At 47.7% G+C, this 142,928-nt stretch overlaps 1 protein-coding gene across 2 annotated transcripts; it reads left to right on the top strand.

Annotated features, from left to right (window-relative positions):
• The first annotated feature begins 53,340 nt into the window (after positions 1-53,340).
• Tubgcp3 (tubulin gamma complex component 3) lies at positions 53,341-122,115 on the top strand. 2 transcript variants are annotated; one of them, XM_040281730.2, is made up of 22 exons: positions 53,342-53,525; positions 68,524-68,631; positions 69,285-69,352; positions 74,115-74,192; positions 74,964-75,181; positions 76,705-76,877; positions 78,664-78,782; positions 79,320-79,445; positions 82,214-82,282; positions 82,641-82,773; positions 84,342-84,508; positions 93,411-93,521; positions 93,849-93,957; positions 96,775-96,964; positions 98,730-98,865; positions 99,545-99,613; positions 103,433-103,568; positions 110,666-110,754; positions 110,844-110,975; positions 113,724-113,864; positions 116,518-116,634; positions 118,132-122,115. In XM_040281730.2, exons 1-22 carry the CDS (start codon positions 53,450-53,452, stop codon positions 118,288-118,290), a joined length of 2,724 nt encoding a protein of 907 aa, XP_040137664.1. In that variant the 5' UTR covers positions 53,342-53,449; the 3' UTR covers positions 118,291-122,115. The 2 variants fall into 2 exon arrangements, with proteins under 2 accessions (XP_077872477.1, XP_040137664.1); XM_078016351.1 differs by lacking the exons at positions 103,433-103,568; positions 116,518-116,634; positions 118,132-122,115 and having other exon boundaries at positions 53,341-53,525; positions 113,724-113,859.
• The last annotated feature ends 20,813 nt before the right edge of the window (positions 122,116-142,928 follow it).

Below are 142,928 nucleotides of genomic sequence, written 5' to 3'. Positions count from 1 at the left end.
TATTTATTTTGCCAAAATTGCACTTTTGAGTCTATTGTTGGCAGGGCGGCAGCCTCGTTTTTGAGCATCACCGCACACTTGACGTTCGCGTTGGGGAAACCTGATATGAACCTCGTTCCACCCTGCTCAGATATTGATTTCATATCAGAGGACCATTTTCTCTTCATCTCAACCAGATGCTAAAAGGAACTTGAGGTGGACAGCAAGGACATGCCCTGAGCAAGCTGCCGCTCCCTAACTTTAAAAAAAGACAATTTTTCCTTCCTTTGAAATATCTTGTTGCCAAATATATGTGCATGTAACTGCTAAGGGTCAGCAGGATGCTGAATGATAAGAGTGGATCAAAGGGCACCTTTCAGCTATTTATTGCAAGTGTATCCTCCAGGGATATGTCCTTCAAGCAGGAGCAGAGGACCAAGGTCGCCGTCCATCAGTAGATGGAGCCATTGGCGCTGGTCCAGGCAAGACCCCCGTGAGCACCGACAGCTGGAAACGGGGGCAGCTCGGCTTCTTTCCTTCTCATTCTCCACATCAACTTGTTTTCTTTCTCTGGCACTGTCTAGGGCCTCCAGGGCCACCCGTTCAACAGCAGTGACGATGGAGAACGTCTTGCTTGATCCCCCTTGAAGAGGGTGTCAGGGAGCGTGGCGTACTCTACATCAGGGCTCCCTTCAGGATGTGTCTAACGCGATGTCAGACATCGGCCCTGGAGTAGAGGTAAGACTCGTGCCCCGTGCTGTGAGCTGGGGAAGCTTCCTCTTCCATCTGTGGACCACGGTGTGTCCTGAGTCAGAGGTGGGCCTTGGTCCCCACAAAGCCCCCCTGCTTGCTGTCATCAAACCAGCCCCCGTAGACATGCACAGCTCCAATTTCCATGGTCACTGATGAACTCTGTGCCATGTTCAACTGCAATGAGAGCAGCTCCCTCCGCCGAGTCTGCTGCTCGGCTCTGGGGAAAGAGTTTGAGACTCATCCATATTTTAAAAATTTTTAGTTGTAGATGGACACAGTCCCTTTATCATATTATTTATTTATTTACTTTTGGTTGGAGCTGAGGCTCAAACCCAAGGCCTCACGTGCGCGAGGCCAGCACTCTACCACCGAGCCACAACCCCAGGCCCCATCCACATTGTTCTATGTTGGCGTTCTGTCTTCCTGATGGCCGAGGAGAGTGCCATGAATCGACCACACCACAGTCTGCTTACCTGCCGTCCTGCTGGTGGGGACTTGGATGGCTTTTCCCGTGAGGAAAGCCACTGTACACGTTGTCAGTCTGTGTTCTCACTTCTCCAGGAGCAAGGAGCAGGGTCATGAGGCGGTGGGGACGGCGGGGGTGGGAGGGGGTACGGTGTTTTGCTTTATGAGAAACTGACCCATTTTTGAGGTTCCTGCACCCTTTCACAATCCCAGTAAGACAGGGCTCCAGCTGCTTCGCCTGCTTGGCAGCACCGCGTGCTGTCCATCTCGTCAGCCTGGCCATCCTCCTGGGTGTAAGTCACACCACATTTCTCTTTATCGCCTGGCCTGAAAGATGAGCTCCATGCAGCTCCAGCCAGCTCCATGCAGTTGTGCGCCTGAGTGTGAGTGGTCTGCCCTGGCCTTTACTCTGCCTGCCGGGGTCTGTGTCTTGTTTGTGTTTTGTGTGTAATGCCTGGCCCTGGCCCTGTCCTGGCCCTGAAAACACACAAAGCTTTCCCGCCCGATGGCTTTCTGTTCTGGGTTAAGCTGCTGTCTGCCTGGGTCTCAGGATTTCCTCTCCCTTTCTGCCTTGGGTTCCAGCTCCTTCACTGGGACCAACCCGCACCCGTGACTTCTTGAGGGCTGAGAACCCAGGCTGCGAGCCTCGGTCCTCGCTGCTGAAGCTGCGCCCTGCAGGTCCCTCGCTGCACTTTCACTGGAAGGCCGTTGGTGTGTTTTGGATTTCCCTTGGCAATTTCGCCTGCCCTTGGGTTGTTTGGTTGTTGGAGAGTTGTCTTCTGGTTTGATGGGGCTCCACTGAATTCACTGGGTTGTGATCCTGCTGGTTCCTGTGGCATGTGGTCAGACTGTGCTTGGCAAGGAAGGACCACCCTCTGTTGTGAGGCACGGCCAGGCGACACTGTTGGGACCCGTGTCGATGGTTCCTCGGCCTCTTGCTGGTTTCCTGTCCACTAGGTCTGCCCCTGCCAGGGAGCAGTGCCGAGCTCTCCAACTGCCACTCGGATCTGGCTCTCTCCTTTCCAGCTCCATGGGTTTTGGCTTCAAGGTTCTGACGCTGTTTTCTGCGATGCCTGTGTTCAGGATCACATCTTCTCATGGACTCAGCATCAGGTACACATCCCTCCTTCATCTCTTTTTCTGTCCTACTCTCTCCATCTCCCCGGCCGTTACGTGTGGAGTGAGTTTCCTACAGACAGCGTGCAGTGGGGCTGTGCCTCTCCCTCCTCTGCCGACCTCTGTCTTTTGGATGGTGTATTTAGGTCACTTACACCTGAGGTGACTGCTGATCTATTCTCCATCCATTTTCCTTATCTGTGTCAGTGTCTCTCTTTCTTGCCTCGGGCCATCTGATCATTTTTAGAAACCCACCTTGTTTATCATAACATCTTTCCAGCACACTGCTGCTGTGGCTTGCTAGTGGCTGCTCCCGTGTTGGGTGGGTGTGTGTCTCTGTGGGCCGCTGAGCGCCCGTCTCACCACTGCAAGGCTGGCGGGACTCTGGCTGTCCCTCATGCCTTTTACCAGTGCACTTTACATGCTATCGTCCAAGTGCTCACATGGGTCGCACACCCTATCTGATAGTCGCAACTGCTGCTTTCACTACAAAGCGTGACTGAAGAGACTCTGGTAAAGGGCAGTTGGTCACCGTCCCCTGGTTCCTGCCACCCTGTTGCCGAGGCCCCTTCTTCATTCTCCTTCTGTTGGCGTCAGCAAGCCTGGGTGGTGAGACAGCCCTGGGTGCCCTTGCTGAGTGGCACCTCCTCACCCTCATTCCTGGGCTGGCTTTGCCAGGCTTTGGGCTTGTGCTGACGGTTCTTCTGTCTGGTAGAGTTTCCTCCTGGCCCTGGTCTCTGCTGAGGCTCCGGTGTCATCCGAGCTGGCATCACCTCCCCAGCCGTCAGCCCATGGCTGTTCCTGAAGTTTTATGGTGTGTGTTGTTGTGGGCTTGGTGTTGTGGGTTGTGGGTTTGGTTTCTTGCTTTATCCTAATGCTGTTCTCTTGGTTTCTTGAGTCTGTGTTTTTATGACCTTTGCCAAACTTGCTGAGTTCCAGCTGCAGTTTGCTTCGCCCTCTCCTTGTGGGACTTGAGTGGTATGAACTTTAGATCCTTTGCTTTCCTGTGGCCTAACCCTGAAGCTGTTCAGTTTTGCTGGTTTGTTTTGCAGTCCTGAGGACTGAGTCCAGGGTCACCTACCACTGGGTCATATCCCCACTCATTTTATTTTTGTTTTGTTTTGAGACAGCGCCTTTGTAAAGTCGCTGAGACTGGCCCTGATCTTGTGACCCTCCTGCTCAGCCCTGAGTTGCTGGATGACAGGTGTGGAAAGCTGTGTCCGGCTCTGTTCATTCTCTTCCAGCTGTTTCTCTCTGCTGAGCACACGAGTACAGGCTTTTGTCTCCCAGTTTGCTGGTTCTCTTCTCTCCCATCTCCACCATTGAGGGGTCCAGCAAGTTTCCATTCCTGTCATTTTTTCAATGCTACAGTTTGTACTTGGTCTTTTAAAAACAACTTTTTGGCCAAGATGTTCTTTTTTTTTTTTTTAATTTGTATCAAAAGAATTTCTGATTCTCCGTAGAAGCATATTTATGGGTGCTTCAAACGCCCTGTGTTTGCCCTGCCCAGGCTCCTTCTGTGGTGTGTTGACTGTCTTCCCTGTTGGAGTTGTGCTTCCTGCTTCTGCTATGACAAGGGACTGTCACTTGGCCCTGTGCATGTCAGATGTGCTGCTTGGAGACAGGCAGAGCTCTGTCTGGGCTTCTGTGTTTCGCTGGAGGGACTAAACCGGGGCCTCCACATTGGTGCCTGGTAGACAGGTGCTCCTGAACCCAGGCTCCCCTGAAGCCCCTGTCTGGGGGTGCGTGAGGCCTGCCTGCCACTGCATGCCTGCTTGGAAGAGCCATGATGGCAATGACAGGTTCGTTTCCAAGGCCCTTTGTCAGGACGCGCCATGTCACCAACATGAGTGAAACACGTTTGGGCCCTCACCCAATGTCAGGTTCATTGAATAGCAGTAAATTCACAGGTGGCTCTGCTTTCCTCCGGGCAGTTCACAGAACACTAGTGGCTCACCTGCTGTCATAAGCCGACACTCACAAGTTCTTTACTCCAATCTTAATTTCTAATATCTGAACACTCAGCTCGCAGGTGCTTCACACAATGCTACAGAAATAGGTCACAGGAAGACCAAGAGGGTGAGAGGAGCTGCAGGAGGCTGGCCCAGAGCACAGCAGAGGCCAGAGTGCAGTCCAGGAGTCACTGCAGGTGATCACAGGAGGATTCTAACCACCAGGTCCTCAGATTGTCAAAGCAGACTGTTCAGAGTGTCAGCTGGAGTGGCTGTGTGGTCATCATAGGAGGGAAACTGCACTTGGCTGAAGACCAACAGGACAGGAATCACAGTTTCTTCTCAGTGGCGATGTTCCTGGGCAAGGCCTGTGATGAGAGAGCAGGTGTCAAGGTCAAGGGCTTCTCATCTGGCGAGGTTGGTAAGTTCCAAGTCTGGTTCTGATATGACGTGAGATGTCCACATGTCCAAGTGCTCCTGATTTAGTTCCATAAGTTGGCAAATGTAAGGTAGCTATCAGTTTGTGCCTCATGATGCTTATTTACTTGTACAAAAAGGGGCAGATGGATCACACCTTGGCACTTGGACTCAAAATGGAACAGATCATGGCAAATTACTCTTTTACAAAAGGGACTAACTTAGGGATAGGCAGAGCTGAAAACTGCTACTCGCACACGATGGAGTCACTAGGGCAGGTGCAGCCTGAGGACTGCTGTTCTACACACCATGGAGTCACTCAGGGCAGGCACAGCCTGAGGACTGCTGTTCTACACACCATGGAGTCACTAGGGCAGGCACAGCCTGAGGACTGCTGTTCCACACACCATGGAGTCACCAGGGCAGGCACAGCCTGAGGACTGCTGTTCTACACACGATGGAGTCACTAGGGCAGGTGCAGCCTGAGGACTGCTGTTCTACACACCATGGAGTCACTAGGGCAGGCACAGCATGAGGACTGCTGTCCTGCACACCATGGAGTCACTAGGGCAGGCACAGCATGAGGACTGCTGTTCTACACCATGGAGTCACTAGGGCAGGCACAGCCTGAGGACTGCTGTCCTACACACCATGGAGTCACTAGGGCAGGCACAGCCTGAGGACTGCTGTTCTACACACCATGGAGTCACCAGGGCAGGCACAGCCTGAGGACTGCTGTCCTGCACACCATGGAGTCACTAGGGCAGGCACAGCCTGAGGACTGCTGTTCTACACACCATGGAGTCACCAGGGCAGGCACAGCCTGAGGACTGCTATTCTACACACCATGGAGTCACTAGGGCAGGCACAGCCTGAGGACTGCTGTTCACACACACCATGGAGTCACCAGGGCAGGCACAGCCTGAGAACTGCTGTTCTACACACCATGGAGTCACTAGGGCAGGTGCAGCCTGAGAACTGCTGTTCCACACACCATGGAGTCACTAGGGCAGGCACAGCCTGAGGACTGCTGTCCTACACACCATGGAGTCATTAGGGCAGGCACAGCCTGAGAACTGCTGTTCTACACACCATGGAGTCACTAGGGCAGGTGCAGCCTGAGGACTGCTGTTCTACACACCATGGAGTCACTAGGGCAGGCACAGCCTAAGGACTGCTGTTCTGCACACCATGGAGTCACCAGGGCAGGTGCAGCCTGAGGACTGCTGTCCTACACACCATGGAGTCACCAGGGCAGGCACAGCCTGAGGACTGCTGTCCTGCACACCATGGAGTCACCAGGGCAGGCACAGCCTGAGGACTGCTGTTCTACACACCATGGAGTTACTAGGGCAGGCACAGCCTGAGGACTGCTGTTCTACACACCATGGAGTCACTAGGGCAGGCACAGCCTGAGGACTGCTGTTCTGCACACCATGGAGTCACTCAGGGCAGACGCAGCCTGAGGACTGCTGTCCTGCACACCATGGAGTCACTAGGGCAGGCACAGCCTGAGAACTGCTGTTCTACACACCATGGAGTCACTAGGGCAGGTGCAGCCTGAGGACTGCTGTCCTACACACCATGGAGTCACTAGGGCAGGCACAGCCTAAGGACTGCTGTTCTGCACACCATGGAGTCACTCAGGGCAGGCACAGCCTGAGGACTGCTGTCCTGCACACCATGGAGTCACTAGGGCAGGCACAGCCTAAGGACTGCTGTTCTACACACCATGGAGTCACTAGGGCAGGCACAGCCTGAGGACTGCTGTTCTGCACACCATGGAGTCACTCAGGGCAGGCACAGCCTGAGGACTGCTGTCCTGTACACCATGGAGTCACTCAGGGAAGACACAGCCTGAGGACTGCTGTTCTACACACCATGGAGTCACTAGGGCAGGCACAGCCTAAGGACTGCTGTTCTGCACACCATGGAGTCACTCAGGGCAGGCACAGCCTGAGGACTGCTGTCCTGCACACCATGGAGTCACTAGGGCAGGCACAGCCTGAGGACTGCTGTTCTACACACCATGGAGTCACTAGGGCAGGCACAGCCTGAGGACTGCTGTCCTGCACACCATGGAGTCACTCAGGGAAGGCACAGCCTGAGGACTGCTGTTCTGCACATCATGGAGTCACTAGAGCAGGCACAGCCTGAGGACTGCTGTCCTACACACCATGGAGTCACTAGGGCAGGCACAGCCTGAGGACTGCTGTTCTACACCATGGAGTCACTAGGGCAGGCACAGCCTGAGGACTGCTGTTCTACACACCATGGAGTCACTAGGGCAGGCACAGCCTGAGGACTGCTGTTCTACACCATGGAGTCACTAGGGCAGGCACAGCCTGAGGACTGCTGTTCTACACACCATGGAGTCACTCAGGGCAGGCACAGCCTGAGGACTGCTGTTCTACACCATGGAGTCACTAGGGCAGGCACAGCCTGAGGACTGCTGTTCTACACACCATGGAGTCACTAGGGCAGGCACAGCCTGAGGACTGCTATTCTACACACCATGGAGTCACTAGGGCAGGCACAGCCTGAGGACTGCTGTTCTACACACCATGGAGTCACTAGGGCGGGCACAGCCTGAGGACTGCTGTTCCACACACCATGGAGTCACTAGGGCAGGCACAGCCTGAGGACTGCTGTCCTACACACCGTGGAGTCACTAGGGCAGGCACAGCCTGAGGACTGCTGTTCTACACACCATGGAGTCACTAGGGGAGGCACAGCCTGAGGACTGCTGTTCTACACACCATGGAGTCACTAGGGCAGGCACAGCCTGAGGACTGCTGTTCTACACACCATGGAGTCACCAGGGCAGGCACAGCCTGAGGACTGCTGTTCTACACACCATGGAGTCACTAGGGCAGGCACAGCATGAGGACTGCTGTTCCACACACCATGGAGTCACTAGGGCTGGCACAGCCTGAGGACTGCTGTTCTACACACCATGGAGTCAATACGGCAGGCACAGCCTGAGGACTGCTGTCCTACACACCATGGAGTCACTAGGGCTGGCACAGCCTGAGGACTGCTGCTCTGTACACCATGGAGTCACTAGGGCAGGCACAGCCTGAGGACTGCTGTTCTACACACCATGGAGTCACTAGGACAGGCACAGCCTGAGGACTGCTTTCCTACCCATCATGGAGCCACTAGGGCAGGCACAGCCTAGTCTCTACACCTCCCATGCTCATGTGGTGTGCTTAAGCTTTCACCAATATTCAGAACTTTAGTGGATATTTATGTATTTGTAGGTAGAAGAATGAAAACCCAACATAGAAATGTAGTAATACATATATAATGTGTTTGGGGGAGACACCAATTTCTAAGTGAATGCCATACAAGAAGGAGGCCAAGGGTCCATGCCATAAAAAGAAAAATGAACCTAATTGTTCTGAGAGGTGGGAGGAGACAGCACGTGACTGCTCCATGGTTCTGGGAGGTGGAGGAGATAGTGTGTGATTTCTTCCGGGGCAGCAGTTTGCCTGCACAGTCTGTGCCCCAGCTGTGCTCTCTGTCCAGCTCAAAGGCACTGTCCAGCATTTGAGACTTGCTGGTTTAGAGACTGGGCCCCAGAGCCTGTGCTGTCTGTGAGAACATGAGGCCTAGAGGGCGCTGGTGACTCCTCATCTACCGCGACCTCTTTGGGCAATCGTTACTGGTGCTTGGCCTGCATCGCCACCCTGGTTCTCCACTCTCGCCTCCCTGCGTCAGACAGGTGGGTCTGTGCCCCTGAATCGTCTCTGCACTCAGGCCTTTGCTACCTCTCCATTCTTCTTTGACCCACTTTCATCCGTGAAAGCATTGGCATATACGTGGCGCTACGTCAGGTGTTTTTAAATCAGGCTCAGTGTAACCAAGTGGATCTCTCTGTGAGTCTTTCAGTTAGTCTTTCCTGTGTGCTCTTTGAGAATTTCATATATTGAAATCTAGTGGACCTTCCGTCGCCTCTTACAGCTGCCATTTCCAAGTGCCTGCAGATATTTTTTGAACATTAATGACAGAGTACCCTCAAAACCCTGCGAGGTGAACATAATCATTTCTGTTGTAACAGTGAGAAAACTGAAGTTCAAAGCTGTCACTTCCTGGGACTCACCAGCTGGTGAGTTGAACCCAAGGCTTTCTGGAGGACTTAGCAGGCTACCATCTCCAGCTTTCCCTGGAACAGAGTGGGAAGGTCTTGTAGGATTTCTGAAAACAAGACAGAGGGTCCCAACAAGGCAAAACTGGGGGCCCGTTGGAAGACTTGTTTGTAGAATGATGAAAACCCTATTAACGGTCTGATTCTTAGTGGGCTTAGTCTCCAAACCAGGTGACCTGCTTTAATTGCAGCTCGTCTCTCTTGGGGTAGCAGTTCAGCCCTGCCGGCCAGCAGAGGGCAGCACAGGCCGGCTCACAGAGGAGCTGGCTCAGCCACCAGGGTGGAAAATCCCTTGGTGTGCGGGCTCCAGAGCACCTGCTGGCCTTGCCAGGTGAGGGATGCCCAGGTGCAAGGGCTCCGGCTCGGGCATAGGAACAGCCGCTCCTCTCCTCTAGGTTCCCTGGAGAAATAGTTGAGAAAATTCTAGATGAATAGCAGATTGTCTCAAGCACCAGGTTCCACAGCTTCCTGGAGCGTGGGGTGGTTTTCGTCTGCACCAATTGTATCAAATGCCTTCTTCTGAAATATGTCTGACTGTGGCAGGAATCTCAGATGATTTCCTGGAGGCAAAAAAAGTAAGTCCAGGGAGCTCGTAATGCCATGCAGCACATGGGGGCTTTGGAAAGACTACACCCCACTTCTTACAGGATGTAAGACACAGTATAAATAGCAGCGTCCCAACACTGTAGAAATTAGCTGGCAAGATGGTTTATATTCAGTTTATGGCGACCGTTATCTCCTAATTAATTAATGAGTGTTAAAATAAGAGGTGTTAATGTATCCTGTGCTCCATCATTATTTAGATAGAGGCTCAGAATTAAATTCCTGTTGGTAATTCTAACTTCCATGAGCCTGTTACTGATGGGTGGGAGCCACAGGGGAAGCGCCCACCTGACAGGGGCAGGATTCCAGCTCCCAGGGCCACTTACTGCCATGGGGCCATCGGCAAAGCTCTCCCAGCACAGGGGCCACGAGGTCTGTGTCCTGGTTTTGCTGAGGAAGCTGTCTGACCTGGAGCCCCTCTTCACGGGTATGCACACCCCAAAGGTGGACACTGTGTTGTTGGTAAGGCTAGTTGAGACAGCCTCTCGGTGAGTCTGACATGCGCCTTTGTGCACTGGACACCCACTTACTGACCAGTTAGCCGTGCTGTGGAGCACTCACACGGCTTTGTGCTGGCCACACAGAAGGGCAGCAGCAGAGCTGGGATCAAAGCTGACATTCTGGCTCCAAGCTTCAGGGCCGGGCTGGTTGGATTGGGGGAGGATGGAAGATGTATCTGAAGCAGAGGGTGGGTGTCCCCACTCACCCTGGCTCCTAGACTGGCTGGCAGAGAAGGTGATCTTCCTGGAAGCATTCCTGACAGGACCTGGAGTGGGTGGACAGATTCAGGGTCTGACATGGGCTTCGGACAAGGGCTGGTGTCTGGAGCTGCTGTTAGGATGTGTGGTGTTCATTATGCATAACTGAGAAAAGCTTGAAGACAGGCTGGATGTTCAAGAGCGCGAAGAGGGAGTGGTGGCACCGTCGTGGTGATCCACACAACAGGGTGCAGCACGGCCATCGCCAGGCTCCAGGCTGTTGGATGACACAAGAATGAGACGTGCTGTTGAGCAAAAGGGAGGCTCAAGTGTTGTGGGCAGGACCACCCCGTGTCTTGTGCACACAGCCCGTGAGAAGGACTGAGTGTGGTGCAGGGCTTCAGGAGTGCCGTCTGTGGGTGCAGCCTGCCTGACTTGTACCCTTTGGGCTATTTTGTGGTTTCTTAATTTTTTAATGTACAATTATTATCTTGAGAGCAGGAAAATTTACTTTTTAAAGAATTGTGTGTAGGCGGGTGTCAGCGGAGCCACTTTCCCTTCGCGCCTCGCCCTGGGACACGGTCCTGCACTTGCTGACTTTGTTTTCAGGGTAATCCTGGCCTTATAAAATGAGTTAAGATGTATTCCCGGAGATCCAACATGGCGGCCGGCGCGGAGAGATCAAGTCTCTGACCTCTTCAGCTGCGCGGGCATAGGGAGTCGTAAACTGTCTAAATGCTGTTTGCTCAGGATCACTAGGCAATGCTGAGCTGATGTGGATCTGGGGCGAACAGTTTGGGCCTCTCAGAACACACACCGAGCTCAGAACACACATTCAAGCTCCGGTTTGCCTGCTTCTCGTGACTCAGCACTAACGATCCCGCTGAAATAACTGGTCGGCCCCTCTGAACTTACAGAGGTAAAAGCCAACCGAGCCTTCATAGGCAGTGGCCACAGGATTGAAACGGGGCTTGGGAGAGACAATCAGGACCCACCCATTGCATTGGTCACCTGGCAAAGGGAAGCAACGACAACGGTCACCATTTGGATGGGATACCACCATGGCAGAGAACTGACATCACGGGCGGAGGAGATAACTTCATTGAAACCAGCAGCGACAGGTGTGTAATCCCCTAGCCCTCCCTCTCCACACAGCAGGGAAACCTTAAGGGCCCCTCCCAGCTCTCCCATGAGCACGATAGCCAGACCGAGGGAATCAGGAGTGGCGCGGGACTCACGGCGCGGAACTCCCGGCTACCCTCCCACCAGTGCTGACAACTGAGGTCCCTTGCACCAGCTACCGGGGGCGTGGCTACCAGAGGGCAAGCAAATTCACTAGGGGTTCTCAGCCCCAAGCTCCACAAACTTAGGGTCTGAGGGAGGCAAACAGGGAGAGTGTGCCCAGGCGTTCATGAAAACAGGGCTCCCGGGAGCAGCAGACCTGGTGTGTAGCCAGTATTGTGGTGAGCGTCACAGGTGAGCGGGGCCTGGATGGAGGAAACACAAGAGAAAGCCCTAGACACTCAGGATTGGAGACCCTCCCAGTCTGGGAGGAAGAGCTGCTGCAGAGTGATTGGTTCCCACCTATTGAGAGGAGAAGCTTGGCCCAGTGGGCACAGCTCCACCTACTGGAAGAGAAGTTAATCCAACTCTATGACTGCATTTATTATTATTATTATTATTATTTTAATTTGGGTTTTTTCTTTCATTTTCATTTTTGTTGTTGTTCTTTAACTTTTAAAAATGTTTTTAATTATTTTATTTTATTATTATTTTTTTAATTTTAATTTTCATTTTTTATTATCATTATTATTTTTTTAAAAAAATTTTTCTTTCTTTCTTTATTTTCTATTTTTTTCTCTTTTTGTCTTTTCAATTTTCTTATTCCCCCTTCCTTGAATTCTACCTGCCTAATCTCATTCTCTTTAGAGACTTCTTCCCTTCCCTTCTAATATCTTTCCTCCCAAGCATCAAATAAATTTATAAGAGTAAACAGTAACTCAGCAGTCAAACAGAACAAGAAGTAACATGAGCAGCATAAAAAAGCAAGGAAGAAAAGGAGTACAAACAGTGAAGGACATCCTAAATATTCAGGAGGACCCAGAGTCATCAGAAAAATGGTCATATAAAGAACTCAAGGAACACCTTAGACAGATGGAATGGAACCTTAAAGAGGATACGAGACAGCAAATCCAAACAGTGAAAGAACACATTGAAAATGAATTACATAAACAGATAAAAGAAGAAGTTAAGCATCTTTATCAGGAGATAGAAATTATTAAAAAAATCAAACAATAATTCTAGAAATGAAGGAAACGATAAACCAAATTAAAAACTCAATTGAGAGTATCACTAACAGAGTGGAGCAAGTAGAAGTCAGAACGTCAGATAATGAAGACAAAATATATCATCTTGCAAAGAGTCTAGCCAACTCAGGAAGGCTGGTAAAAAATCATGAGAAAAACATCCAAGAGATATGGGATAACATAAAAAAACCAAACTTATGAGTCATCGAGATAGAGGAAGGTACAGAGATTCAAACCAAGGGAATGAGTAATCTGCTGAATGAAATAATTACAGAAAACTTTCCAGAAATAAAAAAGGAAATGGATATACAAATTGAAGATGCGTACAGGACACCGAGCACACAAAATCACAGTAGACCAACGCCAAGACACATTGTTATGAAGATATCCAATATACAGAACAAAGAGAAAATATTAAAAGCTACAAGAGAAAGGAGGCAGATTACATTCAGGGGTAAACCAATAAGGTTAACAACAGATTTTTTATCATAGACACTGAAAGCAAGAAGATCCTGGAACAATGTATTTCAAACACTGAAAGACAATGGATGCCAACCAAGAATTCTGTATCAAGCAAAATTAAGCTTCAGGTACGACAACAAAATAAAAATCTTTCATGATAAACAAAAGCTAAAAGAATTTGCAGCCAGAAAACCAGCATTGCAAAGCATCTTGAGCAAAACACTACACGAGGAAGAAATGAAAAACAACAACCAAAACCATCAGTGGGAAGTGCCTCGGTAATGACAGAGGGCGGGGGGGGGTAAGCTAATCATGGAGAAACAAACTAAATTAAAAAAAAGATAAATAATCAAACATGGCTGGCAGTACAAACCATATATCAATAGTAACTCTAAACGTTAATGGCTTAAACTCTCCAATAAAGCGACATAGGCTGGTAACATGGATTAAAAAAACAAATCCAACAATATGTTGCCTCCAGGAGACGTACCTGATTGAAAAAGACATACAGAGGCTGAAGGTAAAAGGTTGGGAAAAATATACCACATACACGGTCCTCGTAAGCAAGCAGGGGTGGCCATCCTCATATTGATTAAAATGGACTTCAAGACTAAGTTAATCAAAAGGGATAAGGAAGAACATTATATACGGATAAAAGGAACCATTCACCAACAAGACATAACAATTATCAATATTTATGCACCAAATAATGGTGCTGCGACGTTCATAAAACAAATTCTCCTCAAGTTCAAGAATCAAATAGACCACAACACAATAATTATGGGTGACTTCAACACACCTCTCTCACCATTGGACAGATCCTCCAAACAAAAGTTGAATAAAGAAACTATAGAACTCAATATCACAATCAATAACCTAGACTTAACTGACATATATAGAATATATCAACCATCATCAAATGGATATACTTTTTTCTTAGCAGCACATGGATCCTTCTCAAAAATAGACCATATATTATGCCATAGGGCAACCCTCAGTAAATATAAAGGGGTGGAGATAATACCATGCATTTTATCTGATCATAATGGAATGAAACTGGAAATCAATGATAAAAGAAGGAAGGAAAAATCCTACATCACATGGAAAATGAACAATATGTTACTGAATGATCAATGGGTTACAGAAGATATAAAGGAGGAAATTAAAAAATTCTCAAAGCCCTAGCAAAGGAAGAGCAAAACAACAGCAAATGTAGCAGAAGGCAAGAAATAATTAAAATCAGAGCGGAAATCAACGAAATTGAAACAAAAGAAACTATTGAAAAAATTAACAAAACTAAAAGTTGGTTCATCGAAAAAATAAATAAGATCGACAGACCCTTATTCATGCTAATGAAGAGAAGAAGAGAGAGAACTCAAATTACTAACATACAGGATGAAAAAGGCAATATCACAACAGATGCTACAGAAATACAGAAGACAATTAGCAATTATTTTGAAAACCTATATTCCAATAAAATAGAAGATAGTGAAGACATCAATAAATTTCTTAAGTCATATGATTTGCCCAGACTGAGTCAGGAGGATACACACAATTTAAACAGACCAATATCAATGGATGAAATAGAAGAAGCAATCAAAAGACTACCAACCAAGAAAAGCCCAGGACCAGATGGGTATACCGCGGAGTTTTACAAAACCTTTAAAAAAGAATTAATACCAAAACTTTTCAAGTTATTTCAGGAAATAGAAAAAGAGAGAGCTCTGACAAATTCATTCTATGAGGCCAACATCACCCTGATTCCGAAACCAGACAAAGACACTTCAAAGAAAGAAAACTACAGACCGATATCTCTAATGAACCTAGATGCAAATATCCTCAATAAAATTCTGGTGAATTGGATACAAAGGCACATAAAAAAAATTGTGCACCATGATCAAGTGGGATTCATCCTGGGATGCAAGGATGGTTCAATATACGGAAATCAATAAATGTTATCCACCGCATCAATAGACTTAAAGATAAGAACCATATGATCATCTCTATAGATGCAGAAAAAGCATTCGACAAAATACAGCATCCCTTTATGTTCAAAACTCTAGAAAAACTAGGGATAACAGGAACTTACCTCGACATTGTAAAACCTATCTATGCTAAGCCTCAGGCTAGCATAATTCTAGATGGAGAAAAATTGAAGGCATTCCCTCTAAAATCTGGAACAAGCAGGGATGCCCTCTATCACCACTTCTATTCAATATAGTTCTCGAAACACTGGCCAGAGCAATTAGACAGACGAAAGAAATTAAAGGCATAAAAATAGGAAAAGAAGAACTTAAATTATCACTATTTGCGGATGACATGATTCTATACTTAGAAGACCCAAAAGGGTCTACAAAAAAACTACTAGAACTAATAAATGAATTCAGCAAAGTGGCAGGATATAAAATCAACACGCATAAATCAAAGGCATTTCTGTATATCAGTGACAAAACTTCTGAAATGGAAATGAGGAAAAACACTCCATTCACAATATCCTCAAAAAAATAAAATAAAATACTTGGGAATCAACCTAACAAAAGAGGTGAAAGATTTATACAATAAAAACTACAGAACCCTAAAAAGAGAAGTAGAAGAAGATCTTAGAAGATGGAAAAATATACCCTGTTCATGGATAGGCAGAACTAACATCATCAAAATGGCGATATTACCAAAAGTTCTCTATAGGTTTAATGCAATGCCAATCAAAATCCCAAAGGCATTTCTTGTAGAAATAGATAAAGCAATCATGAAATTCATATGGAAAAATAAAAGACCCAGAATAGCAAAAGCAATTCTAAGCAGAAGTGTGAATCAGGCGGCATAGCAATACCAGACCTCAAACTATACTACAGAGCAATAGTGACAAAAACAGCATGGTACTGGTACCAAAACAGGGGGGTGGACCAATGGTATAGAATAGAGGACACAGAGACTAATCCACAAAGCTACAACTATCTTATATTTGATAAAGGGGCTAAAAGCGTGCAATGGAGGAAGGATAGAATCTTCAACAAATGGTGTTGGGAAAACTGGAAATCCATATGCAACAAAATGAAACTGAATCCCCTCCTCTCACCATGCACAAAAGTTAACTCAAAGTGGATCAAGGAGCTAGATATCAAATCAGAGACTATGCATCTGATAGAAGAAAAAGTTGGCTCCGATCTAAATATTGTGGGGTCGGGCTCCAAATTCCTTAATAGGACACCCATAGCACAAGAGTTAATAACAAGAATAAACAAATGGGACCTACTTAAACTGAAAAGTTTTTTCTCAGCAAGAGAAACAATAAGAGAGGTAAATAGGGAGCCTACATCATGGGAACAAATTTTTACTCCTCACACTTCAGATAGAGCCCTAATATCCAGAGTATACAAAGAACTCAAAAAATTAAACAATAAGACAACAAATAACCCAATCAACAAATGGGCCAAGGACCTGAACAGACACTTCTCAGAGGAGGACATACAATCAATCAACAAGTACATGACACAATGCTCACTATCTCTAGCAGTCAGAGAAATGCAAATCAAAACCACCCTAAGATACCATCTCACTCCAGTAAGATTGGCAGCCTTTCTGAAGTCAAACAATAACAAGTGCTGGAGAGGATGCGGGGAAAAGGGTACTCTTGTACATTGCTGGTGGGATTGCAAATTGGTGTGGCCAATTTGGAAAGCAGTTTGGAGATTCCTGGGAAAGCTGGGAATGGAATCACCATTTGACCCAGCTATTGCCCTTCTTGGACTATTCCCTGAAGACCTTCAAAGAGCATGCTACAGGGATGCTGCCATATCGATGTTCATAGCAGCACAATTCACAATAGCTAAACTGTGGAACCAACCCAGATGCCCTTCAATAGATGAATGGATAAAAAAATGTGGCATTTATACACCATGGAGTATTACACAGCACTTAAAAAATGACAAAATCATGGAATTTGCAGGGAAATGGATGACACTAGAGCAGATTATGCTTAGTGAAGCTAGTCAATCCCTAAAAAACAAATACCAAATGTCTTCTTTGATATATGAGAGCAACTATGAACAGAGCAGGGAGAAGAGCAGGAAGAAATGATTAACATTAAACAGAGACATGAGGTGGGAAGGAAAGGGAGAGAAAAGGGAAATTGCATGGAAATGGAGGGAGACCCTCATTGTTATACAAAATTACATATAAGAGGTTGTGAGGGGAATGGGAAAGTAAACAAGGAGAGAAATGAATTACAGTAGATGGGGTAGAGAGAAAAGTTGGGAGGGGAGGGGAGGGAGGATAGTAGAGGATAGGAAAGGTAGCAGAATACAACAATTACTAGTAGGGCATTATGTAAAATTGTGGATGTGTAACCGACGTGATTCTGCAATCTGTATTTGGGGTAAAAATGGGAGTTCATGACCCACTTGAATCTAATGTATGAAATATGATATGTCAAGAGCTTTGTAATGTTTTGAACAACCAATAAAAAAAGAAAAAAAACCCACAAAATTTCATGGCTAAAAATAATACACTTTTTTTAAAGCATACAGTTAAAAAATTGTGTGTATATATTGACAGTAAAATGAAAATAAATTAGTAGGTGAATATTTTAAGATATCCAAACTAAAAGGTCCTAAAAGAAAATCTTGAAAATACACAAGAATGCCTGCATTGAAAGTGATAAAAGGCCATAATATCAAAACATTAAAGCAAAACGCAGTAGAACCTAATAAGAACCTGGTGGGGAAACTAGATCAAAGGTTTTAAATTTGATTCAATTGTTCTTATGCAGGAAAATGCTGGACCCTGTGAGTTCACCACTGAGACACTTTAAAAATCCTAGAGACAAAACTTGGGCTGTGGCATTTTTCCTGGACCTGTTGTGACATGGCAGGGTGACAGAGAAGGTGGAGGCGCTGCAGGGAGAACCAGGGCACTGGGGCAGCTGCACAGGAAGGTAAAGCCGAGCGCGGCCTCTCCTCCCCCCAGTCCGTCCCTTCCCTCCTGCTGACCACCGGCTCCCTTTCTTCCACACAGGAACACGGGTCCTCCCAGTAAGGCGGAAGGTCAAGGTGGTCAGCTCCTGCTACTGCTGTTCAGGATTTTATAAAACCAAGGAAAGACTCTGCCAAGAATTAGAAAATGGATAATTAAGTAAAACTGTCAAAAAAGAACAAAGTTTTATCCAGTTTTAGGTGGAATAGGTTATGTGGAAGAACTCACAGATAACGCAGAGTCAGCCCTGAACACCTCAGAGGAGGCCTGAGACACACATTCTGCAAATCCAGGATTGCTGGTGGAGGGCCCGGGGCCTGGGAGGAGACCACAGGTGAGGAGTCCCGGGGAGGAGACCACCGCTCTCACGGACGGAGTGCCTGGAGTCTGTCCGGGAAGTGTGTCCACATCTTATGGAGTGGATCCTTTAGCCTTTCAATAAGAATATGAAATCCATAGATACCTGCGAAAGCAGGCTGGAGGGAGTCACGCGATTGTTCTTGTAAAGTAGCAGAGACACTGAGTGCTGGCCTTTGGACTCAGGGTTCTCTCTGTGCTTTTAAACTGTGTGTCAGTCAGCTCTCCACCCCTGTGACAGAACGCCTGAGCAAGACAAGTGCCAGAAGCCAAGGGTTAGCTCAGATCACAGAGTGACAGGTCTCAGTCCAGGATCAGTGGGCCCTGTCACTTTGCACCTTTGGTGAGACAGATCATCATGGCAGGGAGCAGGTGGTAGACCAGAGCTGCTCACTTCATGGAAGTTAGGAAGAAAAGAGAGAAACAGGAAGGGAAAAGGGGTGCAGGGACAAACCCCTTCCAAGGCACACCCCGACCTGCCATCCAACCAGGCCCCATCCCTAAAGCTCCCAGTAGCACTGCCAGTGGGGACCAAGCCATCAACACATGAGACTTGGGGTGCATTCTGGGGGGCCACACAGGACCCTGGCACTCCGGTCTTGCTGGGGAGTCACTCTGGTGGTGTCACGTTTTCATCATGCATCAAACGTTGATGTGAGCCTGGAATCGTGCAGAAATACTGCTCGTGCCATTTTAAAGTGTCACTGTGTGACGCTCACGGTCGGGGCATTTTCTGGGTTCCGATTCTGGGCACCCCCATGCAGACTCCCCTGCATATTCCAGCTATATCTTTAAACAATCATCTGAGCTAATTTTAAGAAAAAATGAACAAACAGCAGTGGTTTTGTGTGACTGGTCACTAGTGCACCCCGCTGTTCAGTGAGGCACATCAACTGTAAAAACAGGATGGAGCAAATGTTTGTCTCTGCCGGGCAGAGATGAGCTGGGGTCTGCTGCCCCCAAGGTGATTCATAAGGTATACTTACAGAAACAAACGGAGCACAACACCCAGGGGTAGAAAGCGTCATTCAGGAGGCTGTGGGAGGACCGGGAGTTTGCCTCTGAAGGTTCTGCAGTTATAGAGCCTGACCCTCCTTTATGAACTTGCCTGAAGCACTTGTTCAAGCAAAAGGGAAGTGAGCTCTCTAGTCATCCGGAAAACTAATTAGCTTCTCTCTTTCAAATGCCTCATCAGATTTCTCCTGGGAAGCTTCCCTTGACTCCTGAGGACTAAAGGGCTAAAGACCTTTGAGAGTGCTGTCAAAACGCATCCGAGTCTGGATGAGGCTCAGAGCTGGGAAGTGGGACTGGGAGTCTCACCGTGGGTCGGCCCTGGGTCTCCCGGCCTATGAACATAAGTGTGTTCCTGTGACTTCAGCGGGCAGTTTCCCTTCTGTAAAGTGGGGAGAATCAGACTGACCTTAGGAGGCCGTTGCCAAGATGAGGGACGAAACTGGGAAGGGATTGTTCCGGTGCAGCAGCCCTCACAATCTCTGCAGAAAGAGAGAACGTGTAAGATGGCTGTGGAGGCACAAGGGAAGAGAGGACCGGGATCCAGGACGCAGCGTCCTCTGGGATCATGGCCCTGAGGGGCCAGGTGGTTTGATCTGGACAATGTCTGCCTCCCAGAGGCCTGACAGACCCCACTAGCCACAGAATGTTCTGCCGTGAAAATCACACCGTACTGTGGGGCAGCCTGGTCCAGCAGCAGGCTTTGACAAAGCTTGATGGGTCCTGAAAGGCGGGAACACCGAAGCTCACTGCATGTGCCTGGCCACGGCACGGTGAGGGCAGGGTCTGGGGGCCCACCTGTGGGCATTCCGTGGCCAGGGTGAAAAGGCAGTGTGCTCTCTTTAGATGGTACTTTAAAATTAAGGCACCTGCACAACCAGAGAAGCAGAGGTCCAAGTGAGCACTGGGCCTAAGGCCTCGTCCTGCCTGGGGACTGCTCTGGGCCTAAGGCCTCGTCCTGCCTGGGGACTGACTGGACCTAAGGCCTCGTCCTGCCTGGGGACTGCACCTGGCCTAAGGCCTTGTCCTCCCTGGGGACTGCACCTGGGCCTAAGGCCTCCTCCTCCCTGGGGACTGCACCTGGCCTAAGGCCTTGTCCTCCCTGGGGACTGCACCTGGGCCTAAGGCCTCCTCCTCCCTGGGGACTGCACCTGACCTAAGGCCTCGTCCTGCCTGGGGACTGCTCTGGGCCTAAGGCCTCGTCCTGCCTGGGGACTGCACCTGGGCCTAAGGCCTCGTCCTCCCTGGGGACTGCTCTGGGCCTAAGGCCTCGTCCTCCCTGGGGACTGCTCTGGGCCTAAGGCCTCGTCCTCCCTGGGGACTGCACCTGGGCCTAAGGCCTCCTCCTCCCTGGGGACTGCACCTGGCCTAAGGCCTTGTCCTCCCTGGGGACTGCACCTGGGCCTAAGGCCTCCTCCTCCCTGGGGACTGCACCTGGCCTAAGGCCTCGTCCTGCCTGGGGACTGCACTGGGCCTAAGGCCTCGTCCTCCCTGGGGACTGCACCTGGGCCTAAGGCCTCCTCCTCCCTGGGGACTGCACCTGACCTAAGGCCTCGTCCTCCCTGGGGACTGCACCTGGGCCTAAGGCCTCCTCCTCCCTGGGGACTGCACCTGACCTAAGGCCTCGTCCTCCCTGGGGACTGCACCTGGGCCTAAGGCCTCGTCCTGCCTGGGGACTGCACTTGGCCTAAGGCCTCGTCCTCCCTGGGGACTGCACCTGGGCCTAAGGCCTCCTCCTCCCTGGGGACTGCACCTGACCTAAGGCCTCGTCCTCCCTGGGGACTGCACCTGGGCCTAAGGCCTCGTCCTGCCTGGGGACTGCACTGGGCCTAAGGCCTCGTCCTCCCTGGGGACTGCACCTGGGCCTAAGGCCTCCTCCTCCCTGGGGACTGCACCTGACCTAAGGCCTCGTCCTCCCTGGGGACTGCACCTGGGCCTAAGGCCTCCTCCTCCCTGGGGACTGCACCTGACCTAAGGCCTCGTCCTCCCTGGGGACTGCTCTGGGCCTAAGGCCTCGTCCTCCCTGGGGACTGCACCTGGGCCTAAGGCCTCCTCCTCCCTGGGGACTGCACCTGACCTAAGGCCTCGTCCTCCCTGGGGACTGCACCTGGGCCTAAGGCCTCGTCCTGCCTGGGGACTGCACTTGGCCTAAGGCCTCGTCCTCCCTGGGGACTGCACCTGGCCTAAGGCCTCGTCCTCCCTGGGGACTGCACCTGGCCTAAGGCCTCCTCCTCCCTGGGGACTGCACCTGGCCTAAGGCCTCGTCCTCCCTGGGGACTGCTCTGGGCCTAAGGCCTCGTCCTCCCTGGGGACTGCTCTGGGCCTAAGGCATTGTCCTCCCTGGGGACTGCACCTGACCTAAGGCCTCGTCCTCCCTGGGGACTGCACCTGACCTAAGGCCTCGTCCTGCCTGGGGACTGCTCTGGGCCTAAGGCCTTGTCCTCCCTGGGGACTGCTCTGGGCCTAAGGCCTCGTCCTGCCTGGGGACTGCACCTGACCTAAGGCCTCGTCCTGCCTGGGGACTGCACCTGCCCTAAGGCCTCGTCCTCCCTGGGGACTACTCTGGGCCTAAGGCCTCATCCTGCCTGGGGACTGCTCTGGGCCTAAGGCCTCGTCCTCCCTGGGGACTGCTCTGGACCTAAAGCCTCGTCCTGCCTGGGGACTGCACCTGACCTAAGGCCTCGTCCTCCCTGGGGACTGCTCTGGGCCTAAGGCCTCATCCTGCCTGGGGACTGCTCCGGGCCTAAGGCCTTGTCCTGCCTAAAAGGTCCATCAGATCCAAATTCACCCCGAATGTTAACGCCTGAAGCAAGACAGACATTAAAAATCATTGAAACATATATGGAAAATATGCATTTGGATAGAATTGATATAAGTTTGCCTTTATTATTTATTGTACTACCAACAAAAAATATTCCTACAGGAGTATTTTGGCAAGAAGGTCCATTATTGTGGATACATTTATCTTATTCTCCTAACACTATTCTTACTAGGTATCCTGAGGCTGTGGGACAATTGATACCCAAAGGAATAAAAGCAGCAAAGGGAGTGTTTGGAATTTCTCCCAATAAAATTATTACTCCATATACTATGGATCAAATTGATGAGTTAGCTAATGAGTTAAATACTTGGGCAATAGTCATGTGTAAATCTAATGTTTCATTTGATAACCACTTACCATCTAATCCTTTGCTGTCTTTTTGGTCTTCACATCCTGTAGTTTTTCCAAAAATGACAAGAAAAACACCTATCCTGAATGCTCCAAATATATTCACTGATGGGTCAAATAATGGTACAGCAGCAATAGTTACACCTGATCAAACTTTTACATTTTTAGTACCCAAACAATCAGCTCAAAAGGTAGAGCTTAATGCAGTATTACAAGCTTTTGTGATGTTTAAAGATTCTGTATTTAATTTATGTCCTGATAGTCAGTATATAGTTAATGCTATAGTATCCCTTGAAGATCCTGGTAGGATTTCCCCTTCCTCTACTGTTTTCTCTTTGCTTTCCACTATACAAAGTCTAATCTGGGACAGAAATGTCCTATAAAGAATGGATCTTATCAGGGCACATACAGGATTGCCTGGAGCCCTTAGTTTGGGCAATGATTTAGCAGATAAAACTACACATGACATACATATTTTCTCTACACTAGAAGAAGCTATAAACTTTCATAAAAAGTTCCATGTCAATGCTAATACTTTACAAAAGCATTTTAAAATAACTAAGGAACAAGCCAGACATAATAAAACAATGTTAAAATTGTGTGACCTTTTTACCACAAGTTAATCTTGGAGTCAATTCTAGAGGACTGATACCTAAGCATATTTGGCAGATGGACGTCACACACTTGCCAGAATTTGGAAAATTAAAATATTTGCATGTTACAGTTGATACTTCTTCCAGATTTTTGATGGGCTCCCTTCATGCCAGAGAAAAAAGTAAAGATATTATAGCCTATTACTTACAAAACTTTGCCACTGTGGGTATTCCAAAACAGTTAAAAACAGATAATAGCCCTGGCTATACTTCTGTCTCTTTTAAACAATTTTGCTCATTGTTTGGCATTCCTCATATAATAGGAATCCCATACAATCCACAGGGACAAGGCATAGTTGAAAGAGCTCATCAAACTAGTAAAATGTACTTATTAAAGCAAATAAAGGGAATTGGGAAGGGGTATATATCCCCCAAAGATAAACTTAAAATAACCCTTTTTACTCTATACTTTTAAAATTTGGATTCATTAGGGCTTAGTGCTGTGGAAAGTCATATGTGTCCAAAAAATGTATATAAGCCCAAGGTACTTTGGAAGGATATTCTAACCAGACAATGGAAAGGTTCTGACCCAGTGATTGTCTGGAGTCGGGGGTCTGTTTGTGTGTTTCCACAGGAAGAACAGCAGCTGATTTGGATTCCAGAGAGATTAACCAAAGCGATTTCTACAGACCAAATATAAGATGATTTGACTCAAATCCATAACAGCTGATATCTAGAGCTCCAGCTTGGCTATTCTTACATCTTCCACAGTGGTTCTCCCACACCTGGAGGCTAATCAATAGTGAACACCATTAAGGCCTATTTCAAATGTAAAAAACCTTGGGGTTTGCTTATGGGAATACCTTCAGACCCATATGCAAGTTACAGGAAAAAGGATGGGATATCTAAAGAAGAGTCAAACCTAGGTGGTAACCAGGGTGCCTTTTTCCATATCTTTTTTATTACTGCCTTTTCCCACATCATAAAGTTCTATTTTATTTTTTTGAGCTCATACAGACCTAGGCTAATGTTTTTCTGATCAGTTTTACTTTTTGACTGTGGAGTTTTTAAACATTGCAATGGAGATTTCACCTGTGTAAAGCTACAAGGCCTTTACTATTGTCTTATGTGTTGTATGTTATGTGTGCACACTTGTGTTTTGTGTTCTTTGTCTGTGTGTGCGTATGTCCATATATCATATATGAGGAGCGCTCATGAAAAAATGGATCCGAATTTTTTTTATTCACCTGATTTTAATGGCTTAATTTAAATTGAGTAAACAGCTGTTGAGGATTGTTTTAATATGTGAACAAATAAGGAGGTTAACAGATCTGTTTGTTTACTTTCACCTTTCCTTTTCATTATATTTAATAATTCTATTAAGGATAATGTAAATTGTTCAGAAAATTGTTTTCTTAGTACCTGTTGGAATGTTACATATTTTTTTTTTAGCCATCATTGCCAGAATTCCTATCTTCATCCCAGTGCCAGTGAAGACAAAGATAAAACCAAACTACAGCTTCTTCGATGGCTATCACAGTAAACTGTATAAACTGATGCATCAATGAATAATAACTCAACAAGTGATGCTCAGTCAAGGAGTCGATTTTCTTTGGGAGGAAATGGACATATTGATGATCCTCTGCTTTGAACTGCTTGCAGAACTTGCCTGGACTATGTATCACTTGTTTGCATTGTGAACTATGTTGGTGCAGCAAATGGTGGTAATGCTGGAGTATCTTTGCTGATGGTGTCACCGGTGGAACAATTTTTCCAATGGAGCCATCATTTGGCTTGGTGTCGTGGCATTTCTGTATCCTCCTCCCTTCTGCTAGTGATGGTCTAAAATTTGGGGGCCAACAGAGGTGAGGCAAAGAACCTCACCCCCCATTGGCACCAAGGCCAAATTTGGGGGCCAACAGAGGTGAGGCAAAGAACCTCACCCCCCCACTGGTGCAAAGGCCAAATTTGGGAGCCAACAGAGGTGAGGCAAAGAACCTCCCCCCCACACTGGTGCAAAGGCCTATCCACAAGTATGGCTGTATGCTGGACCGGTAGTCAGTGACGGGTATGATCCGATTGCAGTGGTACCAACCTAAGACAGGAGGCTGACGCCTTGAGGTCAGTTCATCCGATGACGGGTAAGGACCATATGTAGTATTGGACAACCTAAGGCAGGCACGGTCCCTAAGCCACATGCTTGGTGTTTAATTAAACAGAAGGGGGAGATGCTGAGAGCCATAGCTGAGTCGGAATGACACCTGGCATTTTTGCCAGAACAGAGTGGTTGAGAGGTGTCACCAGCAAGCCATTGAGATGATAATGGTTATGTTAAGCTGTGTATTCAATCGTATATTAGACCCCTGCTGTCTGCCTCGGCCTGCTACTTTGGAGTTCTAGCAGGGATTCCCGGAGAGTTCCCATTGGTTGGGGAAGTGCTGGAGGAGGGATTTTCCGGTTGGTGTGTGGTGTGTCCCTGGAGAAGGCGGTGTGCGTGGCATTCGCGGGAGTGCGGAGAATAAAGGAGTTCCTGTTTTGAACCTACAAGGCTGTGTGGTGGCTTGGTTATTTTGTGGCCAGCCAGACTTTGGCAAGTGCCAAGGTTTTAAAAGAACACGAGGAAACACTAGGTGCTCACAAGATGAGAGGACAGTGGACCAAAAGATTCCTTGCCTCACAACTTGTCCACCTGCTCACGACAACAGTCCCATGACCACCTCCCCAGGACATTGGGCCTTTCAATACCTAACTGATGTTTTATCCTTTGATCTGATATCAGAACAAGAAAACATCCTAATCTCCCAAAGTTAATATACATTTGTGAACTAATTGTGATTTGAAAGTTCATGAGTTTTAGTCAGTCTATCCTTAGACCATCTTGACATTGGCCAAGTTGGTATTGATCACCAACTAATCACAAAGTTTCCAATTATCCAGGCCAAATGCATTTTTCACTTGCAGTGTTAGATGTGACATCAAAGACAGAACAGGGAATTCTAGCAGGAAGCCATACCAGGGAGAGGAGAGAAAGACTAGGGGGTGAGGAACTGTCAGCCAGTTGGATGCCATCTACCTGAGACCTCACCTCTGCCTGGTGATGGGATCCACGCTGTAGGAGGCAACTCTTGCCCACAAACACAGTGAGAGGCCAGCAGGAGAGGAGATGAGAGTGTGGTCCCTGACCAGCCATCAACCTGGACGCTGTGCCCATCATGTCAGCCACAAGGACACACGTTCCCCCCCGCCCGTGTCAGTGGGCATCTTAGGGGGGCAGGCAGACCACTCATTGGTGGAGTGGACTCCAATCCCCCTGACCCTCGTTCCATCAGGGCTGCCACACTCCTATGTAGAGTTATGGGTACATGTCATGTTCCCTAGGCCATTCATGAGCCCACAAGCCAATCCAAAGGTCAGCTGGCCATTACATGACCTGCCAGGGGGCAGGGCCAGAAAGGGCAAAGTGACCCAAGCACATAGGCACAGACCCTGAGGCTCTGCACAGCACGGGCTTTGAATTCTCCCCAACCCTGGGCCCAAAGACCTGTGCTATCTTCCACTCCAGTGCCACTTGAAGCTCTTACCCCATCGTACCAAGGCCCAAACCCTAATCATTTGGGCACATTTCAGTCCATAGATGACCCACATTCCCCTTTCTCCCTCTTTTCCCTCCTGCAATAGCCTGTTCTAACTGCCATTTCTGCCTCGATGTCATTGAGTTTCTGAACCAGGGTAATTGCTTATCTTTGGCCTCACACCCAAGGACCGAGGATCACAGGACTCTCAACCTCCGGGAACAGAGACATAGTCCTACACCCTTCCTCTCCCAGAAGACTGGAAGAGCAGGAGCTATAGACATTCGTTAAGAATACTGCATACACATTGCTTCATTAATCATAATGACTACACCACCCTAGCAGGAGATGGTGTGCTGGGGTGGGAGTAGGGCCCAGATCTATGGGCTCTGTCCCATCTGCCCCAGCTTTCTGTAAATCTAAAATGGCACAAAAAAAACTTATTGATGTATGTTTTTAAAACAATGATGAAGAAATGTCCATGGAAACAAAAAAAAGAGTTTAGATGATCAAATCCGGAACAATTTGAGCAGTAAAGTAAGGCAGCATTAGATTATAACCCAAAGAATAACATACATATCCCTTAGTACATAGAGACATGAATAAGTCATCGAGTAAATAAATAAGAGAGACTAGACAGATGTCCCAAGCAGAGAAATTCCAAATACTTGATGTGGACACTCGGTCTTGAAAGGACAGGTGCACACCCACTCAGGCCGGAGCTTGGGCCGGCTGAAGTGCTTTCCAAAGAGCACAGCACAGGAAGAGAAGTGATGGGTGGTCCCTCCAGCCAGCAGTGAGGAGTCCACAGTGGCCACTTCTGTGACAGTGCGCACCCTGGACATGATATGAGGAGGTTCTGTGGTGCCTTAGTGGGTTTGGGACAGCTGCACTCATGTCATTTATGATGTATTTTGGCTTACCTATTTTCTCAATATTTTTATCCTGTCCATCCTATAAGTTGTTCCTTTTAATTTATTTGAATTGAAAATGCATTTTATACTTGTGTATTTTACTCTTCACTAATGTGTAGTTATCAGTATTTTTACTCTTCATTGAGTGGCTTCCCTAGAAATTACAGCAAATATTCTTTATGTATTGAAGTATATCATAAATTAGAAATTTTCAGGGCATTTCAGAGACATTGGAAAACTTTAACAGAGCTGAGTACTCCAGTTTTAGCGAGTCTGTGTGTGGTGGTGGGGATGGAACCCAGGGTCTGGCCCTGAGCTCCATCTCCCTGAGCTGTGAAATGCTTTTACTATGCAGTTTGATCTCATGTATGTTAAACCTGAGCACAGAATTGCTCTGCTCATTCACATTCACCACATCTTTACACTTTGGACACTTTGTTCTTTCTTCTGGTGCATTTACTTATGCCTGAGGGATTCACGTTCTTATTTAAGATGGATCTTCTGGTGGCAAAACTTTTCATTTTCATTTTTCTTTATTGGGGGATTGAACCCAGGGCTTTGTGCATGCTAAGGATGCACTCTAACACTAAGCTCCACACCCAGTCAATTATTCTTGGAAAAATAAAACTTCTTTATTTTTCTTAAACCACTGGGCCCAATGTTGTACACCTGTAATGCAGCTCCTCAAGAGGCTGAGGCAGGAGGATCTCAAGTTTGAGACCAGTTTGTGCAATTTAGCCAGACCCTGTTTAAAAAATAAATAAATAAGCCTAGGAATGCAGCCCAGTGGTAGAGTGCCCCTGGGTTCCATCTCAAGTATATACATATATAGTGTTTTGCCGAGTGAGGGGGAAGCAGGTTATGTTTTTTTCTGAGTGTCTCCAAGTATATGGGATAGTAGTCTTCAGGCTGCGCCTAACCCTGTGACTCCACTGTGTAGAACAGCAGTCTTCAGGCTGCCCTGAGTGACTCCATCGTATGTAGAACAGCAGTCCTCAGGCTCCACCCTGCACTGAGTGACTCCGTGGTGTGCAGAACAGCAGTTCCCAGGCTCCACCTGCTCTGAGTGACTCCGTGGTGTGCAGAACAGGAGTTCCCAGGCTTCACCTGCTCTGAGTGACTCCGTGGTGTGCAGAACAGCAGTTCCCAGGCTGCGCCTTCCCCTGGTGACTCCATATTATAAAGCAGTAGTTTGCCATTAGGCACTGGCCTCCTTCCCCTCTTTTTTTTCTTCTTTTTTATTTTTTTGGTGCTAGGGATTAAACCCAGGGGCATTTAACCACTAAGCCACAATTTTAGTCCTTTTAAGTTTGTCAATTTTGAGATAGGTTCTCACTAGGTTGCTTACAGTCTCACTAAGTTGCTGAGGCTGGCCTGAAAACTGCTATCCTCCTGCCACAGCTTCCTGAGCCAATGTGATTACAGGCACAGGCCATCATGCCTGGCTAGCTACTTTCATTTTGAGTTTAAGTGCTGAGGTGGAATGATTTGCCACCTTGTTTGTATACCAAAGAATCACCATCTGCCTGGCCCAACCATAAGGCACACACTGATAAATAAATTGTGTGAATAAAAATGACCACGAATGTTCTTACCAATTAATCAGAAGCAAGGAGATGCAAGGGCATGTCAAAGTCCTATAGGAAAGACCAGACCGTGAGCTCACTGGCTCACCAGACCACCAAATGAAGCATCTGCACTCGAGACTGGACAGCTGCATCTCGACTCCAATAGCTGGTCACTAGTCAAGAGCCTTGCCCAGGAAAATCACCACAGTAACAGACTTCAGCAGAGTGCAGCTTCTCCTGCCCATGATGACCACGCACAGCCCACTCCTAGCTGACTTGCCAAACTGCAGTCCCTCTGCACCCTGGCCTCGAATACATTGTTCCTGAGCCTTGAGAGCTTTGCACCCTGAACATGTTCTCTGGCTGGTTCCTCATCATATCTGACCACCTACAGTGACTCTGCATCCCATCTGCTCTCAGTTCAGCCTCCTGAACCCCTGTGGCTACCTAATCCCTGTCCTAGCTTTTGTGTGACCTATTTATATAATTGAATGAAGTGGGATTTGTGACTTGAGTGCTGTAGATATTCAAAATCAAGCTTGGGATAAAAGAACCCGGACTGCCTGGCGTATGACTACCAGGTGACACCAGTACTCCACGAACTGCCACAGGTAAAGGTGTGGCCTGTGGGTCTCTTGCTCTCCTGCAGACCTCCCCTTCATTGCTTGGTGCAGAGGCACAGTGTGCTGGTCTCTACTGATGGATGGCTCCTCCCCCTCATTGCTGGGTGCAGAGGCACAGTGTGCTGGTCTCTATGATGGATGCACAGAGCTCCACATGGCAGTTATTTTCTTTCAGCACTTCAGAAATAGAATTCCATTTTCTTCTGGCTTTTATTTTATTTGCTGGAATGTTGACTGTTGGTGAAAGGCCAAGGTTTGTCGTCGGAGATTAAAATGCACACACACAGATAGCAGTGATAAAGATGAAGCACTTTACTGCAAGCTGGTGCTAGCTTATATAGAAAGTGAGAGTCAGTTATCTTAAACCAGGAAGCTCCCTGGGCCAATCATAGTAAAGGTCAGGTCATCACCTATGGTGCACGCACGTCCGCCCTGCATAAGATTCATGGGGGGCACGAGCTGTCCACATGTATGGAAGACGGGAGGGCCAATTAGAAGGTTTTCAAAACAACTTGTTATCCGCCCACTGGCAACTTGGCCGCTGCCGTGTTGCATTAGGGGTTCCTTATCTGAAAGGCCCGGGGAGTTCTCAGGGAGACTCCCAACATTCCCCTTTTTTTGTTATTATATGGAGAGGGACGTCGATTCATTCTGGCTACTTCCTGCTGAGTGGGGGCGTCGCCAGGGAAGGGGTCTGAAGGAGGGAAGTTAGGAGTCCCCACAAGAGAGCTGCAAAGATTGGTATAAGGTCAGATGTGATATCACAAAATGTTCCCTGTAGCCAAAGGTCCATTATCACTTCAGTCCAGTTGGATAAGTCTCCATGGCGGGTACAAGCCAGGCATCATCAGATGTTGCTCTCAAGAAGGTATCCCAGGAAACTTTGAAGGGTTTTTAGCATTGGGAGGGATGTTCTCTGGAGAAGGTGGTTGATTCATCTGTGGCCAGAAGCTGATAATTTCTAAGTAGAAGCTGGTTAAAAGTTTGGTTAGATATTTTACCTACTTGAGTTTGAATGAACTTTATAATACATGGTAAAAATAGACACATTAAAAAGATTACACATAGTGGTCCAAGGATAGGCCATACCCATGCCAGAAGGGGAGTGGACATTAAGAAAGAGAAAAGGTTTTGACTTGTTGGGGTCCTTAAGGTCGCTGCCAGGTCAGTGAGCTTAACAACATTGTCTTCTACAAGACCTGATTCATTGATATAATAACAGCATTCTTCCCTAAGGAAAAGACAGGTTCCATACTTTTCAGCGGTGAGTAAATCTAGGGCCCTGCGATTCTGAAGGGTGACTTGTGCCAATGAGGTGACCTGTTTTTGTAAGGATGTTAGAGATTCTGCTGTGGAAGTAAGTGCTCCTTCAAGTTTTGAATTAATGTCCTTGACAGCCCATAGGGAATGACTTAAGGCTCTTCCCAATAACCCTGCACTTGCCGCTGAGGCGGTTAATGAAATGCCTATTACTAACAGAAGGAATGCAGCTTGTTTTCCACATTTTAGAGGGTTAAGAATGGATTTTACTTCAGAGTTGCTGTAGAGAGTGAGTTGTGGAACTATGGTGACTAATAAACATGGGCTAGACATGTTGGAGAGTATAATGGCGGTGAGAGTGCCATTGCACCAGAAGAGGAGAGCTGGAGAGGAATAAGTGGTATGGTTGATGGTTAGGTTATGGTGGCAAAAACCTGCCAGAAGGGAATTGGGAGTTGTGGATCCCAGAAGGTAAACCCGAGGAATTATGGTGTGGTTATTTTCCTCAGGTTCCCATAAAGGAACATTCTGCAGGGGTTTAATAGGATCATTTTTGTAGGATGAGTTGGGCAAGCTGGAAACACCTATACTGGAAACTTTTATTGGAAGTGTGGCAAGTAAGGGCTGTGCTAGGGAAGTGCACAGAAAGCAATTTGCTGGACTTGCAGCGGGGAAAGTTTGGTTTAGATAGGACAATGTGTCAGTGATGATCTATAACCAGGTATAGATGGGTGAAGCCTGAGAGTCAGAAGTGCGTTGGCATTCTAGGGATGCGAGCAGCCATTGTTCTGAGTATTTTGTGTTGGTTGAGACAAGAGAGATGGGGACTCTATGCAAACATATTCCTGGGTAATGGATAAGGAATCACAGGGAGTGGAGGCATACCCACTGCAATAAAAGGAAGCTTTTACTCCTGCTGCCCAGCGTGGGTTCCCAGGGTCTGGGATGGTCAGCTTGTATTGGTGGGAGGCAGACTCAAGTTTAAATCTTCCTACATTTACTTTCCCTGAATATGCATCATGAATTCTGCATGATCAATAGGGGCAGCCCCCATAGGTTTTTAGCCTCTGTTTGCAGTAATCCTTATTTTGGTCATATAAAAAACATAAGTAAGGGTGGCTGGCTTGCTTAATGAGCTCAGAGGAAGAGGAAGAGAGTACAATACAGATGGCTGAGGAGCACTCTGTTAGGGGACAGTCAGAAGTGGTAGCCAAGTGGGTGGTCCGGGTGTTTTTTGTGTGTATGTTTCTCTCATCTTGAATCTCCAGACATACGATGGTGAAGGCATTACCCTTGAGGTGAGGATGAGGATGAGGATCAGAAAGTTAAGGTACACTTTTGGATATGTTCTCAGCTATGGGTATAAGGGCAGAAACACGAGAGAGAAGAATTTTTAAAGGGTCAGTAGGGTGGGGAGAGCAAGAGTATGTAGGTGTGGATTCTTGTGAGTCCTCTGGTCCGATGTTGCCAGAATCAGTTTCCCAGATGCATGGTTTGAGCCTGGAAATGTGAATCCAATGAGTTTATTGATTATTTGCGAGTTTGAGTTTTGCTGCCGAGGGAGTGCACATGATAATGGAGGCAGGGCCCTCCCATTTGGGGTGCAGTTGGGGTCTTTCACCTGGGAGGCAGTAATATACCTGTTGGCCAGGTGTTAGGGTGAGGGGGTTTTGAGTAATGGTTGGGTCAGGTAAAAGCCAGTCCTGGTATTTCCAAAGTTCAGAGTGTAGATGGAAAAGGAGAGGTGGAGCGTAGGAATCAGGTATAGGTAATTTTTCAGTCTGTATTCCGGGGGGTGGGGGTAAGAATGAACGGCCATACATAACCTCAAATGGGGAAAGGTTGTATGGTTTCTTTGGTAAAGCCCTGAGATGCAACAGGGCCAAGGGGAGTACCTTAGTCCAGTCTAAGCTTAATTCCATGACGAACTTGGTGAGGGTTTCTTTGAGAGACCGATTAGTGCTTTCAACTTTCCCCGAAGCTTGGGGACAGTGAGGGCAATGGAAATACCAAGGGAGTGATACTGCACTAGCTAGCCCCTGAGTTATCTGCGAGGTAAATTCTGGACCATTATCCGATTGGATGGAATTGGGCACCCCCGAAAGGAGGGATTATGTCAGATATCAACCGATCCACAACCGTGGATGCCTACTTATTGGATGTGGGAAATGCCTCTATCCACCCCGAGAATGTGTCCACTAGTACTAAGAGATATTTGATGTTTTTTACCCTGGGCATGTTTGTGAAATCAATTTGCCAATCAGCTCCTGGGATGTGACCACGGGCTTGATGAGAAGGATAGGGTCTGGATTTTAAGGGAGTGTTGGTATTGGTCCTCTGGCAGATCTGGCATGTGGGTGTAACCTGTTGCAGAAAGGTCCGATCTTTGGAGGAAAGAGGGAAAAAAGATTGAAGGAAAGTTGATAAGCTCTGGGGGCTAGAATGGAACAGTAAATGGAGAAATCTAATGAGCTGTTGAGGGTCATGAGGTCGCTCCTCAGAAGAAAGATGGAGTAATGAGGAAGAGGATGGGGCCTGTAGGGTGGCTGACCGGGCTGCCTGGTCAGCTTTAGAGTTGCCCACTGTGGCAAGAGAAGAGTTGGTCTGATGGGCTTTACAGTGGACTATTCCCAGCTGTAAAGGCAGCGTGGAAGCCCGTAGCAGATTAGAAATAAGGCTGGAATTTATAATAGCAGTTCCTTTAGTAGTTAGGAGTCACCCAGTTGAAGAGGGTCCAATTCAGTTTGTAGTTGTGCTGGGACTGAGGCAATGAATGGCGCAGGAAGGCACTGGTCTGCGTGTTCCCTTAGGAGTTTGTGTAGAAGTGTGAGATAGGGCAGGTAGGACACAAGGGAAGGAGGAATGATTGAAAAGCTTTGGGTGGTTAAGAAAGGGCACCCATAGAGTTGCTCAAAGGGGCTAAGGCCTGAGGGGGCCCTTGGGACTGCCTGAATTCAGGTGAGGGCCAACAGCAGGAGGTGGGTCAGAAGAGCCTAAGTTCAATAGCGAGTTTAGTGAGATAATCCTGGAGAATGCCGTTAGGCTTCTCAACCTTACCCAAGGATTGGGACTGGTAGGAGATGTGGAGCCTCCAAGTGATGTTGAGGCCTTTGGAGACTAGTTGAACAGCCTGAGAAGTGAAGGCCAGACTGTTGTCTAACTGGATGGAGGCGGGAAGTTCGAACCTGGGAATGATCTGCTTGATGAGGATGGAGGCAACAATGTCATCAGTTTCCCTGGAGGTAGGGAAGGCTTCTATCCAACCTGAAAAAGTATCAACCAGAGTAAGTGGTAGCGAAGCTTTTTGTGCCTAGGCACAAGAGTGAAGTTGATCTACCAGTCTTCGCCTGGCTGGTGGCTCCTCATCTGAGGTGTGGGGAGTTTAGGTTTGATGCTTCCTTGTGGGGGATACTGTAGAGCAGACAGAATAAGCAGAGTGAACCTGCCAGAGAGTAGTTCTCATTCCTATGAAGTAAAAGAGGGGTTGTGAAAACTGGAAAAAGGGGGTAGAGAGGGGTTTAGAAGGGCACAGAGTCTCTGGAGCCAGAGGAGTTGGTCATGAGTCATAGGTCTCCATCTTGGGCACCAGGGCTGGTAGTCTTAAAGAAGTAGTTGATTGACTGACTGGTTGTTGAATCTATATATCTGATCTTGCAGGAACTTCTGTAGGCAATTTAACAGACGTGGTCCTATTAGTGGTCCTATTAGGAGAAACATAACGAGGACTAATAGGGGTCCTGCGAGGGGGAGGAGCCAAGGCCATACTTGACTGAACATTCCCCATGGAGACTGTTGGCTAGTTGCTGTCTCCTCTTTTCTAGCTGTTCTTGTCTTTCATTACTGTTTTTGGTAGGTGTTTAAGATCAAGCTGGTCAAAATTGACTTTGTTTCTATCTATTGTTAAGAGTCAGCCAAGTTCCCATAGGGGCCGCTCATGGGGGAACTTGAGAGCAGCTTCTCAGTTCTGCTGGTGCCATTTGCGCTAGGATGGGTCCAGGTCTTGCTTGACCATGTGGCTTCCCTTGGAAGCATCAGGGATGTCTCCCTTCTCTGGTGACCTGCCTATTGACAGCAAATGTATTGATTGCTTTTCATTCTCCAGTGGTCTCATTAATCTCCCTGATCAGGAGGTTATGTGGCCCAGAGTTGCAAAGCTCTTTAGAGAAGTTTCCTGCTGCCTGGATTCAGATTGGCTCAGAGGGCCAGAGCCAAATATTGGTTTTCTTGGCCCTTTTAATTTAACTTTAAATTTTGATCATAAACATCCAGCAAAGTCAATTTCACTTTAAATTAAGAGTACTGGGGCTTTACCTGAAGTCTGGCCTACTTTGGAGTCATTCTCACATGTAGTAAGATGGGAGGCACAGCCTTATCTCAGGTAAGCCAGGGCTCTTTATAAATCTTAAGTGCTATAGTTCTGAAGCTGATATTTTCTTTTTAAATATCATTTCACAAAGCTTAAATAAATTGTTGTTCAAGTTCACATGAATATTAGCTAACACAATATAATACCACATCTAAAATATGAATTAAAGAAAGGCTGAAAGCTTTTAACCTTTTGTAGAAGAGTAGCAAAGTACTTTTGTGTTTTGCAGTACACAGTTAATCATATCTGTTGACCATTTCATGAAAACATAAGCAATGTTTAAGTATATGGAATTATACTGTTGCAGGGATGAACAAAGCAAAGCACCTAAGATAGCACTGAAGATAGGGAAACAGTCCTATTTGGTTGCAACCGGATTCAGAGGGCACTGCTTCTGTTGTAATCAATTAATACCCTGAACACCAAGTTTAGGTAGTTTCAGAATTTTGTACCCAACATGTAAGGGAAGGGGCTCAGAAGTTCATAGTCTGCAGAAGTTCACCAAAAGCAGTTTTTGTTTCTGTTTTTTTTTTCCTCTGTTTTGGGCAAGTTAACTTTTCAAGGACACCTGGGAGGGGGAGAGGTAGGGGGAGAGGCTTGTGGGAGAGGCTTGTGGAAGCCGGTGGTGGAAGTTGGGCTCTGAGGGTTTTTTCCTGAGGAGCTGTTTTGCTTGGCGTTTGTGGTTTTAAAAATAAAGTTAGTTTCTTTTGACAAGTGGCTCCTGAATTGTGCCCAGCCAGATTGCGGCATTTGGTGGGCCGCACGGAACGACTGAGGGTAAGTGATAAGGTAAACTGCTCGCCCCTGAGGGCAGGGCGAGAGGATGGGTAGCCATTTTAAGATTCTTCTTTTGTTTTGCTTCACTTTTGTTTTAAGTTGCCTGTCCCTGGAGATGAGTAAGATGGAAAAAAAACCGCTCACATCTGAGGAACAGATAGTGAGAAAGGACGGATGGATATTTCAGGAAGCTATTATAATGATTTTGTGTTGTTCCAATTTTGTTTCACTCTGTTTCAGTTTTGTTAGGCATTATCTTGTTGGGTTGTATTATAGTAGAAATATGGGATCAGAAATTAGTAAAAAAAAACAAACTGAAAGACAGTTAACTAAATTGGTAGAGCAAGGAGGCATCCCAGTAAAATCAAGAGCAGTCAGGGCATACGTTGATACAATACAAAAATGTAGCCCATGGTTTTTTAAAGAGGAGTTGTTAGATATATCACAATGGAACCATCATGGTGAAGATTTAAAAAGAAGAGAAAAGAAAAGCCTAGGGACTCTGCCAGTTGGCACATTGCCATTGTGGATGGTGGTTTCTTGTTTGCTTGGTCCAAAGCCTTCAGTTCAGACAAAGGTAGAGGAAGGAGAAGACATATTGATTCATTCAAGTAAAAGAGAAGGTCTCTCAAGTTAGTCAGACAGAGGAAAAGATTCAAGTAAAAGAGAAGGTCTTTTGAGCTAGTCAGATAGAGGAAGAAAGCTTAGAGCAGAAAAAGCCATCAGGGGAAAAGTTACAACAGGAGACTGCTATTAACACCTTTCTATCACCAGAGGGCATAAGTGTCCAACCATATGGCCACCTCCATATGCTGGGAGGCCCCCAAACCCTGTAGTTGATAGTTGGGATCCTGAGACAGGACCTCAAGTATTAACATGCCCTGTATTTGAGGAGGCAGGAGGACAGCGACTTCACCATGCTTTAAATTTTAAAACAGTGAAGCAGCTAAAAGAGGCTGTAACAACCTATGGTCCTCAAGCACCCTTCACTATAAGCATGGTCGAATCCATTACCAACTTGAACATGACGCCAGCAGATTGGGCTAATATGTGTAAAGTTGTGCTAAATGGAGGACAATACCTGTTATGGAAGGTTGCCAATGAGGAATTTTGCAAGGAGACGGCTAGGCGAAATGCAGCAGCTGGTTATCCTCAGAGAAATCTAGGTATGTTGTTAGGAAAGGGGCCTTATGAGGATCAGCAGCAACAAATTGCATATGATCCTGGCGTATACTCACAAATTGCTGTAGATGCAGTTAAGGCATGGAAGACTTTACAAGGACATGAAGGTTTACAAGGTCAATTATCTAAGGTAATACAAGGAGCTAATGAAACTTTTGCTGAATTTGTAGATAGGCTTATTCAAACAGCTACCAGAGTTTTGGGGAATACAGAACAAGCAATGCCATTACTAAAACAACTGGCTTATGAGCAAGCGAATTATTGGTGCAGAGATATCATTAGACCATGGAAACAGGAAGATTTAAACACATACATTAAATTATGTAGAGACATTAATGAACAAGAGCAAGTCGTGGCAGCTGCAGTAAAACAGGCTTTAGATGCCAGGCCAAGAACATGCTACAATTGTGAACAAACAGGACATTTGAAAAGGAATTGCCCCATAGGAGGAGGGTTTAACAAAACTAGGTATCAGAGAAGTAGAACACCGGGTATTTGCCCACGATGCCATAGAGGGAGACATTGGGCTAATGAATGCCATTCTCAAACCACCATAGAGGGTACTTCGTCATCAAAAAATAAACAAGGACAAGGTGTCTATCCACAATATTGTGGAGAAAGGCATCAGGCTCTATTGCCAACAAATGGACAGGAGGGCCCAATGCTCTGGGGCCCAAGACCACAAATATACAGGGCACTGGAGGACCCCAGCAACCCCATCAGGTTAGTGCCCAGGACACATTGTCCATCAGATCCCTCATCAGACAAACCAGAGGGAGTGCAGGGTTGGACACCTGCACCTCCATCAGAGCAGTACTAACTCCAGAGATGGGAGTTCAAATCATTCCCACAGGGATAAAAGGACCTCTTCCCAAAGGAACAGTAGGCTGATTATTGGGTCGCAGCTCTTCTACTCTAAAAGGACTTTTGATAAGTCCTGGGGTAATTGATCCTGATTATGAAGGTGAAATAAAAATTATAGCCAGTTCTCCAAAGGGTATATCAGTAATTTCACCAGGAGATAGAATAGCACAGTTACTAATAATACCCAGCCTACATGATAAGTTTTCCAGTCGTACTGTACAAAGAGGTTCCAAGGGATTAGGCTCCACAGGTGTACATTGGGCTATGCTTTCTTTAAATTTAGATTCTCGTCCCATGCTAAAACTAAATATTCAAGGACATGAATTTAATGGGCTCCTGGATACAGGTGCAGACCTTAGCATCATCTCTCGTCAAGAATGACCAAAACATTGGCCATTACAACAAGCCACTCAAACGCTTTGAGGCCTAGTAGTGGCGACGAATCCCCATAGAAGTGCAATGGTATAAGATTGGAAGGATCCTGAAGGATGTGAAGGAACTATACAGCCATATGTATTGGATCATCTTCCTATAAATTTTTGGGGACGAGATGTCCTAGATCAATTAGGTTTGACATTAACAAATAACATCAACCAAAATGCACCCAATATTATGGCTAGACAAGGTTTTAGGAAAGGAAAAATATTAGAAAAACAAGAACAAGGTATAGCAGCACCAATACAAATAGATCAAGGAACAGACAGACATGGGTTGGATTTTCACAAAGGGCCACTGAGACCATAAAAATTACTTGGAAATCAGAAAGACCAGTATGGGTTCCTCAGTGGCCCCTGACTAAAGAAAAGATACAAGTAGCCCATGACCTGGTCAAACAACAATTAGCGGAAGGACATATACAACCTTCTGTATCTCCTCATAATACTCCCATTTTTGTCATCAAAAAGTAATCTGGTAAATGGAGATTACTGCAAGATTTAAGAGCCATTAATAATGAGATGGTTATTATGGGACCTGCTCAATCGGGGATTCCTCAATTGTCTGCTTTGCCAAAAACCTGGTATGTTTTAGTTATAGATATTAAAGATTGTTTTTTTTCAATTCGAATTCATCCTGAGGATAGTCCACGTTTGCATTTACTATCCCTGCACTGAATCATGAAGGTCCTGATCAGAGATATGAGTGGAAAGTACGCCCTCAAGGGATGGCTAACAGCCCAACTATGTGTCAAATTTATGTTAACAAAGTAATCCAGCCACTTAGAAATCAAAATCCTGAACTACAAATATTTCACTATATGGATGATGTATTATTAGCACATAAAGATAAAAACACATTGCTAGAATGTTATGCCACACTTACAAACTTATTAAAAAATTATAATCTAGAGATAGCAATAGATAAAGTACAATTAAATTTTCCAATTAATTATTTAGGAGTTCTATTATCCTCAACCATGGTCTGTCCACCAAAAATTCAAATACAAGTAGATCAACTCAAATCAGTTAACGACTTTCAGAAGTTATTATGAGACAGAAATTGGATAAGGCCTTATCTAGGTATTCCAACAGGAGAGTTGAGACCTTTATTTGATATCCTAAAAGGTCCATCAGATCCAAATTCACCCCGAATGTTAATGCCTGAAGCAAGAAAGGCATTGAAAATCACTGAAACATATATGGAAAATATGCATTTGGATAGAATTGATATAAGTTTGCCTTTATTATTTATTGTACTACCAACAAAAAATATTCCTACAGGAGAATTTTGGCAAGAAGGTCCATTATTGTGGATACATTTATCTTATTCTTCCAAAACTATTCTTGGTATCCTGAGGCTGTAGGACAATTAAGACTCAAAGGAATAAAAGCAGCAAAGGGAGTGTTTGGAATTTCTCCCAATAAAATTATTACTCCATATACTATGGATCAAATTGATGAGTTAGCTAATGAGTTAAATATTTGGGCAATAATCATGTGTAAATCTAATGTTTCATTTGATAATCATTTACCATCTAATCCTTTGTTGTCTTTTTGGTCTTTGCATCCTGTAGTTTTTCCAAAAATGACAAGAAAAACACCTATCATGAATGCTCCAAATATATTCACTGTTGGGTCAAATAATGGTACAGCAGCAGTAGTTACCCCTGATCAAACTTTTACATTTTTAGTACCCAAACAATCAGCTCAAAAGGTAGAGCTTAATGCAGTATTACAAGCTTTTGTGATGTTTAAAGATTCTATATTTAATTTATGTCCTGATAGTCAGTATATAGTTAATGCTATAGTATCCCTTGAAGATCCTGGTAGGATTTCCCCTTCCTCTACTGTTTTCTCTTTGCTTTCCACTATACAAAGTCTAATCTGGGACAGAAAAGATCAATTCTTTATAGGACATAGCAGGGCACATACAGGATTGCCTGGAGCCCTTAGTTTGGGCAATGATTTAGCAGATAAAACTACACATGACATACATATTTTCTCTACACTAGAAGAAGCTAAAAATTTTCATAAAAGGTCCATGTCAATGCTAATACTTTTTAAAAGCATTTTAAAATAACCAAGGAACAAGCCAGACAAATAATAAAACAATGTCAAAATTGTGTGACCTTTTTACTACAAGTTAATCTTGGAGTCAATCCTAGAGGACTGATACCTAACCATAATTGGCAGGTGGACATCACACACTTGCCAGAATTTGGAAAATTAAAATATTTGCATGTTATAGTTGATACTTCTTCCAGATTTTTGATGTGTTCCCTTCATGCTGGAGAAAAAAACTAAAGATGTTATAGCTCATTGCTTTCAAAATTTTGCCACTGTGGGCGTTCCAAAACAGTTAAAAACAGATCATGGCCCTGGTTATAATTCTTCCTCTTTTAAAGAATTTTGCTCAACATTTGGCATTACTCATATAACAGGAATCCCATACAATCCACAGGGACAAGGCATAGTGGAAAGAGCTCATCAAACTAGTAAAATGTACTTATTAAAGCAAAAAGAGGGAATTGGGAAGGGGTATATATCCCCCAAAGATAAACTTAAAATAACCCTTTTTACTCTAAACTTTTAAAATTTGGATTCATCAGGACTTAGTGCTGCAGAAAGGCATATGTGTCCAAAAAATGTGCATAAGCCCAAGGTATTTTGGAAGTATATTCTAACTGGACAATGGAAAGGTCCTGACCCAGTAATTGTCTGGAGTCAGGAGTCTGTTTGTATGTTTCCACAGGGAGAACAGCAACCGATTTGGATTCCAGAGAGATTAACTAAAGCGATTTCTACAGACCAAAAAGAAGATGATTTGGCTCAAATCCATAACAGCTGATATCCAGAACTCCAATTTGGCTATCCTTACATCTAGACAGAACCAGGATGCTTTTTTCAATATCTATTTTATTATTGCCCTTTCCCATATCATGAAGTTCCATTTTGTTTTTTGAGCTCATACAGACCTAGGTTAATGTTTTGCTGATTAGTTCTATTTTTTGACTATAGAGTTTTTAAACATTGCAATGGAGATTTCACCTGTAAAAAGTTATAAGGCCTTTACTATTATGTTATGTGTTGTATGTATTATATTATGTGTGCACACTTGTGTTTTGTGTTATATGTTTGAATGTACGTATGTCCATATATCATATATGATGAGCGCTCATGACAAAATGGATCCAAATATTTTTTTCACGTGATTTAAATGGTTTAATTTAAATTGGGTAAACAGCTGTTGGGGATTGTTTTAATATGTGAACAAAAAGGGAGGTTAACAGTTCTGTTTGTTTACTTTCACCTTTCCTTTTCATTATATTTAATAATTCTGTTGAAGATAAGAATTGTTAAGAAAATTGTTTTCTTAAAAAAAAGAAAGAAAATTGTTTTCTTTTAGTGCCTTCTGGAATGTTATATAATTTTTTCTTTAGCCATTATTGCCAGAATTCCTATCTTCATCCCAGTGCAGTGAAGACAAAAATAAAACCAATCTACAGCTTCTGCAATAGCCATCACTGAACTGCTTGCAAAACTTGCCTGGACTACGTATCACTTGTATGCATTGTGAACTATCTGTTGGTGCAGTGACTTGTGGTAGTGTTGGGGTATTTTTGCTGATGATGTCATTGGTGGTACAATTTTTCCAAAAGGAAATGTCAATTGGCTTGGTGTATCTTCCTCCCTTCTGCTTGTCATGGTCATTCAGCTAAAATTTGGGGACTGACAGAGGTGAGGCAAAGAACCTCACCCCCCCCCCCACTGATACAAAGACCTCTCCACAGGTGTGGCTGTATACTGGACCGGTAGTCAGTGACAGGTAAGATCCAATTGCAGTGGTACCAACCTAAGACAGGAGGCTGACGCCTTGAGGTCAGCTCATCCGAAGACGGGTAAGGACCATATGTAGTATTGGACAACCTAAGGCAGGCACGGTCCCTAAGCCACATGCTTGTTGTTTAAACAGAGAAGGGGAGATGTTGAGAGCCACAGCCGAAGGGGCCCCAGCAAACTTTCAGCTGCCGGCTGATGATTGGCTCACAGCGGCCCCAGCAACATCTAGCTGCCAACTGATTGGCTCCTCTGCGGTGATGCTCATTGGGCTGTTTCCCCGCCCTTTCAGACCATGGAGCTGCTCACTGGGGGACTTTTTTTGGCTCCGCCAACGCGACCCAGCCAATGGGCCTCAAGAGCAGGAGGAGTGGGGGAGGGGTAGAGGCTTGTGGGAGAGGCTTGTGGAAGCCGGTGGTGGCAGTTTGGCTCTGAGGGTTTTTCCTGAGGAGCTGTGTGGTTTGGCGTGTGTGGTTCTAAAAATAAAGTTCATTTCTTTTGACAAGTGGCTCCTGAATTCTGCCCAGCCAGACTGGGGCAGGGCAAGTTAACTTTTCAAGGACACCTGGGAGGGGGAGAACTTTTTCTTTTCTTTCTTTCCTCCCCCTGCCAGCTGTTCCCATGGAGCACAGTTGGTAACTTCTTTATCTTAGAAATGTAGCCATCTCTGTGAAGCCCAGCTCAAGGCCAGAGGCCTTGTTCACATATTTGTGAAAAACTAGTAAGGGGGTGTCTAGCTTAGGGGTGCTGATTTTTCCAGCCAGTGGCCAAGTAGAACAGGGCAACAGGAAAAGAGGAAGTTTATCTACACTGAACTCTTTTATAGGGACTCTTTTGCTGAAAGTCCTAAAGTCAGCCATGGTGAAGGCTTCTGGAGAAGGTCAGTGAAGACTTTTCTGTGGGCCTGGTAGGGAGGGGGAAGACGGGGAAGGTGGGGCTGAGAGCAGCTCCGTGGATCTGAGAATGAGGAAAGAGAGATGTAAAAGAATAATGGGAAAGGGGTTGGGGATTTTCCTAGCAATGAAAACTTGAGCAGTAGAACAGGTAGAGCAGAGGGGAAGATGGGAGTAAGTATCCCAAAAAGCCTGTGAGGGACATTAAATTCTTAGTAACCTGTTTTCAGTGATGACAAAGCAACTTTAAAGGCCATTTTCACCAGATCTCTGATACGGCTCTGAGGGCTCTCCTCAGCTGGTTTGAGCTTTGGGTTAGCTGGCAAGAGGACCTGATGGGACCCGGTGTGGGCACGGACAGGAGAAGAGAGGAGTGAGTGGGTGGAGAGGTACCTCAGTACCTGCCACCTCAGCAAGGGGGCAATGGTCTGAGAACCGGCGGAGGTTTGGGTTTTTGATCTAGTAATTGGAGGGGAGAAATCAGGTTACTGAGGTGGGAGTGACCGCAGAGTGTGGGGCAGAAGGCTGAGGGTGAGGATCTGCTGGAGAAGCAGAGTTCAGGGTGGGAGCGAAGGAGAGAAAGGCCTCCACATAGGGGGATCTCCTTCCACCCTTTTGAGCACTTGCAGAAGTTAAAAAGGTCACGCACAACTTGAGGATCTAGAGACCCCTCTGGGCCATCGGTTTTGGTGGTCTAATTGGTAACATGGCCAATTCTGTGCACTGAATTTGATGAGGAGTTTGGATTTGATGTCCGGAGTGAGGGTCAACCGGGTGAGGTTAGCCAGGAGCATTTGAGAGGGGAATCAGCGGGGAGGGAAGAAGAGGCTCCCATGATGACTCTCGGCAGGAAGAGAAGAGGTGAATGGCCTGGACTGGAACAGATTTTGGTTGAGTTTCCTTCAGGAGTCCCCAAAAGGAGAAGTCAACCAAAGACACTCTGGAGAGCCGGGGCTGGGAGGGCAAATGAGTCGTCACCCAAGAGCCCAACCAGCGAGACCTTAAGGCCGGGAGTCACAGGCCACCTGACGTCAGGGTTTTTCCAGGAGAGGAGAAGGAGACAGAGAGAGTCAGGGAGTGCCTATTCTTCTGACCCTTATAGCTCATCAACCATGAGATGGGCATCCAGAGAGTCCACCGTAACTGTGAAAGTTGTGGTGGGGTGCGTTCTCTCCTCCAAACTAGGCATCAAGGGCCTTGCTCGACGTTCACAGCCAAAGCCTTTGCATGTAGCCATTTGGAGATGGATTCCCAAAGAGCGGGAGGGGGACTCACCGGTTGTCGATCAGAAGTAGTTACCTATTGGAGAGCTGGTTTTGGGTGAAATGTAGCAGCGCTCAAAAAGGTGAACGAGGACGGCGAACCTTGAGAGAGGGGGTCCTCAGAATGAGGAATTTCCCCTCCTGGGTTTCGGCACCAATGAAAGGCCAAGGTTCGTCATCGGAGATTAAAATGCACACACACAGATAGCAGTGACAAAGATGAAGCACTTTACTGCAAGCTGGTGCTAGCTTATATAGAAAGCGAGAGTCAGTTATCTTAAACCAGCAAGCTCCCTGGGCCAATCATAGTAAAGGTCAGGCCATCACCTACGGTGCACGCACATCTGCCCTGCACAAGATTCATGGGGGGCATGAGCTGTCCACGTGTATGGAAGATGGGAGGGCCAATTAGAAGGTTTTCAAAACAACTTGTTATCCACCCACTGGCAACTTGCCCGCCGCCGTGTTGCATTAGGGGCTCCTTATCTGAAAGGCCCGGGGAGTTCTCAGGGGGACAGTTCTTGCTCCTTTGAAGGCAGTGCTCCTCACCTGGCAGCAGTGCCCTCTCTGCTGCTGGCTCTTGGGGACTTGCTCAGACCTGCCTGGCAGCTGTGGCACTGCGGGATAGCATCTGTCCATTGTGGAGCCCTTGGCCATTCTCCTCAGTTAGCTTCTGTCTTCTTTCTTCTCCCTCTGAGTCCCAGGTGCACCAGATGACGTCTCCTTGTCCCCAGGTGTCCTGTGCTCTTTTCCACGTGAGACCTCCTCTTCCTTGCTGTTTCTCTTCACTTCCTTCTCTTTCTGGTTGTGTCTGAACCGCTCTGAAGCTCACGCTGTGGTTTCTTATCTCATTTATGTTTTTTCCCAGTTCTATTCTCTAAATTCTCTGTTACAAACTCTCAGTCCTCTGACTTCCCGTGGGCAGCTGTTCATGGTGCACCACGTGGAACATGGCAGTCTCCCTGGGTCTGCTTTCCCTTGGTTTTCCACACCACTGCCTGTGCCCTAGAATGCCCAGAGGGCGTTCATCCTGGCCACCAGGAGGCTCCTAGGAAGGCTGCGGATGAGCTGGGTGTGCGGTGCCGACTGCCGCAGGATGGCTGCAAGCCCTTCAGCCTGAGGGCTGGGGATGCTGACCTCTCCAGACCTGCATCTGCCATGTGCAGGTCTTTGGTGGAGCATCCACGGGAGTGTTTTGTTCAGGTTTAAATTTTCAGTTGTGTTTGTTGGCCTTGTCATGTATTTGGCTATTGAGCATTTGTTAACACAATTCCTTTATCCAACACATGCTCTACAAATTTCTCCAAGCCTGTGGCTTAATTTTCATTCTTTTAACACTGACTTCCAAAAAAGCAAAATTTCTTGATTTTATGAAGTCTAACTTAATTTTTATTTTTATAAACCAGGTCTTTTGTGTGTTATAAAAACATTCTGGTTAACTCAAGATCACAAATATCTTTGTCCTGTTTTCTAATCTTCATTTAGAGGTCTCTGAATTTTTGTTTTACGGTTAGATCTATGAGCATTTTGATTTTTTTCATGTCTTTTCTTTATCGACTTTGCATCTTTATTGAAAATCAGTTGACTGTGTAGACAACTATTCCATTAACAACTATTCCTTTCCATTGACCTCTTTATCTCGAAGTCAGTATTATACTAGCTTGAGTAGGTAGCTTAATAAATACTAAGCTTTGCATGAAGGTATAATAAGCTTAAATATTCTATATCTAAGCAGCATTGTCTATTCTTCATTCTTTGTATTCTTGTATTAGTCTTATAATCAACTTCAGTCTCTACAAAAAACTCTTCTAGGATTTTGAGTGCAAAAAAATCTCCCTCTCCTACTGGAATGCTGAAGAATTTTACTGCCTTCTGGTCCACGAATATGGTGCATCTTGCCATTCGTTTAGGTCTTCTCTGATTTCTCCCAGATATTTCCAGTATAGAGTGTACAAGTCCTGCACATTTTTGTCAGATTTATCCCTATTTCATGCTTTTGATGTACCTGCAATGGTATTTATGAATTTAAGTTCTTCTGCTGTTTATTAGCATGTAGAAATACAACTTTAGCTTTGCTATCTCACTTGCTGCCTCCAGAAGCTTTCTGGTAGACTCTACGGGATTTCCAATACAGACTGACGACAAAAACAAAACAGAACAAGATACTAGTAATGTCTTCCCTTCCAATATGGAAGCATTCAGTTTGTTTTTCTTATCTTCACGTCCTGGCTAGAAACTTCTCTGATGGTGGGACAGTGGGACTTTTGGGGGAGAGTATTGAGGCTTCCTCCCCTACATACCTTTTGACTTTGCTTTGTAGATGTCCTCACCAGGTTAAGGCACTTACCCTCTATTCATACTTAACTTGGAGGGGTGTGTGTGTGTGCATGTGTGTGTGTGTGTGTGTGTGTGTGTGTGTGTGTGTGTGTGTCAAGAATGCAGCCAGGTTCAGTGACATCTGTGCTCCCAGCTCCTTGGAAGTCTTGGGCAGGAGGATCCCAAGTTGGAGAACAGGCTGGGCAGCTTAGCAAGCCATGCTCCAGATACAATAAGAAAGGGTTGAGGATGTGCTCAGCAGCTTAGAGGCAGGTCATCTCTGCGTTCAATACCTAGTACTTCAAAAAAAAAAAAAAAGGATGGATGTCAGATGTTTGGTAAAGGGTCTGCATTGATTGAGATGATCTAACAGTTTTTCTGTAGATTTTTAATAATATTAATTACATTGAGTCTTGAATGTTTAATCAGCCTTACGTGGCTGGGTGTATCCATCAATTCAGGCTGCCAGAACAAATCACCACAGGCTGAGTGGCCTAAATAACAGAAATTTATTGCTTCCCAGCTGTGGAAGCTGGAAGTCCAAGTTCAAGGTGTGAGCAGGGTTGGGTCTGGGGAGGCCCTGCTTCCTGGCTTGCAGACAGCCACTGTCTCACCTCATCCCCATACCTCATACCCTGTCCTCGGTGTGTGTGGGGCAGAGGTAGAGTGAGCTGTCTGTGCTCTGGTTCTTCTTATGAGGACATCAGGCCTATTGCTACTGTCTTATGGAAATCATAAGGAGATTCTCAATAAATTAAGCACAGAACCCCTCCCACCCCGTGTGACCTGATGTCCCTCTTCTGGGTCACCACCCACAGGAGGTGAAAGCAGCAGCTTGTGAAGACCCCCACTCCCAGGTCCACTGCAGCTCCAGTCACAACAGCCAGGAGTGGAAACAACCTAACTGCCCCGACAGACAGAGATATGTTCCACATGGTGGAACAGAGTCAGCCTCGCAAAGAGCCCTATGTTGTCATTTGCCACAAGTGGCCGAGCCATTATTGTAGGGCATTATTCCAAGTAAAATGAGGCAGATAAAGAAAGAGAAGCATTGCATGATATTACTTAAATATGAATTCTACAAAGCAAAATTCCAGTATTCAGAGATAGTAAACAAACTGTGGCTATCAGAGGTGGTGGGCGGAGGAAGTGGGAAGGTGTGGGCCAGAGGACACTAAGTGGCAGATGTGTAGGTGACCAAGTCTGTAGGCCCAAGGCATGGTGAGGAGCACAGGAGGTGAGGCTGCTCTACATGGGTTGGACATAACTCTGTTAGCCTGGCTTTTGCATACATGACCACGTGAATCTGCATCATGTGCAACCTCAAGAGTAGGATCCTAAATAGAATAAAACAACTCTGTACGTAAAATTTACCAAAATACAGTCAATTGTCATGTATTACTAAAAAGAACAAATTAAAAAGATTTTAGCTGCTCTTGCCATAAAAGAAACAAAATGGGGTAACTACCTGAGCAGATGAGCGCGTTGATCTACTTCACCCAAGTAAGCGCTTTACTATCTACAGGTGTCCCTCCCATAATGTCCCTTAAATATACTCAATAAGCTTTATTTTTAAAAGCCACTAGTTCCATATGAATGGGGCCCCACTCCTATGACATCGTTTAACCTAATCTCCTTTTTAAAGGCTGCATCTCCCAACACAGCCACATTGAAGGTCAGATTTCAGTGTATAAAGAAGGGACACAGTTCAAACCCTAACACTAGCATAGAGCTCAGTTGCTCATGTGTTGATCTTTTTACCAGTCATTCAATTTGATTGCTTAAAATTTAGTTTAGAATTTTGACATCTAGGTTAACAGGGAGTGGAGGCTAATTTTCTTTCCTACAATGACTTTTTGGATTTTGGTGTAATTCTGCCCTTGTGGAGTGAGTCAGGGAGCTGTGAGAGTCAGCTCTCCATTGTTGTGACAAAACACCTCAGAAAACTTAAGAGGACGGAAGGTTTCTTTTGGTTTAGGAATTAAACCTGTGGTCCCTGGCCCCTTGCTTTGGGCTTGCAGAGGCAGAGAGCACCAGGAAGTATGTGGTGGGGAGAATGCTCACCTCGTAGCAGCCGGGGAGCAGAGTGAAAGCAAGAGGCCCTTCAAGTGACCTCCCTTCCTCCCACTACATCCAGGTCCTTAAGGTTCCACCACCTCCCAATGGCACCAGGGACTGGAGACCAAACCCTGTACACCTTGCCCCCAGGGTACACGTAAGCAAACTGCAGCAGGAAACATTCCTCACCTGTAACCTTCTGGGAGAGCCTGTGCGAGCTGGTCCGTAGCTGCTGGTCCTCAGCTACTGGTGAAGGGCCATGCGGCCCATATTTAAACCCCATGTCCTTGGCAGCTCCAGGGTTGCTCAGGTTATCTTTTAGCTGCAGTAGCCTGTGTCTTGAAGGAGCTGGTGCAGCACAAGGCACTGTCAGAGCTTTGCCATCACCTCCACTGACATCCTCTGGCACCCCCCAGGCCCTGGGACGACGCGGGCTTTCTCATTGAGTGTGCAGATCTGTGCATGTCCTGGACTCAGGCTGCGGCAATGGTCTCGCCGTTTGTGTAGCTGCAGATTTTCCTGTTTTTAATTTTCATTTTAATTTTTTAGCCTGGTTTCTTAGCTCTTGTCCCTGTTTTTGCATAACCTATGCACAAGCCCCAATTTGGATAAAGCCAGAAAAATTTCATTCTGCTCCTGGATCTGTGTGTGGGCTGGATTGTAGTCACAGCAGTTTCCACCTATCCTCTGGGTTTGCTGTTCTGTCAACGTCTCTCACATGGCTTCCTTGTCAGCGAGATATTTATGGGAAGCTCATCTCAGACATTACACTGTGTGTGTTCATATGTTATGGTTACATGTGAGGCATCCCCCAAAAGCTCGAGTGTGAGTCTATGCAAGGTGTAGAGCTGGAATGGTCAAGTATGAGAGCCTTAACCTGATCAGTACATTAATCCCAGTAGGGATTAGCTGGGTGGTAACTGTAGGCAGGTGGGGTGTGGCTGGAGGAGGCAGGTCATTGCGGGTGTGTCTTTGGGGTTTATATTTTGTCCCTGGTGAGTGGAGTTGCTGTTTCCTGATGCCATATTCCCATCTGCTCTCCTCTGCCACACATTTCCACCATAATGTTCTGCCTCACTCAGGCCCTGAGGAATGGAGTCATCCATGTACAGACTGCGACCTCTGAAACTGTGAGCCCCAAATAAGCTTTTCTTCCTCTAATTGTTCTTGTAGGGTCTTTTGGTCACAGCAGTGACAATCTGACTAAAAGCACAGAAGACAGAAAGGGGTTGTCTGCACGGCGGTGGGGGCTGGCAAGTCTGAAATCTCCAAGTGGGCGGTCAGGCTGGCCACATGGATCAACTGCCTGCCCCGGAAGCCCTCTTGTTCAGGGGAGGTCAGTCTTTTTGTCCTATTGAGGCCTTCTGCGGGCCAGATTGGGCTCCATCCTGCTGGGGAGGGTGATGTGCTTCATTCAAAACCTGCTGCTTATTCTCACACACGCCCAGAATAAATCTGAACCAGTATCTGGGCAATGTGGTCCAGGCAAGCTGACCCACAAAGTCAGCCATCACAGCATTGAAAGTCTGGCCTGCCACTGGTACCCAGTGGGACCCCAGCCTTGGCTAGTGTGGCCGGGGTGTTCTCCTGCCCATTTGCTAACAAACCCTTCTTCTCTGGCAGAGCCATGGGTTTTAATTTCTTGGCCCAGTGGAACCTGCTCTCTGAGGACCACCATAGTTCTCGCTGACCATGCTGTGTGCTGGAGCTGGAGTAGCCCAGCCAGAGGCCTGCAAGTGCTCTGGTGGACGGCTTCTCTCAGCATTACCTGTCTGGTGGATTTCTAGGCCCTGACTTGGCTGAACCTCCCGCCTCACCCTGCTTTACACCATGTGCGTGCAGAGGCGATGCTTCAGCCTCACTCGCCTCTGGAACTCCCTCTTGCCTCTTGCAGCTTTGCCGTCAGGCACTTACACATTTACAAACTGACCCTTTGGTTATTACAGAACCTTCTTCTTTGCCTCTGGTGAGACTGCCCATCTTGAAGCCTGTTTTGTCCAATGTCAATGTACTGTTTGGCCTTGCGAAACTTGGCTGCTGTCATGGTGCTTCTTTCCTCCGCCCACTTCGGTTCAATGTTTCTCTTTATATTAGGAAACATCTTATTTAGCACATAACTAGGGCCAACTTTAAAAAAAAAATTTGTAGTTGTAGACAGACACAATACCTTTTATTTATTTATCTTTATGTGGTGTTGAGGATTGAACCCAGGACCTCATCCGTGTAGGCAAGTGCCCTACCACTGAGCTACAACCCCAGCCCCTAAGGCCAACTTTTTAAAACCTACTCTGACAGTCTCTGCCTTTTTTTTTTTTTTGAACTAGGGACTAAACCCAGGCGTGCTTTACTGAGTCACATCTCCAGCCCTTTTTATTTATTGTTTTGAGACAGGGCCTCACTAAGCTGCTTAAGACCTTGGTAAGTAGCTGTGTCTGACCTTTAATTTGCAATCCTCCTTCCTCAGCCTTCTGAGTTGCTGGGATTACAGGTGCACCATGCCCAGCCAGTCTCTGATTTTAATTGGATGCTTCATTCCATGATTTTTGCTGTAGTTATTAGTATAGTTTGATTTAAATACCATATAAAAATTGGTTTTCTGCTCGTCTTCTGTGATTTTTGTCTGCCTACCCTTTCTTTCTTTCTTTGAAATTTCATTTTAACTTACTTATGATGAGAATAGCCATGCTGGTTGTTCCTGGACTCAGAGAAAGGCAGGTCTGTCTCCGTAAAGTGGCTGAACAGACCACTGAAGATGAGTATTCTGGATTTCATGTTTTAGCCAATGTCTAAATTAATCCTCAGGGTCCCACTTTTCAATTAATTAAGTACTCTTCTTTTTTTTTTTTTTGGTGGGGGTGCTGGGGATTGAACCCAGGGCTTTGTGCATTCGAGGCAAGCACTCTTATCATCTGAGCTATATGCCCAGTCCCCATTTTTCAATTAATGACCTACCTTAATATGAGATGTGGCAGGACTGTGCTCAGTCTGCTTCCTACCCTACTGCCAGGTAGGTTTGGGTCTGTTCCTCAGTTCTGACTACTTTTGCAGGTACAAAAACGAGAGATCCTATTAGAGCTGCTATGGGAGCTCCCTGGCTCTGTGATTGTACCTGGGGTTAGAAATGCAAAGATCAAGACCGGAATGAATTCCTGTACTGTCTGTCCCAACTCAATCTTTGTAGTCGTGCTGCTACATAAATACCTGGCTGGAGCAGCTACTTAAATTTTCAAGGTCTTCCTATCAACCAGCAGCCACACAAAATAATATAAACCACTTTGACACTCCATATCATTGATTACGTGTCAACACACTGGAGCTTAGACTTGTGAGCAATCCAGTCCTGGAATGCCCTCTTAAGGCTTGTGAATGCTCAGAGTCATTCTTACTACCAAGGACTGTGCTGGGTATCTGCCCAAAGCAGAAACCACACAGGGATTAAACAGAACTGGTTAGGAGGGTGACAGAAGCAGGGGGCTGGGGCTGGTGAGATGAGCAGGCAAAGCCCCTACTGCTCACAGGGCAGGGAAGACGGTGCGAAGAGCTATTAGTCACCATAGTGACATTCTGGAAGCTTCTGATGGAGCAGTCTCCATGCCACGAAGAATAGGCTGACAGTAAGATGTTGCCCGGGAGAAAACATCTCATCCTCACAAAGACAGTGTGCTATGAGAGGGTCTCTTCTTCCTCCCAGGTTTCCAAGGCTGGCTTCCTCTGGTGGAACCCTGCAGGAGGCCAGCGTTCTCTCCCACACACAGCAGGACAGGGCAGGGCAGGGCAGGGCAGCACGGACAGTGGATCTAGAGCAAAAGGCAGACGACTGACGGCATGTCCTCCTCTGCTGCCCCATACGCCCCACCAGGCAGTGATGATTCGCTCCACCAGGCCGTGACACCATCCCCAGGTTTAATGTTGAGGACACGCGCTCTGTTCGCTGACCACGCTGCCCTGGGCTGCAGACCGTGCTTGGCGGGAACGCCTTCCCGTCGGAAGCGTTCCTGGTCCACGCAGCCCGGTCTCCCGACCTTCCCTCAGGTAGCTGGACTTTAGTGCACTGGCCCCGGGCGCCGGAGAGTGCCAGCGAGGGTAAGCAGCTGGACACACCCCAAACGCCCCGTGGTCACTGCCTGCTCTGCCCACGCACGGATCCAAGGACGGCAGTTAACCGGGGATGGGGTTCGCGGCTGGTGATTCCACCCCTCAGCTCACGCCCGCGACCCCCGGCCTCTGCTTAGGAGGGGCGCACCCACGGTTAAAGGCCGTGCACCATCAGAAGTGTGCAGCCAACCTGCACCTGCGCAGTTTAACCGCGCGCAGACTGCGGGCTGCAGCCTGAGCCCCGGCGCGCGGGCAGAGGCCCGGGACCTGCGGAGGGCGAGCGGCGCACGCGCGATGCGGCGGGGCCGCGGGGCATTATGGGAAGCGCGCGCCTTGGGCCGCTTCCGCGAACATGGCGGCGCCGTAGCCGGGGCCCAGGAGCCGGGGGCGCGGGGCTGCCGCCGAGCACAGGACTGGCCGACGATGGCGACCCCCGACCAGAAGTCGCCTAACGTGCTGCTGCAGAACCTGTGCTGCCGGATCCTTGGCCGGAGCGAAGGTACGCGCGTCCGGAGGCCGCAGCGCGCCGCTCGGAGACGACCGGGGTCGGGGCGGCAGGGCCGAGCCTGGCGGGGTCGCGGGGCAGGGCCGAGGGGCGCGGGGCGCGGGCGGCGGAGCCGGGCCGAGGGCCGGGGTCGCAGGGCCGCGTTCGCGCCCACGGCGGCCGGGCGCTCGGCGGAGAGCGCGCTTCCCCGCGCCCGGCTGCTCCCGCCCGGTGGGCGCGGGCTCGGTGCCCCGGGGTTGTCGGGGCGGAGGCCGCCGAGCACGGCCGACGGCCCCGGTGCCGCTGCAGAGCCGCCCGGGCTGAGGGCTCCGGGGGAAGCGCAGGACGTCACCTCCTGGCCCTGGTGCGGGGAGACACCAGGCGCGCCGCGAGCGAACGTCACCGGAGTTGAAGCGACAGTGCCACTCAGTCCTTAGGCGCCGCAGCGAAGAGATGGGCCGTTTTGAAGGACGGCTCAGCCGCTTAGGTTTAAAATGCCGGGAATACTCGTTCACCTTCTCTCATGGTTTATGACAGTTAATGCGTGTAACTTGTGGAATGCTCCGTGGTGACCTCAGGGACAAAGGATGAATGATTTTGTGTCACTCCCATTTGACTTCATCCGGTTCTTGCTCCACTTGGCATCCTTCCTGGACAGTACCAGGTGCTGGAGCTGCCAGGATACAGTCAATCCGGTCACAGCTCCCACTTTCCAGGGAGGCGACTCAGTGTCAAGAAGGGATCAGTGGAAAGTGACTGCGCAGAGGGCAGGGAAGCCTTGGTGAGGCTGAGAGGAGCAGACTGTTCCAGCCCCCGAGCCCCTGGCGGTCTTCAGTGCAGGGGCGCATCAGGAGAAGTCAGATTACTGAGGTGCCTGGTTATGGCTTTCCCCCTTGAACGTATGTTTTCCTTTTCTGTCAGTGATTCCAAAGTGTTTTCTTCCAGGGATAAACCACACGTTTATACCTTGTCATCATCACAACTGGATTTTAAAGTTCTTCCTCATGAGCTAGAGTGACATTTCTAAACTTAAAAACTCTTTATATTGGGACTTTTTGATTGACCTAAAAGTTTCACCCCTTCTAGGAGATGGAAATTCTGCCCTCTTATCTGCTGGTGTAGATTGTGTCCGTGTCAAGAGTCAGTAGGCTCTTAGTAAGAATAAGATATTTGGAATAAGATATTTCAGGAAGCCATTTCCTGCTCTGTCTTGGACATTTTTGATATTGATCATTGCACGTTATGCTACTACTTACTACAACATTTTGTAAATGTATTTAGCAGCTTACCTTATTCTGTCTTTTAAACTTCTCTGTCATTGAGCAAAGAGCAATATTAATTACTGCCTTTATAACTTGACATCTAAAAAATTTAATTAGTGGGCATTTTCTCTTCTAACTCTCCAGAGCATTTAATTGCCTCATTTTCTAATGATATGTTGCAAACACTTGGCTTTATGCTCTTGAAATATGTTGCTTTTTAATACAGTGAAATAAAGACATAAGAGATACTTGCTACTTTTAAGGTGAATTTCCTATTAAAGTTTCATAAGGCTTTTTTTTTTTTTTTTGCTACTGGGGATTGAAACCAGTGGTGCTCAACCACTGAGCCACATTCCCATCCCATTTTATTTTTTATTTTGAGACAAGGACTTGCTAAGTTGCTGAGGCTGGCTTTGAACTTGAGATCCTCTTGCCTCAGCCTCCCAAGCCACTGGGATTATAGGCATGAGCCACTGCATCCCTCCATAAGGCATCTTAAAAAAAAAAAAATGTGTACTTGGCTTCAATGGACCTTCAGAAGCCAATGTTGCTTAATGATTTTATAAAGTTAACATAATCATTATTTCCCATGTGTCAGTCAGCTTCCTGTTACTATGAGGAATACCTGAGATAATCGACCTATAAAGAACTTTATTTCGGCTTCAGTTTTGGAGGTTCTAGTCCACGATTGGTTGGTTGCATTGGTCTGTGGTGAGGCTGCTCATCACCATCCAAATGCGTGCTGGAGCACACTGTTGTCCTCCAGGCTTTTAACACATGGGCCTTTTGGGGACATTCAGAATCCAAACTGGACCATCACTTTCCCAACATCTAGCACCTGTAACTTTGCTTGAAACACATACTGCCAGTGATGTGAAGACCCTACTTCCACATCCCTGCCCTGCTGGAGTGCATTCTACTTGTGTCTTTGAATAGGCAGTATTTCTCTCATGGAATCAGTGAGGTTGGTGGTGGCGTGCTTCAGCTGTGTCAGAGCAGCACTTCTCTCATAATGCTGTGTAAGCCTCAGTGTTCCTTACCTTGTAATCTTCAGTTGTCCCATGGGGCAAAGAGAAATTTTTGTGGGAAACAGACCCATCTGCCGTGTTGCTTGCGACTAAAAGAGGGTCACTCTAGGGGAACTGGGCTGTGCGAAATAACCACACAAGAGTCAGAATTACATTTTTATTTGGGGATGCTGTGACGGCTTCTCTGTCCTTAAGGGTCTGCAAAAAGAGAGAGTGATCTTGAGTGCTGACCCCTTTTATTGAGGAGAAGCCATTCAAATGGGGCAAGGGGTCAGGTTTCAGGGGGCTGAGTCTAGCTCCATGATGTCTGCTGTCAGCAGGTTGACTGACATCTAGGTTGGCCACACCCAAGGGCAGAGAAAGAGAAGGGGACACACAAAGGGCGTTTCCATGGAATATTCTGTCCCAAACAGAGCAAGGGGAACAGGTGAGCAGAGCTCGACCCATGGGGCTGTAGGAAGGCACACATGAGCACACATTTGGTTGTATTATTTCTACCCTCAAGATCGGGGTCTACCGTCTTCAGCAATTTAAGAGTAGCCATATCATCGGGGGAATGACCTATCAGGAGGGGAAAGTGCTGGCACATGACGCAACGGCCTCCCAAACCTGTCTAGAAGCAGCAAGCAGCACTGGGAGAGGAGGAGAATTCCAGACCTTATTTTATGCCTGTGGACCCAGAGGAAAACAGAAACTCCAAATTCTGAGCCCTGATCCACAATTTTTCATGATATTTACAGGTTATTTGACCCATCATCTTAGACTCATCCCATCATTGTGTATTTTTCCTCTTTTTTAAAAAATTCCTGATCTGTGTGGCTGAAGGCCTTGTGCAGGGTCTTTAGCATGAAGCATGCTGACAGAAACAGGTAAGAAGAGAGGCTCTGCCCAGGCACCTGTTACATTTCAAGAGGGAGTAGTTAGATTCCTGGGATAGTTATTTACAATCCAAAAGATAGGGACTCTTGGTTAATTAGACTTCTTGGAGAAAGGCTGAGAGAGGGGAGTGGAATTGACCTCTTCCCCAGCATTGGTTTCTTACCATAACGTTTTTGTAATTTCATTTCACATGCAAGTCTGGTTTTACTATCACAAAATAAAGGGGAGTTTACCTTAGATTAGCATGGCAACATGAATGTTCAGGTATGACTGTAGTATACAAAGTATCAAAGTAAGTAAGACCCCTATGAGTCTACTCCCAACCGCAAGAAGTGTTTTCTTGGTGGTCCAGTGTTAGGGACAGAGCTGCTGTTGACTTTCTAAAGTGGTAAATGATGTGTAATGCGTAATCTTGCTTTTGAGTAAAACCATGTAATCTTTCTTTTGAGAATATGATAATTATACTCTTGGGAAAATCAGTGAGTGTTAAATGAATGTTGAAACATATGTTAAAGGTAAATTGAAATATTTATCAAATGTCTAAATGGTCCTCCGCATCAGTGGGCTTTGGGTCCACAGATTCAACTGATCACTTTGCATTTGTACTGAGTATGTCCTCCAGATCTTTTCATCAATTCCCTAAAAAATACACTGTAACTACTGTGTAGAGCGTGTGCATTGTTTAGGTTATTATACATGACCTACAGATTAAAGTATATACATAGAATTATTTAACTATTATGTTGTAAGTTGTTAAAGTAAGTCAATATTTAAAATTGTCAGCCTTTTGTGTTAGAGCACTATGTTTCAACCAGTGCTGGCACCTCGGATCCCACAGGAGCCTAAGCAGGTTGGTTGGTGTGGGCAAGGGATTGGCAACCAGGCAATTGTGGAGGGCACAAGCATTTTACTGAACTGAACATTTGTTATTTCTTCATCCTGAGCTTTCTATGTGGTCCCTATCAGCTGTCACTGTTGGCCCCCTGCTGGGGACCCTGCTTCTGGGTGTTCCTGCTCCTGGGTGTCTCCGCTCCTGGGTGACCCTGCTCCTGGGTGTCCCTGCTCCTGGGTATCTCTGCTCCTGGGTGTCCCTGCTCCTGGGGACCCTGCTCCTGGGTGTCCCTGCTCCTGGGTGTCCCTGCTCCTGGGTGTCCCTGCTCCTGGGTGTCCCTGCTCCTAGGGACCCTGCTCCTGGGTGTCCCTGCTCCTGGGTATCCCTGCTCCTAGGGACCCTGCTCCTGGGTGTCCCTGCTCCTGGGTGTCTCCGCTCCTGGGTGACCCTGCTTCTGGGTGTCCCTGCTCCTGGGGACCCTGCTCCTGGGTGTCCCTGCTCCGGGTGTCCCTCTTGGAGGCAGGTGCACTGTGCATCTGCATCTGGGGGTGGCTGTCGGCCTCCTCCCACTCGCATCCCCAGTATCCTCGTCGCAGCCCTTCAGACAGGTGTGTGTGCAGAGCAGAGGCCTTTAATTTTGAAGGTCAGTTTGTCCATTAAAAAAGCCGATCATAACTTGGTTTATGATCATATAATCTTGATCAAAATTTTGGTAACCTTTGACACATGCTAAAGATTTCTTCTTTTTGTTGCTGTTTGTATTTCTATTTTCCTGAGAGGACTGACACTTTACTCTTACGTGTGGTACTTCTGGGTTAATTTTCATATGTGGTGTGTTGTAAGTTGAGGTTTACTTTCTAATTTACGAAAAACATTAAAAAAAATGTTTCAGTTGTTTTATTCTTATCTTTAAGACTAAGGAGTTAAAATGGAGGTTTAAAAAAATATCGACAGCATGGACCCACTCCAGACCACGGTGAAGACAGGATTTGTGAACCAAAACCAAAATCCAAACAAACCGCGGCAGCAGCAGCTTTGTTTTGGAGTGATTTGGGGGTGGATAAATACGACACACGCACAGTTCCCACACACACGCACAGTTCCCACACGCCCTGCCGCGTTCCCGTGCTTGGACACTGCCAGCAGGGCTACAGCCCCCAGTCCCAGAGAGCACTTCCACAGAACAAGTCTGTGCGCTGTTGGGCTGCTTTCTTACCCTCCTGCCGCTTGCACTCCAGCATTCCCTCTCCTGGGCCACAGGGCGTTCGTCCTCAGGTCTCTCTGTGCTCCTCTGGACTCTGTGGATGCTGGGGTTTCTCAGAATCAGTCTTTCTTTTCTTTCTTTCTTTCTTTTTTTAAAATAATGATTCTGACAGTATTTATTTATTTATTTTTGGTACTGGGGATTGTACTCAAGGACACTCGGCCACTGAACCACATCCCCTGCCCTTTTTTTAAAATTTTTTATTTAGAGACAAGGTCTTGTGGAGTTGCCTAGTGCCTGGCTTTTGTTGAGGCTGACTTTGAACTTGTGATCCTCCTCCTCAGCCTGCTGAATTGCTTGAATTACAGGCCTGAGCCAGAGTGCCCAGCTGATTCTGACAGTTTTGAAGGTCAAGGTCATTGCATAGAATGCCTCAGTTCTGGTTTGTCTGATATTTTTCTCCTGGGCCGACTGGGTCATGTATTTTTGGGAGAAAGCCCACAGAGATGAAGTGCGTTTGTGGTACTTCATCTAGTAGGGGAGACTGTCAGAGGGCCTGAGCCTGTTGGTGTCAGCCTTGATCGCTGGGCTGGGCATGCTCCTCCTTACAGTCCCTCCCGCCTTCTGTCCTGAGCCCTTTGGAAGAAAGTCTTAGGTGCAGCCTGCACCCCCCAGTAGAGAGAGCTGTGCTTTGCCTTCTTGAGGGTCAGTATCTTCATAAATGATTTAGCCCTCATTACCTCTTGAGTTTCTGTGGGATCAGTGCCAATATTCCTTCCCATCTTTTGTTTTTGTATTTGCTTCTTGTTTCTCTTGGTCATTCTGGTAGAGGTTTATCAATCCTATCTTATTTTTTCTTTCTTTTTTTATAAAGAACCCAACTTTTGGATTTGTTATTTTTTTCCTTCTATGTTTGTTTTAAATTTGATTGGTTTTGCTCTAAATTTTAGTATTACCTAATGCATACATTGAGTTTAGTTTTTTTATTTTTTTCTGGATTTTATTGTGTAAACTGAGGTTGTTGATTTGAGATCTCTCTTTTATGTCTTCCTTGTCCTTTCATGTTGTAAATCTCCCTCTAAGTGCTGTAGTATTATATGTTTAGTACATTTTGTGATACATTGTATTTTCATTTTCTGTGAATTTTCTGATTTCCTTTGAGGCTTTCTCTTTGGCCCATATATCATGTGCTAATTGACCTCCAGTTACTTGGAGATTTTTCATATACCATGTTATTCACTTCTAGTTTAATTTTGTTAGTGTTGCAGATTTTGCTTTGAATAATTTCTAGTTATTTCGTGTTCTAAAGGTGGTTTTGTGACCCCTGATCTGGTCTGTGCTGACAGATCCTTCCCATGCACACGGAAGGGCAGTGTACTGTGTCCTTGTCAGGGGCATTGCTCTGAGTCCCTGCTGCTCTGCGTGGTTGTTAGAGCAGTGGGTTTCCTCTCCCCTGTTTGCTCCATCCTGAGGCAGGCCCCAGCCTCTCCAAGCATATTTGAGAATGTGCTTCTCTGTCTCCTCTGTTGCATGTGCCTCCTGCGTCTTAAGCTCCCTCCCACTACCTGGTAGGAGTGTGTACCTTGAAGGTGTTGTCCTAGTGAATTGGCTTTTTATTTCTGTGCAGTGTCCTCCTGTGTCCTGATGGACTTTCTGGGTCTAGTTTGCTTTGCCTATTGGTTCCTACCTGGTTCATATTTGTTCTGAACAGAGTTTGAGTGATCTGCCTTTTCTTGTCCTTTTATTTTTCACTGCCTTTATTATATTCTGGGTGGTTTCTTCTAGGTGACTTCTAGATCTAACGAGTCCCCTCTGCTGTGTCCTTCCTTCACTCAGGCTCCCGGGATGCTTGGTCATGTAGGTCTAGTAGGGGCACAGCTTTGTCACAGCACTCTGAGGGACTGTGGTGGGTGGGGCATGATGGTGTTGGTTTGCCGATCTCTGCCCCTTCCGAGCCTCCCTGGCACTGTGGAGGGCACTGTATTTCTTCTTGGAATCTGTTCCTAGTCCTGGACGACCTTGGATTTCACTTCTGTTGCCTTCCTGTCAGTCATGTACCTCTTCACAGTTTGTGAACCAGTCTTGGACTTCATTTCTGCTACGTTTCTTTGCCCTTCTGGTCTATGCCTTTTTAAATAATTTCCTTATTCTCAGTTTAGTGGTATTTCTGAAGAGGGTGGAGGCCAGCGCCATCTTTGTCTAGGGGTGTTGATACAAACGGCCGACTATTGGTGGGTGAGCCTGGCTTTCTCTGTGTGCCGCCTGGATGCTGCTCAGAGGCCTTCTCAGGCCTGCTTCCCAGATCCTGTATCTGGACTGTGGCTTTTTCTGCTACTTTTTCGTGTGATGATCGATCCAGTTTATTTTTTACCTCTAGAATTTTTCTGACTCTCTGGTCTGCTGCTGTCTCTCCCCTCTTTTTGATGAAACTCTGGTTTTATTCATTCATTCATTTCATTATAATTTAGTAGCTTTTCTGTCTTCTCAGTTAAGATCTTGGGGAAGGTGGAAGGTAGACTTGTGCGCCTAGTCTGCTTTCTTGACCTCAAGGCTGGGTGACTGAAACATGGCCTCTTGGTCATAATCGTTGAGAGCCACGGCCAGGTCAAGATGGTGCCTGGCATTTTGCCAGAAGGGGTGCCTCCTGTTGCCCTGGGTGCCTGCTACTTTTGAGTTCTTGTGGAGTTTCCATTGAGTTCTCACGGAGTTCCTGTTGAGTTCCTGTGGAATTCTCGCGGAGTTTGAGTGGAGTTCGCGGGGATTCGGGAATAAAGTTCGTTCCTGCTTGAATGTACAAGTGGCTCGTGACTTCCCGGTTATTTGTGCCAAGCCAGACTGTGGCATTTGGTGGCCCGTACGGGGAACGCCTGAAACATGGGGGTAAGTGAAACTACTCGCCCCTGAGGGCAGGGCGAGAGAATGGGTGGCCATTTCAAAAAACAATGTGTTCTTGTTTTGATTTGTTTTGTTTTTGTTTCAAGCTGCCTGTCCCTAGAACTTTCTCAGGCAAACTGGGAAAAATGGTTGGCTCAAGGTTTGAAGTTGTTTGGCCCTGATGAAGAGATAGAGATAGACCACAAAGATACATTCCAAGAAAATAGGAAAATTGATGCAACGATTTTTTGTTCCTTTTTTGTTTTTCATTCTGTTTCGGTTTTGTTTTGTGTTATCTTGTTGGGTTGCGTTATCTTTGTAGCAGAAATATGAAGTTAAAAATTAGTAAAAACCTAACCGAAAGGGTGTTAACTAAATTACTAGAGGAAGGAGGCATCTCAGTAAAATCAAGAACAGTTAGGGCATACATTAAGACGACACAAATGTGTAGCCCATGGTTCATTAAAGAGGGGCTGTTAAATATATCACAATAGAACCATCATGGTGAAGATTTAAAAAGGATAGAAAAGGAAAGCCCAGGAACTCTGCCAGTTGGCACATTACCATTATGGACGTTGGTACAATCTTGTTTGCTTAGTCAAGGAGAAGACATATTAGATCAAGTAAAAGAGGAAGTCTCTTGAGTTAGTCAGACAAGGGAAGAGAGTTTAGAGAAGGAAAGGCTATCAGGGGACAGGTTACAATAGGAGGATGCTACTAACACCTTTCTATCACCAGAGGGCATGGGTGTCCAAGTAACAGCTCCACCTATGGAGACAACATATGCTGAGTGGCCCTCAACCCCCGTAGTTGATAGATGGGATCCTGAGACAGGACTTCAGAGATTAGCAGGCCCTGTATTTGAGGAGGCAGGAGGACAGCGACTTCACCATGCTTTAGATTTCAAAACAGTGAAGCAGCTAAAAGAGGCTGTAACAACCTATGGTCCCCAAGCACCCTTCACTGTAAGCATGGTCGAATCCATTACCAACTTGAACATGACGCCAGCAGATTGGACTAGTATGTGCAAAGCTATTCTAAATGGAGGACAATATCTGTTATGGAAGGTTGCCAATCAGGAATTTTGCAAGGAGACGGCTAGGCGAAATGCAGCAGCCGGTTATCCTCAGAGAAATCTAGATACGTTGTTAGGAGAGGGACCTTATGAGGGTCAGCAGCAACAAATTAGATATGATCCTGCCATATATTCACAAATCACTTCAGCCATGGTTAGGGCATGGAAAACATTATAGGGGCATGGAGATTTACAAGGTCAATTATCTAAGGTAATACAAGGAGCTAACGAACCTCACACTGAATTTGTAGATAGGCTTATACAAACAGCTACTAGAATCTTTGGGGATGTAGAACAAGCAATGCCATTAATAAAACAACTAGCCTATGAACAAGCAAATAGATGGTGCAGGGAGGCCATTAGACCATGGAAACATGGAGATTTAAACACATATATTAAATTATGTAGAGACATTAGTGAACAGAGGCAAGCCTTGGCAGCTGCAGTATAACAGGCTTTAGGTACCAGGCCAGAAACATGCTACAATTGTGGACAAACAGGACATTTTAAAAGGAGTTGCTCCATAGGAGGCGGGTTTAACAAAACTGTATGATCAAAGGGGTAGGATATTTGCCCACGATACCGAAGAGAGAGACATTGGGCTAATGAATGCCATTCTCAGACTACTGTAGAGGGTACTCCGTTGTCAAAAAACGGACAAGGATCAGGTGTTTACCCACGATATCGTGGAGGAAAACATTGGACTCCATTGCCAAAAACCTGACAGGGGGGCCCAATGCTCTGGGGCCCATGACCACAAATATACGGAGTATTGGAGGAACCCAGCAACACCATCAGGGTAGTGCCCAAGACACATTATCCATTAGATCCCTCATTACACAAACCAGAGGGAGTGCAGGGTTGGACATCTGCGCCTCCGCCAGAGCAGTACTAACTCCAGAGATGGGAGTTCAAATCATTCCCACAGGGGTAAAAGGACCTCTTCCCCAAGGAACAGTAGGCTTATTAATAGGACACAGTTCTTCTACTCTAAAAGGACTTATGATAAGTCCTGGGGTAATTGATCCTGATTATGAAGGTGAAATAAAAATTATAGCCAGTTCTCCAAGGGGTATATCAATAATTTCACCAGGAGATAGAATAGCACAGTTATTAATAATACCCAGTCTACATGATAAATTTTCCAGTCGTACTATAGAAAGAGGTTCCAGGGGATTCGGCTCCACAGGTGTAGATTGGGCTATGCTTTCTTTAAATTTAGATTCTCGCCCAATGCTAAAACTAAATATTCAAGGACATGAATTTAATGGGCTACTTGATACAGGTGCAGACCTTAGCACCATCTCTCGTCAAGAATGGCCAAAACATTGGCCATTACAACAAGCCACTCAAACGCTTCAAGGCCTAGGAGTGGCAACTAATCCCCATAGAAGTGCAATGGTATAAGATTGGAAGGATCCTGAAGGATGTGAAGGAACTATACAGCCATATGTATTGGACCATCTTCTTATAAATTTATGGGGACGAGATGTCCTAGATCAGTTAGGTTTGACATTAACAAATAACATCAATCCAAATGTGCTCACTATTATGGGTAGACAAGGTTTTAGGAATGGAAAGAGATTAGGAGAAAAAGGACAAAGTATAGTGGCACCAATACAAATAGATCAAGAAATAGATAGACATGGATTGGGTTTTCAGAAGGGGTCACTGAGACAATAAAAATTAACTTGGAAATCAGAAAGACCAGTATGGGTTCCTCAGTGGCCCCTGACTAAAGAAAAGATACAAGCAGCCCATGACCTGGTCAAACAACAATTAGCGGAGCAACATATACAACCTTCCATATCTCCCCATAATATTTCCATTTTTTTCATCAAAAAGAAATCTGGTAAATGGAGATTATTGCAAGATTTAAGAGCCATTAATAATGAGATGGTTATTATGGGACCTGCTCAATCGGGGATTCCTCAATTGTCTGCTTTGCCAAAAACCTGGTATGTTTTAGTTATAGATATTAAAGATTGTTTTTTTTCAATTCCAATTCATCCTGAGGATAGTCCACATTTTGCATTTACTATCCCTGCACTGAATCATGAAGGTCCTGATCAGAGATATGAATAGAAAGTACTCCTTCAAGGGATGGCTAACAGCCCAACTATGTGTCAAATTTATGTTAACAAAGCAATCCAGCACTTAGAAATCAAAATCCTGAACTACAAATATTTCACTATATGGATGATGTATTATTAGCACACAAAGATAAAAACACATTGCTAGAATGTTATGCCACATTTATGAACTTATTAAAAAATTATAATCTAGAGATAGCAATAGATAAAGTACAATAAATTTTCCAATTAATTATTTAGGAGTTCTGTTATCCTCAACCATGGTCTGTCCACCAAAAATTCAAATATGAGTAGATCAACTCAAATCACTTAACGACTTTCAAAAGTTATTAGGAGACATAAATTGGATAAGACCTTATCTAGGTATATCAACAGGAGAGTTAGGACCTTTGTTTGATATCCTAAAAGGTCCATCAGATCCAAATTCACCCCGCATGTTAACGCCTGAAGCAAGAAAGGCATTAAAAATCATTGAAACATATGGAAAATATGCATTTGGATAGAATTGATATAAGTTTGCCTTTATTATTTATTGTACTACCAACAAAAAATATTCCTACAGGAGTATTTTGCCAAGATGGTCCATTATTGTGGATACATTTATCTTATTCTCCTAACACTATTCTTACTAGGTATCCTGAGGCTGTGGGACAATTGATACCCAAAGGAATAAAAGCAGCAAAGGGAGTGTTTGGAATTTCTCCCAATAAAATTATTACTCCATATACTATGGATCAAATTGATGAGTTAGCTAATGAGTTAAATACTTGGGCAATAGTCATGTGTAAATCTAATGTTTCATTTGATAATCACTTACCATCTAATCCTTTGTTGTCTTTTTGGTCTTCCCATCCTGTAGTTTTTCCAAAAATGACAAGAAAAACACCTATCATGAATGCTCCAAATGTATTCACTGTTGGGTCAAATAATGGTACAGCAGCAGTAGTTACCCCTGATCAAACTTTTACATTTTTAGTACCCAAAACAATCAGCTCAAAAGGTAGAGCTTAATGCAGTATTACAAGCTTTTGTGATGTTTAAAGATTCTGTATTTAATTTATTTTCCGATAGTCAGTATATAGTTAATACTATAGTATCCCTTGAAGATCCTGGTAGGATTTCCCCTTCTTCTACTGTTTTCTCTTTGCTTTCCACTATACAAAGTTTAATCTGGGACAGGAAAGCTCCATTCTTTATAGGACATATCAGGGCACATACAGGATTGCCTGGAGCCCTTAGTTTGGGCTATGATTTAGCAAATAAAACTACACATGACATACATATTTGTTTTTACTCTAGAAGAAGCTACAAAATTTCATAAAAGGTTCCATGTCAATGCTAATACTCTACAAAAGTGTTTTAAAATAACCAAGGAATAAGCCAGACAAATAATAAGACAATGTCAAAATTGTGTGACCTTTTTACCACAAGTTAATCTTGGAGTCAATCCTAGAGGACTGATACCTAAGCATATTTGGCAGATGGACGTCACACACTTGCCAAAATTTGGAAAATTAAAATATTTGCATGTTACAGTTGATACTTCTTCCAGATTTTTGATGGGCTCCCTTCCTTCATGCCAGAGAAAAAAGTAAAGATATTATAGCTCATTACTTACAAAATTTTGCCACTGTGGGCATTCCAAAACAGTTAAAAACAGATCATGGCCCTGGCTATACTTCTACCTCTTTTAAACAATTTTGCTCATCATTTGGCATTACTCATATAAGAGGAATCCCATACAATCCACAGGGACAAGGTATAGTTGAAAGAGCTCATTAAACTAGTAAAATGTACTTATTAAAGCAAAAAGAGGGAATTGGGAAGGGGTATATATATCCCCCAAAGATAAACTTAAAATAACCCTTTTTACTCTAAACTTTTAAAATTTGGATTCAACAGGGCTTAGTGCTGCAGAAAGGCATATGAGTCCAAAAAATGTACATAAACCTAAGGTATTTTGGAAGGATATTCTAACAGGACAATGGAAAGGTGCTGACCCAGTGATTGTCTGGAATTGGGGGGTCTGTTTGTGTGTTTCCACAGGGAGAACAGCAGCCAATTTGGATTCCTGAGAGACTAACTAAATATTTCTACAGACCAAAAAGAAGATGATATGGCTCAAATCCATAACAGGTGATATCCAGAACTCTGGTTTGGTTATTCTTACATCTGTGGTTCTCCCACACCTGGAGGCTAATGAATAATAAACACCATTAAAGTCTATTTCAGATGTAAGAAACCTTGGGGCTTGCTTGTGGGAATATCTTCAGACCCATATGCAAGTTACAGGAAAAAGGATGGGATATCAAAAAAAGAGTCAAACCCAGGTGGTAACCAGAATGCTTTTTTCAATACCTATTTTATTATTGCCCTTTCCCACATCATGAAGTTCTATTTATTTATTTATTTATTTATTTTTGAGCTCATACAGACCTAGGTTAATGTTTTTCTGATCAGTTTTGTTTTTTGACTGTGGAGTTTTTAAACATTGCAATGGAGATTTCACCTGTGAAAAGCTACAAGGCCTTTACTATTATGTTATGTGTTGTATGTATTGTGTTATGTGTGCAAACTTGTGTTATGTGTTGTATGTCTGTATGTGCGTATGTCCATATATCATATATGAGGAGCGCTTATGAAAAAATGGATCCAAACTTTTTTTTTATTCACTGATTTAAACGGTTTAATTTAAATTCGGTAAACAGCTGTTGAGGACTGTTTTAAAATGTGGTTAACAGTTCTGTATGTTTACTTTCACCTTTCCTTTTCATTATATCCAATTGTATTCAGGATACTAAATTGTTTAGAAAATTGTTTTTTTAAGTTCCTGCTAGAATGTTACATAATTTTTTTTAGCCATCATTGCCAGAATTCCTATCTTCATCCCAGTGCCGGTGAGGACAAAGATAGAGCATGACTTAAAACCAAACTACAGCTTCTGCGATAGCTATCACAACAAACTGTATAAACTGATACATCAGTGAATAATAACAAGTGATGCTCAATTAAGGAGTTGATTTTCTTTGGGAGGAAATGGACATATTAATGGATTCCTCAACTTTGAACTGCTTGCAAAACTTGCCTGGACTATGTATCACTTGTATGCATTGTGAACTATGTGTTGGTGCAGTGAACTGTGGTAGGGCCGGGGTATCTTTGCTGATGATGTCATTGGTTGTATAATTTTTCTAAAAGGGGCCATCAGTTGGCTTGGTGTCATGGCATTTTGTATCCTCCCCTTTCTGATTGTATCAGGTTGTTTATGGTATTTGTGTAAAAACCACTATCCACAAGTTTGGCTAAATGCTGGGCTGGTAGTCAATGATGGATAAAATCCAATTGCAGTGGTACCAACCTAAGACAGGAGGCTGACGCCTGAGGTCAGCTCATCCGATGACGGGTAAGGACCATATGTAGTATTGGACAGCCTAACAAGCACGGTCCCTAAGCCACATACTTGTTGTTTAATTAAACAAAAGTGGGGAGATGTTGAGAGCCACAGCCATGTCAAGATGGTGCCTGGCATTTTGCCAGAAGGGGCGGCTCCTGCTGCCTCGGGTGCCCGCTACTTTTGAGTTCTTGGGGAGTTTTCGTTGAGTTCCTGTTGAGTTCCTATTGAGTCTCAAGAAGTTCAAGTGGAGTTCTCGTGGGTTCGGGAATAAAGTTCGTTCCTGCTTGAATCTACAAGTGGCTCATGACCTCCCAGTTATTTGTGCCCAGCCAGACTGCGGCAATAATTTGCACCCTTTGGCTTCTCTTTCAGCTGATGTAGCCCAACAGTTCCAGTTTGCTGTGCGAGTTATTGGCAGCAACTTTGCCCCAACTGTTGAAAGAGATGAATTTCTGGTAGCTGAGAAAATCAAGAAAGAACGTAAGTATTTTTTTTTAAGTGTTACATGCTGGCTTTTGAAACCAACATATTCTGAGTTTTGGAACCACAGCCAACCCATGGCTTTTCTCTTCTGGGACAGAACATGGCGGAGGGGACTTGTTGCTTGCTGTCACTCCTTTCACATGATTTATGAGTGTAACTGAATATCTAGATTCATTTATTAATATGAAAATTAACAAGCTGTTTTGATTTTTATTTTAAAAATTGACTATTGTATTTTACTCTAAAAGGATGAAATATTGCTGTGTATCTTAACAGAATGTTTTGTAAGGGTAGTTTTTAAGTCAGGTAAACTGTCATGAATGTTTTACTTTATTGTCCTTAGAATTTAGGATTCCAAGGTATTTTTACTTTCCATCCTTCTTTTCAGGTAGATATTATTAACTAGTTAAGTTGATGATAGTTTGCCTCACTGCTAATTAATATTTGTAAGTAAATAGACTATAATTGATCCCATTGTTTCTGTTTAGCAATTTTCACATACATGCTTTGACTCCAGCCTAATATTTTCCATATTTTAAAAGTATCAGAGAGTTTGTCAGAGCTAAAGTGTCACTCCTTGTTTTAGCATAGATGAAATAGTGGGTTTTGGCGTGTGATGAACATGCCTGATTTCTTTCCTCTCTTTTCAGTTATTCGGCAAAGGAGAGAGGCAGACGCTGCATTGTTTTCAGAGCTCCATAGGAAACTTCATTCCCAGGTACGCGCAGGTGGGAAGAAGCTGCGTTGGCAGGTGTGGCAGACATGGTGAGAGTGAGCCCATGACTGGGGAGGCCTTCCTAGTGGACAGAAATACTTGGACCTTTTGGTGGTATCACAGCAAGCTTTTCTATGATCACTAATGACTTAATTGTAATAATGTTCCCTGTATTTTTTTTAATATGTATTTTTTATCTGTAGTTAGACACAATACCTTTATTTTATCTGTTTTTATTTGTTGCTGAGGGCGAACCCAGGGCCTCTCATGTGCTAGGCAAGTGCTCTACTGCTGAGCCCTAGCCCCTTTCTAACACTGCCTGGGTGAATTTTAGCTGGGTTTCATGTGAAGTTGCTTATGAAGATGAATGGAGCTGGACTGAAAAGGACTCAGAGGCTCTAGGGTTGTGTCATAGTCTTAATGACACTCTGAGCAGGCATGGTGGTCCACACAGAAGTAAAAGCTCATCTCGGATACACTTTATTGTGTCCTAATTTGTACCTTTATAGGGAATAATTTAAAAAATTTCGAATCTTTTGTGATTGGGTACTGACTCTTGAAAATTAATGGTTTCTTTAATCTGATTGATAATATATATATATATAATTTATTTATTTATTTTTTAGTTTTAGGTGGACACAACATCTTTATTTTTTTATTTTTATTTTTAATTTGATGCTGAGAATCAAACCCAGTGCCTCACGCAAGCCAGGCAAGCACGCTATCACTTGAGCCACATCCTCAGCCCCTAACCTGATATTTTTATGAAAGACTTTGCCAATAAGATGATTGAATGAGAGGACTGGGTGTAGCTCAGTGGTCTCCTACTATGCATAAGGCCCTGGGTTCAATTTCCAGACCTGCAGGGAAAAAAAATTATAGGTGAGATTTCTGACTATAAAGGAACTGAGTTCACTAGCTTTCTCTGTCCTTTTGTAGAACAAAAAGTGAGTTCAGAGAATTTTAATGCTTTGTTTCACAAATGTGAAGTTGAAACAACACAAATTGTGAAGTTTGGCATAATGTGACAGTAACTAAACTCTTATTTTTGAATCTTCATCTCTCTACATATATTGTGTCCTAAGACAAGCCTAAATGTATGTGCTGTGTGAGCATTTTAATTCCAAGAGGGTATCTCAGAGAGGGTGGTTGTGTCCTTAGCACTTGGTTTGTTCAGGATAAACAGCGAGACGGTAGGGTGGGAGAGTGTTCTCATTCCTTAATTCAGATCATTTTACTTGGATTCATGGTTTTAAGTGTACTCTTTCATCTTTGATAACATTTACAAAGTGAGAAATAGGAAATTTTTCTGTACATGCATTTCTAGACAGATTGTTTCTAACAGTGATATTATTTGTTTTCCTTAATTTTTTTTTTTTTTCGTAAAAAATTACTTCTTGGTGTTGGGTGTTAGAAAGATGTACTATCAGGTATCACGTTCCCGAGATGCTTAGCCTTGCTGGGATCCCCACCTGGAGGATCTCATCCTGTGAAACCTGTGTGTCTGTTGATGTAGGCCATTGGAAGAAAACATGTTCAGGAGCTTTGTGATTTAAAGTGGTGGTTTTTCGTTAGTTACACATGACAGTAGAATGCATTTTGACATATTATACATAAGTGGAGTATAATTTCTCCTTTTTCTGGTTGTACATGGTGTAGATTCACACTGATTGTGTAGTCATATGTGTACCTAGGGTAATAACATTGGATTCATTCTACTGTCCTTCCCATACCCCCTCCCCTACCTTCACTCCCTTCTGTCTAATCCAAAGTGTCTTTACCGACCTCCCCTCCCATTGTAAGTGAGCATCCACATATTCGAGAAAACATTCTACCTTTGGTTTTTGGGATTGTCTTACTTCGCTTAGCATGATATTCTCCAGCTCCATCCATTACTGGCAAATACCATAATTTCATTTTTCTTTAAGGCTGAGTAGTATTCCATTGTGTATATGCATTCTACTGTCTTGTATAACTAATGAGAATAAATTAAAAAGTAAAATAGTTGTTTCCCAGAATTTTGTTTGGAATTCAATGTTTGTTTCTTTCTAAACATCAATATTCTGAAATGATAACTGCCTTCCTAGGGCTAGCCCAGAAAACTAACTTGGGTGATTTTTTTACATTGTGTGGCTGAAACATAAAAAATACTAAGAGATGGTAGCAAAACACTAGTCATTCAAATGCAAAGTATCCATCCCATCTTTTTTCTAAAAATATCTGGCTCCAAAGTACAACTGTTGGTATTTTCCTGTCCTGTCTTCTCCATGTGGGACCTCTTCTGCATTTGCTGTGCCTGCCATGGGGGAAAGTCTAAGGTACAGCTTGCTGTGGTGGTTTTTAGCTCTAGAGGAAGGAGGGTCCAGGTGTGGTGTGGGGACGTGGGACCCTGAGTGCGTATAGGTGTGACTGGCAAGGAAGGGCTGAGCACAGGGGAGTGGCTTGCTTGGGGAATAGAAGCACACTGCAGCTGGGACCAGGTGGAGGAGGCCTCAGTGGGGGTGGGTGCTGCCCCGCAGGATGCTGCGCCAGCCATGCTGGTTCTGGTGGGGCAGCTGCTCTGGTGTTTTCAGATCTCGTGGTGTCTGACACATCTCATTTAAAATCTCGTGTACACGCAGCCCCTGAAGCTTGATGCCTGAATCGAGGCCTCTTGGCTTCTGGAGTCCGTGGTGGCAGGGGTAGTTTAAAATATCCTTCTAGAGCTGAGACTGTTTATGTTTGCACCACCAGGTCCCTTGCCGAGCTTCCTGGCCCGTGGCTTGGCTGTCTTCCTGCTCCTGTTTCCTAGTTACTTTCTTACTCAGTATACATTAGGCGCTCATTAGGTGCTCCTCAGCAGCTGACCCTGGCTGTTTGACACCTGCTCTTCTCTGTTGAAGCTGTCAGTCACGGGGTGCAGTGGCACACACCCGCAGTCCCAGTAACCCCTGGGTGGGGGGCAGAGGCAGGAGGGTCGCAAGTCCAGGCCAGCCTGGGAACTTAGTGAGACCTGCCTCAAAATACAAAGAGTGGGTGCAGCTTAGTGGGAGAGCACCCTGCATTCAGTCCCAACACCCCCTCCCCACTGTGATTTTCCCCTCTGTTCAGGAGCCCCTCTCGGAGAGCGGGCGTCTGGACCTGCCCTTCGTTGCAGAGGAAGAGCTTTCCTGTGGCCATGCCCCACTGGCACCTTCGGTCAGACGTTTCTTAGGAAAGGCCACTGGAACTTGCAGCCAGGCATCCTCAGAACTGAGCGGGGCACGGCTCCTAGTTGTGCCTCTGGGCGTCCCTGCGCTTTCTCTTTTGTGTCCCCTCTCTGGTGTGTGCTGTTAGGCTACTGCCATCTTGACTCCCGAGGCCTGTGGGCTGTTCCTCTCAAGTCATCCTCTTTTGGAGTCGGGCAGACCTGGGTTTGAATCCTGGCATGCAGCATTGTGGTGTAGGTGGATTATGTGGGCTTGCTGTCTGTGTTCCTCTCATTTGTGGAATGAAGTGAATACATTCTGTTGTGGCAGGAGGTGTTGTAGGTGAAGTACCTGCATCCTGTGGACCATCTCTAAATGGCAACTGCTGCTATTGTCTGACTGCTCCAGAATCTTTAAGAGAAGTGGGATCTGGGGGAGAGGTGGCCTAAGTGCTAGTGTTGGCCTGAGCCAGCCCCCGAGCCCCAGGTCAGGTGCCCTTCAGGGGGTAATGAGCTCCCAGGTGTGTGTTCCCAGGTGGCTGCGGTCTTCCTGCTGCCTCTAGCGCCTTGTGCACCCCTCCGTGAAGCAGGGTGTGCTCCCTGCAGGAGGCCTCCGCAGACTCCTGTGTCCTGCTCAGAACTCTTCACCCCTTCCAGCTTGCACTCTGACTACCTTCCCGTCTCTCCTGTGTGGCGGCCTTTCTGAGAGCCCTGGGTGCTGTTGTGTAACCCGCCTGCTTGCTGTAACATAGGCTGAGACTCCATCAGGGCCGGGGCTCGCTCTTTTTCTTGTTGCTCAGCTGGGGAATTGTTTCAGTTTCTGGAAAATGTTTATGTAAATCAGTTTTATAAGTTATAATTTAAATACCTGGGATGACCTTATTCTTCAAATAAATTTTTGGGAATGTTTTATATAACAAAGAGTCTGCATGCTGCAAGTGTTCATGGTCTGGCAGTGGGTCCTGTAGATGAAGGTGTCTGTGTCTAGCTTGTGTGTCCAGACGTGAGGCTCTGGAACAAGGAGGTGCTGTGCACATTTGAGGTGAAGCAGGTTGAGGTTTGGCTGCCAACGGGGTTGAGGATCAGGATGAGTGGAGCAGGACTAGAGAAGAATGGGGCCCAAGTGCCAGCCCTCGTGTGGACACGGGCCCAGTGATCCTAGCAGCCAGGTGCTGCGCACAAGGTCCCCATGCTCCTGAGGCTTCTCACACTTCAGACCTAAGCGAGACGTTAATAAAGAAAAAACAACTCGTGACTTTTATGATGGCATTTGTCCTATGATCACTGTTTGGGAGGTTCTTCAGATTTTTTCAGAGAAGACAATACTGCTATTCAGAAGTAGGGTAATGTCAAGATTCGTTCTTATTGGGAACTTTGGAGTTTGTTAACATGGTTAACATGGACCCAAGGATGTGATTCGGGAACATTATCTCCAGTTTCTGATGGTAGCTGTACTGATGACATGTGAAATGAGTAGAGTGACGTCACCAGGGGAGTTTTAAAATGCTTTTCTATTTTGGAAATATATTTAGGAGAGAGGAAAATAAAACTGAAAATTATATGAAATAGTTCTTTTAGTATTAATTTTTTTCTTAACAGGGAGTTTTGAAAAATAAATGGTCAATACTCTACCTCTTGCTGAACCTCAGTGAAGACCCGCGCAGGCAGGCAAACAAGGTGAGTGGCCCTGGTGTTGGGACGTCTGTCAGGTTCTGAAGGAATCAGCCCCTACAGCTGAGAAGATAGCAGAGAGCAGGGAGCTGGCTTGGCCATTGGGGTCAGGCAGTTTCTTTTTTAAGGGCCTTTTTAGTCAGTGTGCAGTTTCCTTAAGCTCTATTTTAGGATTATGTTCTTCTCCTGTAACAGTGTGCGGCGAGCTTAAGTTGTGGTTTTAAGATTGGGCTTTGTGAGTTACCACTTCAGCACAGATGCATGGAAGGCCCAAGGGGGTTCCTTGTGCCTTTCTTCAGGTGTTGGGCACACTCCTTTTACGTCCCAGTGGGCTTCATGGTGTCACCCGGCTCCGTCATGCCTGTGCTGTATGTGAGAGTGCCCTGGTCCAGTCCAGAAAATCTCGTCCTGCAGACGTGAGAGTGCCCAGGCTAAGGAATGGGGTGGGGTGGCTGCACGCCTCTCTAAAGCCTCGCTGTGCGCTGTGGGCTCTTGACCAGGTGTGGTGCAGACTGCAGCCTGGCTCACGTTTCGCTCAGCCTGGAGTGAGGGTGAAGTGTTTGGTCATCAGACATTGTGGTGGTTGAGGGGCTTTAGAAACTTGTTAAGCTTTCTTAGTTCTGGCTATTAAAAAGCATCTTGCTTAAATTATTTAATAAATGTGAAATTCAAATCTGATTCCAGCAATGGAGGAAGGGGCATGCCAGTGCTCTTTCAGGTTTGGGAGACCCGGTCTGTGGTCGCACATCCCCTCACCTCAGTGCACTTCTGTTTCAGGTGTCCAGCTATGCCTCGTTGTTTGCACAGGCATTGCCGAGAGATGCTCATTCCACTCCCTACTACTGCGCCAGGCCTCAGTCCCTGCCCCTGAATTACCAGGACCGGGGCACCCAGGCGGTGCAGAGCTCTGGCAGCCTGGGCAGCAGCGGCATCAGCAGCATCAGCGTGTGTGCCCTCAGTGGCCCTGCACCTGCGCCCCAGCCTCTCCTCCCAGGGTAAAGCATGCTTGCACGCACACTCTCCTGGTGTAGGAGAGCTGGAGGTGTCCCGGGCTTTCAACCAAGCCTGATATTGCACCATAGGCCGCGTCTTCAGGTCGTCACCCTGGCCAGTTGTGTCGGGCTGGTGATGAGTAATACTCAGCAATAATTAATACCGTTGAATTATCCTCAGGCAGACGGTTCTGGCCAAGGTGGTGCCTAGGAGCGGGGAACCTTGGCCCCCTGGGGCTGCACAGCTGTGAGGTAGCCTTGGAGTGGAACACGCCATCCACTCTGGTTATGTTTTGAGGGAGTGTGAGCTCATGAGTGAAAATGAAGAAGGTGCCTTAAGAGCTTTGTTAATACCCCATCTTAAGGATGTTTCTTGTGCAAGTAATCAGATGGCTTTGCTTTTTGCTATTGTTCATTTCTGGAAATCTCAGTAAAACAGATGGTCAGAGGTGGGTAATTTTCTAGAACAGTGATCAGGAATCAGTATCAGATATATGGCGTTTCCCACATGGGCACAGTAGGGTCATAAATTGTTTTGTAAGATGAAGAGTCATGTCCAGGAAATCAGAAGATGGAACATACGCAGCACATGGGTCACACGTGAGCAGAGTGTTCTCTAGGGGCTTGCTACACATCTACAAACAGCCCGCAAGAGAGCAAATCTGAAGTTCTGGTCTGGCCCAGAGAGTAAGCTGACACTCTCATTTGAGTCTCAGGATGTGGAGTGGTTATTGTGATGATTCAGAAAGTCGTACAGCTAACTTTTAGAATTAGTCTGCTGAGTCTGCAGCTGTGTTCACAGACACAGTCTGTGAGTGTTGTTGGCTTCCCCTGTTGAGGACAGGATCAAGCACAGCTGTTCCGGGACTGCCCTCCCCTGTCTGCTTTGAGCAGCCTGAGGGCTCTGGACCTCCAGCAAGGGCAGTGGAGCTGCTCGTGTCTTGCAGCCCTGGTAGGGGCACTTTTGTTGGGAGTGTCTGAGTGCATGTCAGGTCCTTGGATTTGTAGGAAGCAGCTGTGAAGTGTTCTCAAGTCACTTTGCTACCTTGACCTTTGCAGCTTGCCTTCCATTTCTGCATTTTCCCATCTTCCAAGTTGATTGAAATGGCAATGTCTTTTCCCAGTGAGCACCTTGAGGGCGGGAGGTGATTGGGGCAGGCAGATGGGCAGGCTCCAGGTGTTTAAACCCTTCTGCTCAGGAATTGTCGAGTGAGTGAAAGGTGGTGATCTTGAAGTAAATTTGGTTGAGAATTCCAAAGTGGTAATTCGTGTTTTGTAATGTGTTTCATGTAGTTTTAAAGAGAAGTGGTTGGGGAAGAAACGTGTGTGTGCAGGGGTGGTCTAAGTGTCCATGGGCTGGGACTGGTTGTGGTGATGTTTGATTGGGTGAAGTTGTGGGGTCTCCCATCTCATAAAAGGGTTAATGTGATTCAGTGTAGCAACTGAAAGGGAATTTCTTGGATGCTTTTCTCCTCAGTGAGTTGCATGGTCACTTCAAGATATAAACCTTACTTTCTTTTTTCTAGACAGTCTCATCAAATTCCGGGAGTCGGGGATTGCCTTCGACAGCAGCTGGGGTCACGTCTTGCATGGACTTTAACTGCAAACCAGCCTTCTTCGCAAACCCCTCCCTCAAAGGGTGTCTCTAGTGCTGTTTCTCGCAACCTGACGAGGTCGAGGAGAGAAGGAGAGGCGGGTGGTGAGTGAGGGGTCTAGCAGCTCTCTTCCCTCCCTCAACACCTCTGTTCCCAGGGGTCTTTCCTTTGTGTCGTGAAGGTGCCCGATCGGGCCCAGCATCTTAGGGTGTCACCTCATGTCCCATTTTTTGTCCTGCAACCCTCTGCTTCTCAGCCAGTGGTCACAGTCCTTTCTCATCCTGCTATCCCTTCTGGGAAGCCTCATCAGAGCTCTTTTCCTGTCTCATTCTGTTCCCCCTGGGCTGGCCACTCGGACCTCCACGTCTGAGATACATGAAGGTTGTCTGTCTCTGTTACAGTGCCAGTGCTTAGTGCAGTGCCTAGAGGGTGGAAGAAACTCGGTGATAGTTTGCTGGATGGTGAAAGGAATATCAGTGTCCTTCTTGAGGCACCACGTAGAGCGGGCTTCCCCTCTGGTCTGCAGCCTGCAGCCTCTGAGGTTGCACAGAAGGCAGGCCAAGGACTGCCTTGGAGCTGTGAGGGTGTCTAGGAGCCTGCGGCCTTTGCAGCAGGCTCAGCCCCACAGAGGTCTGCTGTTTAACAGCAGCTTGCACAGGCATGTTGCTGGTGCTTAGTATGCCAGCGTCTTGACCTAGTCAGTGCCGCTTTCCACTCCTGACCCCTGGCCAGTGCCTTTAGCCTGTGTTCTTGACAAAGCCAAGAGTAGAAGTGGACTTGCGAGGTTTCCTTGATTAATCCATGAGAATTAGGAGATGGTCAAAAGAAGAAAGGGCAGGGGATAGGTGGAGACCACCTTACTCTAAACCCCGACCTGGGGATAACTGCATTGAATGCATAGCACTTGGTTGAAGAGAGAGTTGTTTTTAAAAGAATCCTGTTCAGACTGTGTGCTGCTTGTGAGAGACACATTGGACTCAGGGTGGAGGGTTGAAGTAAGTGGATGGGAGGCACCCATCTCATGGACACAAGCCGCACAGACGTGTGCCTGTGTCTCTGTTTTGGACTTCGCTGGGCAGGACCGGAGCCGAGGCAGAGGGCCTTTTCCTCCTAAGGAAGACATGGAGTCCCAGTCCTGTGTCGTCCTCCCCCTACACCCCCCCTCCCCCAGCAGCTTCACGTGCACAGAGCACGATGGCAGAAGCAGAGAGAAGACAGAGTGACCCGCAGTTACTGCTGGAGAGGACTGACAGGTCGCCCGGGTAGCAGCTGCGTGCGGTTCAGATAGGACTTGAACTCAGCGTGCAGCAGGTGGTGTTCGTAGCACGTCCCACCCACTGTTGGACGCACGCCCTGTGCTCTGTTGGGCTGGCTCTGGGAACACTGATCCCAGGTTGTGTCTCTAGGCCTCTTTCTCCTGCACCGGTATCTTGGACTGTGGGTGCCTCTGCCTCCTTGTCCTTATTTTGGCTCTGTCCCCCAGTTTGCCTTACGTTTGTTCCAAGGAGTCATGGTGAGCAGAGGCTTGTTTGCACTGAGAGCTACTTTTCAGTGGTCTGGCAGGACCCAGGCTGGAGTGCGTGTTGTGCAGGGGACCTGCGTGTAGAGATCACCTCTGTTGGTTGTCTCCTCTGGTTGGCTTATGCTGCTGGCCTGTTGGTCACATGGAGCTTTGTCCTTCAAAGTGGGCACTTCATGGAAGAGGGGCTCTGTTGCCTTTCAGAAGGCCTGTTTTTCCTAAACTCATACCTTTTCATCTTAAGCTTGTTTATTGAGTTTGTAAATGTCCTGGTGGCAAATATGTAACCCAGAGCTAATCATGTCATGAAATTTATTTCATCTTAAAATGTGTCTGTTAGTGATTACTGTCTTTAAAAAATCATTTTACAGGTGCTATGGAAATTACTGAAGCAGCTCTCGTGAGAGACATTTTATATGTCTTCCAGGGCATAGATGGCAAAAATATCAAAATGAGCAACACTGAAAATTGTTATAAAGTGGAAGGAAAGGTACGGTAATGAGTGATCTAGTTTAAATATTCAAAAAGAAAAAAAGTGTCATAAGTCCAAATAGTAAGCTGTTTCCCTTCCAGGGTGCTCCTGGGGCTTTATGGAATTGGTGCACCAGGCCGGTCGCACTGGGAGGCCCTGGCCTTTTCCCTGTCCCATCTGGCTCCAGCTTTGGGCAGTGCTTTCTTCCTTTCCTTGGGTCGGCATGTGGCTGCAGCAGTGCAGTCAGAGGTGCCTGAAGGACAGAGCGTCAGCTTGGCACTTTGCCATTGACACAGGATTCTCAGAGGATCAGTCACGGCCACAGACGGGCACTGCACAGGGTGACGCCACAGCTTCATACTCCCTCCAGGGCTCCCCGTTCCCTGCTGGCCCTGTGCTGTCCTTGCCCTCTGTGATGGTGCGTTAGTACTGCTCGCTTTCACATGCTGAAGCCTGAGAATCATACTGTTAAGAGTACAAGTGGTCGAGGAGAGTGGTAATGAAGACTCTAGTATTGGTTCTTCATTTTTAACTTCTGATGTGTTTCCTTTTCAGGCAAACCTAAGTAAATCTTTGAGGGACACGGCAGTCAGACTTGCTGAGTTGGGATGGTTACATAATAAAATCAGAAAGTACACTGACCAGAGGAGTCTGGACCGTTCCTTTGGACTTGTAGGTCAGGTATGTTCATTACTGTTAGCTTTGAAAGTGCTTAATCTACTTAAGGTCTGACTGTGGAAATGGCTATGAGGAGAACCCTTTTCCAGGACAGCCCCCCTGGTGGTCGGTGATGGCATCAGTCAGGGTGCATGTGCTCAGGGAGTGGAAAGCATGCCAGGCGTACACAGAAGGACCAGCTGCTGCTGTAAAGGGCCCACAAGTGGTGGGCCTGCGAGCAGGGAGCCTGGGAGGAGGGCCTGCCCCATTGCTGCTGCCACTGCTGAGCAGCAGCTCCCAGGACATGGCCGATGTGACGTGCAGTTGTTCTGGGCAGCACCTGCGTCCATGTCTGCATGCTGCAGGTGCTGGTACTGGGAGCCCATGGTGCCACCTGAGGCTGTGGTTGGACTCTGCAGAGGAACACCAGCTGCCTCCCCCTGCCTCCCACAGGAGCCTGGCAGGAAGCAGCAAGTGTTTTCTTACTTGTAATTGGACACAATGTCTTTATTTTGTCTATTTATTTTTATGTGGTGCTGAGGATCAAACCCAGCGCCTCGCACGTGCTAGGCAAGTGCTCTACCCCTGAGCCCTAGCCCCAGGCCCAGCCCCAGGCCCAGGAAGCAGCAAGTTTGAGCATGTTTCCACAGGCCCTCCCCTTCTCAGTGGTTTAGCAGAAAAGATTTTTCCTACAACTTGATTCTTGGGAAGTGATCATTACCAGTGTTACCTCCAAAAATTTATTGAGAGAATCACAAGGCGGCTGTGTACTGTAAGCATAGAGTGACACCATAGCACAGCTGGTGAGGAGCAGCATGGCAGTGTGACCTGGCTGATACTCGAGATTGACTGTGCTCAAGAAGTAATGACTGATCTGGTTAGAAGAATGGTTGTTGCTCTGGTTAGGGCGATCTTATGTGCCAGTTGGAGGGTCCTTGTTATGTGGTTAGTACCCCCTTTGAGTCTAGAAGTGTCTGGCTCTCCCACGCGGGAACCTCAGGACTCTGGCGAAGGGGCCTCAGCTGGCTGCAGGCTGCCCTCTGGAACATGTGGTGCTGACGCACTCCTGGGCTTCACAGTTAACTTATGTGATCCTGTCATACTCTTCATGACTGGTGGTGATTGGATGGTTTCTTGTGGTCAGGATTTTTTTCTCTATTTCTTAAAGTTTTGGGTGTGTGTATGTGTCCCTGCCCTGAGGTGCTAGGTGTCACCTTCCTCGCTACAAAAACACTCAGGGTCACTCCAGGGGAGCTGGGCTGCACAAAATAATCACACAGGAGACAGAGATACCTTCTTCTTTGGGGTCTTGTGACGGCTCCTCTGACCTTAAGGGTCTGCAGAAAGAGAGAGAGCATGTGCTGAACCCTTTTATTGAGGAGAAGCCATTAAGTGAGGCAAGGGGTCAGGTTTCAGGGGGCTGAGTCTAGCTACGTGATGTCAGTAGGTTGACGTCTAGGAAGGCCACACCCAAAGGCAGAGCAAGAGAAGGGGACACACAAAGGGCGTTTCCATGGAACATCCTATCCCAAGCAGGGCAGAGGGGTAATATCACAAAAGAATAGGTGAGCATAGCTCAATCCATGGGGTGACACGCCTATGTCTGAAGATGCGTCCTCAACCTTTGGGACCAGGGCAGTGTCCAGGTCACTGCGAGATGTAGTGACGGTCAAAGCCTCATCACTCCAGGATGGAAGGCGCGAATCATTCCAAGTGGCTCCCACAGCCAGGGCAGGGTTTTGTACCATGTAGTTCTGGGCCTGAGTAAATGACATGACTTTTCCTTTGTGGACATTGCCTAAGGAGATGGACCCTCAGTTCATTAAGCACCCGATGCCCACCCTGCATCTGGTACTTCCTTCCTGATCTCTTTTGCCTCCAAGGAACTGATGCCACCAGGCTTGGGACAGTGGGGTCTGGTCTTAGTTGGGAGCCAGGACTTAACCTTAAGGTCTGTGATTCCCCAAACTAGAGCATTTTATCTTGAAAGTCTCTTTTGAAATGTTTTGTGTTTTTAAAATCAGTATTTTAATGTTTGTTTTTAGGGCTACAGACATGAAAGTATTATTAGTAGTTCCCAACCCACAAAGCATAAATATAGCAAAGTAAACCCTATTTTGCGTGATTATAATTGTTTTAAAATATGCAGAGACGTAAGGAGCCCGCGTGTTCAAGAGAACAGGCTCTATCTGTTGCAGACCGTGTCTGGTGGGCCGCTGTGGGAGGTAGAACTGCCCCAGGGTGTGCTCTGTCATAGCCTGCAGTTTGTGCCCAAGGTCTGCTCACAGGCTGTGTGCGGGTGCAGGGAGCCCTCCTTGCAGCGCTGACAGTGCCGTCTTGTTGTGGCCCCTTGTCGGCCCTTAGTGGGACAGAGTGTTCAGAGCTGTGGGTGGGGAGTGAGCTGTGCAGGCCAGAGCACAGCTGGGTCAGTACTGAGTTACTACTCTTTAAATTTTGCCAATTAAGAAACTTAAAATTAGGTTTTAACGCTAAAAAATCTGAGGGGACATGGCCTAAAGCAAAGGCTTTTTGAAGTGACTGCTCTTCAGCTTCTTGAAGGCCATGCTGCAAAGTCCACGCTGTCTTACTAAGGACTACCACTTTCCTGTCATGTGGAAGGGCTCACTGTGGGGTCAGAACTGTGTGAGGACATTGGCAGAAGCAGCATTGGGGTAGAGCTGCCCCAGTGTGTGCTCGCTGCCTCTGCTCTGACCCTGGCCTCTCCAGGGCCGGGGTGGGGGTGGGGGTGGGAGCAGGGGCGGGGCACTCTGGTGACTCTCTGCTCCCCACAGAGCTTCTGTGCCGCTCTGCACCAAGAGCTCAAGGAGTACTACCGCCTACTCTCCGTTTTACATTCCCAGGTAAGCTGTTTAAAAATTTTTTGATTTCTTCCTGATTTGAAGAGTTAGAAAATTAAAAAACCACATAGACAGTTTTTAAAGTTACTTTATACAATACTTTTAATGATTGCATTTTGCTTCATAATATGATTTGTTAGGTCCAAATGGCTATAAAGTCTCTTTGTATCCTAGAGCCCATTAATTGTTAATTTTCAGGGTCTTGTCTGTCATTTAAAGACAAGACCTGTCCTTGAAAGTACTATCAGTTTTTCAAAGGGGACCTTTGGTTTCATCACAAGTGTAGTTTCTTTGTGTTCACTTTGTACCGTTTAGAATTAACTTAGAATTTGTGCCTAAACTTTTCCATGTTGTTTTTCAGCTACAGCTAGAGGACGATCAGGGGGTGAATTTGGGACTTGAGAGTAGCCTAACACTACGGCGCCTCCTGGTTTGGACATATGATCCCAAAATAAGACTGAAGACCCTTGCAGCCCTGGTGGATCACTGCCAAGGTGCTTCTGTGTCTGTGTGTGCCTAGATGTTCTAGTGGCAGATCGTCTGCAGGGCAAGCCATCGGTGTGCTCTAGTACCCTGACCCTTGGCGTCCTTAGCTGCCAAAAGTACCTTCATTGAATGCAGATTAATAGACATGGCGCCTATAGGGAGGTCGACTCGTGGCCAGTGTGGTCCCTGTGTGTCCTTGTGGAGGCTTAGGATGTCCCCAAGGTGAAGGCCAGGAGGGGAGGTGTCACTGCATGTGTTCTGGATGCCAGGACCCTCCTGTGCTCCTCTCTGCCTGGCCTCTTGTTGGGCAGCCTCCCTGCCTCTCCCTGTCGTCCTCATTCCTCTGAGGCAGGGTTCTGCCCTGTTCTCCACCTGTATGGTGGCGTTCCTATGTATGTGTCCAGCTGAGGCCCTCCCGAGCTCTAGCCTCTGTAGTTTTGGCTGCCTGCTGGACATTTTCCCCTCACAGTTTGTCCCAGCTTGGCCAAGACCCTCTCCTTTCTCTTTTGTGATGTTGGGATCGTGGTAGTTATTATATCCTAGGCTTCTTAGGACTTGATGGGATGTGAAGAGCCAGCCATCTGCCCCTGGTAGGAGCTCCCCACACTCTGCCATCTTCTGCTGTAGAGCCTTCAGGACCTGAGCTTACATGTCTGAGTCCAGGTTTATCACCATGCAGTCTGTGCCTGCCTCCCTCACCTCCTGGCACTTCTCAAAAGGTTTTTGAGCACAGCAAATAAAACTCTGCTGTTGGTCCAGTTACTGCACCCTCCATGGCTGGGTCTCTGCAACATCCTCCTTTCTCTTGCAGTCCCCCATCTCTTCTAGTATCAGTCAGTCACCTAAGTCCTGCTGCTGTCCTCTACCTATCTGACCTGTCCTCTTCCCATCTTGGTGGCACTGCTGCTGTGAGAACCACTGACAGATCCTGGGTCCCAGGCTCACCACCCCTGGTGCACACGGCAGAGCAGTCTGCCCACAGCAGTGACGCAGGGCAACATGAGCTGCTGTGTCACTTGAGAAGCTTCCTGCACCTTTGCTTCTGGACCTGAGTTTGCCACTTGCCTGCTTCAGCCTGTGCTCAGGGCTGCTTTGTCTGCGTGGAACAGGGTCTTAGATGGTGCTGCTGCTGGTTAAGAGTGAAGAAAGTGAATTGAGACTAGCGTAGTGAACTCCAAAACAGTGTACAACATTAGTTTCTTAGAACTTTAGTTCTTGTTAATCTTACATCATGCTGAATTACAATACGATGTGTGAATCTTAGCGTGGCTCAGTCAAGAAGGCATGAAAAGCCACGTAAGATCTAGATTTTGTCACCAGTCACTTGTTGCTACTTTCTGAATTGAAACACTTGTTAGCAGTCAAAAAGAGGGAAACCACTGATGTTGGGTGAAGCCCTGGGCAGGGTCTTGATGTCTTGGCCTGACGCATTGCTTATTGCTGCTGTGTCTAGGTACCAAAGTGGTGTAGACCGAAGAAGGCAGACACGCTTTATGTCAGTTACTTGGCCATCTTTGGTTAATGTTGAGTGACAGGTTTGTGCTGTGAAGTAAACCTGGGTGTTGTGTTTTCCCAGGAAGGAAAGGAGGTGAGCTGGCCTCTGCTGTCCATGCCTACACGAGAACGGGAGACCCCTATATGAGGTCCTTGGTGCAGCACATTCTGAGCCTGGTGTCTCATCCCGTGCTCAGCTTCCTCTACCGCTGGATCTATGATGGGGAGCTGGAGGACACTTACCACGAAGTAAGAAGGGGTGCTTAGTGCCGAGGCTGGGGGCGAAGGGTGCGGATGCTCGGTGACTCCTCCTGGTTCCCCACCGTTTCCACTCCCTCTGAGCGGGACACACCATACTTCACTCAAGTGCCATGAGCATTTTGTGTTGTGCCGAAAAGATAGTCTTGCTGAGCAGCAGAGCTGTGTGTGGTTGGTGGGAAACTGCTCTCCAGCTCCAGGAGTGAGAGACTCAGTGAGTCGGCCTACTTGCCCAGGCTTCTATCGTGTGTCTGAGTGGTGCCGCCTCCCGTGTCCACTCACTGTTCCAGGAGGCCCCTGGGTGCACTCACTTTGCCCACCTGTGGTGGGCTCTGCAACATGCTCCTCTCTCTTGCATCCCCTATCTCTTCTAGTATCAGTCGGTCACCTAAGTTCGGCTGTTTGAAGGAAGCAAGTTAATTGTATATTTTACCTTTTGGAAGTATTGTCAGTTCTGCTACAATGCAGCATGTGAATTCTTAAAAATCACTGCTGTGCAGCTAGGCATGGTGGCTGAGGCGGAGGATAGGAAGTTCAGAGCCAGCCTTAGCAACTTGGCCAGACCCTAAGCAACTCAGTGAGACCCTGTCTCTAAATAAAAAAATAAAGTAAGGGCTGGGATGCAGCTCAGTGGTAAAGTGCCCCTGGGTTCAATCCCTGGTACCAGGAAAAAAAAAAAAATCATTGCTATGCAAAGCCACACGATAAAAACCAAAGGGCTTTGTGGGAAGATAGGGTGAGGATTGTCACACTCAAAAACATTTTCAGGAACATTAAGAAAGCAAAAGCAGGAACCTAAAAATAATTTACACCTGTTAAGTGGTTAAGAGATACATGAACCTGCAGTAAGTACGGCATTCACCTTGGAACAGCTCTGACGTTTGCTGTGGAAGTGGGCATGGGGGCGCTTGGGTCCATCTGTTCTGTGAAGTGTCGGGGGCCGTCTGACACACAGTCATCTGGGAGGAAGGAAGGGGGCCCAGGGCTGTGTGTGCATTTGTCCTGTGGCTCTGGCTCTGCCTTTGGCTGCCATCCTCATGGCACAAGGTGCCCGTGAGCAGATGTGAAGCTGTGCTGCCATTGCAGAACTAGAGCAGAACCAGAGACTAGACTAGAGCAGAACCAGTGGTAGATGGCGCTCTGTGCTTTGGAAGCCTGTGGTGGGTGGTACGTGGGGGTGTGGTGCCAGTGGTCAGTGTGCCTCGGCTCTCTGATAACGCCGGGAGGGCCTTTGTATTACCATGTGTTATTCCACCACATGAACAGACCGGTATTTACTCAGCAGCTCTCCTGTTGATGGAAATTGTGTTTTTTGTAGCTTTTAATCTTAGGAACATTATTCAAATGAATGTCCTTTTTTGTGTCTCCCAAATTTCTTGGAAGTAGATATGGAGGTAGAACTCTGGCTGGTGAGGATGCATGCCTTAGGTTTTGATTCTGCCCTTTTAAGCCCTCAAGTGGTTGTACCTCAGATTCAGCATCCCTAATTTGAATGTTCCAAATCTGAAATCTGAAACTGAGTGATGTCATGATGCCACCAATGGAAAATTCCACACCTGGCCACGTGACAATTCACATGAAACAGGCACTCTGTATGCTGTCGACAACGACCTTCATACTGTCCACACAGTGCATAGGAAACGTAAATGAAGTTAAGTGACACTGGAGTCCCATCCCGAGGTACCTTATGTATATGCAGACATTCCAGAGTCCAAAACAGATCCAGTGTTCTAAACGCTTCTGTTCACAGGCACTTCAAACCAGGGCCCTTGGCCCGTGCTAGTGTCCTGGGCTTCCTATTATCAGCTTACATAGGTGTTTCTGAGCGCAGTTAGGCCGGTTGGCTCTGCAGGGAGTGTGTTTTGTATTTATAGTGAAATTTAAATCCTTTTTGGGTCTATTCTGGAAAATGTTATGAAGTTGTTTGTTTGGTTAAGAATTTCAAGTGAGACTTAAGCTTTGAGGATTAAAGGGGTCTTATATTCTTGGGCTGTTCAGTTCTTATCCAGTAAGATGGGAGGTAGGGAGGAACTTGCAAGTGTCTGCTTTTGCTTTGTTTTTGGTAGAGTTAGTGCATTTGAATTCCTTTATTCTCCAGTTACAGGATGAAGTGAGTTTTGGATGGTGTTTTCTGTGTAGTTGAGGTGGTGCACACCTGTAATCTCAGTGACTTGGGAGGCTCAGACAGGAGAATCATGAGTTTGAGGCTAGCCTCAGCAATGTACCAAGGCCCTAAACAACTTATAAAAAGGGCTGAGGATGTGGCTCAGTAGCAAAGTAACACCCCCCCAAAATACCCCTGAAACCAAAAGAAGCCCTGTATAGTTGATTATTTAAAATGCTTGTTAAACATCTTCTGACCATGATCACAAAACAAATTATCTATACTTTAAAAGTATGTCATTATTGAGTTTAGGTTAAGAAAATGAAAAAATGAGTTTCTTTTTAAGGTGTATATATGTGCATGGCCCGGGTTCAATCCCCAGCACCAAAGAAAAAAGTTCTGTGTGTTCAGTTTTGAGGCTATCTTTTTATTACCCATTAAAATTGTACCTTTCAGAACTAAGAGGTTATTTTTTAGAGCAATCTTTATAAAGATATGAAAAACTTGAGAATTTTACGACTATTTATTGAAGAGTCTCTGTTCCCTCTTCTCTATCTGGTGTTTAATACATGGATTCTAACCCAGCTTTGGGCGATTTCTGCTCTCCCGAGCCCTTGAGGTGCAGTGCCCGAGTTCCTTGCTGAGGCCTTCCCTGCCCAGCCCTGCAGGCCACGGACGTGCTGCTCCCTGCTTGTCCTGCTGCCTGCGAGGCAGGCCGTCCTGGGCTCTGGCCTGGCTGCCCTCCTTATGGCTCTGTGCCCTTCAGCCTCCCTTCCGTCTCCAGAGAGGTGTGGTGGCCACCCTGCTGGGGTTCCATGTGGACGAGGTTTGAGCAGACAAGTGGTGAGCATGTAGATGTCACCTGATTGAGGCAGCCCCAGCAGAATGGTGGGTTCCCCGAGTCTCTTTTGTCCCTAAGTTGGCGGCCTTTCTCTTTTCTGTTTGTATGTCTCCATCACCCTGAATTTCTGGAGAACCCTACGTTGATATATGTTCATTTAAACTTTTGATGAGCTTTGGAAACATTCTCTTTAGTTGACTCTGATGTACTCACTGAATGAAATTGGTAGTTTGTAGAGGGTGTGTTTGATGGTTATGTGGCTAAAATCTGAGAATTCTCCTTCATTTCCAGCATAGGTTAGTATGTCCTCAGTCTGGCTACTGTGAGGTTGAATTTCTGTAGTCTACAGTTGACCCTGATGGTGATACAGGAGCTTATAACCTTTTATTTCCTGGTAGATTATTGGATGTCTGCATAAAGAAATGCTACTTTCTGCAATCAAAAGAAAGATAAAGATATCAAGAAAGAACTTGATAAAAGGGAGTAGGTGTAGAGGTGGAAGCCGGAGCTGATCAGGGCTTTATTGCAGTGAGAAGAATCGCTAGCTGCCCTGCTCAGCAGGAGGTCAAGTGAGGCCATCCAGCTGGGGGACCAGAGGAGAAAGAAGGAAGGAATGTGAACGGTGCCCAGGAGACTGCAGTGACTGCAGTGCGCAGATCTCACGCTCTGCTTTGCACGTCCCGAGTCGGCACTCTCAGTGGAACAGGGAGGGTTCTTAGGTCATTTTAAGAGGCTGCTGTAAGACAGCATGGGAAAACGGTATGCCAATGTCTTATGAATGAAGATACGAAGATCCCCAAGAGAATACTGGAAAACGGAACTCATGGCATATATCAAAAGGACCGCACCCCTCAGCCAAGTGGGGTTTACCCCAGGAATGCAAGGGTCCAGCCTAGAGCCGACTGCGTGACACCACACTCAGAGGATGAGCAGAGAAGACAGAAAACACCCCCCGCCCCACCACCATTGGTGCTAAAGGACCAATTGAAGAAATCCAATATTCTTTACCTTAGGAACACACAGACTAACTAGAAAGGAGCTCAGCCAGCAAAGGGCGTCTATGAACTGTCACAGACCACGGGCTCTGGGGTCAGGAACAAGACGGGGTGTCTGCTCCCACCACTCCTGTTAGCATTGTGCTTCAGGTGGGGGGAACAAAGCATCCAGGTTGGAAAGGAACCAGTAAGTGCTCTCTGTCCCTGATGGCAAGGTCTTGTAGATGCAAGCACCACACTGTGAGGGTACCTGGGCGAAGGAGCCTGAACCTCGCATCTAGGTGCTCCCAGCAGCAGGTGTGAGATCAGTAGCAGGAACCAGCTGTACTCCTGTGCCCCAGCAGTGTACGTCCACATGGGAGAGCGAGAAGATAGTCACACACAGTAGGACCCCAACAGGCAGGAGGCCTGGGGTCAGTTTAGCCAAGGAAATGCGTGTCTTGAGCCTGTGCATGCTGTGTCTGTGAGTTTGCCGCCTCCAGGATTTTTGTTGCACGAGTGTCTGGGTGTGTGTGGGGGTGTCCCCTGGCATGGTCACTGTGGTGTCTCCGACGGGTGTCCTGAGAAGCAGTCTCACCCTGGCCTTGGCCTACATGGCTGGTGAGTGAATCTTCAGAGGTCTGTGTTGATGGATCTGATTCCTAGAAACCAGTTGCTTACTGAGAAAATCTTCCTCTTTGTTTCTGTGTTTAGTAGGGGAGCCTTGGTGTTTCTCTAGCAGCGAACGACATACCTTGGTACAGTTAGCTTTATTTTCCCTTGATTCTGTTAGGTTTAATAGTGAAAATCCAAGACCTTGAGTGGAAAAATGCATCAGTAAAGTAAAAGCTTTGCATCTGTATTCTGACCTTGTTTTTCCTCCCTTGCTGCATCTCTCTCTCACAGGGTTAATTATGTTCTGAAGGGCCCTGTCTTTGTGTTCATACTGGCTGTTTGCCGGTAGAGTGACTGCGTGTTCCTTTGCCCCCAGAGGAAGCAATGCGTTCATGACTTCTGAAGATGACCGGATTGTCTGAGCTTTTTATAGCTGAAATTAAATTTTCTTATTGTTCACGCTGATAAAAATCCGGCTGCACTTCAGCTATTAGGATGAATTAGTGTGTTGTCCATAAAAGCTAGCTCTTCTGTTCAGGTGAAGAGCAGGGAAATACAATTTATGCAATTAATCTAATCTGTTGAATGGCAGGCTACAGAGCATGCACAGCACAGTGATTGGGTAACCCTGGAGATTATTCATGGTGGATTTTTAAATTTCCAGTGGAGATAATTTAAGTATATGTTAAGGTGATGATAGTTCACATTAGAGAACTGTTTATTTCTCAAAGCAGTTATGAGTTGTGTTTTAAATTAGAAAGGTAATGTAAATCAAAAAGTCTAAAATAGAAAGGTCCACGAATGCTTCGTCGTTCAAGTTGTGCTAAAAATAGGAAGTCTTAGCTGACTCAGTGGGGTGGCCCTGCTCTGCAGTCAGGGAAGCCCTGGTCTCGTCCTGCACCTGCGTGCAGAGGGCTGGCTGTGTGCGGCTATGGCCATCACACCTCTCCTACCAGGACCTTGGCATTGCTGGAGTTCCATCCCCTGGGTCTTCTCCCTTGGTGTTCCTACCAGAGACGAAAAAGCCTTTGACCTAATTGCCTTGAGAAGATGATGTTATTAAGAAAAATACTGGAAAATGTGTTCAGTATTTGATGGAATTACTTCTTTAATTAAACAGTATTTTTTCCTGATTTAAAAATATGTCCAATTTTAAAAATCTGGGTTATATAAATAGAGATACAATAGATTATATAAATAGGTAAATGGAGGTAGTTAAAAATTCATTAGTAATCTCATGTACAAATATTTAGGAATATACCATTTTTACTGTGTATTTGTGTACCATATCACAATTCATGTTTTATAACTTGTTATTTTTTCCTTATAGTAAATAATGTTATTTTATGCCAGTAAATATTATTTTTTCATACCATGGCTGCTTAGAATGATCTCTAAAATTCCTGAACAGTATACCAAACGGTATTGTGATATGTGCATTTTTCCCCTGGGACAAAGGTCTGCACTTTCCTCAGATTCTTGGCAGGTCAGTGATAGTTAAGAAGAAGCTGTTTTCAATCACGCCGTGATAGCTCTTTGTGATCCCTTTATGTTTTGTTTTCAGTTGTGCTTAGACACTTAGTGCCGTACTGAACAGTGATATACCCTGACCAAGGATACTTTATTTAAGTACTATAAGGATGATATTTCATTCAGAATTCATTCTTCTATGTTCATAGAGGAAACTGGCTTATAATATTAAGTTTTGACACTCTTTGTAAGGTGTGCTAGCGTCAGGCTAATGTCATGAAGTAAACTCAGGCATTCTGTATATTTTCTGTGGTCTTGAACATTTTCAGAGCTTAAGAATGGTGGTTTTTAGCCAGGTGTGGTGGCACATGCCTGTAATCCCAGCAGCTTGAGAGGCTGAGACAGGAGGATCATGAGTTCAAAGCCAGCCTCAGTGACCTAGCATAAGGCCCTGACCAATCCAGCGAGACCCTGTCCTGTCCCTAAATAAAATATATCAAACGGACTTGGATGTGGCCCAGTGCCTCTGGGTTTAATCCCCAGTACCAAAAAAAAAAAAAAAAAGAAAAAGAAAAGAAAAGCCACTTTTTTTTTTTTTTTTTTAAAAGTTAAGCAGGCCCTGGATCTTGCTCACAGCATCTTAACATTTCCAATTTCTTCTAATGATGTTGCCCTTTTGGGGTCTCCTCTCTTTTCTTAGTTTACTTTTGGTTCTTGCATTATGTTAGGAGATCTTTGCTCTATAATTGCTGATATTCCTTGGATCCATTTTGTGCCTGTGGACTCACTGTCCGGTCGGGGGGTGTCATTCCCAGGGCACTTTGGGTTGGGTAGGCACTTGTGTGTTTCTGCCTGTGTGGGGTTTCTGGTCTGACACCATGGAGCTGCTGTGTGTGGTTCAGCCGGTGCTGGGTCTCAGTCCTCTGGGTCCTGTGGCACACCACCACGGGTGCTGAGGTCGTGGTCCTGACTTCTCTCTTAGAGCAGAGTGGGCTGGTGGGGAGGCAGCAGAATCTAGGTCTCAGGAGGAACCGAGGTGAGCCCAGAGGCCCTTCTGTGCCAGGAGGCCAGCAGGACTCCTAGAGCCCATCGAGTGTTAAGGACCAGGGTGTGGTCCCGGAGGCTCCATGTTCCCAAGCATGGAGCACCAGTGGGAATAACAACCCTGTGGGTTCAAACTCTAGGGGCACTGGATACTGCTTTCCCATGGTAATACTAAGCAAACTGCCCCCACCCCCCATGGCTGGTCAAAGAATCTTCAGGTGCCCCTGACGTCTCTTGCTGTAACCACACGGCATCCTTTCTTGTCTGTTGATGCAGTTCTGATAATGCTTCCCTGTGCAGCGGGTCCAGCAGTGAAGAATCATGGCACGCAGAAGGAAGCAGATCCCTGCAACATCTTGTCAGTTCAGAGTCCAAGGTTGAACATGGCACAAAGACTGAAGTCACATGGTGGAGAATATTCCTGTGATCTGGAAATGGGAAGATCTCAGGGAGACAGGAAGCCTGGAAGCTCTAGAGGAAGGCAGGTGTTTAGGTCACAGGAAAACAGAACACAAATGTAACCAGTGGCAAACAGTTAACTTAGGAAAACTAGATTTGCAGGGTGTGGTAGCACGTGCCTGTAATTCCAGCAGCTCCGGAGGCTGAGGCAGGAGATCAAAAGTTCAAAGCCAGCCTCAGCAAAAGTAAGGTGCTAAGCAACTCAGGGAGACCCTGTCTCTAAATAAAATACAAAATAGGGATGGGATGGGGCTCAGTGGTTGAGGTGGTTGAGTGCTCTGGAGTTTAATCCCTGGTACAAGAAAGAGAAAAGAAGAACTAAGTTTGTGTCATGTAGTAATTTACAGCAGAATGTTATTGATAAGGGAAGGCAAAACCAGTAGAAAGGTGGGTTAAGGACACAAAAAGACAGTTCTAAGGAGGAGAAAAAGCAAGTAACGAAATTATGAAAATATGTTAAACTTCATTTGCAGTCAAATAACAGGACAATAATAATGTCACCTAAAGCACACAAGGATGCAGAATGTCGGGCCTGCTATTGGAGGAGGGGCAGTAGACGGCTTCTGGGAAAGGAAGTCTGGTACTGTCCATGAGAATCAGGTTACTTCGACTCAGCACTCCTGCTTTTAGAAAACACGTTTATAGAAACCAAGGCACAGGTGCTGGGCATGTGGCTGAAGGTGGAAGTGTTCTCACTGTGGTGGTAGCTAAGCTGGACGTGATAGCAGTGGAACTTCCCCTCAGTGCTTGGAGTTCTTCCTGATGTCAGCCCTCTGGGTAGCTGGAGTGGGTGGGGTGGGGGTGGGGAAAGTGGGCTGTGACTTAAATGGGAGGGAGAGGAGATCTTAGTCCTTTCCCAGTGCCACCTGGCTGGCTGCTGATGGCCACTGCACGTGTGCTCGTGTGTGTAGGAGGGCCTGCCCGCAGGTGACGGTGTGAACTCCGGTGCTCTTTTGTGAGCAGAGCATGTGGGTTCAGACACCTGTGCCCACAGTGCAGCTCTGTGAAGTGGAGGTGGTGAGCTGGTTCTGGCTGAGCAGAACTGAAGATGGTGCTATTGCCAGGTAGTAGAGCTTTGTGCAGAGAGGGAAGTGGTTCCCAGCTGCGGGCAGGGGCCTCCTGGATACTCAAGGTGAGGTTCCTGATTTTCCAGAAGTAGTATAACTTGTTTTTTTAATGCTCTTATTTGGGAAGCATGTAATTCAACTTGGATTTTTGTCTAAAATTCTTTAACTAATTTTATTGGGTAAATGGGTAAGATTCCTTGTTATCTGGAGAATTTGCCTATAGAATAATTTTCTAGAATAACTTATTATTTGATGATGCTTTTAGTTCAGTTTTTGCAATAATATCACTTTTTGATACTCATTGAACCTTTGCTTTCAGTTTTTTGTAGCATCAGATCCAACAGTTAAAACAGACCGACTGTGGCATGACAAATATACTTTGAGGAAATCGATGATTCCTTCATTTATGACAATGGATCAATCTAGGAAGGTGGGGAAGAAGGAATTTTTGTGACTTTGATGTTTTATTGTAATATATACTTGGATTATGTAACAACTAGTTTTCAGTTAAGTAACATTTTTTTGCATTTTAGGATTGTTAGTATTCTTAGAAGTATATGTTAATTGAATGCATCACTATGTCAATGTGTGTGTTAATGTATTGGCTTTGAGTTCCTAGAATTTATCTGATAGTAGATCTGATGTTCTTGTTATGTAGGTTTTGATCAATCACCAATTTTTAACTTGTGGCTGTTTGTAGTATTTGATGATGATTTAAATTTCATTTAAAGGTAATCATAGGATATTTTCCTTTTAGGTCCTTTTGATAGGAAAATCAATAAATTTCCTGCACCAAGTTTGTCATGATCAGACTCCTACCACAAAGATGATAGCTGTGACCAAGTCTGCAGAGCCACCGCAGGATGGTATGAGTATGTTGGTGGTGATGATTGGTGGCAGTGTTAGCGGCGGTGGCATTGATGTGATGTGGGGATGGGGATAATGATGATGGTGGCAATAGGGGTAAAGGTGATGTGTTGATGGTGGGGATGATGATATGGTGGTGGTGGTGTGAGGACAGGGGTGATGGTGGTGGGTGTGGTGGTAATGGGGATGGTACTGATGAGAATGGTGGTGGTGAAGATGGTGGTGATGAGGTGATAACGGTGATGGGGATGGTGGTGGTGGTGGTGGTGATAATGGTGGTGATGGTGGCAGTGAGGGTGGGGGTGATGATGTTGTGATGGTGGTGGCAGTGAGGGTGGGGGTGATCATGTGGTGATGGTGGTGACAGTGAGGGTGGGGGTGATCATGTGGTGATGGTGGCAGTGAGGGTGGTGGTGATGGTGGCAGTGAGGGTGGGGGTGATCATGTGGTGATGGTGGTGGGTATTTATTGCTTAAGATGTTCTTTGTTCCGTAGGATTTAGAGATTATGTGGATGACTAACATATTGTTGAACACAGTTTAGATATATATGTGTGTGAGTGTGTGCACGTGTGTGCGTATAATATCTGTATGAATGTTAATTCCCTTTTTACACAGAGTTAAATAGTAGGTATTGGAATAGGGTGTGACTTTTTTATTCTGCTTAGTAATTTGTGTTACTCTTTCCCTAATGGTAAAGTGACAGGTGCCAAAATGGGAAAACAGGGTGAAATGTAACTAATGGTAGCCATGCTTTGGGACTCAAATGCTAGTTCAGAAACCAGCAGGGATTTGGCAATGTGTTGTATTCAAAATGCTGTGCTAAATTTGTCCCTCCATTTTAAGTGTGATGATTTCCCCTCATTCGTCTGCCATTCCTCACTTCCATTTTACCACTCGCTGCCTGCCCAGCTTTAATGGTGTCATGACATTGTGTGTGTGCCTAGCTTGTTTTATAGCTTTCCTGTGCTGGCTGTATCTGCTGTTCCTTTCCTCATCTCGGATGGCTCACAGAGTTTCCTTTGTTTTGACAATGGGGTACCAAACCCTAGGAGAAGATCGGGCTGGCCGTGGAAGACAGCCAAGGGCAAGGCTGATGCCCTGGCCAGAGCGCCCAGGGTGGGGGTGGGGCAAATGTCAGGCCCTCAGAGCTGGGTGTCTCACCCACCTGCATTTGCACACAGTTTTGTGGTCCCTCAGGTTACCTGGATAGAGAGGTGCCATTCAGTGCAGATTTTGGGAAATGCCTATGTTTAAAAGGTGGAAGAGCCAGGATAGCAATTGTGTTGGAGCCATGGCCTTTCCATAGTGCCTAGAGGACCACCTCCAGGAGGGGCATGGGTAGCACCTGGGAGGGACGGCGTCTCCACAGGCCTGGTTTGGCTGCCTCCGCTGCTGCTGTCACTGTGTGCTGCTGGTGTTACTGCCGCCTCTGCTGCTGCTGTAAGGCCACTGCGGCTGTTGCTGCCCCTGCTGCACCGTGGTTGTGGTTGTGCTGCTTTTTCACGGTGGCCTGGATTCCTGCTGCCCCCTTCAGACTGTGTCACAGCTAGTGTCTGTGGAAAGCCAGATTCTGCTGCTCAGTTTATAGCATAGTGGAAAGATAAGGCACAAGTCCCCAGAGACTGCCAACGTTACACATGTGGGATGTGTCAAATTCATATTCACCTGTGTAAAAATTTCTAGATTATCCAAGTGCCGCTAAAGAATAAAGAGGAATTTGACAAGCTGGACACAGGAGAGCTGGGACTTGAGGAGCTGGGTCTCAGTTTTCTGACAGGCGCCCTGGGGGAAGATTGGTTAGTGTTCTGTTGTTGTACTAGAATGAGAAATGCTTAGGAGTCAAACAGCAGTGTGGTCAAGGCCTCCTGGCCTACAGAGTCTGCCCTCGTAAAACTGCAGAGATGAACAGAAACATCACCTCTGCCCCTAGCATGAGGACCGTGGGAGCCGGTGGCCTGCTCCTGTGCCTGTGGGCCCAGCAGACGTCACTCTGCCGTCATCCGCGGCCCTCTTCACTGGGTCCTTGTTTCCTACTCCAGTGGGTCACTGGAGTGAGCGGTATTAGACTCACTCATGGGTGTGGGGAAGCACAGAGAATCATGGAGTCTTCTGATACTTTAATTCAGCAGTGGAAGGAGACTGAAACTGGGAATGAAAGGCATCGCCTCTCTTATTCCTGCTTGACCTTGAACATGTACTTCATCTTTTCTTAGGCTTAGGTTGTTGCTTAGCTTTGGGGTGGTTTTCTAGCCCGAGGGTACTGTGGTTTCTAAATGAAACTGAATGTTCACACTGGAGCTGCAGGATGTAATTAGCTTCATAAAAGCCCTGTGGTGTGTCTGTGGTCTCCACATTCTGTGTCCTTTGGAAGTACTTTCTCCCTGTTAGGAGCTAGGCTCTGAGGGCTACAGTCTGGTCCTCTCCCTGGGAAGTCTCCAGTGGGTTCCTGTGGCACCGTGATGTGGCTGCATGTCGGTGATGCCCCGCTCTCCAGAGCTGCGTAACACACACAGGTTCACACGGGGCTCTTCTCCAGGACCACTTATTTTGTGGGTGACTATAGAGCTTTAGTCAGACTTCACATGGCAGTGTGGAAAGTGACCTCCGGAATTAGGAGCAGTGCCGTGTCTGTTCCTTTTGTTGGTCCCGCAGTTGAGGTCGGCGAGTGCCCTCAGCTGTCTGGGTGCTGGTTTGCTTTCTTTGACTGCAACTCTATGGTGGGGTCGGTACTGCCTTCCGCACATTTGTGCCTCTGCTGTACTGTTCCGATACATATCACACATGTATGTGTGCTTCTCCCTTTGTCCTCTACAGCTGCAGATTTATTCACAGATTTAGAAAATGCATTTCAAGGGAAGATCGATGCTGCTTATTTCGAGACCAGCAAATATCTACTGGATGTTCTCAACAAAAAGTACAGCTTGCTGGACCACATGCAGGCAATGAGGCGGTACTTGCTTCTTGGTCAAGGAGACTTTATAAGGCACTTAATGGATTTGCTAAAGTAAGAAGTAAACTGCTTCAAGTGTTCTAAGTAGGCAGTACTTGCAATGTGAAAGAGCCTGATACTTCTGGTGTGGAAGAATCAGTGGTATCAGAGGGAAAGCTTGAATTATTACGGGGCACAGTCTATCAGAATCTACACAGATAAAATGGTGTCATTTCACGGGCCAGGGTCCTTTGGGTTTGCTCTGGTGATCTGTAGGCCATCAGCCTGTGCGATGTGCTGTTCCTAAGAATCTGTGTCATTACGAGCACCGTGGCTGTGTCAGCACCCTGAGTGTGAGCAGTCAGGCAGAATCATAGTTAACTCTGGCTTCAGTGTGAAATTAACCTGAAAATGTATAATTTACACTCAACTTTGTATTCGTATTTTCAGCTATCGTTGTTTTGTGTGAAGAGCAAAACCTTCCATTTTGCTCCTTTGGCCCTCCTTCGCCATCCCTCTGGAGTCCCATGTTGGTCTTCTCCTCCCTCCCTAGAGACAGACATGTCTGTTCCTAAGGGGACACAGACCTCAGGGGTGCAGTCCAGCGCTCTTGGGCATCGTTGGCCATGCACACGCTGAGTGTCGTCACAGCATAAACCCAGTGGTTTTCACTCAGGCGTTTGTGAGAATGGATACTTCTTATTTGGGGGCAGGGTGTGGAGTTCTCTTTAGGACATTTTAAAAAAAGATGAATGTCCCCCTTAGGACACAAAACAATAAGTTACTTTTAAATCCTAGCTGTCCCCATCAGATCTTCGGTGGTCTTGGGCCATGGATGAACTTTATTTATTGTTTATTTAAGGGGGTACATCAAAGGCAGGGATAAGGTTTCAAGGGCGGAGTCTTGCGGTCAGCAGATTGATTGACATCTTGGCATATGACACCCATTTGAGGTGCAATGTAGCATCTTTGGCAGAGCTTGAGGAGGGAAGTTTACCTGCATTAGGTGGTCACTCCTTGTCGGGGTGCCACCGGGAGTTCTCAATGCCGGACTGATCTTTTTGCAAGGCTACTATGCACAGCAGTCCACACACAGACTCTTGTCTGCCCTTGAAACCTTATACCTGTCTTTGATTTGTCCCCTTAAATAAACCACCAGAGTCATTTTGTCTTTTGTCTAGTTCCGAAACCCATGTGGACTAGCTCTATCAGGGACTTCACTTTCTGTAAATATATTTCTGAGTATCTGTGCTTTGTTATTTACCGATTATTTGGAAATTTAAATTTTAGGGTGGCTCGGATTATCCTAGGCAGGGGTTCTTCTCAGAGCTTGGCTTTAGGTGTCTGGTGTCTATGGGGAGTGGCCAGGTGATGCCCAGTGTTTGCCCATGTTTCTCAGGCACCCTAAGGCCTGGTATTTAGCAGCTGGTAGTACTGTTGCTGATGGTGGGTGTTTCTGAGCCCCTTGGAATTGCGGCATCCTCGTTTCTAGTAGGCTTGACTTCAGGAAGCCCTCTCCTGCCATTGAATGTCTGTAGGAAAGGAGTCATCTATGCTACTCATAAGCCAGTCCTAAGTTTGAAAACTTTGCTAACATTTAAGTACTTTCAATTTAAGCCAAATGAAAATTAATATTTTGGGAATTTTAAATAAAGTGTTTTAGTCTTTAAAATAGTTGGCAAATCCTATTTGCAATTTATGTCTTGTAGCTCTTGTTACCATATTGTATTGGTCCATTTATCTTTTCAGTTTTTACAATTAGAATTTTACTTGCAAGGTACTTAGGGGTTCCTTCAAAGTCCAAGTAACATTTTCTTTAATTTTTACACAACATATTAAGACCAGAACTTGTCCGTCCAGCAACAACTTTGTATCAACATAACTTGACTGGAATCCTTGAAACTGCTGTGAGAGCCACCAATGCACAGTTTGACAGTCCTGAGATCCTCAGAAGGCTGGACGTGAGGCTGCTGGAGGTGAGCAGCGTGAGTGTGCCGTGTGTCTTCGTGGGTGTGTCCACGTTGGTGAAGGCCCGGCTCTTCTAGGCTCTCCAGGAAACCGCGCCGCCTGTTTCCTGGGGCCTTGACTCCACTTTAGCCTTGATACTGGTGATTACAGGCAAGTCACCTGCCCTGCAAGCCATGCCACCTGGGGAGGGGTGATTCACAGGGCTGGTGGGCCCAGAACAGATGGCACATCATGGACACTTGGTGGTGGTGACTGTTCTGCAGCAGGTTGGCTTTCAGCATAGGTGGGAGGAAGTGGCTCTGGCTGGGGCCTGGGTATAAACACAAGCGCGTGTTCGCTGAATGTTGATGAAAATCATGGTACGACTCCATTGGTTTTCTTAAAGTACAGACTTTTTGAGATCTGGAACCTGTCATGGGCTCATGGGCTTTGAACGTACCCTCAGTGTTCATTCCTAACCACCTGTAGAGCAGCTGTGGTGTGCCTTGCCCTCACCTCACTGTTGAGGACGCAGAGGCTGACGCCACCAGCTCCCTGCTCTCCTGCAGCCAGACACCAGAGCCTTGTTACAGAGGGGGCTGGACAGTGCTGTCTCTTGAAGCCTGGGCAGTACTGTAGCAGGTGCCCTGAGTCTTTCAGTTGTCTGAAAATAACAGATGATAAGCCGATGTCTGTTTCTGCTGATAGGTCTCTCCGGGTGACACGGGCTGGGACGTCTTCAGCCTGGATTACCATGTTGATGGACCCATTGCAACTGTGAGTTCATTCTGTGTGCTTGTCTAACAGTCAGCCTGTTTTGAATGCTAAACATTTTATTGTTTAAAATTGGCTTTTTTCTCCATGAACATGATCCAAGTGATTGTGATGTGTAGGATATGTGCCCATTGAATGAATGAATACTTAGGCCAAAATTGTGTGTTAAATCATTAGTAATAAGTGCTGAAATGCTGTATTATTTTAAGATTCCTTAAAAATATCATCCGTTCTATCATAGATTTCAGCAAGTACTTAATAAATGGATTGTTCATTTTGTTCCATTATTCTTAGATAGTAGCAACTAATGTAGAATAATTTGAAAGGAACTATAAAGTATATTTTAGGGGAATTGTATTTTTACTACTTAGATAAAGTTTGATATGGAGTATTCATTTAAACTGATGAGAAAATAGCTGTGCTATTGTTCATAGTGCTTTTACCACATGTGAAGCGCCCTTTCTTTTTAGTTATCCGATCGTAAATGGTTGGCCAGGAGAGTCGTCATCTTAGTTTCTGCAATTAAAATGCCTCTTTCTGGTGCTCATTTTTCTTTATTCAGGCTTGAATAAATCCTCCTTGACCATGATATCTCTTTAAACTTAGTTCAGTCATTTTTATAGCTGAAATATTGTAGAAGGACATTGCATTTCTTTTATTTATTGGGACAAATATTTTGCTGAGAAGTAACAGAGTTAGACTCTAAGCTTTCTGTAGTAGTTCCTGTAGAGCTGGACTCTCTGGCTTGTCCCCTCCTCTCCTGGGGTAAATCACACTGCCCGTGAGGATAATGTCTCTGAGGCTGCACCAGACTGGGCAGACTTGGCACCAACCACTGGTGTGTTGCTGGCCGTGAGCTGGGACTACGGCACAGGTGCCTTACTTTTGCCTCGTCTGTCTGTCCTTCGCCAGAGGAAGCTGCCTTGGCTTGAACACCCTTAAATTCACTCTTTTGTCATGGGCAGTTAGGTTTTTTCCTTTGACTTACATCCTAAACAGGGTTAGATAGTTAAAATGTACAACACGCTTGATATTTTAACACTCTGAGAGACTGTCATAGTATCTGCTTTGCGGGCCCATTTTCATAGCCTACAACAGGCTCCACAGTGGGGCGGGGGTGGGGTTCCGTGGTAGAGTGCTTTGTCCAACCCACATGAGGGACCAGGATACCCTAGGAAGGGAAATCGCGTTTTCACAAGCTCCAAGTGCCTTTGCAAATAGGCAACCTGAACACAGTTTAGATATGTGATGCCTTAGTTGTTTTGTAACATTGCACATCTTACATGGAGTGTGCTGTGCACTCACATATGATGGCATGTTGTTAAAATCATAGGTTTTCAAGCTCTAGCAGAAGGACAGAAGAAAAGCACGTTATGCTATAGTGTCATTTAAAAAAATGCATCTAGGACATTCCTGTGACAAACAAGTGTCGATTTGTAGGCTAGCCAGTGGTGGTGGCAGCAGCCTGGACTGCCCGATGGAGAAAGGGGAAGGGAGGGTCCTGTCGGTGGCAGCCCTGCCAGGGACCCAGTGTGGGGAATGCTCTCCTGCTGGTCTGGCCTTTGCTATGTGGTTAGCAGGTTTTCAGCTAAATTGCCATGACTGTAGCCATATTGGACTGTTGTAAGTATTCAACTGTTATTAGAAATTGAAATAATGTTTATCAGAGTAAACTGTATGCAGTTATGTTATATATAAAGGTTACTAGGAGACTTATTTTAAAAATAGTCTTTAGAGTCAAGATTTTGAAGAGAATGGTTTTCTGTTAAACTTACATATTATTCTATTTATTTTCTGTTCTCAATTCAAGTTGGCATTTTTATACAGAATTTAATTATAGGTATATCTTGTAATAATCATGAAATTATATTTAAATAACAGCAATTTGTTTCATACTGATTCCATGATATAAAATATCAATGAAATTTTTGGATAGATTTTATTTGGGAAATTAATTTGAAATTAATTTATGAAATTCAAGATTCAAGTTACTTTCCCCCTAAATTAGCCAAATATAGTTCACTAAACATGTAATAAAATTCTCTGGCTCCCCTTATTTTGAATGAATCCTAAGCTCTTTGTGTGACGTTGGGTTTTATTTCATCTGGGAACTCAGAGTGCTGAGGCCGTCTGACTGCCCCGTGGCTGAGGGGACTGAGGGTTGGTGGTGAGGCAGGGGCAGTGCAAGGCCTGGTTCTGCTTCAGTGCTGCCTTCTGCACGACGCGGCAGAAACCTGGGATTTCTGTCACCTTCTCAAGTTTCAGAGCTTTTTTAGTATTTCTCTGAAATCGATTCTGTAAGAGGAGGTGAACTGAAAGGCAGTGTGACAGTAGAACTACAGTGTTGTAGTGCTTTCTTCATGTAAATTCAGTGCAATGTGAGCACTTTTTTTTAGTTAATATCCCAAAGGAGTGGTGATTAAATTGCATTTTAAAAATGCAGTTTAAAATGTGTTAAAGGAATGATATGTTGTGCTTCATTTGTGTACGGTGTGTCCAGATGCATTCTATTGTCATGTATAACTAATTAGAACAAATTAAAAAAACCCTAAAAAGTGTTAAAGGGCTCTTGCCCTATAGTATGTATTTGTATGGTGAAGAATCCTTCATTTACCACAATACTTAATCCAGTCACCTTAATTTCTGTAATTGCAAGACTGTTGATAGCATGGGAACCACTTCGAAGCAGATGGTCTGGTTTTGGAGTACCTTCAGTGCAAGTTTAGTCACCTCTGCTCCAGCGCTTGGTCCTCCATCAGTGTGGGCTCCTGCCAGGTACTGGCACAAAGATGCATACGGGAGAATAAATGGGTAGTCCTTAATCACATACTAAAACTAAGGACATCCAGCAGTAATGTTCTAGGTGTCTGAGGAAGAGGGACATGGGCGCCTCGGGGGAACGACGTGTACCTTTGTCCTGGAGGATGGGTAGAGCTTGGGCAGGTGAGATGGGTAGAATAGGGCCACATACGTCACATTTAGATAAAGAAGAGGAGGTGGACAAGGCCAGGTCCAGGGGTGCAGGAGCTTCCGTCAGAGCGAAGGCTGGCCTTGTCCCAGTGGCAGAAGGGGCCTGCCGAGCCGGCCATGTCCACGTGTCTCTGGTGCAGGGTGGACACTGAGGCAGGCCACACTTCCTCTGCCCTTCCTCTGATGGAGGTGGACACGTGCTCCACTGCAGCCCTCATGTTTGTGTCAGAAATATGTGGCTGTGGTCTGCAGAAGACCCTGTGCCACAAGTGCATAGCTCATCCTTGATCTAAGAAGTGACTCATGGGCTGAGTCCCTGAGGGGCTGCAGGGAAGGCCTTGTTTGGTCCCCACCAGGGGCTGGTGAGGTGAATTCAGTGCTTGGGAAGCCACATTTGTGGGCATCAGATGGGGTATTCAAGTGATGAGTAGATCCATGAAGATGGCTGAGGGACCCTTCAGAGTGGAGATTCCGCTAGGCCTCCCTTCCACCTTGGAGCTGCTGTTAGGTCCCTCCAGGAGCTGGGAGTCATAGCTAAGCGTCCACACTTAGTCTGGGCCTAGCCTGGGTCAAGGTTCTGATGATCCACTTCCTAGCCATGTCACCTCAGTTTTCCCTGCTGCAGGGTGGGTGTAAAAACGCCTGCCTCTGCTGTTGGGCTGTGCCTGGCCTGTAAATCACCAGTGTCATGGCGGTTGTGATGCTTTCCTTGAAATGCGCTGGTTCAGTGACTTGCGCATCTCCTGGAGTTTGCTGGCATTGACTGAGCATTTGTTGCCTCTTTGGAGGCTGGGACCTCGGTTGGTTGCAGTCTGCAGCGAGTGCCGTGACCCTGTCTCCGCTGTCCCCCAGGTGTTCACACGAGAGTGCATGAGCCACTACCTGAGAGCGTTCAACTTCCTCTGGAGGGCCAAGCGCATGGAGTACATCCTCACCGACATCCGGAAGGGACACATGTGCAACGCCAAGCTCCTGAGGAGCATGCCGGGTAGGCCCTGTGGGGTGGCCGTGTGGGCATGTGCCTGCCCCCGGCCGCACTGTCTGGTTTCTAGTGACTTCCTGGAAACAGAAGTCTATCTGAAGTAGTCCAGCTGGAGGGAGCCACTGTTTTCCTCGGTATTGTTTAGTGAAAGGGCTTGCTCGTAACATGAGTTATCTGGACATCGGTACAAATGAGCAAAGTGAGTCATACTGTTACTTTTTCAGATCATAAAAAAATATATTTTTAAAAAATCCCATTTGTTTTTCACTGGTTGTCAACTGTTACCTAGTTAAACACTTTAACTATATTGGTAGGCAGTTTGGGGTGGCATTGAACCCAATCTGCCACTGAGCCACATCCCTAGCTCTTTAATTTTTTTTTTTTTTTTTTTTTTTTGAGACAGACTCTTATTAAGTTGTTGAGGCTGGTCTGGAACTTTAAATGCTCCTGACTCAGTCACCCAAGTAGCTGGGATCACATGTGTGCTCCACTGTGCTTAAACAGTGGCGGTTTTAAGGAAGGAAAGCCATTTAACAAGTCATTGACTTGTTTAAAATTCACTTAGTGTCTTATTTATGTTTCTTGTGGAATTTATTTAGTACATTATTTTTCCATAAACCAGGACATGGAAACGTTTACAGTAAAAATGTGAGGTGTCAGTCACGTTCTAATGTCACGAATCTTGAATGACTTCATTTGCTAATACTTGGGAAATCTTTGCTTTGAATTTGATTTGGCAAGAACCTTTGAGAAATTATTTTAGTCAATACATCTAAAGAAAACTAAAGAGAATAAGCCCTGGGGTTGGTGAAAAGCAGTTATTAAAAATAAAAAAGGAGTTGAAGATCTCGGTGTCTCTGCTAGACTCTAGAGTCCCAGACAGTGACGCCTGGGCAGGCTGCAGGCAGCGGGGACCTGCCTGGCCAGGGTCTCCCTGGGCGCCTGAAGCTGCTGTGCAGAAGGGCTCGTGGTGGGTCCTCAGAGTAGCTGAGGGGGGGCAGGGTTCCAGAGATGGCCCTGGACACAGGCCCTGCTTGCCCTGTGTTCCCGGGGTGCAGTTGCCCTGGGCAGTTCCACAGGTAGCACTGCCACTGTTGTCACTGGCTCTGCCTGCGAGATGTCGCGTTCCCTGCAGTTCTGCTGTCCTCCTCCTCCGCTCTTGTCAGTAGGGTCAAGGAGTGGGTTCTCGGCCGCCCACCGACCAGATGGACCCAGTCGTGCAGAGACTTTGTCCCTGTGCTGCTCTCTTCATCAGTATCAGCATCTTGGGTGCTTTGGTTTTAGGGATCTGAGTTCCAGAGCACCTTTAGGTGCTGATGGTGGGGATCGCATTTCTCTCACCATTGCAAATAATCAACAGTGTGGCTTTGTTTTTTTTTTTAATATTTACTTTTTAGTTTTAGTTTAGGTTTGTGTGGTGCTGAGGATCAGACCCAGTGCCTCATGCGTGCTAGGCGAGCGCTCTACCACTGAGCTGCAACCCCAGACCCATGTTTTGTTCTTCACTTGGAGACAAGTAATAAATCTTGTGGTCTATTTTCTCTGTACGTGAATATGCACCTTTGGTGTCTGTCCAGTTAGTAACTTACATGAGTGGGTCTTACCGTGCTGAGCTTGACTCTCGCTTCTCTCGCCGGTCCTTTCCTTTTGTCAGTGAACTTGTTCCAGAACCTTCTGACCACAGCATCGTGTTGCCTTGGCTGCACTGTTGTTTTATCACTGCAGACTCACAAGTGTGGGCTCCAGCTCCACCTCTGTGCACTGCACTTGGCACTTGTGTTCCAGCTGTGGGGCGCACGGTCAGGCTGCTTTTGGAAGCCTTGTGCCGTTTAGGTCACATCCCCACGAGCCCAGCTCTCACTCTATGGAAGGTGTTGGTATTGCTGTTTCTGCTGACAGTTGGATCTTACATTCAAGTGAATTAGGTTTTTGATAAGTCAAAGTTCATTTTAAATGTTTTATGCTTTTAAAATGACTAATGAGGGTGAACACTTTGTTTTTTTCCTATTTGTCTTTCTTTTTCCAAAAAATTATTTATTGCCCATGTTCCTTTTGAGGGGGATTAATGTGCTTAAGTTAGATTTTGAGAAGTATTTTGAAGTTGGTTGTGGCAAGCGTCTTCATGAGCAGAAATTAACTGGTGGTATAGATGCGTCTATCCACTGCAACCCTGAGGCTAGTGCACATGGGGCCCCTGAGGTGCTCCTGAGAGCTGCCTGTGGTAGTCCTCAGTGTGGAGGGTGGCGTTGCTCCAGTGAGCGTTCAGTGGCTCTCGTCAGGACCCTGCCCGGCCCCATCATGCCAGTGGGCAGTTCAGGGAAGTCCACCTGCTCGGGACTGGAGGCTTTCTTTTGTTTTTGTTTTTTGGACAAAGAGAATAAACCAGGGCAATTTACGACTGAGACACATCCCAGCCCTTTTTTGGTTTTTATCTTGAGACAGGGCCTCACTCGGTTGCCATGCTGGCCTGGAACTTGCCATCCTCCTGCCTCAGTCTCTCGAGTGACTCCCTGGAATTACAGATGTGTGTCATTGCACCTGGCAGGGACAGGGTGTGGTGCTCTGCCAGGAGGACCGTACCTGTTTCAGTTTAAGATTGTTTTCCCTGGATGGCAGAATTTTTATCTATTTGCCCTTCAGCTGTATAACACAGTTCCACTAAATGGTTTGTTAGCTTCAGTTAACCTAAAAGATACTGCTGCCCGTGGCACTTACTTCGTGTTGTGTCGTGTTTCGTGAGGAAGTGAACAGTGTAGGCAAGTGAGCTCCTGGTCTCCCCCAGCCCTGTGGGTGGGGAAGGAGAGCCGAGGCTCCCTCTGCTCAGAAGAGCCTGTCGAAGTGGTCACTGCCGGTCCTGTTGAAATGGCATGGCCTGATCTCGAGGAGGAGGAAGACTGCGTTCCTCCTCGTGAAGAGTGGTAAGGACTGTAGGTGAGACTGATCCAGAAATCACCTCTCCCTCTCTTTTGAGATATATTCGTTCATACAAAACCAAAAAGGTTCGACACTGAATATTTAGAGAACCATAGAGGATGTCAGTTCTCTACAATGGATAGGGATGGGGAGAACATTGGTTAGTGGGAGTTTATTGCTTACTTTTTAATATTAAGATAATATAATCTTATTAGCTTAGAAGAAATGTAAATGACAATTGTTTTTAAAAATCACTTTGTGTACTAAACACAAGTTTATCCCCGGCGTGAGTGATAATAAGTGGTACTGACTTCTCCTCCTTTCCAATGCCGCTGAGTGAGACAGTGCTCCCAGCACAGATGGTGTTGGGGCGTGGCCGTGTCTGACTGCTGACCTTGTCTGCCACGGAGGGAGCCCTCTGGGGGCAGCTCTGAACCACTGGCCAGGTTCAGTTCTCCCAGCAGAGCCCACGGAGGTCTCCTAGTCAATGACTGTGTCCACTGGGGACGGGAAGTGGCTGGTTCAAGAGCGTGTAGGTACATGTCTGTGCTCAGGATTGACTCAAGTTTGCTTGAAAATAAAAATAGAAATCTTAGCAAGAAAGTGAATAAAAAATTAGTTAATATGAATGGAAGTTGTGAGAAGTGGCCTCATGTTTGGATTGAATGTTGGATATCAGATGCTTTCAGAATTGTCCAGAGGGCTAGGCTGGGCATCTGGTAGTGGCTCTGGAAGTTCAGGAAGGGGTGGCCCTTGTGGGGCTCTGCCCTATTCTCCCAGGTGCTTGTCCCAGGGTGCTCTCTCTCCCAAGCTGCAGGCCTCGCTGCCTGTACAGGGCTTCCAGAGATGCCCTGGGCCTCAGAGGGCTGCAATGCAAGGTGGGTGTCTCCAGCCGGCACCTGCATCTCATGCGGGTTCAGCTGGCGGAGGAACCTGAGCCTCACCTGGTGCTGAACGTGGAGGTCCTGGAAGGTGCAGCACACGTTGGTCTAGTCTCTGTGGCTCGGGAGGCTAGAGCGTGTGCCCAGCCAGCTGTCCCCGGCCACTGTCCTGCTGTGCCTCTTCCTCACGGGCACCGCTGCTGGCTCTCCCCACACTTCTCCTCTGGGTTGCACCTGTGCTCCACAGCAAATGGCAGCAAGGGTGACAGTAGCCACAGTGAAGCGGGGAGAAGTTGGGTGACCCGAAGGTGGAAAGCTCAGGGCGAGCCAAGGCCTCGTTGCTTGGGTGACTTTTTGGTTCACCTTTTACTTATTTTTATCACTTGTAAGGTGGCATTATTTTCAGGTCACGATTTCTCAGAACGTGTCTGAAGTGCCTGTTTCGCTGCAGGTAGAGAGGGTGGTCAGGTGTAGGTGTCCCAGGCAGACCTCAGGAAGGACACCAGGCGGCATATTTATTAGTGGGGAAACCCACCAGGCATCTGTGATAGAATGTAGAACGCCAGGAAACCCTTACAAATAGCACCTGAACTATTTCACGTGACTTGGGCACCAGAGAGCTGTGTAACCTGGACACGTGGAGTGTTTGAATGGACACAGTTGACCACCAGGCTGTGGGCACACATCACAGACCGGTAACTCAAGGTGATGAGGCTTGGGCTGAAACTGAGCCTGGAGTTGCAGATGGTGGCTCTTTCCCTTAGAAGGTGACTAACCCAGGATGTAGCTGAACTCCACTCAGAGCACGTTTCTTTGCCTTTACAAGTTGAGAACTAAGTTGAGCTGGAATGGAGCTTATTTCTTAGTGAAAAGCACAGTCTCTGCTTGGGGCTTTCAGCTGGGCTGGAAACTGCACCTGAGCCTTGGACGTGTGTTTCCCGTGCCCGTGGACGTCCATCCGAGCAGCGGGAGGACGTCTGGTGTGGATGGCTCACTGATGAAGCGAAGCAGGTGGGATGCTGGCAGGGACTGTGGTGTGCGCAGAGGTGAGACTGCTCTGCTGGTGGAAGCCAGCTCGCTGTGTTCAGCTGTCTGGGCTGTGGCAGGAGCACTGAGGCACCTGTGGAGTTCTGTAAGAGGATCTTGGCTGTGTTTCACAGACACGTCCCAGCTCTGGAGAGGATGCGCCGTGAGTCCTAGAGCGCAGGGTTCTTGTGGAATGAGACAGGCTGGCATGTGCATGCAGAGACCTACTGGACAGGCCACTGGTCAGGTTCCTACCTCTCCCCACATGTGGCCTGAGGGTCAGCGTGTCAGTGCTTCTGTGAGTCTGAGCCCCAGAAAGGTGTGCAGTGTGTTGTTCATCATGTCCCTCCGGATGCAGCTCTCCCACCTCCCTGAGTGTGGATTCTGCTCATCTCTGAAGTCTGGCTTTTTAAGCCTCCTCTGTGCATTCAGGGGTTTGCGCCTCTCTCTCACAAGAGGAGTGCTCGTGTGCCACGTTTGCGTCAGGATTCCTCGGCTCTGCTCTTGGGCTACCTGGCTCTCCAGTGTTGTAGAGTCCAGCTCCTGAGGCCCAGATTCCTAGAGCTGAGTGACATCTGCTTCTGCATTTTCTCTTGCCATTTTCCAAGCACGTGGCTGGCTCATCTCAGGCTGCACTCACTGTTACTGTCTGGGGATTCTGGGTTTGTTGTCTCTGTTTAGCAAAGAATTGGGAGTCTGGTGGGGAGTTTTGGCCAGTTCTTTTTATGGTCTCTTTCCTTTCCTTATCTCCTCCCTGTCCATGCTCTCCTCACTATTATTGATTGGTACCTCTCTGTCCACGTGTCTGTTTTAGTTTTTCTATCCGTCTCCCTGCTTAGGAGCGCAGGTACAGAAGTGTCTGTCTGGTTGGGACCCCGCCTGTGTCTGCGGGCACTTTCCTCGGGCAGAAAGTTGGCCTCATCAGAAGACCCTCTTGTGCTCCTTTGCTCTGGCCCTGCCAGACCTCCTCCCTGGCCACCCTGCTCTGGCCGCCTACGCCCTTGTGTCTCCCAGGTTTTAGGACTTGGTGCTGTAGTCTGTTTGCATAGCATTCGTGCAGTTTATGTGCGATACTTGTCATTTGTTGAAGAGTTTGTATTTTATAAAACTTTGGGTCACTTCTCCCTCTTTCCTCCCCTGACCACATGGTGCTAATAAAGCAGGGCTCCAGAAGACCCTCAGTGACCTAACCTTGGCCTGCAGAAAGGGGCTCCTTTCCTTTGGCAGTAGTGCCTCCCTGGGAGGTGCCATCCCACATCGCTGGTCACCTGTGCGTTTGTGTCCTGGAGCTGCTGGGATAAAGTACCACAAACTGGGTCACAGTTCTGGAGGCCAGAAATGCAGAAGGAAGGTGCAGCCAGGCCAGCTGCTCGGAGGCTGTCGGGATGGCTCTCCTGACCTTTGCCACGGGGCATGTTGGCAGTCTCTGCCTCTGCCGTCACATGGACATCTTCTCCCCCCGGTGTCTCCCTGTCTTCTTAAGGGGACACAAACTGGACTAGGGTCCCCTTGCATCCTCACCTGGCGTCATAGAGGGAGCGGTTCTGGCGTGTGCGTGGCCGCTGTTACCGCATCGTGCCTGTTCTGCTCCTGCACTGCTCTCTGAAGGAGGAGCAGCGCTGAGTTCTCACAGATCTGCGTCTGGCAGCTAAGTGAGGGCCTGCGGAGAGGCAGCACAGGTATGTGCAGCTGTCCTCTCACAGCCATCCTGCTGGTGGCCCCACCTGGCTCAGTTTCACGTGCATTAGTGCAACACTGTTCTGGCGTGATTTTGAGCAGGAAGTTAAAAGTGCAAGCAGAGAGCTTTACTCCATGGTGACCTTTCAGCCTTGTGACAGTGTCTTCAGTTTCACAGGAAGCACAGAGGTCTGCTGCACCTTGACACCTTCAGAGGCCATCTTCCTTGCAGGTGACATGGTCCCCCAGTCCTTAAGGAAGTTCATTTTTTTGTCTCCAAATAGCTGGGGAGTAGTTAGTGTCCTGTGCATAGCCGACAGGCTGCTGTGAAGAGGCTGTACACTAGCTATGCTTAGTCATGGCACTGCATTTTTATAACGCCAGCCGTGTGTGGTCTATCTGGTTCCCTTCCCACCAGGCCCTTCTGTCTGGAGGAGAGATGCACTACTCGAGCAGGCGCCCTGTCCTGTTGTGTTTTCCGAGCTCAGAAATGGACAATGGGAGGTGGTTTCCTGCTTTAGGGTTGGTTGCTAAAGCTGGGGCCTTGTTAAAACCATTGGCTGACTGTCCTGGATGCCCCTTGTGATCACACTGTCTTCTCTGCAGAGCTCTCTGGGGTGCTGCATCAGTGTCACATTCTGGCCTCGGAGATGGTGCACTTCATTCATCAAATGCAGTATTACATCACATTCGAGGTATGCTGACTGTAGTCTGAATTAGTAATGCAGACTCCTGCAACAGGAAGAACCTGGCATATCCAAAAGCCTGAACTTGTCATTTGCAGGTGCTGGAATGCTCCTGGGACGAGCTTTGGAATCGAGTCCAGCAGGCCCAGGACTTGGACCACATCATCGCAGCGCACGAGGCCTTCCTGGACACCATTACCTCCCGCTGCCTGCTGGACAGTGGCTCCAGGGTAAGGCTGACTGACAGGCCCCAGGAGGATAGCAGGTGCTAGACGGAGCACCTTAGAATCATATGGCCCTGCCACGTCGTCGGCAGCAATTCAGTGATGTTTGAGGCTCACTGTTTCTAAACAGAATAGGAAGAAAGTGGGTGGAAGAAGAGCATGCTGTGACGTGCCTGAGGCGGGTGGAGCATGGCGGGCAAGCTGACCCCTGTGTGGTCCAGAAGGAGACGTGTCCTGAGCCATGCTCTGTTGTGGGAACACACGGTAGACCACACAAGGCGCCGAGAGAACAGATGGCCAGTGGCGTTGTGCCCAAGTCCCAGACAGTGTGCAAAGGAAGCAGGAGCCTTTGCGTTAGGGTGCTGCTTCTCTCTCTTGTCTGTTGCAGTGCTGGGTGGACCAGTGCCCTTGACGTGGAGGCCAGTGCTGCGCTATGGAGCCACCTCCCAGCTGTGTCACTGTCAGTCCAGGGACAGTGGTCTCACATGGGCTTTCACTGAGCCAGTGTCTGGCTTCATGCATTGAACAGACTGCCTGACGAGGGCCCTGCATTCCCACGGCCTTAAGCTTTTGCAAGCTGTCTTCTCCCGGGGGCTCCTGTTCTGGGGTGGCATGTTCCCTGCAGGTCTCTCTGGAGGTCTGGTTTCACTCGGGCCTGGGCAAGGAAGAGCATGCTGCTTTCCCTGCAGCAGATGAGCTGCACAGGTCCCAAGCCTCGGTGCCTTTCTTAGGTTAAGTGGCTTCTTTGGCACCATCACAGATAGCTGAGGGTTGCTCCCAGAGCCTTTGTGCTCACCTCAAGGTCCTGCTGTGGGGACATCCTGCTTTACAGCTCTCATTTTGCCTGGACATCTGAGTGTCTAGATTAGACAAGCATAGCTGAGAAGACAGGGTTTTGATAACACTAAACTTCACTACTAAACAACTATTGATCACATGCCTAAAATATGCTGAGCCCAAAGAGTCTTCTGTAAACAGTGTCTTAGAAACATTCAAGTAACAACAAGGTAGTCTAAAGTACTTGGAATATACCTAGTAATTTAAAGCGTGTTATTCTAAAGGGTTACTGGCTTTGTGACCCCTTTTACCATCACGAGACCTATTCTGTTGGGCTGAGACTGTAGCGGGTTTTGGGCTGTCGGGCGGTGTGTGTGTTGTCTAGAGGGTGTTGGGAACACCCTCAGCACATGGCCCGCTACGTGGCTGTGGCTGGAGAGCATGCAGTGCCGCGGGAGGCCTTGCTGCCGTGTGCCTCAGTCACGGGCACTATTAGCAGGCCAGGTGGCCACAGTCAGACAGATGAACAGCTCTGCCAGGGACAGGCCAGGGCTGGACTTCCACTGCATTGCTCGACTGCGGCGCTCTCCCGGTTTAAATGGCATACTGGTTCTCTTCAGCAGATGTGCAAGAGTGAAGTTATGTGATCTATGTGGAATGTTCATCATAGTGACTGGCACACGGTTGTTGGCTGCTACTTGAAAGTGATCAAAAGCCACATTGTGTGCACATGTGCAAGCATGTTTTAAAAAGGTATTTACCATCACTAGGTCTAATGCTTCTGTTGGATTGGTGTGAGAATTTGAGAGAATTTGCATGGAGAGCTTGATACTTCATCAGATTAGTACTCAGTTGCTATGACAAAATACCTGAGGGGATGACTTTAAAGAAAAGAGGTTCATTTAGCTTTGGGTTCTGGAAGTCTGAGAGCATGGCACCTGCTTGGGCTTGGCTTCTGGTGAGGGCCACATGCAACTTCAGTTCCTGGCAGGAACTGCAAGGGCAAGTGGTGTGTGTGGAAGAGAGGGACATGAGAGCTGACCTGCTTCATAAGAGCCTGCTCCTGCTACGATGAGTCTTGTCTCAGGGGACACATCAATCCCTCTAATGGCCTGGGCCTCTCTTAAAGGCCCCCACAATTTTACACTGACAGGTTGGGGACCAGGTCTCCAACACTTGCATTTTGGGGGGCAAGCCATCTTCAAACCATAGAAGTTTTTTTTTTTTTTTAATTTTTTTTTTAAAACTGTAAATGGACTTTATTTATTTATATGTGGTCCTGAGAATGGAACCCAGTGCCTTGCACATGCTAGGCCTGCACTGTACCATTGAGCACAGCTTCAGCCCAAACCGTAGATGATTTTAAGTGCAGAAGTAGTGTTTTGCCAGTACCTCATGCAGTGCTGATCAGTAGTAGGTATTTGGTGAACACTTGGAGAGTTTGGGCTGATGACTTACTTGATAGTATTGTCCTGGTCCATTTTCTGTTGCTGTAATAGAAAACCTGAAATGGGATGATTTATAAAGAATGGAGGTTTGTTTTGGCCCATGATTCTGGAGGCTGCAAGTCCAGTGGCATGGTGCTCACATCTCTTTTACATCTGGTGAGGGGCTCGTGCTGTGTTGCAACCTGGTGCAAGAGCAGCTCAAGTGGGCACGGATGGGAGGGACAGAACACGAGGGGTGTGCTTGGTTCAGGACAACTCAGGCCTGTGGGAGTGGGTGCTCAGTCCTGTAAGACACCTCCAGTTCCTACAGAGCAGCACGGTCCTTTCCTCGTGTGACCTCGGGACCGAGCGCCTCTCACAGCCCCTCTGCCTGCAGCATTGTTAGGCTGGGGACCAGATTTCAGTGTGAGTTGTAGAGGGGACAGACCACATCCAAACCAAGTGTCCTTCTGTCTCTCTAGAGATTCAGGAAGCTTAGCAGCACATCAATGTTCTTGTGATTAAACAAAAAAATGGTATATCTTTTTAGGTACTTTTAAACCAACTCAGAGCTGTGTTTGACCAGATTATTGAGCTTCAGAATGCTCAAGATGCAATATACAGGGCTGCTCTGGAAGAACTGCAGAGACGATTACAGTTTGAAGAGAAAAAGAAGCAGCATGAAATTGAGGTATGGTTTTCATACTAGGGGGTTTTCAGTCCAGTGATGAGCTAACTTCTTGCCACAGTAGTCCCAAGTGGCAGCAAGGACCTTTCCTGTTGTGAACGTGGATGTAAGAACCCAAAGTATCACCAAACTGTGACATGTGAAAAGGAAAATGGGTTCTGCCACGTTTGGGCACAGTCCCAGGGTACAAAGCTCTTTGCATCTTTCTAATAAAAACATTATGGTTCCCATTTACAAATGAATGAGAAAAATCCTTTAATTCCAAGCAAATCTGACGAAGCATTTGCATGGGAAATCTGCAGCAGAACATTGTGCTCGACAGTGAGGTCTGGGGACCTTCCCAGAGACCTCGGGTCCAGGGCTGTCGCTGTGTTGCACTGAGCTGAGGAAGGGAGCACACAGGGAGAAAAGCTACCTTCTTTTTGCCGAAGCTGGTTTGGGAGCTCAGAAGTCTGAGAGGATTTTCAGGTGAGTCACTGAAGTGAACAAGTGCCTCTGTCGGGGTGGCTGGGAACAAGGTCAGCCTGCAGCAGCCCGTTCATTTCCTTCAGCAGCAGTGGAGTCCTCCACGGAATGCCTTTAAAGGATTCTGAGATGCTGCACGTCTGTGGAAGCCCCATGGACACATCACAGATAGCAGGCCAGCTGAGGTGTGCGGGCCCCTGTGGCTGTCCCTGTGCTGAAAAGTGACCCTCGACAGCTGAGTGGTTGTAGCAGGGAGCCCGTGGACCGGGTCTTAGAGTGCCAGGAAGAGGCACCGTGCCTTCTGCTGTGTGGCACCTTAAGAGGCAGCAAAGGGCCCAGTGGGGAGCGGCCTGTGCAGTGGAGAATTGGACCCAGGTGGCCCAGTGCCTTTTCTGACCCCAGGACTGTGGCTTTGCCTTGTCTTTATGATGATATTGATTAATTAATTCCAAGATATATGTGGAAATAAGACTTAGGGAAGGGTCAGCTGAAAAGGGGTTGGCATGAGTGATGGAGGACACTCACACAGCTGTCCCCGCATCTACAGACTCGACCTTCTGCAGGTCGGAAATGTTTGGGAGAAAAAAATTGCAAAGGTGCTCCACACTACAGCCTTCTTTCCTTGTCATATCCCTGAGACAACGCAGTGTGACCACTGTGTGCTTAGCACGTACATGGTGTCAGGTGCTTTAAGTGTCTGGAGACGGTTCAGAGTGCGGTGAGGTGTGTGCGTGTCCTGTGTGAGCACTGCCCTCTTGTAAAGACTCGAGCATCTGTGGATTTTGGTGTCTACTAGGCTCCTGGCACTGTCCCCGTGGTTACGGATGGATGAGTGTATACTCAAGACTTACAATGAAGTTATGGTAATTAAAAGAATGATATCGGCTGGAGGAAAGATCAGTGGAGCAGAATCATCCAAAAGTGGCCCCATGTGTCCAGGGGTGGCACGGAGAAGAGCAGGCAGGGGCATGAGTCGGCAGCGTCAGGCAGCTCCGTGACCTTCCTGTGCCCGAACACACAGGAGCCAGGACAGGGTTTTACACCTCGGTGCAGAGGTGAGGTACTAGAGCTTCAGAGGGCATCAAGTATCAGCGTGACCGTGAGGGCGGGAGACCTTCCAGTTGGGTAATTACAAAAGAAGTTAAGTTGATCTTACATCCCAGTTAGTAACACCAGCACATACCGCCAGCTCAGCTAGAGGAGCTGTGTGCATCCACACAGGTGTCAGCTCATCCAGAATGCGTGAGTGCAGCTGCAGGTCCATGCGACGACCCCAGGAACCATGTGCCTTCAATTGAGAAGTATCCGTGTTAACCACCAGTAACTCAAGACTAAACCCCAGTCATCTGTACTGCACCAGGCAGAATGGCTGACCTTGTTTTTGTTTCCTGAGCTTTTCTTTTTCCTACCTTTTTATTGGAGCATTGTAGCTGTGCATGATGGTGGGGTTTGTTCCTGTGTACTCATATGTGCACACAAAAGGCCAACGTTTTGAAGACTGACAGTGTCCACTGTGGGTAGGTGGAGCCAGTGAGAACTTGGCACTGCTAGTGGAGGGTAGGTTGGAGCAAACACTTTGGAATGCGTGGGCAGTGATGTATGCTGGGCCCATGAGCATCTGGTCCATCGTCTCACTCCTGGGGGACCCCTGCAGCTCTGCAGCTGCTGGTCCCCATCCCACTGGGTGAGGCCACATGTGTGCATCTCCATGTGATGAGGAGGCTGTAGGCTGTTCATGTATGAGCTCTGTACATCATTTTATGCTTTCTGCTGCAGCAAAGGAGCATGTTTATATTTTAGTGTAGGGTCTAGAGTACTCCTCCATGTAAATTACTAAAAAGAGATGAGTTCAGTAATGCCTGTACATTGCTGGTTGAAAAGGCATTTATTTAAGTCACCACTGATTGGAAATTACCTTTTTAAAAATAGAAGTAGGTGGAAAGGTCTCCAGTAGAATTGCCTCAATCTCAGGAATGAATTAAGCCTGTCCTAAGGGACATGGCGGTGCCCGCCTGGGGTCCACTCTCACCTGTGTTGTCAGGAGGATGTCAGACTGTGTGCATCTGTAGTCGGGAAGGACGGGCAGCTTGGGTGAATCACATAGGTTGTTGCCTGCTGTACAGTGTAATACTGTAGGTACTAAAAGCAAGTATTTATCAAGAAATTAAATTTGGTGATTTTGATTCTTCAGGGTCAGTGGGGGGTGACGGCAGTGGAGGAAGAGGAGGAGAATAGGAGGATCCGAGAATTTCAAGACTCTGTACCAAAAATGTGTTCACAGTTGCAAATATTGACGCACTTCTACCAGGTGGGTGTTAGCATTTCCTGTGACAGAAATTTCTCTTGCTTTCAAAGAACTGGTTCCCTCCGAATAGCTCTGGTTTGTATAGATGTGAGTGGTGGCCAGGATGGAGCCCCAGGGGCCCAGGGGCCCAGGGGCCTACTGGGAGACAGGTCTGAATGGGCTCCTATGGGGCAGCCTCGACAAGAAGCCCAACAGGGAGGTTGGCACTCGGGGCCTGTGGGCTGGTGCCAGACTGCAGAGAGGGCTGTTTCCAGCCTGCTGACACCACACCAGACCACGGGGCCAGTAGAGGAGCTGTCCAGGCCCAGAGCAGGTGCGCCTGTGCCCGGGCCGGTTGCCTGCTTCCTAAAAGTGGACACCTGTGACTAGCTCTGTGCTGCTAAAATAAGATAGTTTTGTAGCCACAGAGTAGTACTGTATGATCTAAAGAATTGGGCCAATTGCCTGCTTCAGAGAGAGAGTGGTCTAGTTTATGGTTACATATTTCCCTGATGGAGTTGATATAGATCTTAAAGAGTAATCTTGATTAGTCTAATCCCGATTTTGTTGAAATTGCCGTCCTAATCTCGATAAATCATTACCATTCAAATTCCTTAACAGCAAAAGGCCGTTTTTCCGCTCTGGCGTACTGAGACGGTTGGGTGTTAGGTGCTGCTTGTCACAGGAAGCCAGTCTCTATCATTCTAGTGGCTTTCCTGTCACCTACACAGACACTGGAAACTTGAGCATGCTGCAGGGTGTGTGTGCCCCAGGTGGGTCCTGTGTGGGTCCGAGTGCTTGCGCCTGCCACTGCAGGCCGGCAGAGGGGTGGCCACAGAGAAGACTGTAGGGTGGCGAGGCCTGGTGCCTGTGTCTTTCCTGTGGAAGGCTCTTCCAAGACAGCTGAAGCCACAGAGGTGAAGAGCAGCCCCTTATAGATAGCTTGTGCTGGTGGTGTAGTCACAGTGGAGCCGCACAGGACCCTGTGACTCTGAGCAGGCGGCTGCTTGTATTAGACTATGGGACAGCTCGCGTCCCATTGCGGCCTCTTTACAAAGCTCCTTGGCAGAGGTGATGGCGTGTCCTGCCATGGCCTCGAGTGGAGCCTGCTCTCCGGCCCCTGTCCGGGTCAGCTTGCATGTTTTCAGCCTGTGTCCCCTCAGAGCTCTGGGTGGACGTGCTTGCAGCCTCACCTGGGGAGTGAAAAGCCAGCACCGGTTTAGATTCAGAGCAGGAAGGATCGAGTGCTTCTACAGGATTTTGTTTATTTTTGTACAACTTCAGGACCGAAAGGAAAAGTCTGTTAGTTTTTGCTTTGCTAATTGTGTTTGTAAACTGAGCTCCGGGTGCTGTGGCATTGGCGGAGCCAGCTCCAGGTTCCAGCCCCAGGTCCCTGAGGCCTGCTGAGGGTACATTGCAGGCTCTTGGCAGAAGGAAGAACCAGCCTAGGGGCCTGGAGGGGTCAGGAGCTGGTGGGGTGGTTCGCTTCTAAACGAGTGTCCACTGCTGTTGTCTCTCCAGGGCATCGTGCAGCAGTTCCTGGTGTTACTGACGACCAGCTCTGACGAAAGTCTCCGGTTTCTCAGCTTCAGGTTGGACTTCAACGAGCATTATAAAGCCAGAGAGCCCAGACTCCGCGTGTCTCTGGGCACCAGAGGGCGGCGCAGTTCTCACATGTGACGGGCGCCTTCTCCCGAGGAGCTGCGCAAGTTGCTGTGGTCAGCTGAGATTCAGTTCACATTCTGGGCCCTCCGGGCAGCTGGAGGGAAGCCCTGTGTTTGTGGCAGGGTGGCTGGCAGAGTGGGTTTTGTGCTGCAGTTGAGTGCGAGGTCGCTGGGTCGAAGAGGCTGGCTGGAGCTGTCTTCCCACTCAGAAGATGCCGGGGTGTTTTGGGCTGCCTAAGCTCTCTGTGTCGTTTATATTTGTCACTTTTTTAGAAACTTGTGTTTCTTGTAGCACAAGGGCAGTGCTGTATTCATGAATTGAAATGGTAATGTCAAGGCTATTTTTTTAACATCCTCTTTAGAGGCAATTTTTGTTATCATAATGAAATTAAACTGAAAAAAAAGATGTCCCTACTAAGATAATACACAGAGCATTTGTTTTGGTTTCAGTGCTGTGACATACTGACCCGTGAGAGCATTTGTGTCTTAACTCGTTGCCTTCACATATGTCTGTTCTGACTTTTTCTTCCAAAGTTACATTTTTATATTTAGTTTACTATTTCAGATAACTTCTAAAACAGTACAGAAACAAGTAGGCACGATATAGAACAGAGACCTAAGACAGTGCAGCCAGATTGCTCAAAACTGTCAGCTGAAGCAGTGTGTAGATACAAATAACTCCAAAGTAAGAATTTTATTTTCAGAATCCTGACAAGCATTGGAAAAAATTCGACTTGGATAATGAAGGTTTCCTTTTCCCTTGCCTATTTTTTCATTGTAAATATTTATATACCACTGACCAGATGTTGGGGGGAACTGTTTTTGTAAAAATGTCATATCAGGTCACCTAAATCTGCCTTTTTTATGTTGCATAAATGAAAACTTAGAGAATTAAAGGCAACCATCTTTCAGATGCACTGCTTATCTCTTAGTAGTCTGTGAAGAGATGGTCCCTTGCCAGGCCTGGGGTGGGGGTTGAATTGGATTTAACGTGATGCAGCATAGGAATTATTTAATTTGTGAAACCAAGAAATCAGGCTGTGTGCGACTTCCAGTGCAGAACCTAAGAGACCCCCACTCCCTGCTGAGTGAAGAGTCCTCAGCTGATAGCCACCTCTGTCACTCAGGAGGTGCAAAGCTCAGTCCCAGAGTGGAGTGGCCCCTGGCGAGTGTCCTCAGGGCCTGCCTGCCTGTGCTCCAGTTAGCTCCCAGGCTGCTCCAGTTTGGTTTAAGCGTGGTTATGATAATCTGCTGTTTTTCCTGTCCAGCTCAGGTGTGGCTGCCACTGTTGGAAATATGGTGTCACTTGTGGTATTCATATGCTCCAGTGGACGCATGGACATTAGGAGGACGTGTAGAGGGGCTGAGGATGTGCAGGCTGGAGGGAACCCTGGATCAGACTGCACGCTCAGGTGTGGATGGTTGGCAGGGCCTATGGGTTCAGCTTGGCGGGAGGGGAGAAGGGGCAGCTGGCCAGACGAGCATCACGTCAGGGAGATCACCATCTTGCTCTGGTGTTGGTGCTGGTGCCCTGCTGTAAGGTGGCCTGGGCAGCCTTTGGACTGCTCTGCTTTGTTCTCCCAGGCTCTGGCATGTGCTGGTGTGGTTTCTGCATCCATGCCCCTGTGGCCTTCCCAGTGTCCACGGTGAGCTGCGCCCCTTTCCTTCTTGTACTCTTGTCTGTACTCGCTCTTCCTCTCCCTGCCCGGGTGGTGGTGTGGCTCTAGGCCCAGCTCACTTGCTCCTGCTCTTCTGCAAGGTGCAGATTCCCTGCAGAATGCGCCTCGTGGTGGCTGTGTGACAGGTGAGTGCTCGTGGGGTCGGCTCATTGTCAGCCTGTCCCTGACCACACCCCCTGGCTGTGACCCAGCCACGCTGCCCACGGGGCACTGTCAGGGTCTTCGACTCATGTGTGGTTCTGTCCTGTCAGGTTTTCTCTTGACTATGGATATTGTTTCAGCTTCAGAATTTCTGGGAGTTTTGCTTTTTTCCTTTTTCTTTTTGAAAAAGAATAAAAGAAAAACAAAGGGGAGTTGGCTGCACTGTGTGCCAGCATGTTGGGACTGTGGTATGTAACAGGCGCTAGACAGGAGTCAGAAGAGCCCGCCCTCTGGATGGAGCAGTGCCGTGGTGCTGGCTCACGAGGCTCCGTGCGGAAGAAGACCCACCTCGGAGGTGTGACCTGTTTGGTTCCCAGTTCAAGTGCTTTGGAGTACATGGTTTTGGGCAGACATTTGAAAAAAAATTAAGAGCTTTAATTCATATCCCAGGAAAAATTCAGATGGCTTGAATGGTTTAAAGGTGAAAGTAAAACATTAAGGCTGCCAGGAAAGTGCAGTGTCTTATAATCCTAGGGCGCCTGACACGTGAGCAGCATCCTCTAGGACTGACCTGTGAAGGGAGGGGTGTCAGAGGTGACAGTGAGAAGCAACAGTACAGTGCTTGAGACAGTCACAGCCTGAGAGCCTGGTTGCTGGGAATAAGGTCTGTGTCCTAGTGGCAGCTGGCCCTGGGAATGACTGGAATAAAAAGCGAGTCCAGGCACGCCACACGCACAGAGGAGGAGCTCGGGACTCGTGCACATGGAGACCCAGGAAAGGTGTGCGAGGCTGCCTCCCAGGCAGGGCGCTGGCCACCTACAGCGTCACCCCCCTGCATATTGCCCCACGCCAGTGCCTGATTCAGTGAGGGCACATCTGTCACCCAGGCGTCCTGGAGATGCCTGCCCCCCTTGCTGCCCCTGGCATCCCAGCTCTAGGCAGCCCCTCTGGTCTCCTGTTTTCTAGAATTCCACTAGTGCTGTGTCTGTGCCCGTGTCTGGCCTCTCACTAACCACAGGTCAGTCTTGAGGTTCACTCCCTGCTGTTGCCTGGGAGTGCCGGTTCTGCTCCTTACCTGAGTCGTCCCCGGGATCAGCACAGCTGGCTGGTCATTTGCCTGTTGACCATTGAATGTTCCCGTGTTTTAATCTTGCAGTGAAGGTGCCGAGTGGTTGGTCCCCTGGGCTGCACGTGTGGTGCCAGTCCCTGGGGATATGGTGGTCAGTGCAGGAGGCGCTGGACTGCTGAGTTCTCTGTGCAAGGCTCGGTTGCTCCTGGTGCTTGTCCCGGGGGGGGGCGTTCTCGTCTGTCGGGGTGTTAGGTGGCTGTAGCTCACGTTGCCCTGAGTGTGTGGGAGTTGAACACCATGGGCAGCCTCTGTCAGGAGCCTTGGCCTGTGTATTTATTAGGTTGTTTTCCTCCTGAGTTTCCACAATCTGTTATGTGTCTGGGCAAAAGTCTTCTATCAGATAATTGCTTTGCAAATCTTTCCTCCCAGTGTGGCATATGTATTCATGTGTGTAGACATGCATGTACACATTCACACGTCCACATACAGACACACACGAGTGAGTGTACCTGTGTATGTCGTCTATGCTCATCCTCATGGAGTCTTTGTTTACGTCCATGGCGAGCACAGCATCTCTCAAGCTGCAGCTTGTAGGATTGGACAGTCCAGACTGATGCTGCAGGTGCCCACCTTGAGCAGAGGTGCTGTGCTTGCCTGTGTTGGACCCACAGGGCCTTCTGGGGCAACGTGGTCCACAGGGTGCAAGGCCTGGCCATGCTCAGAGGTCGCCGCTGCCAGTCTCTGGGTCTGTGTTCATCGGGGGCTGTGGAGCACTTGAAATGTGCCCATCCTGGACTGAAGAGTCTGGAGTGGGAGACACACTCCAAATTTCAGACTATGTAGTTAGTATGAAGGAGGAATGTGAAACGTTCCCATGTTTTATTCACATGGATTACATATTGAAGTGATAATATTTTGTATATATTTGGCTAAATAAAATATATTGTTGAAATTTTGCCTGTTCCTCCTCCTCTTTTTAATGTGGATCCTGGCGATCTCACAGCTGTGGTACCCACTCTGTTGGATGGTGCCTTTCACAGGGGCCTGTTTCCTCCTGGAACCTTCTGGGCCCCACTTCATGTGGGGTGTGGGGTCTCCCTGGGCTCTGATATTCCTCTGCTCTGGCAGCAGGTGGACCTTCAGGTGTGTCGTGGAACACCCCAGCTGGGCGTCGCATGATGCTGTTCCCATGGAGGATGGGATGTGGGTCCTGGGAAGAGAGTGCGTGTGTCTGGCCTCTCACTAGGTGGGTGCAGAGTGTGCAGCTGGGGGCCTCAGGCTCCACTAGGCTGCCCCTGAGGAGGGGTCCCTACACTGCCACGTGGGCTGAGGCTGCATGTGGAGTGCAGCGCCCGCCCCCAGCTGCTTGGGCTTTGCCTTTTGGGAGATGGGTGCCTTCTCCCGCGCACACCTGGCTCTTGAAACCGCTCTTGTCAGAGTGGATGTTTATTTTATACCCTGGGTCTATGCCACACCTACATGCTTTGCTTCAGATTGTTTTCGGGTGATGTTCTTGACTGTTTTGAGCGTCTGTCTTTCAGGGAATTGGTCCATTTCATCTGAGTTGTTGGATTTATGGGCATTGTGTTGATAGTATTTCCTTATCTTCTCAATAACAGTAGAATCTGTAATGATGCTACTGCTTTCATTTTTCCCCAGTTTTTATTGGTGCATTAGGGTCATAGAAGCTGATGAGACGTGATACATACCGCACGGTGCACAACGTGACAACGGAGTCTAGCCACTCCCTAGCACGTCCCCCTCTGCCTCCCTCCACCTGCTCCCCTTCTCTTCATGTTCCTGTTGTTTCCCTCACTGTGCAGAAGCTTTTTAATGAGATGCATTAACTTGTGGCATTATTTCTTGAGTGTTAGGGTCTGACTGAAAAAGTCGTTGCCTGGGCCTGAAAGCTGGAGTGCTGACCCTGCGTTTTCTTCTGGGAGCTGCATGGCTTCTGGTCTGACTGAGGCCTTTGATCCACTCTGGGTTGATTTGGGGCAGGGTGAGAGAGATGCATCTGATTTTGGCCTTCGACAGGTGGAAAACCAGTTTTCCCAGCACCTTTTGTTAAAAAGGCGGTCTTTCCCAGGTCTGTTTTGGGCACCCGTGTCCAGGGTCAGATGCCTTCCTCTGCACCGCGGTCGCTGTGCACCATCACACTCCAGTGTCCGCTGTGTTGGTCCCTGTAGCTCTGTCGCATCCTTTGAAGTCAGGTGTGGTGATGCTTCCAGCATTGCCTTTTTTTTTTTTTTTTTTTTGCTTACAATTGCTTTGTCTGTTCTGGGTGTTTTGTTCTTCGAAATGAATTTCGGGACTGTTTTTTCTAGTTCTGTGAAGAATGTCATTTGGCATTTTGACGGGGATATTGCTTTTGGTAGTGTGGCCATTTCAACTACTAATTCTGCCTCCATGGACTTGGGATGCGAGGGGGCTTCATCTTCTTGTGCCTTCTTCAGTTTCTTTCTTCAGTGTTCTTGGTTTGATTTATTCCTAGATACTCTATTTTTTTTTTTTTGAGGCAGTTGTGATTGGAATTGTTTTTGTGATTTCTTTCTCAGCAGATTCATTGTTGTTATTGATATCTGTATGTTGATTTTCATAACCTGCTACTTTGCCACATTTGTTGATTGGGTCTAGCAGTCCTTTGGTGAGGTGTTGGACTGTCTGTATATGTGCACGCTGTCGGCAAATAGTGCTGACTTGACTGACTCCTTTCCTGTGTTCACCCCTTTCTTTCTTCTCTCGCCTAATTGCTCTGGCTAGAATTTCTAGCACTCTATTAAGTAGGAGTGGTGAGAGTGGGCATCCTTGTCTTGTTTGAGTTCTAAAGGAAATGCTTTCAGGTTTTCCCCATATATTGTGAAGTTGGCTTTCACTTTTTTATATATGACCTTTATGATGTTGAGGTAGGTTCCTTCTATCCCTCATTTCTTCAGAGATTTTATCATAAATGGGTGCTGAATTTTGTTGAAGGACTTATCTGCATCTATTGAGATAACTAAATGATTCTTGTCCTTAATTCTCTTTATGTGTTAAATTACATTTATTGATTTTTTTTAAAATTTATTTTTATATAGTGCTGAGGATCGAACCCAGGATCTCTCACTTGATAGGCAAGCAATCTACCTCTGAGCCACAACCCCAATCCCACATTTATTGATTTTCAAATGTTAAATCATCCTTGCACCTCTGGAATAAAACCAACTAGGCTGTGGTGTATAATCTTCTTACGTTGCTCAATCAACATGGTTTGCTGATATTTTACTAAGTATTTTTGCATCATCAGAGACATTGGTCTGTAGTTTTCTTTCTTCTGTGTGTTCTCATCTGGTTTGGGTATCAGTGTGATACTAGCTTCATAGAATGAATGTGAACATGTTCCGTCCCTTTCTAGTTCATGGACTGATTTCAGGAGTATTATCATTAGTTCTGCTGTAAAGATCTGGTAGAGTTCAACTGAGAATGCATCTGATCCTGGCCTTTTCTTTGTTGGAAGACTTTTTATTACTGCTTGTATCTCATCGCTAATCACTGGTCTGTCTAGGTTTTTTATGCCCTCTTGATTCCATTTTGCCTGGTTGCATGTGTCTAGAAATGTATTTATTTCTTCTAGGTTTTCCAATTTATTGAAGTATAAGTTTTCAAAACAGTCCCTGATGATCTGGTGGATTTCTGAGATGTCTGTGCTGATTTCTCCTTTTTCATCTCTACTTTTATTAATTTGGTTTCTCTCTCTCTCTCTTTTGGTTAGTTTGGTTAAGGGCTTATCAATCTTGTTTATCTGTTCAAAGAACCAACTCTGTATTTCATCAGTCCTTTGTTTTTGGGTGGTGCTGGGGATTGAACCCAGGGCCTTGTGCATGCGAGGCAAGCACTCTACCAACTGAGCTGTATCCCCAGCCCTTTCATCAATCCTTTGTATTTTTTTTTTAATCAGGTTCATTGATTTGGGCTCTGATTTTAGTTATTTCCTTTCTTCTGTGGTTTTGGAATTGGTTTGTTCTCCCTTTTCAAGAACTTGAGATACATCATCAGGTTGTTTAGTTGGCATCTTTCTGGTTTTCTTATGTAGGACTTGGAGCTAAAAACTCTTCTCTGAGAACAGCCTTCATAGTGTACCAGAGTATGTTGTGTCACTATTCTCATTTGTGTCCAAAAATTTTTAAATTTCTCCCTCGATTTCTTTTATCACTCATTCATCATTCAAAAGTGTATTGTTCAATATCCATGTGTGTATGTAGATTTTGTAACATTTTGCTGTGTTGATTTCTAATTTCATTCCATTGTGGTCCAATTAGATGCAAGGAATTATATCTTTTCTTTTTTTTTCATTTGCTTTGTGGCCTAAAATATGGTCTGTTTCGGAGTTTTCATGAGCTGCTGTAAAGAAAATGTATCTAACTGATGTTGGATGAAATATTCTGTAGCTGTCTGTTAAATCCATTTGATTTGTACTATTTGTCAGGTCCAAAGAGTGTTTACTGAGTTCATGTCTGGATGTCTTATCTTATGGCAAAAGAGGTGTGTTGGAGTCACCAAGTAATATTGTACTAGGGTCTATCTGAGGCTTCAATTTGAGTAGTGTCCTTTTTATGTGATTAGTTGCATGTATTTTGGGGGCATAAATACTTACTATATCTTCTTGTTGGATTGTTCCCTTACCAGTATGAAGTGACCTTCTTTGTCTCTTATGATTAATTTGGGTGTGAAATCTGCTTTTTCAGCTTTGAGAGAAGCTACTCCTGCTTGTTTTCAGACTCCATTCACGTGCTATGTCAATTCCCATCCTTTCACTTTTAGCCGGTGGCTGTCTTTGCCCATAAGATGTGTCTCTTTCAAAGAATATATAGTTGTATCTTGCTTTTTTATCTATTCTGCCAGCCCATGTCTTCTAATCAGAGAGTTGATACCATTTGCAATTGTTAATATTCCAGAGAGATGTTCATTGATTCCTGCCATTTTGGTTGATATGTTTGCTTTGGCCATGTTTCTCATTTGCTTAGCCACTCTTTAACTGAGGTTTGTTCACTTGTCAACTCTGGGTTTGTTTTTGATTTGTTGAAGTTCTCTAGTGCCAGTTTGGTTGTCGTGAATTCTTTCAGTTTCTGCTTGTATTAGAGGTTTTAATTTTCTTCTTTGATTTTAAGTGATAACTTTTCTGGCTGTAGTGTTGGTGGACAGGTATTTTCTTTCAGTACTTGGAGCACATCATTCCAAGCCCTCTGGCTTTTGGAGCTTGTGCTGAGAAATTGGAAGTGATTCTGATTGTCTTGCCTCTAAATACGACTTGACGCCTGTCTTCTGAGCTTTAAGAATTTCCTCCTTGTTCTGTGTGTCAGGCATTTTAATTGTAATGTGTCATGGAGGTGCTGTTGACCTCATCTGTTTGGGGTTCTGGTTGCTTCTGTGCCTGGAGGTCCATCCCGTTCTCAAGGTTTGTGAGACTTGCTGTTACTATGTCCTCGAAGAGGCCATCTGTCCCTTAGCCTGCCTCTCATACCTTCCTCAGTCCCACTGGTTCTTAAATGTGGTCTCCTGATGCTCCTAAGGGTTCAGTTTAATGGTGTCTAATGTTCAAGGTTGGCCTCTCTGTCTTTCAGCTCTGAGACCCTGTTTTCAGTATGCTCCACTCTGTTAGAATTCCAAGTGAACATTTCATTTGATTTATTGTCTTTCATTTCCCAGATTTGTTTGGTTCCTGTTCACTATTTCTGTCTCCGTATTGAGTTTATCATGCACATCCTGTAGTGACTTCCTTACTTCATTCAGTTGTTTTTCTGTGTTTTCTTGAAATTCACTGATTTTTTTTTAGAATGATTCTTTTGAATTCTTTATCTGGTATTTCATCAATTTCAGTATCTTTTGGGTCGATTGCTGCTGGATCATGAAATTTTGGAGGTGTCCTGGTACCTTGGTTTTTCATTTTTCTTGTCTCACTTTGTTGGTTTGTGCGTGTGCTGGGAGAGAGTCTCTTCTGCTCATCTGCGTGGGCCTTTGTAGAGCACCGTCTGCATGTGCCACAGTGTCCTAGAGTGACCTGAATTGAGATCCCCCTGTAGGTGGGGCACCCACACAGTCTGTGTTCTCTCTCTCTCTGTCTCTCTCTCTGTCTCTCTCTCTCTCTCTTTCTCTCTCTCTCTCTCTCTCTCTCTCTCTCTCTCTCTCTGTCTCTCTCTCTCTCTCTCTCTCTCTCTCTCTCTCTCTCTCTCTCTCGGCAGTGGGTGTCTGTAGATGGGACCTAGGGGCCCAGCCCTCTCTGTTTCACCTGGGGCCTGTTGGTGGTTTTGTTTTTCTGTCTCCTCTGTTCTTTATGTTACAATGTAGCTGAGGATCGTCACTAATTTCTGTGTGGAGCAGGGCACACTGTCTTTTGCCTGAGTGTAGTTCAGCAGCAGAATCTCTGTCCTGTGACAGAGCAGTGACCAGAAACAGTAGCAAACAATATATAGCAGTGAAGTCAATGCCCATTTCCTACTGTGACTTCTATAGCATTAATTACAACAGAAGGGAGGAACGGTGGCATCAGCTGTTGTCAACACTAAAAGCAATAGTCTTGAACTAGATCTGGTTTTAAAGCACACAGTGAGTTTCAACTATATTGTCCACAGCAGTAATAATTGCATCAACATTAATGGTGGGGGCAGGGGTTATATAAACCAATTAATTTAAAAGGTGTAAAAATACAGTTCATTTAATTAAGGAACAAGAAAATGTACTAGGATGGTAGAAAAGAGTTTACAGTTTCAAAAAGTGAATAGAGAAAGTAGGAGAGATGTAGGATGTGATGGTCATAGGGAATGAGGACTAAAATAGGAGCAACAAATACAGAGAGAACAAGAGGATTTGGCTGTTAGCTGGAGAAGATAAAGGAGAAAGAGGGTCAAACAAACCACAATGCACAAACCAACCTCCCTGACACTCACAGACAAGCAAGAAAAATGACTACATTTAAAAAGTGCTAAGAATGAGAGGAAACAAATATGTACCTGTGTGTGTCCCTGAACCAATCAGCACAGCAAGCATGCACACATGTGCGTACACGCACACACACATACACACACAGAGAAAGAAAAAGACAGTGTGGCAGTGTTTGCTGTGAGCTCCAGTCTCTGCGGCCTGGAATGGCACTGTCTGGCTCTTGACGGCCTGCAGGAAACAGCTCTCTCCAAGCACCAGGCCACAGTGCGGCCTCTGGGTCAGCCAAGTTCAGAATGCTTTTCTGGTCCCAGGTCTTTGTATCAAATTGTGTTTCTGTGTTCTTCCTCCCTCTGAGGGGAACCAGCACCACTCCAGCTACTACTGCCACAACTAGCTCATCTGCACAGGACTCTTCCTTCTCTGTTCAGTGTACCTGAATCCCTAGACTCCAAGATGCTCTATCCAATGTTGCATTTAGTGAAATTCCACTCTCCCCCAACTCTCTGAGGAGCAGTGCTCCTGCTGTTTGAATCCCAACCCCAGAGCAAGTAGGAATGCAGGCTTGCCCTGGCCGCCATCTTGAATCCCTGCTCTCCTTCTCATACTGGTAAATTCTGTGCCTCTCCTTGACTAGATTGGACAGACTGGTCACTTCTGTTGATCTTGAAAAAAGTGGCTTTTGTTGTCCTCAAGTGTCCCTATTATTTTTTGCTCTGTTTTTCATTGATTGACATCCATTGTGATCTTTAGTATTCCCTTTCTTCTACCCACTCTGAATTTTTCTTTTTTTCTTGCAATGGAAGATGAAATAATTGATTTAAAATCTTTCTGCTATATCCTAGAAAGTTCTATGTATCATACTTTCATTTTTACTGATTTCATAATACTTTTCCATTTCCCCTTTTGCTTTCTTCTTTGAACCCTGGAGTGTTTAAATTTGTTGTTTGGTTTCCAAATATTTATGTGTTTTTCAGATATCTGTTACTGATTTCTCATGGATCTCCCTGTGGTCAGAGAACATATTTTGTATAAAAATCAAAATTTTATTGGCACTTGTTTTTTGCTGTGGGCAGGGTTTATCTGGGTGATGGCTCTGCGAGCCCAGGAGAAGAGTGCCAACTCTGCTGTGTTCTGAGGCGGACAGGCATGGCCAGGCCAGTCCGCTGCCTGAGGCGCATACCCTCGCTGGCCCTGCTGTCGGGTAGCCAGGGGTCTGCTGAGGCGACTGGCTGTAACCCTGGACTTTGTCTTTCTCTGGACATTTCCCTCAGTTTGGACTCTACGTGTTTGGAGCCTCTATTATTAGAATGGTAAGCATTAGGGTCATTTGTCCCCTAAGGAATTGACCTTTTTGCCCTTATAGAGAGACCAAGACGATATCCTTCACTTTGAAACATTTTTTTTTTCTAATTTTTTACTGTTAGCCTGTTTTTGATTTGTGTTCCAAGTGGGCGTCATGTAGCTGGCATGTGGTTGGCCTCTGTGTGTGTGTGTGTGCGTGCATGCGTACGTGCGTGTGATGGTTTAGATGTGAGGCATCCCCAAAGAGCTCGTGTGTGAGATGCAAGTAAGTTCAGAGGTGAAATGATTGGACCATGAGAATATCAACTGAATCAGAGAATTAATCCACTTGAATGTATTGACTGGCAGGACTGGTAACCTGCGGCTGGAGGAGGCGGTCACTGTGGGCGTGCCTTTGTCCTTGGTGAGGGGCCTCTCTCTGCTGCCTGTGCCATGTCCTGAGCCTCTTTCTCCACCCTGGGCTTGTGCCATGACCTCAGGCCCCAAGGACTGGAGCCAGCTGTCTATGGGCTGAGACCTCTAAAACCATGAGCCCTAAAATAGACTTTTCCTCCTCTAATTGTTGTGGTCAGGTCTTTTTTGTTGCAGCAGCAAAAAGGCTGACTAAACTCTCCAACTCAACAGCCTCTACCTTCTGATTGGAGTTTCTAGATTATTTACTTGAGATTGTTAGATGAGCCATCTTACCACTTGTCTTTCCTAATGAATGAGACAGGACCCTTCCTTGTGTGCAGTGGTTTTAAAATTGGAAATTCAGACAACAGCTGTTAGGTATTTGTGGTGGACCAGTGTCAATCATCGATTGTTGTGTTGGACGAGATGTTTTACTGGAGTGCTGGTGTGTTAGATCTCTTTTTTAATGGAGTTGTGTTTATAGTTCCTGTGTGTATGGAGAGGTAGCTAGCTGTACGCTCTGAAGATTGACTGTAATGCGAGGGCCCAGGTAACCACACCACCCTTGTTCACCACAGACTCCTCCAGTGACCTGAGGCCACGCTGGCGTCCTGCCTCCTGCTGCTGGTGGCCATGCTCCCTGCCCTCTGGGTAGCTTCACCTCCTGTGCACGCCCTCCTAGCAGTGGTAGGCTCCTCCTGCCTCTGCTGACCTTAGGCAGGTGCCATCTGCTGAGATGTTTTCGTCACTAACAGAAGCACCTGAGGCCGGGTGTCTTTTAAAAGGAGAGGCTTTCCTGGCTCACACTGGCGGCTTGGGCATGGCGCCTCCTCAGCTCAGCTCTGGTGAGGGCCTGCAGGCCTGCAGCTCCCATGCACGTGTGGAGTGGGAGTGGGAGCCGGGCTCAGGGTACCTGCAGCCTTGCACAGTGCCACACAGCGCGGCAGGCCATGGCATGTTCGACTGCGCAGGACTCTGCCGCTCAGCAGCCCGGCTGCTCCGCCTGCTCCGCCTGCCTGCTGTGCAGGTTTGGCCATTGTGGCTGCACTGCCGTGAACTCTCCTTGTGGCTTTATTTTGTATTTTCCACATGTTAGTGACATGTTTTTATGTCCAGATCCCTTCAGTTTTCCCATTTTTCAGTTCCTGGTTCCGTCCCTTCCAGTGACGGTGAGAGCTGCCGTAGACTTATGGGGTGTCTTCACATGGCCGTGCACGGTCTTTTCCTGGTTGTGTGTATTGGACATCTTTTCTCAATTTCTGGCTTGCTTTTCTCTTTCTCTGTGTCGTCGTTTCCGAGTAGACATGTTGGATTTCAGCAGGCGCCATCTCTCTTGTTTTATGGAGACCCCGTGGTCAGCCAGCACTGCATTTATTGGATGTCCTCCCTGCCCCGACTCTGCGGAAGGCGGCTGCTGTGTTTCATCCTAAGGAGTTGCCGCAGTCTGGCTGGGCACAAAATAACCGAGCCGCCACACAGCCTTGTAGGTTCAAAACAGGAACTCCTTTATTCTCTGCACTCCCGCGAACGCCATGCAGGCGGCCTTCTCCCAGGACACACCACACACCAACCGGAAATCCCTCCTTCGGAAATCCCTCCTCCGGCACTTTCCCAACCAATGGGAACTCTCTGGGAATCCCCGTGAGAACTCCAAAGTAGCAGGCCGAGGTGGACAGCAGGGGTCTAATGTACAATTGAATACACAGCTTAACATAACCATTATCACCTCTCAACCATTTTCTGGCAAAAATGCCATGCGTCATTCCGGCTCTCAGCAAGGAGTCTTAGTTCTGCCTTTCACGTGTCATTTTCAGTCCATCTGGAATCAGACTCAACAAGTTGGACGAGGCAGGAGCCCAACTTCATTTATTGTTTTCAAGTGTGGCTAGTTTGTATGCAGCAAGGAAGGAAAAACTGGATCTGAATTACTCTCCATGCCATTAAGAAGAACCTACATGCATATGGTTTGTCCCCTTGTCAGATTGTCCCTCCTTGAATCAGTACAGGACGCCTCCTCTCTGTGGTTTATGACAGATATTGGTAACTCTTAAGGGGGTGCTTCAGCTCCACTCGAGAATGCGCTGGCTGGCCAGGGGCAAAGCGGAGGGGTGTGCGACCTGGGGGGAAGGACAGGAAGGGAGAGAGGGAGAGAGGGAGGGAGGGAGGGAAAGCACAGGACAGTGTCAGAAAGGAAAGGGGAAGGGAGGCAGAGAGGGCAGGAGAGAGGAGAAAGGACTGGTTAGTTCTCACCTTGTTTCTTTCATATAAATTTAAGAATCCAGGTCCATCGTATCTGTAAGTTGTTTTGGAGAAAGGCCACATGTTTATAACATTTACTCTCCCAGGCTGTGAAGGCAGGAGGTCCGTTTTGCTGGCTCTGCCTTCACGTCCCTGGAGTTCTGTAAGTGCTGCCATGTGGGCTCTGCTCTGCACAGCTCCTTTCGACATCCTTACGGATTCCATTCTTAGATCACTTAGAGTTGAATCGCTTGAAGGGCTGTTTGCCTCCTGGCTGACCTGCAGAAGGTGGCTGATGTCTGTGAGTGACGGGCCACAGGCCTGCTCCTCTCTGAGCAGCCGTCTGCACTCCAGGAGGCCTGCAGCAGGCTGGATCGGATGTGCAGGAGATTGACTGGAGAGACCCCTGATGGAGCAGGGGCTCAGGGGCCTGATGGGGGGCTCTCAGACCTCTGACTCGTCACGTCCTCATGGAGAAGGGCAGGAGGAGCTTGGTACGGGGACAGTATGGTTCCAGGGGAGGATGGCAAAGCCACCTGATGGGGCACGGTGCCCGCTCCTTGGCTCTCTCGGCTGTGCTAGGCGTGCTTTTGGGGCTCGGTCTTGGGGTGGGACGTGGTGCGTTTCTGAGCCTATGCTGTGGCCCAGATCAGTGGCCTCCTAGCTGAAGCTCTCAGAGACTCGTCTTCGTGGCCCCAGAGATGGGTTTCCACCGTCCCTGCAGGTCTAGGAAGCTGCTCCTCTGGGCCTCAGCCTGTCTGGTGTCTCCCCTCCTTGTTCAGGTGGCCCTGGGTCTGTGCTCCTCTGGTCACGCCCATCATCTCTTCTACTCCTTGTTTCTTTCTCTGCCTTTAGAGGGAGAATCATGTGATCTGTTGGTATTTTATTTCCTCTGTTGACTTACTCGTTATTTTTGTTTTTAGTAGTTGCCGCAGACATAAAGATGGCGTGATAATGGACTGGCGTGGTGCCCACCTCCGTCCTTTCCCCTGGTGCCCTCTGCGTTTCATTTCTACGTGCTCTGTGGCAGCTAATGACACTGTTATTTTTGCTTGAAGAATCAGCAGTCAGTGCTCTTGTTCGTATGTGGAGAGCTACAGTGTGACCGTGTGCACAAGCACACAGCCTAGCCCGCAATGTCCCATCTGCACCTGGTGCTGCTGGCCACTCGCTCCCGCCGGCCCTACTCCCAGCAGAGAACACCAGCGTTTCCCTTGGCCACCGCACAGCCTGACTGAGACGGGTCCTGCCTGCCATGGAGGGTGTCTTCTAGAGGGGTCTTGTGTTTGATCCTCTGGTTGCCTGCATTTCAGAGAGAAGCCGTCCGTGGCGGTGTCTGCTTTGTTCCCAGCCCTCTTCCGCTCTGGCTGTGGTTGGGGTTTCCTGTTCTCTCTGTGGTCGGTTCCGGTGGCTCGACTGTCCTGTGTGTGGAGCACTGTCCTCTGTGCTTTCCCTGCTTGGTTTTCCAAGTGCTTTGGTTTGAGTGTTTGTCCCCACAAAGCTCAAGTTGGAATTTGATTGCTGCTGTCACAGATTTAGGAGGTGGTGGGACTATTAGCAGGTGGTCAGGCCACAAGGACTGCACCCTCTCGAGTGGGTGATGCCAGCTGAGTGGGGCCCTAGCGCAGCAGTGGTTTGCGCCTCTTACCCCTCTTGCCCTCTCTTTGCCCTTCCAACATGGGTAGCACCTCAAAGCCCTCGCCAAATGCTGGCATCTGATAGTGGACTTGCAGCCTCAGAATGGTCATGGTGACCAGGCTCAGGCACTCTGTTGTGTCATGCAGAGGAGAGCGGCTGCTTGGGTTCCGGTCTCGGCAGCTATTTGGAGTCCTGCCGTTGCTCTCTGGGGCCATGTCAACTGACCCCTCTGCTCTTGGCCCACAGCTCTGCTGCTGCCCCCGCCCACCTTTTTTCCTTAAGCTGGGATTCTTTCTACTCCCAGTCTTCAGGGTTCCTTGTGCTGTTCCCAGCCAGCAGATTAGTCCATGAAGAGAATGCTCTGTCATATTTTCTAATCAAAAGTTTTCCATGTGATTTTGTTCCTAAACATTGTCCACCATTTTTTGGGATTCTCTGACATTTGTCATAGTTACTTTAAAGTCTCCATCTGGAATTACAGCGTCCGAGCCGTTTCGAGGTTTGACTGTTTCCTCGCATGATGGCGGGTCACTTTCTTGCTTTCGGGGTGTCTGAGTTTCTTACTGACTGTGGGGCCGCTTTGTATGCTCGGAAGAGCACACGTGGCCCAGGGCAGGGCCTCTGCCGACACCCATGCTGGCGCGGCTGGCTGCAGGTGGACTTTGGGTCACCACGGTCGGGCTCCCCACCACATCCCCTGCCACGTCCCCTGTCATGGTGGCACAGGGCTGGGGTGGCCGGGCTGCCTGTCCTGGGCTGGGAGTGTGCCTCCTTGTGCTGACCCTGAGCTGCTCCCCTGGGGTCGCCTCTCCGCAGGCTGGGTGTACGGCTGTGCCTGTGTGGACCTCCCCGTGTGTCCCTGGCCTGTGCTGCAGGGGCCCTCTGGCCTGCCCCGGTGGTGCCCTCTCTCAGCTCTGATCTCTGTGGCCTCAGAAGAAGCCTCCGCATTCAAGGGCTTGTCCTGGTCCCTCTGCTGTGCCCGCAGTCTCCAGCAGGCCACCCTCCCCTCTCAGCTCTTCTGCTGTCCCTCAGTGCCCTTGAGGGCACAGGTGCCTGTGAAGGCCAGGAGAGGTCCCTGTGGGCACAGATTGCCCTCATACCTGGCCCCATGCCGCAGTCTGGCTGGGCACCAATCACGAGCCACTGAAGCAGGAACAAACTTTATTTCTGAACTCCCCCAGCACACTCCACACACGCTCCCCCGGAATTCTTCCAAACGCCACGCGGCTCTTCCAGCCACCAGCAACGGGAAAAAATCCCTCCTCCCGCACTTCCCCAATCAACGAGAACTCTCCAGGAATCCCCGCGAGAGCTCAACTGGAACTCAATGGGAACTCTGCGAGAACTCGCTGGCGTCACCTCTCAACCACTACTTCTGGCAAAACTGCCATGCGTCATCCTGACTCGGCTGTGGCCCTCAACAGCCCCACGTGAATCCTCATGCCACCCACACTCCGCGTCCATACCTACGGTGGCCTCTTCCTCCTCGCTGTGCCCTGGCGGCTCCTTCCTCCCCCACAGCCAGGCCATGGCTGGCGGCTGCTGCGGGCACTACCACGAGAGGCTCGCTGGCCTGCTTCAGCCCTCAGGGCTTCTTCCAGCTTCTGCTGCAAGGGGCTGGGCTTCCACTTGGGTTGTGCCATTTGTTCTCACGCTGACAGCGGGGTGGCCTTCCCTGTGAGCCCTGCAGCCTGAGCAGGGCTCGCGGCAGTCTGTCCTCGAGGACCAGAGACTTGATGACATGGGCTGATGCTCCTGCAACTCCAGGGTGCAGCCAGCCTCACTGCCATCCTCTGTGCAGAGACCCAGCTGCGTGCAGTGGACGCTGTGCGTCAAATCCTCCAGTGCCTCAGACCCGCCCGGCTCCTCTGGGGTGACAGTGGCTGCTGAGAGTGCCCTCAGAACATGCACACATGCCACCAGCCCCTGCGAGTAGCCTTGCCAGCAGGTTTGACAGCGAGGAGTGGCTGCTTTCCAAAGAGACGTCTGTGGAGAAGACATTTTGAAAATGAATGTTCAGCAGAGCTATAATTACACAGTTTTGTCAATAAGAATGATGTGTGTCACATTTTGTAAAAAAGAAAGTTTGTCTTAAACGCTTGAGAAATGTGTTGCAAACAGTTTTGAAACTTGTTTAAAAATATTCCAAGCAAAGCATTTTGTTTGGACCCATTTGTCAAAATTGAAGTTTGTCACATTGGTCCTGGAATATAGTAGTCTCCTGCCCAGAGGCCCGTGTGGCCCGTGACGATGGTCTCCAGTTCACTCTGTCCTGTGGGCAGTTGTGTTGAGCAATTGCTTTTTCAGTGTCACAGTCATTAAAACCAGATATCCAAATTAACTGAAGTGAAAGATCACTTCACAAGGTTGTACTGCAAAAGGTTAAGCCAGATGTTAGGCTAACGTTAATGAAGCCAATCAAACAAAAGTCATATGCCTACCACGTCCCATATCCCACATCCTGTAATAGCAGAAACCTGGAGTGGCCGATGTGGTGCTGTTTGAAGTTCTGTCCTGACGTTGTCCTTGAGTCTGTTCTAGTCACAGAACGTACATGATGCGATGACCCTGCTCATGTGGGGCTAGAAGCAGGCTGTGGTCCTGCCTTCCTGGTGATGGATACAGTCTTGCTCCAGAGGCTGGGTGAGGTCTCAGATGGCTCTCGGGGAGCTGCAAGAACACTGGTGTTGCTGGAGGTCGCAGATGTTCCCTGCATGGGCTCAGGACACGCAGGCCCTTCCCTGGAGGAGCTGTCCCCAGAACCCCGACAGCAGTGAGGACAGCTGCCTGCCTACGGTGGCCAGGTGGAAAAGCATCTGTCCCCAAATTGATATCAGTTTTATTTTCAATTTTATAAAAATATTTTTATTATTGTTGATGGACCTTTATTTTATTTACTTTTTTACATGCGGTGCTGAGAATCGAACCCAGGTCCTCACACAGGCCAGGCAGGTGCTTTACCACTGAGCCCCAGCCCTAGCCCTCAGTTTTACTTGCTGCACACAGCCCCGAGCCAGAGTGGTGCTCGTGTGTGGGTGGGGAGCACAGGCGCATGGTGGGGACTGAGGCACCCTGCAGGTCACGCTCTATGGGTCCTAGCACATGTCCTCAGCAGCCACGCTGTTGTGTCATGTGCAGACCTCAGTGGTTCCCGTGGCTTGGACACCCCCCGCCCCACCCCAGCAGAGCAGCCACCACCGCGCAGGCCCCGAGCACATTTTCTGGAAAGTGGCCAGTGCAGAGAGACGAGGCGTGGGGTGAGACCCTGAGTCTCGTGAACTCAGCCGTGGCTGGTTGGTTTTCTGTGTTGATTTCTTGATAAAGTGGAAATACTTTAGCTGTAGTGCATTAAATAGAATGTTAAAATAAAATTTCTCTCTCTTCTTACTTTTAAAAATGCTTCTACTGGAAAATTGAAGTGACAGGCGCAGTCTCCGGGACTTGCTCGGCCTTGCTGGCCCCATGCTCCTCCTGGTGCTCCCGGCAGAGCAGGTGGGCAGGCAGCTGTCAGGAGCACCCTCTCCGCCCCCTGGCCTTCTCTTTGACAGAGAAGCCCCAGACCCAGATGCCTGCCCATCTGCAGCAGAGGCCTGTCCCCTCTCTGGCCCTCTCCTTTGGCAGGAGGACCCTGCACTTACGTGGGGTGGCAGAGAGCCTGTAACAAAGGACTGCTTTCTAACCTTTCAGAACCACTGGCCACGGAAAGGTGGCTTGGAACTTGGGGTAGGACTCTCCCGAGAGGATGGGGTGTGTCTCTTCCCCCTCCTTATTTGACCTCCTGCTTGGAGCATGGGTGAGGGTGTGCGCAGCCTTCTGACCACAGGAAACTGCTTTGGAAGCCGGGGTAGAGTCTCTCCACGGAGCCGGCTTGATCTTCACGCGCTCCTCTTTCCTGGCCTGTCGTTGCAGGGGAGGCCCCACGGTTGCTCAGCACGTGACTCCCTTGGGCCACAGCAGCAGGAGTCACCCACACCTGAGAGGCACTCACTGTGTGTGTGTGACTTGATGCACAGCCTCTTGCCCCACATCTGTACCAGTGACAATCTCCAGGTCTGTGGGGAGCAGGGCTTGGGATGCCACCAGGAAGCCTTGTTGCAGGATCCCAGACACCAACCTGGGAGCTCAGCTGCTCCACCCACTGAAGTTCCGCCTGCTGCAGGCAGACTCACCCTCTCCTCCTCCTCCTCCTCGTGCCTGGGCGTTACCCACCTGCCGTGGCAGCTACCTACTCCTCTTGGCGTGGCCTGGTTTGCTCAGGGGTGCTCCCGGCCTGTGCTGTGGCGCATGCTGGACAGGACAGCACCCAGGACAGTCCCCCGCCCATCCACAGGGACGCCAAGGGCTGTGGCCATTCTGTGCAGGGATCACACAAGCCCTGCCCGACCCCATGGCCCTCTCTCCAGTGTGACTCCCAGAAACACGATTATACAGGACGACTGAGGCACAAAGCAGCCCTGGAGTCTCTCCCTGCATGTGAGGAAAGGGAAGCAGTACCGTGAGCAATGTGCCAGCCGTGCCCCCTCCCACACTGGCCATTAACAGAATGAGTCCTCTCCACAGATCTAAGGCATTCGGGACCACACAGAGGACACAAAATGGGATGGAGGCAAGTCCCAGGGACAGGCATCCAAGCCACCTCAGCAGACACAAGCCCAGACAGCTGCCATCCAGGATGGTGAGCCGCCTGCAGTCAGACCCTCTGCCAAGGACAGCTGAGACTCGGGCAGGGGCAGGTGCCCGGGGACTGCACATGGGAAGGCATCGGCTGCATGTGGAAAGGTGTGCACCCTGCCTGTGGCCCGAGGCCCAAGGCCACAGCTGCAATGCCAGCTGAGGTCCAAACACAAACTCGCTCTGGACTCCATGACACCTTCCAGGCCGCCCTTAGGGAGACCCAAGGCATGGACCACCCCAGCCTTGCTCCGCAGGCCAGACAAAGACCTCCCGAGCAGCCTGGTGCAGCAACAGGAACCGGCAGCTCCCCTCAGCAACTTGGACATAAAACTGTAGCCCCAGGGAGCATTTTTGTTTTAGTTTTAATTAAAACATTACAAGATTAGGTATTAGGATATGGATAGCTCAGTGCTCAAAGTTAGTTAGCTCTTCCCTCGTGATATTTAACCTTCCATTTGGGATAGTCCAGGATTGGCAGCCTCCTTGTGTCCTCCGCTGGCATTGGCCCCTCCTGAGCCGCCACTGCCTGCCCCCTCCTACTTGCCCTGTGCCATGTCAACAGTATCTGGCACGACTCAGGGCTATCTCATGATGATCCACAGATATTTCTATCAATGTCCCCAAGGAGCAGGCAGAGACGGTCTTGTCCAGGAGGGGATGGGCTCTCACCTGTGGTAGCTGGTGGCATTGCCTCTGTGCCCTGGCTCAGTATTGGTGCTGCTCCGCAGCTTCACCTGCCATGGTCTCCAGGCTCAGAAACACTCAAGGTGGCTCCACAAGCTCCCCGTGGAAGCCAGAGGCCTGACTGCAGGCCCACCTGGTGACCCGCCCCCTGGCTCCTGTTGGGCGTGAATTTGAGTCCATCTACCCACTCATTCAGCTGGTTGACGTCTCTGTTATTTGTGACAGCCACACCTGAGAGCAGCCCTGTGGATGGCACGTGGCACCCCCGGGCTCCGCTGAGCACAGAGTCTCTTGCCATCACCTTGAGCTCCAGCCCTGCCTCTCACTCCCGCGACGCCCAGCGTCATTCCAGGCTGCATTTAGTCTGCTAGAAGCATGGCATCCCTCAGGTGGGGCCCTGGGGTGTGGAAGAGAGCCGGGCAAGCCCTTCTTGTGCCTCCTGCCTGCTGCTCCCTCTGACTCCGTGGCCCTAGGGTGCCCCAGGAGGTGCCGCCTCCGTGGCGCCCGGGACGCTATTGGGCTGCAGTGCAAGACCTCCTCATCTCGCAGGTGCCACCATCGCTGTGGCTGTTCACCTGTGTGCCAGACCCTGCGTGTCCTGGCCAGCTGTGCCAGTGTCCCTAGTTCCTACTGCCTGCTCAGCAGGCCGGCCCCCTGGGAACATGCTCCATGGAGGAGGACTGGATTGGGCCTAGTTGTATTCAACAGGAAAACAGACCATGACGTTGCTGTGAGCAGGGCCCTGGATCTGCCGTGAGCAGGAGCAGCGTGCACTTGGCTGCGTGGCATCCGGCAGCAGCGACTGCAGGACTGTGGCCTGCCATGGACGCTCACGAGGCATCTGGAGGGCTGCTGTGGAGATAACTTCTGAAATCGCTCTGGCCCTGGAGGCAGCACGCTCCAGCCACGTGCCTGGCAGAGGGGGCGGGGCGGGGGCGCTGGGAGGGAGGAGGCAAGGCGAACGTGAGCCTCTGGCCTTCCCACGGGAAGGAGGGTAGAAACGGAGGGGATCTGCCAGGCAGGCCCCTCAACAGTGGAGGGATCTGGCCAGAACTTGGGGGCCACATGTGTGGTGTCTTGTCCTGTGTGTTACCTGGAGGCAGAGGTGCCTGTGTGAGAAGGCAGGGGTGGGTGGGCAGATCCTGTTGGGCCTCTCCCCTCCGCTTGTGGGTGCTGCCTCTGTGCCCTTTGAGACAGAGCAGCAGGCAGGGCGTCCCCACTCCTGCTGGGTGCCTGCCTGGGGTGGGGTGTGGTCTGCCTCCCCCACGGCCCTTCCAGCACTGAGGGTGAGGACTCGCCTTGCTATACCGTGCTCACCCAGGCTCGGGGCTAGAATCACTGTGCTTGGTCAGATGCTGTCAACTCCCCGTCTCCTGCAGCTCTCCCCACAGTTCAGAGGTCATGCCAGGAGGTGAGGTCTCCAGCCCTGCCCCTTCCTCCCCATACCCAAGGTCCTTGTCACCTTGCTAAACCCTGAATTCTCTGGCCTCTTTGCCATCAGCTCCGCCCACTCCCTGCACCTCACAGCCTCTGGAGTAGACACAGTGACTTGGGATCCTGCATGGACCTGAGGGTCTTCAGCTGCCCGGATGTGGTGTTGGGACTCTGAGTGAAGGACTCGCCTTGGGGACATAGAACCGGGATGAGCCCTGAACTATCCTGAGCATGTGGACAGTGGCCATCCAGGGCCCTCTTGTCAGGGGTGAAAACCACACCCAGTTTGAACTTCCTGGATGGCAGGGTGGGTGTTATTCTCCGATGAACCACGGGGAGGCAGTGCAGGACAGCGATTGAGGTCTGGACCCAGGTGCTGGCCTCTCAACACCATGGACTGCAGCCCAGTCCCTTTACTGCAGGGGTGGGAGCATGCACATGTGTGTTCCTGTGTGTCCAGTGTGAGAGCAACACCCCCTGGGGCTGGCAGACCAGGCCATGGGGCTGCGTGAGTCTCCATTAGGCATGGCAGGGACTGAACCCTGACGGAGGACAGCAGGCTGCTGTAGAGGGCCCAGTCCTGGGAGGGAGCCCTTTGCTCCTGACTGCACCAGGACTTGCTGGTCTCTGGGGCTGTCTCTAGAAAGGGCAGCTCCCAGGAGCAGCACAGACTCCAGGTGAGAACCTGCACCTGGAGTAAGAGTGAAAGGAGGTCGAAGGTCTCGCACTGCAGTGAGCAGGGGAGCAGGCTGGGCCACCGCGGAGCCAGGCTCCAGTCCAGAGCAGAGGAGAAGGCCTCCGTTCAAGAGGCAGTCCAACAGGAGGAAGGGACAGTGGCAGAGATGAAAGCACCAGGGTCAGAGCGCCCAGGAGTGCGGCCTGGAGAGGAGAGGCTCTCCACAGCTCCCCAGGCCTAGGGCATCCAGACAGAGCCTCCACAGGCCTCTGCAGAGCACTGGGGTCAGCTGCAGGACACTCCCCCAGAAACCCGGCTCACCAAAAGACTGTCCACCACGGTCCAGTGGGGTTTGTCCCGGGAGGTGAGGACAGCTCAGTCCACAGACCAGCCCACATGACCCGGGACTTCAGAACTCGGGGGACCGCTGCAGTCATCTCCTCGGGTGCAGAGAAGGCATCTGAGGAGCTTGGAGTCCCGTCTTGACAAGAACTTCCAAGTGTGAAAGGACCCTGTCCAGGACAGCAGAGACCATGGTGGACAAACCACAGCCCACACAGTACAGCGGGAAGGCCGAGGCCATTTCCTCCAAGACCCAGGCGAGGCCAGTCAGTAAGTGCCGGCTGCGAGGGCTGTGCCTGTTGAAATCTTCACTAAGAGGAGGACGAGAGGGCATCCAGACAGGAGAGTAGGAGTCCAAGGACCCGGTTTGCGGTCCACTGATTGCACGTGTAGAAAAGCCGAAGTTCTCCACTAGAACCTTTAGAACTGGTAGGGGAGTTCAGTAGTGATGCAGTCAGCGCACAGAAGCAGGAGGGCTTCCATATGCCAATAACCAACTCACCGAAAAACAACAGTCCTGTCCACAATAACTACAAACAAAATACCAGGAACAATTTAACCAAGGAAGGGAGTGCTCTCTGGCAGAAACCATGGAACTCTGAGAAAACCACAGCGGACACACAAATGGCCACACCTCCCATGTTCGTGGATCGTTGCGGTGTCCATCCTCCCCAGAGACTCAGAGGTTCAGTGCGACGCCCAGCGAAGGTCCTCCGACACTCTTCACCGAGCAGAGCAGTGACCTCCACTCGTGGCACCACCAAACCCCGGGCAGCCACAGCAACCCGAGCAAGACCCTGACCCATTGCACTGGCTGCCCCGGGAGCGGGCCACACGACACCGCAGACCCCGCAGGATGCTGCTGAGCCAGCACCGTGGCCCTTGGGGACCCAGAACAACCCGAGCAGGTGCCTGCTCCAGTCCAGGGCGGCGAGAGCAAAAGGCGCGGGGAAGCCTGGGCGTCCACACGCCTCCCACCACCTTTGAAAAGCAGGTCAGTGGCCAGCGACCTCAGGGATCAGAAACCTTTAGAGCACTGGATCAAGACGAAGGGAGACTGTAGGACATGAGCTGAGACCCCAAAAGCACAGGCAGAGAGGCAGAATCAGGGTTATCTCAGCTCATGAAGCCTGTCTGGCAGGAGAGAGCGCTGCGGGGTGGGAGGGAGTGGTGCAGGCTGTCCCTCAGGACATTCACTGCCAGAGCACACCAGGGGGCCAGCAGCAAGACTGTCCATTGGACTGTCCCTCAGGACATTCACTGCCAGAGCACACCAGGGGGCCAGCAGCAAGACTGTCCATTGGACTGTCCCTCAGGACAGTTCACTGCCAGAGCACACCAGGGGGCCAGCAGCAAGACTGTCCATTGGACTGTCCCTCAGGACAGTTCACTGCCAGAGCACACCAGGGGGCCAGCAGCAAGACTGTCCATTGGACTGTCCCTCAGGACAGTTCACTGCCAGAGCA

This window comes from Ictidomys tridecemlineatus, chromosome 6 (genome assembly GCF_052094955.1).
Source record: "Ictidomys tridecemlineatus isolate mIctTri1 chromosome 6, mIctTri1.hap1, whole genome shotgun sequence".
Taxonomy (NCBI): Eukaryota; Metazoa; Chordata; class Mammalia; order Rodentia; family Sciuridae; genus Ictidomys; species Ictidomys tridecemlineatus.
Note: the sequence above shows the minus strand (reverse complement) of the source record. Positions and strands in the feature narration are given on the sequence as shown.

Bases quoted from the DNA above. Each gene is read 5' to 3' on its own strand.
- Tubgcp3 (XM_040281730.2), top strand. From the start codon at position 53,450: ATGGCGACCCCCGACCAGAAGTCGCCTAACGTGCTGCTGCAGAACCTG. The intron at 74,193-74,963 runs GTGAGTGGCCCT...CTTCTGTTTCAG, and splicing joins CGCGCAGGCAGGCAAACAAG to GTGTCCAGCTATGCCTCGTT. The intron at 76,878-78,663 runs GTGAGTGAGGGG...ATCATTTTACAG, and splicing joins GAGAGAAGGAGAGGCGGGTG to GTGCTATGGAAATTACTGAA.